The 144,179-nt window shown below is 46.7% G+C and overlaps 1 protein-coding gene across 1 annotated transcript; it reads right to left on the bottom strand.

The window, feature by feature from the left end:
* Positions 1 to 32,093: 32,093 nt before the first annotated feature.
* Positions 32,094 to 122,143, bottom strand: LOC115314811. The gene is made up of 9 exons (XM_040207718.1): positions 122,083 to 122,143; positions 119,425 to 119,495; positions 118,864 to 118,938; positions 112,834 to 112,966; positions 90,193 to 90,257; positions 85,863 to 85,937; positions 49,802 to 49,937; positions 32,436 to 32,699; positions 32,094 to 32,281 (listed from the first exon to the last, which is right to left on the bottom strand). The coding sequence occupies exons 1-9, from the start codon at positions 122,141 to 122,143 to the stop codon at positions 32,094 to 32,096; spliced, it is 1,068 nt and encodes a 355-aa protein (XP_040063652.1).
* Between the last annotated feature and the right edge of the window lie 22,036 nt (positions 122,144 to 144,179).

The raw sequence follows: 144,179 nt of genomic DNA, 5'->3' as shown, positions 1-144,179 counted from the left end.
AAGTAGTTCCTAGCGCGATTTGAACCCGGAATTTTCACGCCGCGACGACAAGTACCGGCGCTTTAACCTCTCGACCACAACAAAAGGCGCGAGGCGCGGCGCCGGCGGAGGTATATAAAAATACTTCTACCGCTTTTATCTCGTGAGGTTTTTTTCTTTATTTTGGCTCCTATTTGCCCTCCCTGGCCGTAACTTTACCTGCCACTCCTACAGTATAAAAGGGCGGTCAGTTAGGTTCCAGTTGAAAGTCCCTCCAATCTGTTTCTGTGAGCGAAATTAGGCTTTTGTGCTTGAAGCGATGCGGATCTCTCCGCCATTAGGCAGGGACGCTAGGTACTTCCTTGTCCCCATGGAGCTGGTCACGTGACGTAAAAATCCCTCCTGGCCGCGGCCGCGTCCGCAGCCGCAAGATGAGCAAACCGGCCCAGGGATCCCTGGGTCACTGTACCTGGGTTATACAGCGCGAGCTTTCGCTTCACGTGCTCCGAGCTGCTGTGCTCTATACTTCGTGTCACCTTATGTGCGAGCGAAGGCAAAGCTGGAAGCGCGAGCACGAAAGCTCCGTGCCTTCAGGCTTTGCTCGAGCGCGCGAGCTGGGCAGAAACGCAAAAAGCGCTGGTCTCGCGCTTCTAGCTTTGGCTTCGCTCGCAGATAAAATGAAACGAAGTATAGCACACTGGGCCACCGATTCTTTTTCTTTTCTTTATTGCACTTGGCCACCGATTCCTCTTTATCTGCCTATACTAAAGCCCTTCGATGTAATAATTGGGGGGGGGGGGGGTTGTGAGGATATTTATACAGCGTGTAGTTGGTCAGCCATTTAAAGTTGCGACAAGTCACACGCTGTAGATGAGCAATTTAGCCAGTGCAGTACAACCGCTAGCCTGGGGTCTTTGCTTGCGTTTGACTTGCAAGTGGCGCCAAATGCGCTAGTGCACGAGGCCCGTGTCTCGAGCGGCCCTTGCAAGCAGTTGTCGGCGCAGTAGTGAAATGAGCGGCCCTTGAAAGCGAATGGCAGCGGAGCACCCGCTCCTCGCACGTGTCTTGAGCGTTTCCACAATTAATAATTGGCGGCAGGCACGCAGCCAGACGGCGGGGGGGGGGGGGGGGGGGGGGGGGGGGGTCCCATGACTTTGAAATCTTCTATTTTGCTGGGACCTCCTCTCCCCCTCCACCTCATACAGCATTTTGTAATGGGCGCCCCCCCCCCCCCCCCCCCGAAACAAAATCCTGCCTACGTCACGTGCCTAGTTGGCGGTACTTGTAAGCGTGAATTTCATCAAATGAATTTAGTCTGCACCAGAGCCGTGTATTGGGAGAGTTTGGCCAACAGGCGGAGCAAAGGCCGCCGCCAGCGCCGAATATTCCCCCCGCGCTTAGAGCGTAAACTAAATTTGTGACACAGCGTCGACCAATCAGGAGACCGCGACGTCAGAATATTGCAAACGACATTCAAAGCGTGAAATAGAGGCGTTCAATCTCGGCCTCTCTGCTCCATCTCACAAATGTCGGCAGTGAAGACAAAGGTACAGGCGCGTGAACCTAGCTCAGCAGAACGCTTTTGTTTGTATGTGAACTCGTGCGTAGGAGCCACTTTGCAAAGCCACGCGCTCGTGCCCATGCCTTTCTCTGCACTGCTGATGTTGGCTTGTTAGAACAGCGTCCTGGAGACGCGGTGTCCCGCTAGGCTCGTGCGCTGGCTTTGGCAGTGCTTTCTTTCACCGTCTCAGCTGAGACGCTGTTTCTAGCAAGTTGACCCTGGTTTGGAGCGCACGTTCGCTTATTCTACACTTGAATACTGGCGTGACGAACACCTCGCACGCACAAAGTTTTCAGTCACTGAGAGTTACACCTTTTAACTCTTGCGACGCTAAAATGACTTGAATTTGTCGTGTCACAAATTTAGAGCTCACGACCACCGCTAGGGGCTGTTTCGCGGCCTGTGGTTGGCCCCGAGATGCTCGCCTATTCAAACCAATGTATGGCCAAACTCTCTCGATAAACGGCTCTGGTCTGCACTGGCCGACAGCGCCTTCAACTTATGAAATTTACGAGGATAACTCGAGTGCAACATGGCTTTGTGTATGTGAGTGAAAGTGTCCTTTCTTGCCATACCCTTTGCCAATCTTGTCAGCTGCTGTGCACTTGGCGCACGATTGTGGACGAGTAGTAGAGCCGCGCCACTTGCTTGGACAGGGAACTCCTTGGTACAGTTCACGGGTGGGAAACGGTTGCTTCTTGTTGCTTTTCACTCGACGTGCAGAAGCGTGGACCTCTGAGCTATGCTTAGGGTCTGCACCCTGTTCCCCAATATTGCTGTGGGCGCCGCTATCTTGGTGCTTGTACAGAGCAGGCGCAACTGCCGATCGTCATGATTCAAAGGTGCGACTTCCTCGACATTTGATTCTGAGTTAGGAAGTTCATGTAATGTTGCTTTGTTCTCTCACGAAGAATTTAAACATTTGTGGAGGACGTAAAAGCGTTTCCTGTGATTTCAGATAAATTTTTAGGTAACTGGCAGCCATGATTTTAAGTCAGATATGGACAAGTGTCTTTACCCTGAAGCATAGCTTATTTAGTGGCACAAGGGAAGATTATGGCGAAACCTGGCAGCACTGTGCTAGATTTCAGACGCCATGTTCTTTTATATATAGTGCCACTAAATAAGCTACGCTTCAGAGTAACGATACTTGTTCACACTGTGGCATAAAATAATGGTTGCCAGTTATCTGAAGATTTATCTGAAATCACAGGAAACGCTTTTCCGTCCTCCATGAATGTTTAACCAGTTCGCGACAGAGCAAAGCAATATTATATTAGCTTCCTAACACCGATTCTAATGCTGAGGAGGCCGCACTTTTGAATCCTGACGATCAGCTGTTGCGTCTGCTCTGCACAAGCACCAAAATGTTGGTACCCACGACAATGTCGGGGAACAGAGTGCCGAAGCTCTAAGCGCAGCTCATTTAGTGGCTCTAGTTCTTCCCAGAAGTGGCGCGCGGCACGTGTCTTGAGCATTTCCACAAAAATGATTGGCGCCGCTTTTCCCATGATAGATGGGCTTTACTCCACACATCCTGGGAGCTGGTTTGCAAACCAGTATTCAGACGAAGAGCAGGCCGATATAGGACATAGGAAGTGCAAAACTGCCACTTTATATCTTTTTTGTTTTCTAGCTTTGAAATAATCTCTAAAAATAACCTTTTTTTTTTACAAAACAACGTTTGCGTGCCAAATAGGGTGTTCCAAACGGCCGCCACGCTGCACCTGTGCTTTCGATCATTTTCGAACGTGGATGGAATTTCGAATCCATTTGGATATCAGAGCTTATTCTACGTTTTGTAAGCCACTGTAATCTACGAATGTATTGGCTCGTATCTCGCGCCGCCCGTTGGCCGCTTCTTGCAGCGGCGGACGCAGAGCGAAGACGATCCAGCTCGATATCGGCGGCGAGCAGCCCGTGGCCCGAGCCCATCTCGAGCGCCCGACCTCCATGCGCAGCTGCGAACATGCGACTCGTTTGTTTCGGAAATATTCTGCGCCATTTATGAGAAAAAGGGTACAAATAAATAACGGCGGAATACCCCTTAATCAGATCGGCTTATATAGCTTCGTTCGAGTTACCTGCTCCTCTAGCACCGGTGCAGAAGAGTGTAGGGCATTGTACTTCCGGTATTTGTATTGAGATATGACCGGAAGTGCACCGCCCTACATTCTTCTGCACTGGTGCATGAGGTGCAGGTAAATCGAACGAAGCTACTTTCGCGTGCCAAGTTATCTATTTGAACTGGTAGCTGCGCTAAATATGAAGCACAGATGTGACGATGACTCTCAGCGTAAAGGCTGGTTCCCACTGTCCCGTTTTGTTAACCTACGTTACATTACGAAAGCTTGCATGAGCTTACGCCAGAAGCCAACGAGACATATTTGCTTCATTTTAAGCGTGGCTACCAGTTCAAGGAGGTAGGCTTGCACGTGATATCGGAGTTGTCAATGTTTCGGTGACTTATACGTGACGGAAGTAAATTTTGGAAAAAACGGTGCTGGTGTGAACTAGCCTTTAAGGTGGTCGTGAAACGATAATTGGTTAGAATTTTCATGACCTTACTAAGGCGTACTGGCCTTTGTCTGGCCCAAGCATACTCGCATGGGCCATCACTGATTCCGAAGCTTGTTGGTCGCAGTGAAATTGTGAGGATAAAAGGCAACCATTTTTTTCAGTCTTGCCAAGCTTGATGACATAATTATGGGATCGAAACCAACCGTCTGACGACAGTCGAGCGCGACTCGTGGATTGGACACGAGAACCGCGTGAGCACTCGACTTGGCTCGTAACCGTCAATGCCTCGGCGGACACTCGGGTAGTGGCGGGGGGATCAGTGGCCGAGCATTCCATTTTCGAACGCACGAGCGCAAGGAAGTGAAATCATGAGCTCCGAAGGAGCGGCGATAACGGCCCTCGCCGGCCGCGGTGATACTGTTTTTCCCGGCTCAAGTGAGTACAGGTTTTGTTGCCCCAGCTTCCATCAGGTGATTCAATGAAGAAAGCGGTCGTCCTTCACTGCGACATGGCCGGAAGGCCCTACAGGATTGAGGATTTCCGGCAACCGCTCGACGAACTAGGGGTCAACAGGGAGGTAGCCGGAATTGGGGCGTACCCGATGTCCCATGTCTGGCTGCTTGACCTGAGGTCCGACGCGGCCAAGCTCAAGCTGGTGAACGCAGGGCGGCTTGCTGTCAAAGGACGCACCTGCATCGTCGTGGACCCCTCCAGGCAAGAAGTGCGCATCAAGTTGCACTGGGTGGCGTTCGACGTGTCGAACGACATCATTGGCAAGGCTTTCTCGGAGTACGGCGAGGTGAAGGGCGTTGCGTCCGATCGCTGGAAGGTGCCGGGCTTCGAGGGAGCCGAGTCTGCCACCCGGATAGTGCGGCTCGTACTCCGGGAGGGTGTCAACCTTGACCGCCTCCCCCATCAGCTGCGCTTAGGAGGCGGCTTGGTATTGGTCGTCGTGCCTGGGAGGGCCCCAGTATGCCTCCGGTGCCGTAGGACGGGGCATATGCGTCGAGACTGCCGGGCTCCCAGGTGCTCCGAGTGCCGCGCCTATGGCCACGAGCGTGACGACTGTGTCCGCTCCTACGCCCGAGCCGTGGGACGAGGAGTCAACGAAGACCACGTCGACGACATGATGGACGAGGAAGAGGCGGAGAGAGCGGCCGCGCCCGTGAAAACCCAGGCCGAACAAGCCAAGAGCGACCTCGCTTCCGGCACCTCCCCCGAAGTGTGCAACCCCGTGCTGCTGGACAAGCCGTCAACTGCGGCTCTTGCAGATCCACCTGCAGTCGAGCGCTCGACGGTACCTCCAACAGGGAGCGCCGGCGGCGCAGCTGGTGCTTCGCCATTTCCAGACGAGGTCTCCATCACACCAGAGATGGATGTCGAGCTGGGCTCTGCGAAGCGTAGGTTCGAAGACGTCACGGGCACGACTGGTCAGGAACTTCGGCTGCGTCAGCTCGAGCGCAGGTGGAGAATGGTGTCGGGCGGGAGCGGAGTGGATGGCCACCAGCGGTCCAGCGCAGACCGCGGAGGACCACGCGACAAACTGTCGCAGTGAACGGCAGTGTAGGCGGGTTGGTCCTTACTAACCCATGGTCTCCTTACAAAGTCCTGTCCGAGTAGCGACCCTTAAGGTGCAACCCCGTCCTTGGTTAGTGTGATTCTGAACAAACAGATGGCGGTGGGATCGCCTTCCAGGCCTGAACATCAATGCGAGAAATCGTGTGTGGTGGCGCTTCGATACAGTTGGATATTCTTCTATATCCAGAATTTGACATCCCTGGTCCCTTGCTTGGTTATTCTGCACGAGCTTTCTTTGGAACGCGCATGGCTGCGCCAGTTCTCGTGCAAGGGGGCCAATTGCCACGCTCCGAGCTCACGTCTCCAGCAAATGTAGGCAGAACAAAACGCGAAAATCGTCCTGAGCCAAATGGCGAGACGTATGCACAACAAAACTACCGACGCGTTGAAAAATATAAAGTTGCCTGTGCGTCGTAATTTGAGATTTCAGAGGCCAATGACACATATTACAATGTGATCAGATTTATACTAATACGAATGAAAGTGACGAGAGGACGAACAATGAACTGAAAAATAAAGGTTTAATCGGCGAACTTGTTCCAAACAAAAAAAAACGTAAACAAAGGGCGTCGAGGCGGCAGAAAAGCAGGCGGCGATTCGGCAGCGTAACAAAGAGCGAGAGCGAGACTGACTCGACAAGGTCGCTGGCAGCTGCTTATCTAGAGTGCGTCACGTCACTATCTCGAAAGTTCGGCAAAGAAGGTTCGAGCGTCGCGCGTTCGGGGCGAGGATGAACTGGCACTTTCGAGGACAAGAGAACAGGGCGAAAGTTCCGTCTGGTGCAAGAATGAACGCGAATCTTCCAGAAGTCCGTGACCGAGTGTTGCTTTCTCGGCTCTGCGGGCGGCAATATGACGGCCCGGCCCTTTTATCGTGCATGTGTTTGGATCGTTGTGCATTTCCAGCAAAACGTGATGACGTCATAGTCTGGTTTCCAAAATTCTAGCTTGATTAATTAACTACCTAAAAGACAAGACTATTTTTGGGCGGTCAGGTGTCTCATTGGTAGCTGGGTGTTTATTTTGACCCGAACCACGAGCCTGGAAAGCACAATAAATGACACTCAGGTTTAGATGTCGAGTTTGGTAAACCCAAAGCAGGACTGGTGCGGGGTTCATAATAAAAAATGCCGAGATTAAAAATAAACTCAGAGCAATGAAGAATAATTATTAATTTTAATACGAATTCGGTGATAAATGCAATGACTGACCAGGCAAAGATTCTGGGTCTGTTGATAGCTTTTGCACATAGTTTAAGCAACTTGCAGGGTGTCACAAAAGAAAAAATTAAAGGGTCTTTTTTTTTACCGCAAGAGTAAACTAGGCATCGCCGAACGCTCATTCTCCGCCCATAGGTAGCGCTAGAGGTACAACCAGATGTCAAAGTCTCAGCCCGATACGATACCTTCTTCAAAAATTATAAGTGATTTTCTGAAAAGTTCAATGGGAAAATAGCGGCCGACGGAGTTTTCGAATACATAGGGCTCTATGGGCACCAGAAACGAAGAACAGGCCAAACATGGGCTCCATTTTTCCCATTGAACTTTTCCCAAGCACGGAGCTCGAGTGCGAGCTCCGTGCTTTGAACGGAGCTCGCACTCGAGCATTTCTCCACGTGCTCTGATCTGCGGTGCCACAACACACTCAGCCAACAATCCCCACGCATTCGATTTATCCTGTGAGCTAGACCAAATGAGCTACACTTGGAGTATCGGCATTCTTTCCCCCGATATTGTTTTGGGCGCCGCCATGTTGGTGGTTAGTAACAAATCAAATGCAACTGCCGGTCTTCATGATCCAAAAGTGCGACTTCCTCAGCAATAGTTTCGGTGTCAGGAAGCTCACATAATATTGCTTTGCTTTGTCGCCAACTGTTTAAACATTTGTGGAGGACGGAAAAGTGTTTCCTGCGATTTCAGATAAAGCTTCAGATAACTGACAACCATCATTTTAAGCATCCATATCTGTATGAAGCGTAGCTCATTTAGTGGGTCTAGTTTAGCCCGACCGCATAGGCGCAGAAAGAGAACGAACAGCTTAACTTCGCGCTCTTGGCGCTGCTTCAGTGGCTTCATCAGCCCGTAGCGTTGGTTGTGCTCCGAACTAAGGTAAAGCAAAGCAAATATTCAGATCTCAGGGTTTCACAAGCCAAACCAACAAAAATCACTTAACAGGCCCAAATAAAAAAAAAATTATTGCGGGTTTATTTTGACTAACCGTAGATCTTTTGACGTGCAACCGAAATCTCAGATTGGCCTCCGTCGGATTGCGGGCACCTCGGCCGTTATTTAAACCCGACAATTATAGATTCATGGGCCAGCGCGTTGTCTGAGAGGAACTGAGACGTTTTAATGTCATTGCCACTTAGGAGCCACCGAGGTGGTTTTTGAAACAAAATATAGTCGAACCATTCCGACAAGCATAGTTTGATATCGTAAATGATTTATGCAAGTGATAAAAACATTAAAATGTTATCGCATACGTGGCGGAATCTGAAATGGTAGAATGCATTTCATGGCGCCCATTTCATTTGGATCGCGTCGAGCATGTGTACCGACGCACAGTAAAACGCGCGCGAAAAAATAGCTGTGGTGCACCCGCAGCCTCGCGCTTGTTGTTCTCACAACTCTGGCTCGCTCACTTCGGGCCTCCAGGAATCTGACACCCTGACATCTGGCGCTTTTTCTGTCTTTCACGTGGCGTTCCAAGCGGCACACGACGGAAAATGCACATCAAGCTGTTCTTGAACACGTGTCGCCATCTGTAGTTTATATTAGGAAACTACAATTCGCCGTAACTGAATGGGAAAAGTTTGAGGTCTTATAACATTCTTAACGTGTAATATATTGATATGGAAGTTCGGAAAAATTAATATCGAAGGATGCTTCATAATTTAATGTCTCGTTGTTTTGATTAGTTGACGTGATTCCGTTTTTATAGCGCCATAAAATACTACAATTTTAAACTTTATTTTTTATTTTAAAATATACATTATCTGTACAGTTCGTTGCTAACTTTTTTATTTTATTACATCTAACCAAACGCTCACGTAAAATATCGTGGACGGGACGTTATAACTCGAGAAATAATTTTTTCAATATTAGAGACTGTGGTCTATTAAAAGCCAAATAATTAACTAACAACTAAAAATAATCGTGATATCAAGACATTAAAACATTGTTGAACAACTGCTCTTTAATTTGACACTAACTTTATAATTGTAAGATACATAGAAAGAAAGTTATAAGCCGTCGGAAAAGCACCAAAACGTCATGCATGGTGGGGTTGCACCTTATGTCCGAGGCCTCTCAGATCGCAGGAGGCAGAGACAACTCTGCCGTCTAGCAGTCGAACAGAACCTCGACATCATTGCTGTGCAGGAGACCAAGGTCGAGAGTGAGGACCAGACCAACTTCCTGGTTAGACCTTTTTTGGCGCGTTACGAAGTGTGTGTTAGTCACGCGGTTGGGTCGTCGGCGGGCTGTTTGTTGTTAGTGCGCCAGAGTTTGGGTGCAACAGTCGAAGCGGTGACGACGTGTGACTCAGGGCGCTTTGTTGTATGTGATTTTTCTCTTTCATCGTATGATTGGAGGGTTATTTGTGTGTACCCCTCCAATAGGGTTGATGAGCGGCGGGAGTTTTTTGATTTCATGCATCAGTATTGCAAAAGGGATCGCCTCATTATTTTTCTTGGCGATTTCAATTGCGTCTGCTCTGCTGGGGACAAGTCCAGCTCAACGCCCTATCGCGATTTAAGCACCGAGAGCCTTCTGAGGTTAATCAACGAGTCCGGCTTTGATGACGTCGGGGAATGTTTGAGGAATGGCCGCGAAATGCAGTACACCCATTTCCAAAGGTCGAGTCACGCCCGTCTAGATCGAGCGTACGTTTCTTTAGATTTGATACCATTATGTTTTGAATATCGCGTGCACCCTGTTTCCTTCAGTGATCACTGTCTAGTTTCCTTTTGTATGCGTAGTAAATCCCAAGCCAGGAAAGTCTTTAGCTGGGAATTATGGAAATTGAACGCGAAACTGCTGGAGGATGACGTTTTCACTGTCCAAATGCAGGCCGCGGTTGAAACACTGGAGAGCCAGAAAAAATTAGGGTATGGTGTGAGATGGGAGCTTTTTAAGCAGGAAATAAAAATGAAAGCGTTAGAGCGGGCAGGCGTACTTAAAAGCACTGAAGGAAGCAAGAAAATGATATTGCGTAATAATTTGCGGATACTGCTAAAGGAGGAGACTAAAATGCCTGGGGCATACAAAGACGATATTTCTTGAGTGAAAGATAAACTCGAGATTCTAGATCGGGAACGATATTGTGGGGCGATTGTTAGAGTCAGAGCCGAAAGATGGTCAACAGGCGAAGCGCCAACTTAGCGTGCGCTGAGCCTCGAGAAAAGATATGCTCGGCGTAACGAGATAACGGGGGTAGAGGGGAACGGATCAATTACGACCGATAAGGAAGAAATCGAACTTGCATTTTTCGAATATTATAGTAGATTATTTGCGTCCTGTCCAGTAGATGTCCAGCTTTTTAAAGATGAATTTTTGGGTTTCATGCCGCGCATAGATGACGAAACGAAAGAATTACTAGAATCGACCATCAGCGTAGAGGAAGTGGTCTTTGCAATAGAAGCCCTAAACCCGGGAAAGTCTCCTGGCCCAGACGGCCTAACTGCAGTTTTTTTATAAGACTCAGAAGCACGAGATTGCCGCAGTCCTAGCCAAGGTATTCAATGAAGCATATGATCTGAATATGTTGCCTCCATCTTTTATGTCGTCGCACACAGTATTAATTCCCAAAACAGATGACGCAGTTAAGTAGCTGCACGTCACAGCGTATCGGCCGATCAGTCTGACTAATGTCGACTACAAATTTTTAATGAAGATCTTAGCAAGGAGATTGCAATCTGTAATATCGGAAATAGTGGGGCCCCATCAAACCTGCGGCATTAAAGGAAGGACTATTTGCACCAACATCCATAAAGCACGCAGTGTTCTGGAGTGTTGCGACGCAATGCGTACTTGCGTTGCGATGCTCCAGATAGATTTGGAAAAGGCTTTTGATCGCGTGCCTCACGACCTGCTTTTAACCATTCTCGATCATGTAAACGTCGGCGGCGCTGTTATCCGTGAAGGTGTCAGCATGGCGTACAATGGTTGCTCGACGAGACTTATGGTGAACAAGTCGGTTGGAAAACGTATAAAAGTGAATCGATCCGTTTGCCAAGGGTGTCCTTTGTCACCACTTCTTTTTTGCATTTACATAGAATCCCTTTGCATTAGTATTTTTAAAAACAGTACTATCAGTGGTTTTCAGCTTCATGCGACCGAAGTTAAAGTGTTAGCGTATGCTGATGATATTGCAGTTTTTTGTTCCAACCGCGAGAGTATTGTTCAAGTCGTTCACACGCTTAAACGTTATTGCGAAGTCAGTGGCAGCTCTGTTAACTGGGCCAAGTGCCTGGGATTTTGGCATGGAGAGTGGAGCTCTACTCCTTGTTCATTTGCCAACATGCAGTGGGTGACCACCCCCGTAAAATATTTGGGAGTGCCTCTAGAAAATTATCGCGATAGCGAACCCTATTGGCAACGGCAGGTGGTGGAGCTTCGCGAAAGAGTAGAAAAAAGTCGGAGGTATGATCTGTCTATTTTTGCACGGGCCACGGTTTGCAATTTGTTTTTTGTCAGCAAACTGTGGTACGTTCTACAAGTTTTGCATTGTTCGCGGGTAAATGTGCAGAAATTGCACCGGGTATTTGCAGTGTTTATTTGGGGTTCCACGTGGGAGCGATCGAGTAGGACGAATCTTTTCCGGCGCGTACGCAATGGGGGGCTTAGTTTGACGCATTTGTTTTTACGTCAGGTTGTTAATCGGTTCATGTATTTTCGGGACATAAGTGACGAAAATCGACGACGAAAATAAGTGACCCCTTTTTGCGCACCGTTTGTCAAGTGAGAGTTGCAAGCAGGTTGCCTGAGTTGATTGTTTCCACGTCTTCGATGTCGGGTGGTATTCATGGATATTTAAAGGAAGTCGTTGCCTCATGTAAATTTCTGTTATCTCGTTTTTTCAGTTGAGTATTTGAGTGAGGTTCCTCGGAAAAGATTGTATAAGGCTGTGTGCGGTACTGTGTTTCCTGTACCCCTATACAGAGCCTTATACTGTGCAGGCCCAGGGCAAGATGTCTTGAAGCGCGTTAAGCGTATGGTGGTGCCCGCAGGCACCAAGACTTTCTTCTTTACATTACATTCAGGTACACTGCCGGTCAAGACATGGTTAAACGAGAGGGGACTTTTTGTACCGTGGGGGGATCACTGCTTTTTATGCAAGAAGCCAGAGACGGTCGAACACGCGTTTCTTGAGTGCTGGGATGGGGTCTTCTTCTGGGACGTCCTCCAACGTACCCTGAAGAAGGACCTTCCCCTGGATGCGCATGGAATCCGTTATCTATCGGTTAAAAACGAGGAAGGTTTTCCCTTTGACCTGGTTATGCTGTTGGGTCTGCACAGTATTTGGAAGTCCCGAATGGCTGTACACAACGCTGACAATAATGTACGGGAGGCGCGGGAATATTTTCGTGAAACTGTATCTTTGTTAGTTGAAATCAACAGAGCACAGAAGTGCCAGCCTGAGTGGCTTCCGCGCATTGAGGCACTTTTGTCCATAAAACAATTTTAGCCTCCGACGCCAGTCACTTCGGACTGGTTTAGTTTAGCCTTGCCCTGCTTCCTATGGTTTGAGCGATATACCTGCCTATTTGACAATGTAAAAAATCCGGCAATAAAAAAAAAAAAAAAAAAAAAAAAAGATCAGTGGCCGAGTGGGCTAAAGCGCACGCTCAGCTCGACGCGCGTGGAGCAAAAGCTCGCGCTGCAGAACCCAGGGATCCTGGGTTCGAGCCCCACCCCTGCTCGTTTCGATCTGGATGAGCATCGTACCGGCGTGCGGTCGTGTATCACTACTGCGTGGTGCACGTTAAAGACTCCAGGCTAGCGGTTGTACTGCACTGGCTAAATTGCTCATCTACAGCGTGTGACTCGTCGCAACTTTAATGGCTGGCCAACTACACGCTGTCTAAATATCCCCACAACCCCAATTATTATTTCGGGTAGTGGCTCGTGTCCAACCAATTTTCTCGCTTGGCTGGTTGGAGCCGACACGTCGCCGCCTCTTCTTCCTATCTCCATGCCGACGTGAGCTTTGGTAACGTAACGCAAGATCAGAAAACCGGGCTGTGGGAACCAGCCTTTATACATATCGCAAAGAAATTTCATATAGACGCCTTACACACGCGCCAGATTACAGCGGCCATTGCTGACCTTCCTTTGTCTTACCGAGATACTGACCTACTGAAACGGGACTTGACGAGTCTTCGCAAATTCCAACGCTAAAAAGAACACTATAGAATTTCAAACGGCAGTACCAGGCCTGCTATGGTAATGATGAGGGGAAGTGAAAAGCATAAGAGGAAACAAATATTAGATGGCAAATTGCTTGGCAGATCTGTTGCATACATGAAGAATTTTAGCGTCACGCGATATCAGGCCACGTGATGCCAATTTCCACGCTAAACTTAGCGGGGAAACTGTACTTGTGTATAGGTCATGCGACACGAAGTCATGTGACGTCATTTTTTGCGCAAAATTTAGCGGGAACTGAATTGGTGTTGAGGTCACGTGACGTCAATTTTCCCGGCAAACTGAATTTATGTGTTGGTCATGTGACGTCCATTTTTCCGCTAAATCTAGTGGGGAAACTAGATTTATGTATAGGTCCCGTGACGTCGATTCTTCCACTAAATTTAGCGCGAAAAGTGAATTTGTGTATGGGTCACGTCACACGACGTCGTTTGATGTAATTTTTTTTCGGCTAAATTAAGCGGGGAAACTGAATTGCTGTTGAGATCACGTGACGTCAACTTTCCCCGTAACCCTAGCGGGGAAACTGAAGTGATATAAAGTCATGTGCCACGGCTTCATGAAGTGTATACCTTCACGGAATCCGGAGAATCTAGCCCAAAGACATTTCACGGTAAAATTGAAGGTCAGTGAAAGGCGGCGTTCAAGCACAGCTGCTGCAAAGCGTATGTATACTGGCATTGTTGAAATTGTGTCTCTTTGTAATCTTCTAAGTTTAGACTGGAGATAACAGGAAGCTGAATAGGTTCCCGAAGGCAAAAAGAACGAGCTAACCTAGAGATAAATTTTACCACAGTGTTATTATAGTGTACGCTAAATGTTAAACTGGCGCTAGTGTCCATCCGACTTCCGGGATCCAAATTGAAGCAGACAGCAAGCAGCCTACTTTTGCGGTAATCATGAACATTACTACAGCAAAACGCGCATGCATTTTGTCTCTTTGACGGAAAACAACATGGATAACTTCTGCTATTTGGGCTTTCCTGAATAGTATGTACTATCGGGGAAACATGAAATGCGAACAGAGGAGCGCGTGGCTCGCGGTACAGTCTGCGCCGCCTGAAAGTGCGCCTAGGGGCGAGGCTGTGTGGCGTAGAGCCACTAATGCCCGTGTCCCACTAGAGCGGCAAAAACAAACGACTGCGACAAGCCTCAAACCAGAGTCTTTCGCGATTTGAGAGGCTTTGTAGAATAAAGGGGGCTATGCTGAAACACAAGCATCATGCACGCGATGGTATCTTTGCAGGCAATCGCTCGAGCTTACTTAACGAGCACCGAACGACTAGACGCCTGCCAAAGGTACCATCGCGAGCATGCTGCATGGGTTTGAGGCTTGTCGCTGTCTTTTGTTTCTGTCTGTCACTCTAGTGGGACAGGAGCATAAAGCTTATATAGTGGCACTATAGTCGGTTACAAGTTAAGAAGGTAGTAGAAGCCCCTCCCCATAAGCGTGATGCGCCCGCTTCAGACGCCTCCGCAGTCGAGAAGATAGTTCGCTGAAAACGCCCCTTCTACTTCAATGGATGAATATTGACTACAGACAGACCTTGTAGCGGGCGGCAGCTTGCGCCACCTAGCCGAGGCAAATTACTCGCTCCGGAAGGTTGACGTAAAAAGAAGGCTTCAGTGCAACGAAAATTGTAACTTTTATAAGTAATGCATATATGGTTGTTGGTTTTAGCTTGATAACCTTCCTACTCGAATTAGGTACATTCCGTGTATCTTCTGCGTTTGTTAAAAAAAACCTGCGTTTCGGGTTTTGAAAGTTTCTGCGATTCGCGTTTTAACAATGCCGAAGTCACCGTTTTCCGTTATGAATCCCAACGTGGAGACAGCGGAATGCGATTCCTCTGATTCTTCTTCGTCAAGAGAGTCTGGTGCAGCCTCGCCGCCTACGCCAAGGCGCCTCTACAAGAAGCATAAGAGCGGCGATGTCCTCAACCGAGCTGCACGGCAGCTGATAATGAACGCGTACGTTCAGGTGCGACACGAACCGCCCGCCAAGCCCGGCCTCACTGTGGAGGAGTCCTGCATCAAAGTCAGCAAGCTGCTTGGCGTTGGTGTACGCACCGTCCTCGAGATTAGGAAGCAGGCGAAAGAAACCGAGGGACAAGTTGTGACAGCTTCTCGGAAGCGCCCAGCAAGTGAAGGCAAGAGGCGGCGCAAAGTCAGGTACGGCGAGTTCACGTTGTGCGCGCTAAGATCGTGCGTCCACCGTTTCTTTCGACGGAACGAGGTCCCCACGGTCAAGAAGATAACGGCCGAATTCTGCGCGAGCACTGAACTTCCCTTGTTGAAGGCTTGGACTGTGCGTCGCCTTCTCCACGACATCGGATTCGAGCATGACAAGAGGGAACGAAACTCCCGGTTGATTGAACGAGAGGACATAGTCGCCTGGCAGCAGAAGTACCTGCATGAGATCGCACGTCACCGACAAGATGGTCGGAAGATCTTCTACTTGGACGAGACGTGGGTGACAGCAGGGCACACTGTCTCAAAGGTGTGGGTAGACACGACAGTGGCCTCGTCTCACGACGCCTTCATGCGTGGTCTCTCGACTGGCCTCAAGCAGCCATCGGGGAAGGGCCAGCGTCTTATTGTCACCCACATCGGCAGCGATGAAGACTTCGTCGACGGCTGCCTGGACGTGTTCCGTGGACAAAAAACCGGTGATTACCACGAGGAGATGGATGGCGCCCGCTTCGAGAAGTGGTTCGACGGTGTCCTCGACAAACTGCCGACAGGAAGCGTTATCGTCATGGACAACGCTTCTTACCATTCACGGCGGTTGGAAGCAGTGCCGACGACGAGTTCCCGGAAGGACGACATCCGACAGTGGCTGACGTCTAAGAAAATTTCATGGGACCCCAAGATGGTGAAGAAGCAGCTGCTCGACATTGTGGCCTTGGTGAAGCCACAGCACCTAAAGTATCGTGTGGACACTGCTGCCGAGACAGCTGGCTGCACTGTGGTCAGGCTCCCACCGTATCACTGCGAGTTCAACCCCATTGAACTGATATGGGCGCAGATCAAGAACGGCGTTGCTGCCCGAAACACGACGTTCAAGATTGTCGACGTGGGGAGACTCCTCAACGAAGAAGTTGACAAGGTCACCACTGACAACTGGATTAATGCTGTCAGGCACGTTATTGACATTGAAGCAACGTTCCGACGAGGCGGTGCCACAAGTGCCCACATCCAGCTTATCGTCATCCAGCTGGATGGAGAGGACACCCCATCCGAGAGTGACCTGTATGGTGTCGAGCCCCTTGACGAAGCTTAAGGCCACCATTATGGAGAAAGCGTGGAACATCTCGGAACACAAAACGGTCCTTTTAAGGACCACTTATTTGCTTTAAGATCGGATTGTTGTTCTTGACCACCACTAACCTCCCGTGTGTCATGTTGTCATGCTTCTCTGCTCGTTGCCGAATAGCATTTCGATATGCAGCCACCAGACAAACTTTTTATTTTTGTTGCGATAATGTCTAAGCTGGTCTATACATTGCACTGTGCCATAAATCACCAGTATAGATTTCAACTTCACGAAAACAAAAGTTTGCAGCCCATCTACGGCAAAGACATCAGATGCCATATTGACCCTTCCCGCTGTCTAAAGATCTTTGCTACGCAGCAAATGGAATTTTGATTGCAAATAAGCTCTTTTTTGTCTAAGAAAAACGACACAACATATCACTGCCAGTGCTCTGCTTTAAAGCATAAATGGGACGTCTGTGGCCATTTACATGACTGAGGCTTCTGGGAATAACAAAGCCGTGTGTTAGCACAGTGGAGAGCGAAATCGCAGTACCAGTACTATGTTTCTAAGTCTAAAGGGAACGCCTATGGTCATTCACATGACCGAGGCCCCTCTGAAAACAACAATAATGTGAGCCAGCACTGTGGGAAGCTAACTCTTAATGCCAATGACCTGTTTCGAAGCATAAACTGGACGCCAGTGGCCATCCACACGACCGAGGCCACTCTGAGAATAACAATAACGTGCATCAGCGCTGCGGGCAGCTAACTCTAACTGCCAGTGACCTGTTTCGAAGCATAAACTGGACGTCAGTGGCCATCCACACGTCCGAGGCCACTCTGAGAATAACAATAACGTGCATCAGCGCTGCGGGCAGCTAACTCTAACTGCCAGTGACCTGTTTCGAAGCATAAACTGGACGTCAGTGGCCATCCACACGACCGAGGCCACTCTGAGAATAACAATAACGTGCATCAGCGCTGCGGGCAGCTAACTCTAACTGCCAGTGACCTGTTTCGAAGCATAAACTGGACGTCAGTGGCCATCCACACGACCGAGGCCACTCTGAGAATAACAATAACGTGCATCAGCGCTGCGGGCAGCTAACTCTAACTGCCAGTGACCTGTTTCGAAGCATAAACTGGACGGCAGTGGCCATCCACACGTCCGAGGCCACTCTGAGAATAACAATAACGTGCATCAGCGCTGCGGGCAGCTAACTCTAACTGCCAGTGACCTGTTTCGAAGCATAAACTGGACGTCAGTGACCATCCACACGTCCGAGGCCACTCTGAGAATAACAATAACGTGCATCAGCGCTGCGGGCAGCTAACTCTAACTGCCAGCGACCTGTTTCGAAGCATAAACTGGACGTTAGTGGCCATCCACACGTCCGAGGCCACTCTGAGAATAACAATAACGTGCATCAGCGCTGCGGGCAGCTAACTCTAACTGCCAGTGACCTGTTTCGAAGCATAAACTGGACGTTAGTGGCCATCCACACGTCCGAGGCCACTCTGAGAATAACAATAACGTGCATCAGCGCTGCGGGCAGCTAACTCTAACTGCCAGTGACCTGTTTCGAAGCATAAACTGGACGTTAGTGGCCATCCACACGTCCGAGGCCACTCTGAGAATAACAATAACGAACATCAGCGCTGCGGGCAGCTAACTCTAACTGCCAGTGACCTGTTTCGAAGCATAAACTGGACGTTAGTGGCCATCCACACGTCCGAGGCCACTCTGAGAATAACAATAACGAGCATCGACATATCTTGCTATGTTTCGTCGACAAGATCTTGGTTTGGTTAGGGGTGTGCTGCTTAGTTGGTGAGCAAGGGTACGGGTACATGCACGGGGGCACGACCACCCTTACACGCTGCTGCGAAGCGGCATGTACGGGTGGGCTGGGTGGGTCCACATCTTTCTAATGAACTGCTGGAGACTGTCGCCGCAAAGCGTCGTGAACTGGGTCGGTCGGATAGTTTAATACGTGCTTCAGTGATAAACGCACAACAAAATTGTGATGATCATCAATCCGTCTTGCACCCTGCTCGTGTCAAGCCGCAAGGACGATGAAGAAGAAGCCTGCTTGAGAACGGGGCAGTGTATGACGCTGGGGGTCATCTGTCATGCGAGTGTAAATATAACTAATTTACTGTGAGTCGGCTTCAGTCATTACATTGGCGACGAAGGAACGAACCAATGGCTTTCGGCGCAAAAATCGGTGAATTCGATCTTGGCAAGGGTTCTTCATGGGAAGAATATGTGGAACGAGTCGAGTTATGCTGCGCCGCGAACAAGCTGGTTACCGACATCGACAAAAGGGCCGCACTGCTCAGCTGTTGTGGCCAGGACACCTACTCGCTGATATCGACTCTCGTCAGGCCCCTTCGACCACCGAGTGTGGACTACAGGACCATCGTCGACGCTGTCAAGAACCACGTCAACCCCAGGCCATCCGAACTCTACGCAAGGTACGTCTTTTCGAAGCGGGACCAACACGACGGCGAATCGGTTGCCAGCTACGTTACGGAACTACGTAAATTGGCTGAAAACTGCGGTTTTAGTGACGTTCAGTTGCCACTAAGCATCATGCTCCGTGACAGACTGGTTTTCGGAGTCGCTGACGCGGTAGTTCAGCAACGACTACTCGCGGAAAAAAGTTTGACGTTCGAGGCTGCGTATGACTTAGCTATCACGGCAAAGGTCACAACTAAGCAGCAAAAAGACATCGGTAGCAAGCGGAGCGATAAAGAAAGCAAAGAAGACGTAACCGCGCGAGTCAGCACACCAAGCAAGGAGAGAGGCATGCAACTAAAAGCGGATGCTTCATCGCGCTGTCATCGGTGCATGGGCTATCACGATCCAGGTCGGTGCAAGTTCAAGAACGCGATTTGTTTCGCCTGCTCGGGAAAAGGGCACATATCTCGAGTTTGCAAGGCTAAGGGGAACAGACAATCCAGTCACCATGTGGAAGATTGTTCGAACGTGACAATGTATCCAAAACATGAGTACGACGAGCTTTTAAACATAAAGCAGATTAAAAGCTCACCAGAACGAATCTTGGTGACTGTGCAAATACTTGGTGAAAGCGTCACAATGGAAGTCGACTCGGGGGCTGCGCGGTCTATCATTTCCGTGCAAGAGTTCAACAAGTTGAAAGCGCATCAAAGTGTCCATCTCGAAGATTCCGAAACAAAGCTAGTCACGTGGACGAGAGAGGGACTTGATGTGCTGGGAAAAGCCATGGTGCCCGTGAACTTCAAGAAGAAGAGTCTAGTGCTTCCGTTGCTGGTCGTTGCGAATAAGGGAAGCACGTTACTGGGCCGAGATTGGTTTTCGTCTCTAGGGATCCAAGTGGTGGGTCTGCACATAGTGACCAACGCCCACGAGAGCGTCGTGTCGAAATTTCCAGACGTGTTTGGAGAGTCTTTTCCAGGAGCTGCCCTACCGCCAATCAGCATCGAGCTGAAAGAAGGTGCACAGCCAAGGTTCTTGAAATGTCGGAGTGTACCCTTTGCAATTAAGGATGACGTGTGCGCAGAACTAGACAAGCTGCAGGAACAAGGCATCCTAGAACCTACGCAGTATGCTGAGTGGGCCACGCCTATAGTAGTGGTGCGAAAGAAGAACGGATCCTTGCGGATCTGTGGGGATTATCGGAGCACAGTAAACCAGGCGGTGAGAGACAATGTTTATCCTTTGCCAACCAGCACAGAGCTTTTTGCAAGACTGGGAAATGGCCGAGTCTTCACCAAACTAGATTTAACTCAAGCCTACCAACAGCTAGTGCTCGACGATGCGGCAGCAGGGCTTGCAACGATCAACACAGTAAAGGGACTGTACAAGGTTAGGCGGCTGCCCTATGGAATCTCTGTCGCGCCAGGGTTGTTCCAAAGAACCATGGACACTGTGCTAGCAGGTGTTCCGCAGGTGGTGGCGTATCTAGATGACATCTTGATCGCCAGCGAAACAACGGAAGAACACGACCAGGTGCTCATCGAGGTGCTGACGAGACTGTCAAAAGCCGGACTACGCGCGAACACCTCCAAGTGCGAGTTCTACGTCGAGAGTCTGGAATTCCTAGGACACAAGATTGACAGATACGGAATCTACCCAAGCCAGGCCAAGGTGGAAGCCATCCACCAAGCGCCTGCACCTACCAACAAGAAGGAGCTCCAAGCGTTTCTTGGTATGGTAAATTTTTATAACCGGTTTCTGAAGGGACGCTCTGAGGTAGCAGAAGTGTTACACAGACTTCTAGACAATGGATCAGCATGGGAATGGAAAGCAAAACACCAAAAAGCGTTTGATGGCCTTAAGGACTTGCTAACCTCAAATTCTCTGCTGACTCATTTGAAGAAAGAGGTCCCACTGGTGTTGTCATGCGACGCGTCGTCAGTCGGCGTAGGGGCAGTGTTATCACATCGCGATAAAGAGGGTCGCGAGTTGCCCATCGCCTACGCGTCAAGGACGCTAAACAAAACCGAAAGGAACTATGCTGAAATCGACCGTGAAGCGTTGTCCATTGCGTTTGGCGTCCGCCATTTTCATCAGTATCTCTGTGGAAGAAGATTTGTCATAATAACTGATCACAAACCACTCCTCGGTATTTTTCAACACCAGAAGCAGATTCCTTTCGTGCTTTCCCCGCGAATGCTACGGTGGACGCTCATGCTGTCGGCTTACACGTACACCCTGGAATACCGACGAACCCAGGACCATGGAAATGCAGACGGCCTCAGCAGGCTGCCGATGCCGGTCACCCGGAAAGAAGCAGAAGTTCCAGGAGATGTTCTACTCCTCGAAGCTGTCCAGTTCCCGCCGGTAAATGCAGTGGACGTGGCCAGAGAGACTAGTAAAGACCCTCACCTGTCCACGGTCATGCAGTGGATTCGCCATGGCTGGCCGCAAGAATACCTATCTGAGGAGTACCACGTGTACAAGGTGAGGAGCCAGGAACTTTCGATCCAGCAAGATTGCATAGTATGGGGGAACAGAGTGATTCTGCCCAAGTCGTTGAGAATGGAGGTGTTGCAGCTGTTGCATGGGAACCATCCTGGAATAACGGCCATGAAGGCAATTGCTCGATCCTACGTTTGGTGGCCAAAAATCGATGAGGACATCGATTCCTTTGTGAAACACTGCAGAAAATGTCAACATAACCGACAGAGTGAGCCCCAGGTGCCCACTCATTTCTGGATCAAGCCTGATAGGCCGTGGAGCAGAATCCATATCGACTTCGCTGGGCCAGTAAACGGAGCGTGCTTTCTTGTGGTCGTGGACGCATATTCCAACTGGGCAGAAGTGGAAATTGTACCGTCACTAAGCTCGTCGATGGTTATCGAAAAGCTGCGCAAATTATTCGCGTCATATGGACCACCTGACCTAGTCGTGTCGGATAATGGAACAGCCTTTGTGAGTCAAGAAATGCAAGAATTCTTGAAGATCAATGGAATCAAAAGTATGCAGACTGCTCCTTATCATCCGGCTAGCAATGGTAGGGCTGAGCGAATGGTTCAGGAACTAAAAATGGCCCTCAAAAAGCAAGAGGAAGGAACAGTGGCATGCAAGGTGTCAAGATTTTTGTTTAAACAACACTCAACTCCTCACGCTGGTAACGGGAAGACTCCGGCGGAGCTAATGTTAGGACGGAAATTACAGTCTCCACTGGACAAGCTTCACCCAGACAGCCACGCGGATGGCTACTGCGCGTTCAGTGAACCAAAGAGAGTGTTTAGTCGTGGGGATTTTGTGTATGTGCGGAACTTCGGGGTGGGCGCTAAGTGGTTAGGAGCCCGAGTCCTGCAACGTCTGGGACATGTGATGTACAAGGTGCAGACATCTGATGGCGTGACACATCGGCGTCATGCAGATCACGTAAGGAAGGCATGGGCGAGTACACCTCCGTCCACAAGGCCTGGAATAAACGAGTCCTTCAAGCTACCGTCTAAAACTCAGCCAAGTCATAGTGAGCCGCATTCAACACCGCAGCACCGACCAATGCAGCCACCGCCGGTTGCAACATCGTCGGAACAGCAAGGTTCGCCACAGCCGCGTCGCTCTTTCCGAGAACGACGACCTGTGTGTCGATACGGCGTCGACAGCGACTAAGGGCGAAGAGATGTGATGATCATCAATCCGTCTTGCACCCTGCTGGTGTCAAGCCGCAAGGACGATGAAGAAGAAGCCTGCTTGAGAACGGGGCAGTGTATGACGCTGGGGGTCATCTGTCATGCGAGTGTAAATATAACTAATTTACTGTGAGTCGGCTTCAGTCATTACAAAAATGTTCCTACAGCGTGAAATTTTTGTGTCGATGAAACTTCACAGCACAGTGTGGCAGTATCAATGAAACGAGTCGTAAAAAGTTGATGAAACGTGTCGATGAAACAACAGGGACCCTTCTTTCCAATGGTTCCATGGAGGCTCTGACAATGAGGACTGCAAGGTTGCCTCCAAGAAGCTCAATGATTTTACACGAGTCTGTCTTTGCCAAGGTAGACCAGAAAGACGATGGCAGATTCTGAAGAGCTCGTTCGCGGCTACGGCCTGGTATGATCCAGAGATAAACATACATCAGAAATGCAATTAGGCGGTTTGAGCTGCTGCTTGATTCAAACATTGTTGATTTTATTGTTATATAAAGACAAATCATTCTGCCACCTGCATTCGGACCAAGATCAAGAGTATTCGGTATGTTTTCAATTCTTGATTTAAACAAATAAACGAATAAGTACATCCCTACTCGCACTATTATCTCTAACAGTAACGCACCGTGGTTTAACGTTCGCATTAAACGTCTATCTAACAAAAAAAAACGACTGTTCAGGTCAGCTAAACTTTCTTCAAACGATGCGCGCTGGGCCGCATATCAGCTTGCTTCCGAGGAATACGTAACAGCGATAAGAGAAGCTAAAGCAGAGTATCTTCAAAATACTTTGCCAGTCATGCTAACAACTGACACAAAAAAGTTTTGGCGTGTTATTAACCCAAAAGATAATAACGATATCACCCTCGTCAACAGTGATGGTAATGTCATTCCCTCTAATCAATGTGCCATCGTTCTTAATGATATATTTTCACGCAATTTTTCCGTAACTACAGACGTCCCATTGCCTAATGTAAACTCATGTGATTACCTTGCAATGTTTCCTGTTATTATTGATCCCAGTGGTGTTGAAAGCGTAATTAGATCACTCAAACAATCTTCTGCCCCTGGTTGCGATTTAATTGACCCAAAATTTTTAAAAAGTACCAGTGTTTATTATTCTATCATTTTATCAAAAGTTTTCCAACAGTCCCTTGACGATGGTTATCTCCCTGCTGAGTGGAAGGTGGGAAAGGTTGTTCCACTCCACAAATCAGGTAACAAGAATTCTTCCCTTAATTATCGACCCATTTCGCTCACAAGCATCCCGTGTAAAATTTTTGAGCACATTCTGTTTTCTAACCTCGCTAACTTTCTTGAATCGAACTCATTTTTCACACCTTCACAACACGGCTTCCGTAAAACTTATTCGTGCGAAACTCAATTGGTATCTTTCACTCATAAACTAAACGCCATTCTTGACCGATCATCACTCGCCGACTGCATATTTTTAGACTTTTCGAAAGCATTTGATAAGGTGTGTCATAAGCTTTTACTTCTTAAATTAAGTCAGCTCAATCTCTATCCCAAACTTCTTATATGGCTCGAATACTTCCTCATTAACCGTTCTCAGTTCGTTTCAGCTAACAGCCTCACATCTCCCCCAAGTGGCGTCCACTCCGGCGTGCCCCAAGGCTCTGTGCTTGGCCCTCTCCTTTTTCTTATCTACATTAATGACCTCTCTTCTTGTGTTTCTTCCCATATTCATTTGTTTGCAGATGACTGTGTAATTTTCCGGGAAATTTTATGTGATAACGACATAACCACTCTTCAATCTGACCTTAACGCCATCTCTGTATGGTGCAAAACATGGTGCATGGAACTAAACATTAACAAATGTAAACTTATGCGTGTCTCTAGAAAAAATATTAACTCGCCCGTCTACTCTCTTAATAATGTGCCTTTGGACGCCGTATCTTCTTATAAATACCTTGGTGTCCACATTTCATCTAACCTAACTTGGAGCGTTCACACCTCGTACGTCATTAATAACGCTAACCGCATGCTGGGTTATCTTCGACGTAACTTTGCTAAAGCACCTTCATCCCTAAAACTACTACTCTACAAGGTCCTCATTCGCTCTAAACTCGAATATTCCGTTTCGGTTTGGGATCCAAGCCACGAAAACTTGATACACTCACTTGAAATGGTTCAAAATAATTCTGTTCGTTTCATATTGTCTAACTATAATAGAACTGCAAGCATCAGTACAATGAAATCTAACCTTGATCTGCCATCCCTAACATCCCGCCGCAAAATCTCTCGTCTTTGTCTCTTTCACAAACTGTTTCTTCATCCCTCCTTGCGCGCCGAACATATTTTACCCCCCCAATACATCTCATCTAGATTAGATCATGTTCATAAAGTCGGGATTCCATCGTGTAGAACTAATGCTTTTTTTCAGTCATTCTTTCCTCGCACATCAGTGGAGTGGAATGGCCTTCCCGCCCCGACAGCAACAATCAAAGATCCCCAGCAGTTCAAGAACGCCATAGCTAACATTGTATAAATAAGAGTCAATTTACTGTACTAATAACCACTGCATTTTTTAACTTTATACTTATACATTGTACCCACTCCCCTCTCTAATGCCTTTGGCCCTGAGGGTATCTGAAATAAATAAATAAATAAATAAAATATTTCGCATATAAGAAAGCCACAATTCATGAAGCAGGAAGCTGCCCTTGAAATCAATTTTTATTGACCATACTTTTCATCTTTTACAAATTATTAAACCAACGCTGCTATCCAGTATTGTGAACACATTTTCCTTCTTAAGTAAATTGGAAAAATTGGTGCGTGTTTACCGGTAATACCTCAGGCCGCGACGCAAAGCGAGTGGAGGTACAGGCGTCACGTACCCGGGTTTCGAAGCATAAACATACGACTGAGAGCGCCTCGAGAGCAAGCAGAATGTTCGGAAGCATTTGAGAGAACCGAATCTGCTTCCCTCAAATTCTCTGGTATTTCTTCCAAAAGAAGACATCAGCCTCTTAACGTCCAAAACAATATCAATTGAATGTTTGTAACATACGCATCACTGGCTTTATCATTTGTGTGCCACCTGTATGTAACAGCTCATTATTGCGAACGAGGGTGTACCCGCGGGTACTATCGCAATCATAGATTACCGTGCAGCCGATTGCGACGCGGAAACTTGAAAAGGACGCCACGTTTCAAAGATGAATGCATACTGCTTCGAAAGCGTCATTTCAGTAGACAGACTATTTATTAACGCCAGCAAAGGTACGGTCGAAATTGGGTAAAGACACTTACTGTGTTCGCGGTTCACTTATGCCCCTCCCGCACAGCCCACACTTATAAAGAAGAGTTTGGTGACCGCTGCATTTTAACGTCGCTCCACGGAAACCACTGCGAAGAAAAGCCGATGCCTTCACGATGTTGAGGCGCAACCCGAGGCACAGAAGCAGACGGCGTTCGACGTATGTACGATGCTAGGCCTTACTCCCGCATCGAAATTTTCGATGGCAATGCTATCGCTGGATTCTCACGCTGTCGCGCAGAACCTATTGCGAATAAAAGTGGACGCGGTTACGACTTAGCGGCGTATGCTCGGGTAAGTGAAAAACCGCATTAAAAACAGAATAATTGCTGCAAGATACTCGAGTCGTAGAAAATCTGCCCGGCAGCCATGTTGAAAATATTCATTTGCCAGAACAAGATTGGTTCGGGCAGGTCGTGACGTCACGGAAACAACGGGACGTGATTGGTGGCGGAGGAATACAAGATTCCCTTTGAGGGGCTTTTGCCGCTACCTTCTTGACTTGTAACCGACTATAGTGTCGCCTACTCCCTTGTGTATACGCCCCTCGCTCGGCGCTCCCCAAGCTTCAGCATTGCACCGAAACTTGGGAAGCGCGAGGCGCGAGGTAGCCAGCGCGCGCTCTAGCTGCTACTAGCGGCGAGCTTTCTCGCGCCGCACGCGTCAAGCGAGCAAAGATAGCGATGATCAGTACCATTAAATAAGCTGCGCTTCAGAGTAAGGACACTTGGCCATATTGTGTCTTAAAATCATGGTTGCCAGTTATCTCAAGCTTTATCTGAAATCACAGGAAGCGCTTTTCCGTCCTCCACAATTGTGTAAACAGTTCGCGACAGAGCAAAGCAATATTACATGATCTTCGTAACACCGAATATAATGCTGAGGAAGTCGCACTTTTGAATCATGACGATCGGCAGTTGCGTCTGCTCTGCATACGAGCCAAAATGGCGGCGCCCACAACAATGTCGGTGGACGGAGTGCCGATACTCTAAGCGCAGCTCATTTAGTGGCTCTAGCGATGATTAAGCGGTGATAGCTATCAGCGCACCGAGGGGCGCAATACCGAAGCTCGGGAAGCGCTGAGAGAGGGGCGTATACACATGGGACTAGGCCACACAGCCTCGCCCCTAGGCGCACTTCCAGGCGGCGCAGCCTGTACCGCGAGTCACGCGCTCCTCTGTTCGCACTTCATTTTTTCCCGATAGTACCTTTATTAAAAATCTAGAAGCGTAATTCGTTTAGTTAGAGTTTTTCTTCATCGGTGAGTGATGTTAAACCTCGTTATATTTTAGGTCCAAACCTGTGTTCCACAGAATCTGTGTAAACATGAGCGACGAATATAACAAAAATAACAATGGAAAGGAGTGTAGAGAGCGTTCAAGTTTCGCCACCCTTCTGGTGACGCTTATATATTGCTAATATACAATTCCGGTCACATATGCAAAAATGTACCCATGTCGTGCATCTTTACGAGCGGTTAAAAACATTCAAAGCGTAAAATATAAAGTCCCCAGGCTATGAAAGGTGTTTCTTTTTATTATTTCCTGCGCCGGGCAGCTTTTATCGGGCACCAGTTTTCTGGCTTCTTCCTATTTTTAAATATTTTGAGCTTGCCGGTTATTTTTTTAATGCTTCGTACATGGACGATGAGAGAAAATAATGCAATGCTTAATGATAGCAAATCGAACCATATTAACTTGATCTTCACTTTATTCTGATGGTCTACCTGCGCAGGGAGTTACTGATCCAGTGTTCCTGCGTAGTTCTTGCCGTCTCTCTTGATCTTCCAAATTACTTTCGTTCGCTTGGTACGCATATCTATGTAGAAGAAAGCACCGACGCCATGCTCGCACTAATAGTGCCCGATGGTGCACATAAATGAATATATGAGGCTGTTTTATGAATATGTTTCATGAAATAAATTTGACAGAAAAATGCTGCAGCTTACCAATATTTTCACTTGCGTAATTGAGAAATGTTCTGAACTATTTACTACGTTATAATTATTTGTAATATTTACTATAATAATCAAGCGCATGGAAAAATGCATTGCCGGAAGTCAATTTCGACTGGTTGCTCTATGCTTCAATAGACCGATCTCACAGCCAGTTTCATTACGCCACCGGTGCCGCTATGCATCGTGGGATCTGTAGTCTTTCTGCACGCCCGACAACACCGCTGAAGGTGTGCGCGTATAGAGAACGAGGGGGGGGGGGGGGGGGCACGAAGTGTGTCGCCCATTGGAGCCTGCCTCATATGAACTATACAGTTATGGAGGCGTGACGCATGCCTTTAACGCTTATGCTGCATTCACACTGGTGTTCGAATCGCAACCGCTATGCGGATCTGTTCGTTTTCATTATCCAAATGCGCGTGAAACGCGAACGCAGTTCCACCGTCAATGTCAATCAGGCATGATTGAGATAAGTCTATTTGTAACTGAAGCACTAGATGAATTTGGGGTTTATAAAGAAGTACCGCCAAAGTGGTGCATGCTGGGACGTATTTAAACCAAAGATAGCGGAGAGTCGCCACCAATCTAGTTCGTCGCGGCGGCGTGACGCCGGCATCTACAGTAGACCAATGGGAGCGTGCTCGCAAACGGCGGCACGTCACCGGCAGCCACAGCAGACTAATAAGAGACTGCGCGTCCAGATGTGGGATGCGCCATGAGCCAAAAATGGCGACGCGTCGCCGGCATCCCATAGAAGCGTTCGCGGCCCGATCAAACGATGGCGGTGCTTGGATAAATCAGGATATCCAGCACTTTGGTTGCAAAAGCCCAGCTGAACCTCTAGCGTTCATTATGATAACTTTTTTAAAAAATTCTACTGTATTGTTATCCAGTGAATTGGAAGACGTCAAGCATTTGACCCAAATGCATGACTAAACGCAAGAAGAAAAAAAGGAAACAAGAAACTACCGTTGGCTGTGAAGTGAGATGTGCCGGACATAAAATCGATAGCACGCCACTTGTTCATGACGCTGGTGGCACCGGTACCCTGCGCCTGGTGCCATCGGGCGGCGCACAATGGCACCACTCGTAGAAGTGTGTGCTGCATGAGCACGCTGAGTACGAGACGCTCTCGTGCCCCGTGACGATTCACGCCACGCCCCTTCGAGCAGAAATGCGCCGGTATCCTGGCTACAGCGCCACTTTTTCGTCATGAAGTGGCGGTACGTGGAACTACCCAAGAATGCGCAGCGCTCGGTACACCTACCACCATAGTGAAGTTATGCCCAGAGCCATAGCCTCCTCTATATTCACAAAGCCTGGCAGTTCGACGACGGAGCCATAGAGTGACCGGTAGCAGATTTGGAGCGCGAGGATCTGGGAGCACAGAGCATTAAAGAGCAATTTCTCGGGGAATCTGGACGTCAGCACACAGTCTTTGCAGCGGCGAGGACCCGAAACACACTTTCGGGTCCTCGCGTCACGCCGTAGCGTCTCGCAGCAGCGGCAAGACGCTGCGTTTCGGCGTCTCGCCGCAGCGGGGTGCCAGTCACGTGGCTCTCCTCTCACCCGTTGTCTGCCGCTCCATCTTTTCCAATTCGGCGGCCGCTTCCCGTGGCAATCTGCCAGACTTTGTCAGTATATTGGAGGCTATGCCAGAGCTTTAAGCTGCCCTGCTTAGTTGAAGTACAAAAAACACGAGAACGTTCAAAATCTATGGTTCTCGCGTAATCCAATGTCATCAAAGTGAAGTTTTGTACGGAAGTGGCGTTTCGATCGCGCGAGAAAAGTACGCCAAAGCCCGATCGGGCATTTCAGCTAGCCGCGTCCCACGGCGTCTATTCGCACTTATTTCAATCAACGATGTGATCTATCGTAGCCATAAAAAATAAACAAGATCCAATAAAAACGCTAGCTCAAAAGTAAAACAAAATAGCTAACCTAGCCTGAGTTTTTCTGACAATCCGGAAAGCGTGGCGCGAGTGCAACTTGCCGCAAGCCGCAATCGCTCCGCGCTTTCGTGGCCGTTCTCGATGCGTCTGCGTACCGATTTCTGCTTAACATATCCGTAGAACTAACTTCAGACGCTTACATATTCGTAACTCACCCAGCAGCAGAAAGAGGGGGCTCGAATTGATCGCGTCAAACACCCACACACGATTCAATAGCAGCCATGGTGCTGCGTCGGCTGCTAGCTTCGAACTGGATGTGAGGATACCCCTACTGCTTGGCGGCTTCTGCCAAACGCTGGTCACCTATTGGGTGATCGAAACCAACATGTATGACTTCCATTCGTCGTTGTGGAGTAGCGCCGCCTTCAGATCGGCCACGGATTCCATATAAATATGTTCCACCGAAATCAGCGGATTTGTCCGGAACCCAACTGGCATCCCGCACGTTACTTCCTACCTCGTTTATCATGACGGGACCCACACTGCGGAAATAATTCGCCATGTTCATTTTATTTACATTACATCGTATGGTGTCGTTTCTATATAAAGTGCCCGCGTCTAGCAAAGTGCAAGGATCACTACAGGACGGCATGCGACAGTGAAGTTCATTGCAAAAAAAAAACACGAGAAGTATTTTTTTTTGCACTCTTATATTATTAGGTTAGCCCGCTCGCAGGTAAAGCATCTAGGCCGAACCAAGAAAGACAAAGTCGTTTATGTTTTTATGGCGTTTGCTGTCTTTGCCAGCTTATTACAGAGTTTGTTTTCACAAAACCTATTTATACTATAGAAGTGATTACCCCCGACTGAACTTACAAATGTTCCGTCCACAATAATATAAGACCGACCTGGGATTGGATAAAAACTGCCATCTTGCTCTGATCGGGATAAGAAATATTAGTCTACACTGTCTATTTTCTTTCTTTGCCTGTTTTGTGGTCTCTTGAATTTCCGACCTGTGAGGTATAGAAGTATTTTTTATCTGCACGACGGCCGTCGTTTTATTCCTTTGGGCATACAAAAATGGGACCGGCGGCGTTTCTGCTGGCATTCCATCATCTTACGCAGTTCATTTTTTTAATACATCTGCTTGCACAGTTGTTTTTCTCTAGCACAAGCTGTGAAAGCATGTGCTTTTCTAAAAAGAGGCATTCATCTCTCCTCCGACGGCTCTCGGAGGAGAACACATCTTCTCTTGGTGGATTCGGAGTCCGATCTGCTGCGCGAAAATCCAGTGGAGTTAGGCCACTGCTCCAGGATGACGAATGGATATCACCATTAGTCAGTGAAGGAAAAAAGAAATCCCGCAATTCTCTCGACAAGCAGATGCATCATTTCCACTGAGACCTCGTGACCATAAGAACGCGATACAAAACGGATACCTTATTGGCTAACCTAGTGAAAATATTATATAGATGTGTCCCGTAAATATATGAGTACTATCGCGGATAATATAAGCTGAAACAGCGCTCCGGCCTGCGCACGGTACTATCTGCGCCGCCTGTCGCATTGCCCCGCAAACACAGCGCACTCTGAGGCCGAGATAAATTCTCACTTGCGCTCGGGGGGGGGGGGGGAAGGGGGGATGTGGTGTATAAAACGGGAAAGGGGGTTTAATGGCTATGCGAAATGTCATTCTCCAGGCAGGGAAAAGACTCGCATAGCCAAAGGGGAGAGGGAGGGAAAGATGTGGATTTAGATGGCTTGAATAAAATATTTTAGCAGTTACTAGGGGAAAGCGCCAATCAAATCATTTGTAGGGTAGAGGGAGGGGGGGGGGGAGGGGCAAAGCGTTGCTAACACACGGCTAAAACATGGTTCAAAGTAAACGTTCGATGAAACGCGCAAGTGCCAACAGTCGCTCAATCGCTCCCAACATTCGGTCAATTGCACAAGTACAGCTCGTCGCCCCGGAGCGGTGACGAGCTGAACCTGTGTAACATGTCGCGCCGCCGCTAAGCAGCGGCGGGACTTGTGTTTCACAGCCGCAGTTCCGCAGTTCTGCCAGAACACAGTTTTGTTCACTGGAGTTTTGCATCATTGTCATGTCGCAAACGTGTGACAAGATCTTTACCGGTTTCCGAATTGCGCACGGCAGTTAGAGGCGGTCTGAAATCTCAGTCACATGCGCAAACTCGAGCACTGCACGGAATATGACCCGCGCCCGTCGCTTGCCACCACTAGGAAATAGCAGTTCCTCTGTTGTGGACACCTGTGTCCCTGTCGTTCTTACCGAAGCTAGTAATGTTTTCCGTGCTTTCTCGTATTCCGGGCAGTGCCATAGTATGTGATCGATGTCTTCAACGTCCCCCCACGCTGTGCAGTCAGCACTGCTTCTCTGAGACGTCCTTCCAAAGCGATGCAATGTCTTCCTCGTGAACGCGCTATTAGTTCGGAGATGATGCAAAAGCGTTGCGTCTTTCCGCGTCAGTTTAGAGGTTGGGACTGGTACAGGACCTTCTCCATTGGCTGTTCCGGGATCGGGGTGTCTTTTCCTGAGGTCGCGTGCGATGAGAAGGCGCGCCTCGTGAAGGCGTCGCAGATTGTGCCTGGTAGTCCAGATGCTGTGTGCCCTTGTTGCCAGGGTATCTGCACGTTCATTTCCAAGAATTCCGCTGTGGGATGGCACCCACTGAAATACCAGTCTCCAACCGTTGTCCTATAGCTTTGTTGCTATGTGTGCAGCCTCCTGGGCGATCAAGGGAGCGTGCTCGGGGTTGGCGATGTGAACTAGCGCACTTCGAGAATCGGTTAGTATCACAGCCTTACCGATTTCAGGACGTTCCTGCAGTGCCGTAAGTGCCAGAAGAATCACAACCATCTCCGCTGTTGTAGAGGACGTCTCGATGTTTAAGAGAACCGCACTTTCAGTTGATATTGCGGGGATCGTGTATGCCGCGGTTGCAGTTCCTCTCTTCTTGTCAACTGAGCCGTCTGTGTAGACCTCAAGATGTTCAACGTATTCATTTTCGAGAGCCACTGCGACAGCTGTGCGGGCGACAGTTGGGTGAATATCTTTTTTCCGAGGCAGCTCTGGAAGTGTTTCACGCACGTCTAGCGGTGGGCGTATGGAGTGTGGGGGACGTGAAGAATATAAAACTCCAAAGCTTCCGGTGTTACGCCGAAATTGTGCAGCTAGTTGACCAAGATGCGACGATGGTCGTTTCAGCAGGTTGGCAAGAATGTACTGTGCCGACCGGGTCGTGTGCATTCGCCCTAGGGAATGCATTGCCACTCTTTCCTCTCGTAGGATGATTGGCTCTTCTTGTGCCTCCGTGAGCGTTGCCACGTTTTTCGCGTATGGGGGAAGTCCCAAACAGAGTCGTAAAGCGACACGGTGAAAACGTTCGAGAGCGTCTAGCTGGGGTCGCCTGATATAGACGAATGGTAGTGCGCATAGGAGCTTCGATTGGAGAAGATCTTTGTAGAGTGTCAGCAAACCATCCGGTGGGATACCTCTCTGGCCGTATGCACGGAAACTCCGGAGGACGCCCAGGAGCTGTCGACACTGTCCTAAGAGTCTTTTCACTGCCAGCCGCCATGTCGCGAGGTCATCGATTAAAAGGCCCAGGTAGAGGTGGGACCTACTCCTTGCGATTTCTACGCCGTCGAGTGTAATTTTGACGGTCTGTCCCCTGCTCCTGTTGGTGTAGTGGAGAGCGGTCTTTGAAGCAGATAATGTCAGTCCCAGACGAGAAATTTCCTTTGCTGTTTTATCCAGAGCAAACTGAAGAATTTGCCCAGTCATGTGTGCCTGGTTGCTTAACCCGACCGTCCAAATTGCGACGTCATCCGCATAAAAGGCGATGCTTGTCCGTGGCGTAAGTGGATATGTCATTGGCGGAAGCACAGCAAGTAGTGACGCCATTGCCAAATTGAAACGAAAAGGGCTTATCGCGCTTCCCTGCGGTACTCCTTGGGTCAGATATCTTGGGGCACTTGTTGTTCCCCGGACGTTTACAATAAGGGTCCTGTTTTGAAGAAATGCACGGATGTAAGCGTAGGCTCTACCTGCGATGCCGAAGAGAGTGAGTTGGTGGAGGATGGTGGCATGAGGTAGAGCGTCGAAAGCCTTGTGGATGTCCAAGAAGGCACAGTACATCGTTTTCCCAGCAGCCCGCGCTTCTTCGAAAGATGTTGCTACTTCTCCTATGGCGTCGACCGTAGAGCGATGTGTCCTGAAACCAGACAGTTGGTCAGGAAGTGTCTTGTTGGTGCCAGGTTGCCACGTGAGACGGCGAAGAACGAGGCGTTCAAGGAGTTTACCGACGCAACTTTTCAAGGAGATAGGCCTGTACGATGACAGCATTTCAGTGCTTTTCAAAAGAGAGCCGAAGTAGAAAAAGGGGTGTCACGCTCGTATCTCCACGAGGACCGCTGCCTGGCGGAGCTGCCTTGGCCCCCAAAAGGTGCCGATGTGAATATCATCGAAGACGTTTGGAGGCGCATCAAGGCAACAATGTCACTGCGTCCCCTTCCCCGCGCCACTGCCGACGAATTGTGGGACGCGGTGAGACGTGAATGGCAGAGGCTTCGGGCCGAGCCAGACTTCGTGGCCGCGCTCTGTGATACCTTACCACTGCAGAGAGGATGAGAGGCGTGGTCGCGTGTCAGGGGAGAATGACGTGGTATTAACTTCTTTTGTATGTTTTACTGCGCCTCAGGACCCCTTCAACTGGACTTCTGCCAATTGGAACAAAGCTTGCTGCTACGGTTGCGACACACTGTTTGACGCCGTTAACCAGCGCATACTTTTGTGTGGTGCATCTGTCATCCTAATCTTCTTGCATAGTGCAGTTAAACTTCCACGCCCACTTTTACTTTTGTGTCTGACATTGGTCCTCTGCGAATATTCTCTCGATGCTGTTTAAAGTTCCTTCTCCTGGCAAATATATGACTGCTTGTCACACTTTACTAGAACTAGGAATTTGTAAATAAAACACCGGTGTCTTGTCAGCAACTTGTTTTGTTTGAAGCAACCTGCAACGTCTTGGATGTGACTTTCAAAAACGATAATCGCAGCTGCAACTTAAGATATCTCAACATTTTTTCTTCATTAGTCAGCGGTTTTTCTACGTGATTCTGCGCGATAGAGTGAAGTAAATCAATTGCAAAAAAGGGACGACTACTGTAATCTCCCCCTCTCTGCCACCCCACCACGCACACGCGCGCTGTCGCACACGCCGTCTCGCTAGCAGGCGGACGGAAGAGCGCAGTGGCGCAGCGAGCGCAACTGTTAATTTAGCTCGGCCTCAGGGTGCGCCGTGTGTGCGGAGCAAGGCGACAGGCGGCGCAGGTAATACCGTGTGCCGGCTGGAGTGCTGTTTCAGCTCATATTGACCGCGATAGTACATCAGATCACATCAGAACTAATATACAGCTTACACACTCCTGATATAAAATATAAGTTCGTATATTTTGCAAACCATTAGTACATAAATTTGTTCTTTTTTTTTTTTTGACCGGGAAGTTATGATTTATTTAAAGTTGAGGCTTGTGCGAGTTGGTACATACTTCGGAATTAAAAACAGCGCGAAAAGACGAGGACCAGACAGAGAAGTAACACATCCACAGCGCTGCGTCCGTGTCACTTCTTTGTCTGGTGCTCGTCTTTTCGCGCTGTTTTTAATTCCAAAGTATGATTTATCAGTGATTGGGTCTCCAAGGACACTTCAGAGAAGTATGCGAGCAGGCATACGTTCCTCAACCTCCCCCACTGAGGCAGATGTATGTAACTATCCGTCTATAGACCATTACAATAATCGCCTTCTGTGGATTATAATCTTTGTCGTCTGGGTTGTGGAAGGCGTTTCGAGTATATGTGGTACCTTTCTTCTCCGTATAACAAAGATGTGGATGCATTCCAAATCACTTGCACGCTTCCACATTCCAGTGACTTAGCATTTTTTCTCGATAGGCACTGAAAGGGCGCATGCCCTCCTAGAAAACGTCGTTCTACGTCCTTTCTCGCAACGGGGAAAACGCCGTAAGGCGCGCAAACATGCAGAATGTTATACTGGCGCCATGACGGCACGAGTAAATATATCTGCGTCTTGACATACTTCTTTGTGCAGAGATTTTCTCTGTTGTTTCAAGTGAAACGTATAAAATATACCACGTTGGTTTCATGAATACTTTTTTTTTTCGTTTGCAGAATTGTCACGTTACGTGCCACTGCCGAAGAGACAACGAGCTCTCTTCTCGCGGTTCTTTCCGTCGAAGTTGGCGGAGGCATGCACGAAGAAACAACTTTTCCTCAGCCGTGGTTTTTACCAGCGGTTCTTATGGAAATACGTTTGTGTGACTCGTTGAGCGGTAGTGAAATTTGCAATTGATAATTGTCCGAGAAATCCACAGGCCGCTGTGTCACAAGGCTTGCCACGGCGTGGCGATGGTGGACGGCCTCATCTACATAGTTGGTGGCTTCGACGGCACCGAGTGCTTCCACTCGGTCGTCTACATTGAGCCGCAGGAGAACAACTGGAGCGCCAAATCGTGCATGCACTACGCCTGCTGCTACGTGAGCGTGGCTGTGCTACACGACTCCCTGTAACCCCATGGGCGATAAGACGGGGAGCGCCGCACGGCCACCACCGAGCGCCATGACCTGGCAGAAAACCAGTGGACCTTGGTGGCCGACATGCACGAGGCCCGTAACGACGCTTTGAATTTGTATGAACACGTATACCTGTTCATACAAATTCAAAGAAAAAATGCTGAAATCTTTCTGGGTACTTTATTAGCTTGACAAGGCCGTGTGGGACTCTGCAGTGGTAAGAACATCAGCCAGTGCATCACCAGCGGTTAATCCAGGATTATAAATCAGGGAAGAGGGTTAAAAACTTTTTGAGAGGCTCGGATAGTAGGGAAGGGCGGTTGGCATGTTTGTACTACAAGTTACTATGCCTTGTGCGAATTTTGGAGGGGGGGGGGGGGGGGCAGCCTAGGATTACGCTATGCGTTAGGGAGTGTGTGCGTGTGGAGGGGGGATGTTAATCGCTGATGCAGTACGAATGCTAGCCTGGCGTCTTTGACGTTCATCACGCTACAAAGATTACACAAGCGCAAGACGCTCATCCAGAGGATAAGGCTGGTTTACTTATTTGCAACCGTTGCGTTAACGACAAGCAAAACGACAGAAACGATCAGCACACCGGGACAAATTTGGGTCTTGATTGCTTCGCTTGCCACCTCTTGTATCGCTTTCCACCTTGTGTACGGCGAACACTTGACCAGGTTCTTTTGTCTTTGCGGTCATTGAGGTTGCTGCGAATGCAACCGACACAATTATGTCAATCAGACTTCACGGGGATTGAAAACAGCGATGACCCCCTCCTATACTGCCCATTACACTTTCTTCTTAACTTTGTGTGCTCGCTTTCAAGAAAAACACGGATGCTGACAATCCCTGCGAACAACCCAACAATCAGAGTAAAGCGCGAGACACATCACTCTCAGAAAAAAAGGAGCCAAATGAGCAAAAAAGGGTTCTTTTCGCTAAACAAGAACCGATTTCGGGGAAGATCCTTTAGAAGCGTGCTTTCTCAACCAAAAGCACCCCTCGCAAAGTAAAAAAAGAAATGCAGAGCTAGTTTCCGGCCTGGAGAGAGCGAAAAGGGTTCTTGTTGCAGCCAGGAAAGAGATAAAGCGATCTTTGGAAAAAGGAGGTCACTTAAGTCTTCTACCGGATAGAGGGACACAATGACCAGGCTCGAAAGGCTTTGCACGCGAGAAATTGGGTGCGCCATTCTGTGGAAACAAAGCTGCCCGTGCGAGCTGTCAAGTCCTTGAAAGCTTAGAGAGGTGGAATGTCGTAGTTATTTACCAAGTCGCGTTGTGTTGTTTACCACACCGAGATAATCTTCGCCTCGGACCACAGATGAAACAGGCTTCGATGCCTTTGACTCGAGGGCCACCTGCTTCAGCGGTTTGAACACTGGCGTTCGTTTGCAAGCGTAACTGCTCGCCGTGTTTTATTTAGTAAGAAATGTTAGTATAAAGCTACTCTTAGGTACTCATTTGTATAAACCAAACGGGTCATTGAATTAAAGTTTATTTGAAGAAATCTGTACCTCCGGAAATCGATTGTGTAGTTTATTTCCCCCAACCCCCAAACAATGCATACAAATTTTCAAAGGTGCAAAACTTCGATGAATGAGCAACACACACAAAAAAGTGCATGTTGCGATGAATGAGTGATACGGTGATTAAGCGGCGTCGTGTTTTTTTTTTGTAACAAAAGCTATTTTTTAACTTGCTTTCGTGTTTAAACAATATACGTATAACTGCGCGTGTGAATGAAAAAAAAAATAGAACAGAGGAACGTTTTTTGGTTTTTTTTGTTTTAGTATAGAATGCAGTTGTCCTAGCTTGTGGTCATGAGTCATGACACCACCCGTCTTCCAATACGGCGCCTCTGATTGTTTCGCGGCACGCGTCGAGCCGCACAAATAGAGTTGGGACCCATCCGCGAGGGGCATCAAAAATCCTGCTGCGCGGAAGGTTCAAGTGATGTGTTGCAGTCATCTTTATCTTCAAAAATAAATCAGTCTGTAAATGGTGGTTTTTCGATTTCAAGGAGCAGTTATGTCTAGAAGGATACCCCGAAATAATCCCATAGGCATATTCTATAAGTGCGTTTTGAGTGAAGCAAAACTAAACTTCGATATGCTGTGCGTTCAAATTTATGTGCAGTGTAAGAAATGAGTGCTCCGTCCGCCGTTGAACCCCGCTCGCTACTTTGAGGTCGCCCACCAAGAGTTAGGAGAATGGGATGGCATGAGGAAAAAACAACAACACAGAAACGTGGTCGTTGCTGTTCTCGTAGTTTTCGCGAGCAATATGGCATGATAGGATGCAGAACAAATGGCCTCGGACGAAATGGCCCTGGACGAAACGGCCCCGGACAAAATGGTCCCAAGTGCAATCCCGGAGAGAATGGTCCCAAGTGATTTTTAGACACTCATCTTTTAATAAGGTGCTACTCTGAAGTTCTGTTAAGTACATTCAATGCTCTTATAATGCAACTTTTGTAGAGACTATAAAAAAGAAAGAAGCTCAATATAGACGCGACAATGTTGGAGAAACACACACACAGGGCAGGCACCTGTCTCGTGCGTGTTTTTCTTCGACTTTGTATCGTTTATTTTGCATTCTTTTTCATTATGCCGATCAACCAACTAGCCCAACAATCTATTTTACTGTTTGATACGACTCTTTCCGATCTCCCGCTCGAAGCTTTAAATTGATGCCGTACAGTTACATTTTGTGAACTTGATGTTTTACTTTAAAGGAGTTCCCTCTTCTAGCTCTGTTGAAAAGAGCTACAAGAAGACGTTTTGAGTGAAGCCAAACGTAGCACACATTTACAACTAGTTTCTTTGTGTAATGAAATGTTTATTTCACAAAAAAATGCATTGCATTATACGAATATTGATCTTTTTATATGTTGGGATTGTACCAATTAAAGCTAATAAAAATAAGGAGCGAGAAAAAATACGAAAAAAAATTTATTTGAACCATTTTGTCCGAGTTTTCTATTCGAAAAATTTTGTCCGGGGCCATTTTTCCGGTTTTTGGGTTGGTTCTATGTTTTCGATTCCCATTTCTAGTGTAAAAGGGATAAGCGCCGCCTGTACGCCCAGCATTTCCGTGACGTGGCGCTTAACTGAGCGAATATTTGTTCAGAAATGGCAATCGACGGTTCGGAGGTGGCTCCGATTGGAAGAAAAATTCTTTGTCAGCGACATCAATTCGCTCTCTCTGATTGATTTATTATCACTTCTCCTTCGAGTTCCAAAATAGGCTCGATTATCATTCAATCTTGTTTCCAAGCCCTCTATTTTGATAAATTCCTATAAAAAACACGTCACTGACCGGACACTGAATCATCGAATCTAGGTGCGTTGTCGTACTGCCGGCACAAAAGTCGCTCAGCCACCAAATAGGCCAACACGCGTTGCTCAACACAGTGTGTTGATTGTTTCCGTTGCCGGAAGGTGTCACGCCGAATCGAGAATTTCGCTCTTGTTTATTTTGTGTTTATTTTTGGCAAGAGAGTGAACTGCCAACAATTTTACGCGCGGCTGCCGGACATGCTTGGTGACGTGATCGCCGTGTTTCCTGGCAGACAAGGACGGAAAAGCGATGACATCTGCATATTATCTTCGCTAGCGAACCATGGTTCAGTCAGCTCAACGGCACCCCAGAACATAAGCCGTAATGTGTTCAAAAGCGACGTTTCGGGGGCTAATCTGCTCACCACTAGGCTGACAGTTCGTTGGGAACGGCATGCTCGTTTGACCAGTGAACCTTCTGCCTTGCACCATGTGATCACAACCGCAGAGAAAGGTGTCAGGTGATAAAAACCACGCGACTAATTGGTCCGGCAAGCACGTAGCTTCCACCGCGCTGTCAGCTTAGCGGTGAACAGGAATGGGTCGCTGAAGGTCACTGGAGACAACAGGATCTAGTTGTTGTTGTTTTGTCCGTTTTTTTATTTTTCCGTGTCTCCGGTTTACGATGGAAGTTCTTCACCAGCTCGCCTGTGCTTTTACCCTTTCTTCGGTAGGATCTAGTTTCGTTACTCGAGGGAGTGCCACACTCGCTCGTACGAGTGGCGGATCGGAACAATGTTTGACCTCCTCTCCCTTTGGGTTTGAAGCTCTAGAAGGAAGTACCTTCCTCCCTTTCCTCTTAGCCATCACTTGCAACATGTCAGCGGACATGAGCACATGGACGATTGGAGACGTCTGCTGGTGGCTTTTTGAAAACGAACTGCAATCGGCCTGTTTATCATTTCAAGGTAAAACTTCTTCTAATCAGGCAATATTTATAATTTATCTTGAAAATTGCTATAAGTACAGTAGTGCTCAAAATGGCCGGAAATTGTTTGATGCATAGGCAGAATAAGTGGGACAGGGGGCGGCTTCTTATTAATTAAGCTACTTGTCGTTTGAAATTTGTTTTTATGCTATTTTAACTTGGAGTTGTCCAAACAAGCACGTTGCAAAAAAAAAAAAAAATTATTTTACAGTCTTGTATGTTGAACTACACAAGAAAAAAACGTTTTTGAAGCGAACATTGATTTCATTACTACAATACTGACTATATATAATATGACAAAATGCTGAGTTCAAGCTTTCCGCCAGAAAGATCTCAAGAACAGAACTTCGAATTTAAGGCGCGAATGAAATGAGCAATGATATCTCTTCGTAAATGTAACAACGTATGTTACCGGGCTTTAATTAGCTAATGTATCCGTATTTATGGCCCCAATAAACGTGAGCGAATAGGTGCTGTAAACGTTTTTGTTTTTGACCGGCCAGGGACATGGCACTCTGAGGGCCAATCACTGCAATTTACGGCACCGCTCAACTAATGAGGATGCCGAACATTTGGTTAGACCCAAAGATGCTGTCTGCGACATCAGGGAATGCAAAACGTCCCGCTTGCTTTGCTTAATGTAACAGCGCAGATTGCATTTCTTGGTCTAAACGTATGTTCCGCGTCGTCATGCGCTGAGAGGACTTTGCAGGTTGCAACGATTGGCTCTCGGAGTGTTGTGCGGAAATCGACAGGCGCGAACTTTTTGTGCATTTTGTGTTTGCACAAATGTGGATGTATGTTTGATAAAAATAACTGTTATATTTGGTCCTATATTCAGTGCTGCAACTATTATGTAAATAGCTTACATTCGTAAACGGCGCATCAACGTAACAAATTGTTTTTGTTTTAGGGATTCGTTGATACTCACAAATGTGAAGACGCCGTGAGTGCTCGCCGTCATGTTTTGCTCATGAACGAAGAGATAATTAAAGCGCCCCTGAACGTCGACTTGATACAAGACCGCATGATGCGGACGTTTCAGTCTTGCCAAGAATGGATCCTCAGCGATGCTGGAGCCCTCACAGTCCTTGAGGAATTTCCGGCAATGACGATTCCCGGAATGGTAACTCAATATTATCTTCTTTATATTTAGTCTTAAAGTTTCGAGATTTTTACAGATCATCAGGACTTCAAAAGTTTCTTACTACCCGTTTTAACGTACAAATATTTTATTTTAAATGTTTTCCATGCTTTTCTTGTGTATGAGCACAACGGCAAGTTGATATTTGAACTTGTTATTGTACAAATATGTACATATATTTTATTTTAAATGTTAGCCATGCCTTACTTCTGTATGAGGCACAATGACAAGTTGTTATGTACTAAGCCTTATAAGACGTAGTAAAAACTTGTCAAAGAAAAAATCGGTTGTTCTAGGCCTTTTCTGGACACAATATCTTTCCTCGAGATCAGCGCGACCTATAAATTGATTAACTAGTCAATATAAAAGAAAACGTAAATCGAAATTATTTTAATTGACGCCAAGCCCTACTCCACTATATATATATATGTGTGTGTGTGTGTGTGTGTGTGTGTGTGTGTGTGTGTGTGTGTGTGTGTGTGTGTAAACAATCATTGTGTACAAATTCAAAGCGCATAAATGTACTTTTGTAAACCAGCAACACTGTCCATTCGTTGTTTATTTTTCAGTTACTACAAGACGTTAAACTGCCGTTCGGCAAAGACATCCGGAGGACATGGGAGCCAAGATTGAGGCATTTACAGCTTCTACACAGGTGCTCCTCAAAGGAAAAGAATGTCACTCTGAACCTCGAAGAGCTGCTTGAAGGTATACTTTAGTTGGTGTTTTTGTAATCTAGCACAAGTTTCACACTGCGACGACGCAGAGGTTTACCTTCGTCCACCATAAATATGCTGGGTTAACTTACTACATCATTACGAACTGATGACCGCTTATCGGGGCCATTCGTTTAAGACAGGGTTAACTTATACTCAGAAACAACTTCTGTGGCGTTTCTGAAGTGAAGAGTGCGTGTGCATAGCCTTGATTGCTTAAGATGCGCGGGCGTTTTTAACTTCGACTACACATTGCCAAAAAAGTTGCCCAAGTCACCCCCGAGTATAGTGCATTGTCACAGATGGTAATGCAAACTTGTCAGGGTTATATCTTCAATATACGAGCTAGTAATATAAAACATATCCTTGCTTTATTTTCTAAAAATAATATAGAGAAAATATAAGCGACTAAAGTCAATGACAGGTTAAGAAAAATCTAAAAGAAGAAAGCCGATGGACGCTTGAAATGGAGAGAAGGTTTCTCCTCTCCCCTACAAGCTTCTGTCCGCTTCCTCCTCTCCAGCTCGTAGATTTTTTCTTAACCTGTTACTGACTGTAGGGCAAGAAGGATTAAATATGGGTAGAACCAACGTTTCTAGAAACATGCTTAAAATTCCTGTGCATCTACTTCCCGCAGAACACTCGAGAAGCCAATCACACCAATCCACGAAGAGAGCTCGGCGAATAAAAAGGCCAAAGCATGTTTAGACATATGAATGAAGCGAGAGATGTCACTGAGCATGGCGGTTCACGTATGACTTCATGCTCAGTGTCACGTTACAGACTTCATTTTTAAGTCAATCATATTTTCAGCTTCTCCATTGGCCGAGTTTTCTTCGTAGATTGCATTGATCGGCCCCTCGAGTGGACGCACGGGCATTTTTAAAAGCAGAGAAAATTCGGTGGCACGTTGGGCATTGTTTTACGTGTGTACTGCACATATATTGTAATTCATTGACTTCCGATCTTCTTCCTTTACTACTTCTTGGATGGAAAGGGAACGCTTGATGCTGCGTACCATTTTTCGCTTTTACACATTGTTGTAGCGAAGGGGGCTTCGAAGGGGACGCTTCGTCATCCGCTGGTCGCGCTCTCTAGATCGCACTGATTGACCCACTAAATGTTTTGAAGGAAATCATATCTGCGGGTATGTTTTAGAGCCTAAGGCTAAACGAGAAATAAAATGCTTAGTGAAACCTATACAATTATAATTGATCTGAAAGCGCGGCGAATGAGCAACTCGCAGCATAATAATACAGAGGAAAATACATGTGTTCATATTCTTGCTTTCTTGTTGTAGGAAGTCCGGACACTGATGCCACTCATCCATCTCCAGGAAAATGAATTTGACAACTTTTTGGACGGTGTCCTGACAGTGAGCGACATCAGAACGACAGTAGAAGCTGTGTGCACATTGCTGGCAGTGATATCCGTCTCGTCTTGAAACTGTTTCGAATTTCGTTAGCTTTTTTACTGCGAACAGAAGAATCAACTTTTGCTACTCCAATAAAGTATATGATTGGACATGATGTTTACTGTTCTGTCTGTCACCTAGTTAATGACGTACAGGAATGAAGTGTGTTGACTCTGGCCAGACTGATGTTTGTCAATCTGTCGAAAAGGCCCAGTGCTAGCGATTAATGAACAATCTAAAGACACTTTGGTTGGTAGAAAAAAATGCACCTTGTAAAGCAAGAAATACGAAATACGATTTACTAAAAACTAACTAGGAATGTAAAAAAAACTCATTTGTCATAAGAGAGGGTTAGAAGTACAAAATATGGTTTACTAAAATAACGCCAACATAATCTAAAGAACTCGGGATTTATTAAAAGAACCAAGGAGGGTTCCAAATAAAACATGAAATAGGGTTCATAAAGAAAAACCAAAGAAGGAACCGTAAAGAACCTCGAAATAAGGTTCATTAAGAGCACGAAAAAGGGTTCTGGAGAGAACCCAAATGGGGTTCAATAAGAAGAACCAATAAAGGATACGAAAAGAACCCTGAAATAGGGTTTATTTAGAGCACCAGAAACGGTTCTAGAAAGAACCTGAAATAGGGTTCATTAAGAGCACCAGAAACGGTTCTAGAAAGAACCCGAAATGGGGTTCATCAAGAGCACCAAAAAGGGTTCGGGAAAGAACCCGAAATAGGGTTGATTAGGAAGAACCAAAAAAGGATCCTAGAAGAACCCCTAAATAGGGTTCGTTAAATAGAACCCAGAAGCGTTCTGAAAAGAACCAAAAATAGGGTTCATTAAGAAGAACCAATAAACGATCCGAAAGAACCCCGAAATAGGGTTCATTAGAAAGAACCCTTTTTGTGGGTTCTTTTCTGCACCTTTAAGGGTGCCGCCCATTGGACAAGCGAAAGAACCCTAAAAGGTGCTAGTTGGCACGCTTTTTTCTTAGAGTGATATGGACCGCAGAATCGTACGATCCGACGTCCGATCCGACAGTCCGAACGCCGCTCCGAATCGCCGCACGCGACAGTTTGAGACACACACATCCGACCTTGCATGCGACACGACGATCCGTTCGGCTCCGCCCAGGAGATCCAAGCACCCCAGCGGAGGTCCGCGTTCACGAATCTCTGGTCCCAGATTGACGGTTTAGCTCACACGAGCGAAGTTAGAAGCTCGTTGTCGTTAGCGCGTGCATTATTTGCCGGGGCCATCTTTCTCGAATGGGTCAGCGGAATCCACGCGTCCGGCTTCCCGTCGCCCGTCCCGTTTTCTTGTTCGTCCCGACAGACCCAGTACGTCATCATGACGTTCGCGCTAGCTGTGCTGTCGATGGCTGGACGCATCCGACAATCCGTCCGCCGTGCGAAACTATCTGGCGCTTTGGACAGCGACCAAATTTTTTGGATCAGGCAGTGGTACTGCCGGATGGGACGTCGGATCGGATGGATTGTCCGCGCATGTGTCGCGCTTAAAGGGGAACTCCGCCGACTTTTCGAGCTACCTAATCCAAGGGCATAATCTGAATGCGGATGACTTCCTGATTCTGAAATGCTATCTCGTTCTCCCAAATTCACTCTAGTTAATTAAAAAAGTGATATTTTGTTTGCTGCCCAAACCGAAACATCGGTCTCTCTAGGTGTTCCCCAGTTTTCCCCGCCACCCAGGCGTGACGTCACTTGTGTGCAGCGAGGAGCGCGGCCGGCAATCAAGTACGCTCGCACCTGCCTTTCTCGCGTCTAACAGCAAGAAAACCTGGGTGTTTGTGCTGTTTGAAGTTGATAATTATATATATTTGCACAAAGTACGGCCTTGGTTTACGTGCATAACTCTAAGAAAAAAAAAAAGAAGAACAACGGGAGCAATTGGAATTTTCATAAAACCGGCTTTGCAACTCGCTACGCTCAAGCCGCGCCTCACTAGTTTCGTGATATCGCTGGTAAATCCATTCCCTTTTATTAGAAGATGGCTGGCGAAGAAAGGTCGAAGAGTCACGCGATACATTTTTTGACGAATTGCCAAAGCACCCCGGGAAATGCTCGGAACGTGGGTACAGGTGCCCCACACGCTCGTATGACCTGAAGGAACGTGCCATTTGTTTTATATTTTCTTTTGAAAAGTTACTGTTGCAGGCGTCAGCACGTGTAACTACTCTTGTGGCATGAATATGCTCCTTTGTGCTTAAGAAAGTTAGCAAGAGATCTGTAGACATTTCTGAAAAGGGCTTCTGGTCGATGCCATTTTCAGCGTTCGAGCGTGTGGCGCATACATTGCTCGCCTTCCAAAGTGATGAACATGTGCGTGCTGGGCTGGGACCTAAGACATGTAGACTGTGGTTCTCGTAAACAATGAAATGTATAGAGTGGAATGAATTGCGTTCGTTTAGATCAGATGGCAGATCAGATGTCATGAAGATTGTGTTGAAAAGGACGATTAAAAGAACTTCACAACCACCAAGCCAAATATCAAGTTGCAATGGAATGCGTATAAAATACTCCAAATAAAGAATATTTGCTTGAAGATACAATTGTGCGTGAGGTAAAGAAAGACATCATAAATTTTCTAATTCAAAGTATGTTAACAAACGTTACTAAAAAAATGTGTACCCATATTTTTTCTTTTTACTTTTGGAGTAGAATGCAACGCGTTCAAACACCCATCCACGAGAGCACATGGGAAGGGGGTAACTCTATATAAGATTTCTTTTACAAGTTAAGTTGGTTTAGCACAGTTTCCATCAGCTGTAAATTTGCATGCCTCCCTTTAACAACATTAATATTTTCATAATAAAAAAAGCTTCTCAGTCCTATATAAAATTTCTCCGCAATATAATAAATTAAAGACGTTTTCATCACTTCTTCTGCAGCGAATATTGCACGCCAACCATTTGGCAAACCAGGCAGGGCTCTATCGTAAATTAATGGAGCTCAACACTTGCTCCATGAACCTCTGTAATAGCAGAGAGGAATATCAATATGTCGAAAGTCATGTCTAAATTCAGTCTTGAACTTTGCTTAGACGTTTCACTTCTCGTCTTCAACATATCGGCCGCGTGACTGGAGCTCCGAGAGTGGCCTGAGCTAGATTCAACGTCCGAAACAAATATAGTGTTTGTAAAAAATAAAAAAAACACTCAACCAATTGTGAATAAAAAATGTGACTTTGCCAAATGTCGACTATGGTGCTAGTGTACTATTTTTCTCAATATTATTAGCGTTTACTGGACGGATGTCGTAATGGCCACAGCCGGCTTGAGTTTGCGCTTGCCGCTCTTGAAGCTGTTCCAGCTGCTGAAGGATACTCAGCTCGCAGCTCGCGGCTATAAAGTATTCCGAGCAAAAGTGAAAATGTTTCACGTGACACTAGTTCTCTTGGCACACAGCTCGCGCAAAAGCACCTTGACGTAGCTGGCCTCCATTGCTGCCGGGGAACGCTTTTTTTTCTCCCATGAAAACAAGGGTAAAAAATAAGCTTTCTCCCGGCACTGTTTCTACAATCTATTGTGGAGCACAGATTGCTACCCATTGCAAAGGAACTTGCAACCTTGAAGCTGCGAAAAAATTATCTCGATCGCTGGCGTCCGGAAAGCCACTTCGCGGCTGCCCGAGTCGCTTTTCCGCCTGTACATGTGTGACGTACGCGGTAGGGAAAAGTAGTAACTTTTTATTGTTGCCAGTAGAAAGTCGTCTCCTGGAACCTTCGCGGCCGGCGTAACTTTAAAATTTAAGAACTTCACGAAAAAATTTTATTTCTTTAAAATATTTTGGGTTATCTGATAAGAAAGGGTTATTGATGCAGTCTGCAAATTGCCAACCAAATCGAGGTCTACCGAAAAATCGGCGGCGTGCCGTGCATCAAGTGGTGTCGTTGCGGATTTTGAGTTCGACACTGGACTACCAAGAAAAGTTGGTTACGGGGAGACGCAGAGACGAGGCTTGACTAACTCAGTTTAAGCGATTGAAGTTACCATTTATTCTGACTGCGAGACTCCGGTGTTGAAAGCGCGTCTTCTACAAACACTTAAGTTTCATTTAAGAGAAGAAAAAGGTTAGTATTTGGAGGTGTTGCGTTTGGATAAATGCTCATTTTTTGCGCGAAGGCAAATTATGTGAATGGGACTGATGAAATGTTAAGATTATTTTTGACGAGATAGTTGGCTGAAGTAGAGTCAACACATTCGTTAATTGGCATTCGCACAACGCGCGAAGTTCTACCATGTAATGTCTGAACGTTCCTGGCACATTAAACAAATTCGCCAGTTTCGTCCGAGTTTTGTCAACACTTTCAGCCGTGCTGGGCTGTGTCTCGCCGATCACCAAGAAAAGCGAAATATCATCCGTCCTCCTGGCGAACATTCCGTTTGCCTTCGGGGATTAAATCATACAGATGCTCCCTGTCTGAGGGGGACTAATGGCTGCTTTTGATCGCGCACGCCTATCGGTTAGTCCCAGTCGAAGGCAGTTAGTCCCCAGCTTTTGCGCACGGTACCTAGCTTGAACCAGATGGTCCTTTCGGGGAGCAACTGGGAGCTCAGAGGACCAAATGCTGCCGTTAGTCCCTTGAGGCCAATTTTTTTCTTAGAGTGCATAATTAAGCTCTAGTTTCGGTTTCAACTCGAATACTGCGTACAATTGACCATTTTTTCAGTAAAGGGTGATTCACACACATGCGTTGAGTCCGACCGAGTGCGAGTGTTGCTATGGCAACACTTGCGTCGACTCCAGTAAAACCGGCTTTTACCCCGTTGTGTCGGAGCCGACGCAGCTGTTGCCATAGCAACCCTCGAACTCGGTTGGACTCAACGCATATGTGTTCACTTTTCCCCACTTCCTCGTTTCCTGAATCCTCTCCACCTTTTCACCTTGCCCCAACTTGGCTTCCCCTGGCATCTTAGCAAGCTCGCATTCCCCAGAGAAATTGAAAGAGAGACAGAGAGATCACCTCCCGGAACCCTCTTGAGTAACGATTGGAAAGTAAAAGCCGCGGGCTTTCAAACATAGAGTGAGTCACCGACGCAGGATTCGCGGTTCTTCTTTTTGCTTTAGTTGAAGACACTCGTTTGCTTTATTAAACGTTTATTTTCAGTTTTTTAATAATCCAGTGTGTTTTTTTTTATAATGATGTAATTAAAATGCAAGGGCCAACCCATTTTTTTTTTTGTATTGGGAGTTTTTGAAGGTTGCGTGAGTGTATTTGAGTCATTCCATGGAATTTGGGACGAGCCTCACTTGGAGTTTTGCTTGTTTTTGTAATCTTCATAGGCTGCAATACAAAAAAAATAAATATATTCGTCACCTTAAAACGTGTTTCTTATACAGTGGAAAAATCAAACTTAAAATAAAATATAGCTTTGCAAACGTTGGCTTCAATATGGTCTGTCCTTTTACAAGTATTATCAAGACGTTCCTCGAAAATGGCATTTTCCGAATGTGGTCGAATGTCCCCTCGAAATGAGTGTACGCTTTTCAACTGGGGTGTCTTTTTAACTAGATATGAAGTGTAAAAATCCGTTAATATATTTACATTTTATGATAAACTCAATGGTATAAAAGATTAAAATCAGACATGGAAGACTTAACACACACTTTTTTACCCTCGGGGACAATATGAGCTGAAACAATCGATCCGGACGTTTTCTGCGTCTCCTGTCCCCGCGAGTTCGATTTTCTCTAGAATTGTCGAATACAGCGAATATGGGAATTCAACTTCGCATCCCGTTAGTTCAGATCACAACTCTCTCAGAACTGGCAGGTGCGCCCAAAAAGCGTGAAGGACCGTTTTAGCTCAGATATAGTCCGCGATAGTACGTACAAGTATACTGGCGATTTTTGCTTTATATTGAACTAATTTATTCTAATAAACTTTTGTGGAGGATATTGGTCTGATTTAAGTGCATGGGTTTACTGACTGACCATAACATTGGATAATAACCGCAAGTATATTGAAAGTAAACATCAGTCTGTTTGTTGATGCATTGTATATACTCACTTTTTTCGTAGCGCGATTGGACCAGATCTTTCTTAACTTCTATTTGGTAATTCCCTCCGTCGGACACACAACGGCCATTGTCACATTTTCCAACTGTGATGTTCGCATTATCATCCCCCGAGTCGACTTGTGAGAACTGAGAAGAGATATGCGATTCAGTGATAATGCAATTAAGTACAATATAATAAACGCTCATTAAAACAATATAAAATGGGACAATCAGATATGCCATCAACAATCACGTTGAAAATTTTGAAGATTACGAAATGTTCAATGCTAAAAATATGTAACGCCTTAAAACATTGTTGTTTTACAAGTATTCAACAAGCCGAACCACCTATTGCGCATTTCTAGCACCTTCACATAACCACTCTTGTTGTTCGAGGTGCCTCACATGGCGCTTGCACGAAACCACGATCCAAGGCTGCTTCCGGCTTGAAATTTTCACCGGAATTCATGCCGGTGGCATTCACCGGTTTTCATCAGGGGGGTAAAACGAAAGCAGAAATTAAGTGGCAACTTTTGGTCGCTGACGTGGGCGGTCCCGAGAGAAAGAACGGTGAAGATTGCGGCAGAAACGTACGGCTTGGATTTGTTCGTGCACTTGTCAGCTTTATTCCTTCTTACGCAACGCGCGATGCCGGGTGTTTTCCACTATCTAAGTACAAAATAAAGCTTTATAAACAATAAGTACAAAGTTTGCAAGTGATGTTCTCCTGCTTCTTTGCGTCTATTGAAACGTCACGAGCGATTTGGGTCAATCACGACCACCTATGGGACCACCGATGTTTGCGTTTCTGCCACGCCGTTCCGAGGAGGCCGCAGTGCATGAATATCGTTCCTTTAGAGTGTTATATTGACCCTATAGCTTTCGTCGAATGACCGCAATGTCTTTCTATGAAAAGAAAGCAGTGTTTTTTTCTTTTTCTTTTTAGGTCGTTTCAGGTTTTTCCTTCTTTTTTTTTACGTTGTGAACGACTGCACCAGCCAGAGTGGTCGGGAACATAAAGGAGCATCGGCTGGTATTCGAGTTTTATGCATGCCGTTTTTTATTAAACCTCGTCGGTGGGCAAAATGGCCCCGGAAAACACCGCTGAGTGGCTCCAAAGAGGAAAAAAAAACCGATGCAAGCTTGGGTTTTAAGCGTCCCCCAACTACGTCCCCGATTACACTTTGTGAGTTCTGTAATCGACTGAGCCGTCTGTTTGCTTCTGCGCTTTATCAACGCCAAAGACAACGCTAACAAAGAATAGTTTACATGCATGCGGATGAAACAATTATAGTGCAAGGTTTCATCGGAAGGGACACAGACGGTTTACTGACGACGGATTTCCTAGGTTTGGAACACGCACTTGGTGGCGTGTCCGGAAGTGAAGTCGGGTGCAAAAGTCCATGGAATTTCAAATAATGCCTATACTCCACTCGCAATCGCAGAGTTGTATAAAAGCTCTGGCAGCTTCCCCAGCATTTAATGAGACAGCCCTAAAGCTTGAACAATGCCATCGTTGCCACGTGTGCGTACGCGCTCTTGGTTGGCGACGGGCAGGAGGTGCCATTATCACAAATGGCCTCATAAAGACGGGCTCGCCCCTCAATTCGGGCAAGCTCCCACCGGAAGCGACAAAAAGGGCTTGCGGAATGCCTTTCGTAGCAATGGTTTTCAAATTTCTTCTGACCACAAGATAAATTTGTGTTTATACTATTCTACACAAAGTAAACAATGAATGACGCGCTACAGTTTCTACTAAGGTTCCTGCGGTTTCTTGCGTATCGGCTGTTCTCAGGTGAAAAACATCAAATGTATGTAAAACAGTTTATTTTTGCGGTCTTTGATGTAGTCCTTCTTGGCAACCCAACTCAAGCTAATTCGTTTAGAACTCATAAAGTAATTGTGTTATATGTGTGTCTAGAAAATCGGGAGTTAGTCTGCCTTAATGGGCAACTTGTCTCTCAGCAGTAGAAAATAAATTTAGCCAGTACAGTACAACAGCTATAGCCTAGGGTCTTTAACGTGCGCCAAACAATAGTACATTCATGCCATTCTGAGAAAACTTCAAAATATATAAACGCTCAGAAGATTGTTTTTCTTGGAAAGAGTTTATATTTTAATGTGCCTCCTAAAGCAAAGATGTTGAAGTATTTTGTGAATACCAAATTTATATCTACAGTGTTTGAAAATGGCTCGACACTTTAGAGCTACAAGAAATTATAAACCATAACATTTACTCTACCTATATTCCGCATTGATTCTTGTCAATTCTTGATCTCCGAAATATTCCAATTGAACATGACAACCAACTAGAAAATACGAATAGCTGTATTGTTACCGAGCATATAAACATACTTCTATAAAACCCAAACCTTAATGTACATCTGGAAATATTTTGTTTACGTTTTTCAGGATAGTTTTTTTTTTCTTGCTTAACCTAAGGGACGAAAAAACACTTATGGTGAAGGTTACTTGAAGCGTCTAGGGTTCTGAACTGGCTACCAAAGTTAAAGGTAAACTTTCTTATATACGCTTCAGCCGTTCGTTTACCCATTACCACGAGACGATAATGGCAGTCACAGTTGCACAATCATTTCCACATGTGACACAATTAGTTCTTAACGTTCATGCCTCGTAAACCTGTGTTGCAGTACTAAAAGCTCGGCAGAAAGACTGGGAAATTATTTTCTTTGAGAGAGAGCGGGAGAGAATCACTTTATTATCGAACGCAAATTAAAGGGCCCATGAAACGAATTTTGGGTTGGGATAAATAATTTTAGATTGGGATTTTACTAATAGCACATCGTTCAGTGGGCCAAAAGAAAAAAAGGCAGAAACTCAAAAGCCTGTCTTTCAGTGCAAAAATTTGAAAACACAGCGGACTATTTCGTACCTCCTCCCCTTCGTAAGCTCTCTGCCTTTTCACTGTGACACATCCGCGGTCCCAAAAGCGCGTCATCCGGTCCAAACGCACGTCACACGAAACCGGACCTCACTTAGTCCCTTCACCCCTAAGCTGACATTGTGGTGGAAGCTACGCGCTTGCCTGATTAATTAGCCGTCTCCCTTTCATCACCTGCCCTCATTATCTGCGCGTGGGTTTGCGCGAAGGAGCGTGCTCACGTGGCAAGTCTGGCTGGCCCAACGAGCACGTAGCTTTCACAGCACTGTCAGCTTCGGGGTGAACGGGTTAAGGAAAGCAACTTTTGTCTGAATTTTGAGCGACAGGCTAACCTAGGGGAACAATGGCTCTGTCCGGGTACACAAACCGGTTTCCGAGCAAGAGGGGCCGCCTCTTTTCGTCTTCTTGAACTGTTTGGTGGAGTGCGCGATTTATGAGTTGAGGAGGAAAGCTAAACAGGAAAAAGCTGGAAAAGCGTTTCATGACCCCTTTAAGCGCTCAAAATCTGCTGCGCCAGCCACACCAGGCCGAGCTGGTTCTCTTCATGAAAAGAAGCCACCCAGGTATGCTAGGAGAGGACAGAGGATGATGGATGTAGAAAGGGGATTGAAAAGCGACAGGGCAATAGAAGATACAGTGGTAGATATTGGCATAGAGTTCAGGACAATTTGAGGCAGGAGGGGTCAAAGCGGAGCATATAAATAGAGTTTTGCGGGAATGATGAGTGTTTGTCTGAATTTTATGAACAACATGTTCTTGGGAAATAAAGAGACGGTGTTTTAGAGCAGGTAGAGTGGAGAGCTCCCGCCTAAATTAAGGCAGTGATAAGTAAGCTACTTCTTAGAAAGTAACTAACTACAGTTACAGATAGTTTGTCAAAAATGTATTTAAGTTAGAGTAACAGTTACTTAAAAATAAAAGTAATGCATTACAGTAACAGTTACTTCATCATAGTAACTTAGTTACTCTTAAGGTACTTCCGTTGTTTGTTTTTTTTCATTTGACTATGAAGATATTGATAACAACACACTATGACTACGATTTATATATGTAACTCTCAGAAAACTTTCATTTCAGTTTTTGAAATATATATATATATATATATATATCTTTTTACCGTCGCACGACCTTGTTGAATCAAAGCGTGTGATGAATATATACGAAATGGACTAAATGTTAAATCATTTAGTTAATGTAACAGAGCAGCAACTGCTTTTCAAAGTTATCATGACAAAAAAAAACTGAGGTATTTCTGTATTTCAGTAAAACACCTAGATTATCTCCATTTGGCCTCCAGAATCACAAATATTAAGATTTTTTTTTTTCAATTTGGTGCACAGAGGATGCAGAAAATAATTTTGAAAAGACCGTTGAAGCGCCTTCTTCCCAGAGCGTTACATAATAAAAGAAGTTTTCGGGATCTCCGCTCTCGCACATATTCAGCGCCTATCAAAGCTATGCAGGCGCAGTTTTGTTATTATCAAAAAAGTTTAAAAAAAAACAAAAAAAAAACGTTACAACTGGTGTCAGTGCGGGGGAATATATCTTTCAAGCTTGCAACTGCCCGCGCTGCCCACATGATCGACAGGGTCTTAACGGCCGAAAGTTCATTTCGTCACGTAACGACTAGTCGGATGATTTTTGTGTTTTCTCGCGTATAGTTATATCTTCGGGAAAACGAATATCATACTCAAATTCATGGGACAAAAATACTCTAGAATTCCCCGCATTTTTCCTCTTCAGCTTCCCTTTAACTTTCCCCTTTTGATACAAATCCCTTTTTTTGCTAAAGAGACGCTCAACAGGTGCGCTGCGCTGGACAGCAGTGCAGTACAGTGAAACCTGTATGGAACAAACCCACGTACAGCGAATTATTGTCGATATCAAACTCACGGAAAATTTAAAAACAACTGCATGTAAAAAGCACTTTTTATAACGAACAACATATTGGCTATAACGAACTCCCCCCCCCCGGGAAGGCTTCCAAAAACGCGCGAACAATCGTTTTCTAGCCTGTCCCTTCCCCCAAAAAAGAAGTTGGAAAGAAAGGAAATTTTAAAAGCTCAAGTTGCGAACCACATTGAGCGAAGAGAAGCGATTCAGAAGGGGAGAAAGCTAAAAAAATACACTCTGCACGCGTAAAAAAATTTTACAGCTCTTGCCTTACAACGAACGCACCGTGGAAGTTCGCTGTAAACGGTTTTTGCTATATCGAATTATTTTCTATATCGAACTGATCATAGCGTTTCGTGCTCTTCGTTATAAACAAGTTTGACTGTATTCAGGCGCAGAAAAACTTTTCTAATGGTGGGAAAGACGTTGAGGCCGGAGAGCGCTGTCGAAGTTTCAGCCATCCATCGTTCCGTCTCTATGCCTAGCGGTAGTGTTCAGAAACGCAAATCGAAACTCAAACCGAGGTGCTTGCAAAGCTTAAAGGAATAGGGCCTTTTAGGTCCGTATACCTTTTTGCAGTGTTTGCAGTGAGCAGTGAAGGTATTGCCACTATATTCGACACGGACAAAGTGCAGTTCATAGCCGGGCCACAGTAACACCTGACGTTTGTCACTCATGAGAATTTCATGTTTTAGTGAAAACTGTTCATTAGAATCATGGAATTTCCTTCTTTCTTGCAAGGTTAACCCTCCCTTTGTTTTTTGTTTTCTTAAAAGCTCTCTTCTTCCCCTTTCTCAGATGACAGGAGAGAAAGATATAAATGAACAGACGGGTTTATTACAATAAGAGGGAGGGGAGCAGAGGGTTAAACCATTTGCTGCTGAATAAAGTGAAAAAGATCGTAGTATCCAACAAGGTAAGGAAAAGAGTGAACAAAAACAACACAAACTCGTCTTGGAATGCGTTCCGCTTTTCTTTTTAATTTCTTCTATGCAACCCAAAGCAAAAGACTCGACCGTAGATCACGGCCTCACGGTCCCTGGAAAAGGACAGGTCGAGCTGTAGAAACATCTTCTGTGGCCCCGGTTAGCCTCGGTCAAACAATGTCTACTGGCGACAACTCGATTTTGTAAAGAAAGCTATCGCCATGACTGCTGCGGAACAACGTTGTGCGGAACGGATGATAGAGGCGTTAAACAGTTCAGCGCTAGCTGTCTACGCGTCGCCTGTTCCCGCGATGTAGCTTGTCGCTTGGCTGAGGAGGCGAAGGTGTTCGATGAGACCGGAAAGGGAGAAGAATGGGCGAGAGAGCCACGCACAAAAAGGTTGAAATAAAGCAAATAGTAAATGCGATATTACGCGCAATGATAAAGTTAAAAAAAAAACAGGAGGAGAAAAACGTCTGCCCTCTACTCAGGCATTTTGCTCTGACTAAAAAAGGTTTGAGTTCTTATTATATTGTTTCGCGTGTAATGTGGAGCGCAACCTCCGGACATGGTCGAACTAGCAGTTGTTTTCACAAAATATGGTCTTTTTTTTTTCCCCCGAAAAGTATTGGTATTTTTGTTGATACTTTTTAGTTATATTTTTTTTTAAAGTGGGGTTTGTTATCGTTACAGTTACTTTAAAAAAAAATATATTGAGTTACATTTAAAAGCTTCCAGAAAATAATCGAGTTAAAGTATCGCTATACAAGTATTGCGCAACTACCCAATACTGATGTAGGAGAGACTGGAAGATGGCTTTCTTGATCTGAAGACCCTCGTCCCACAAAGATGAGCTGGGGCAGGGGATCGCTGCAGACCGGTCAAAAGTCTCGCGGGCGGTCTGATTACACCGCTCATTTCCGGCGATCCCTTAATGTCCAGGGATCCGCCTTTATATGACCGCACGAGATTTCAGACTTGAAAGAGCCATATCTAGGACAGAGTATATATCCGGGTGTGGGGTGGTGCTTTTGAGACATTCGAAGGAGAATCAGTGTATACTAGGCATTGCTGAGTTCGGGGAAGGAGTACTAATTCCTGGACTGCATGCACAATGAAGTGGATATCCAAGGGGTATTGTCCGGGGGATCTAGGTATGGACCGCTGGTAACGGAGAGAGGGGGGTTTGAAGAAAGAGACGAGTGGTATGAGCTGAGCTACAGCACCGAGAGATACGCGTATGGAGGCGTATATGCTACAGCATGAGTGTGTGTAAGCGGTGGGTAATGGGCAGCTTGGGTCAGTCTGCGTCCAGGATGCATGATCGGGGACACGTTTTAGGGAATGGCGGCGATGCGGAAGTCCGGATTCCAGTACTAAGATCATTCCTCTGATTGCAGTACTAAGATGTTGGTGGAAGGTAGTTAAAGGGATTATAAAACGATTTTAAAATCAAATTTCATCCACCGCACGTCGTAAAATGTGTGAAAAGAAAACCAAAACACAAAAATAGGGGAAAACATTTTTTGGCCATAGAACTTCTAAGAAATAGCGTACTCTTTTATATATCCTTTCGTTCGAAAGCATTCTGTTTTTTTATCACTGCGATGCATCCGCTGTGCCAAATCACGTCAGCCAAATCCACGTCGTCAATTGGATAGGCGCCTACTTCATCAGCACCGCGATCATGAACAATAATTTGTCGGGTAATGTTTTTTAACAGTTTTATTAAATAATATTCTGATCCACATTTTGTAGCATAATTAGCGATGCGACTAAAATTGCCGAATCTTATCATGCTTGGGGCTATGCGCCATCTATCGTGTGGTAAGTGAATGTTCGTGTAGACAACTATCATATCTACATTTTAACAAAAGATTAAAAAAATACAAAATGGGTTTTTTGAGAAAATCAATTTCAAAAATGGTACTTTTTGGTTTTTTCATAATATTAACGTAAACGTACCGCAAAGGATATCTTATACAGCCAAGGCATTTTATAATAAATATAAAAAGCGTGTTTTGGGCTCTCCGTGGACATAAAAAATATCGGTGTAACCTAAGTAGATCGCCAGTAATTAATTGTCAAAATTCGTCAACAATTGACCGAGGAGGCGTTTTTGACATTTTTACAGAAAAAAAGCAAAAGGCCTAAAATTATTTCATGATATTGGAGCCGTTTATATGTGTCCACAGAGTGCTTCAAAAAAGATAATACAGTGTGCACTGAAAATTCATGGCGGGAGATCCAGCGAAACATCCGACCCACGATGGGTGTGAAAAACACTGCTTTTCGCCGCGGCCTCTTTAAAAATTCATAAGTCGAGAACAAAAAATCCGACGAAATTGCGGTTTGTGTCGACTGCGGTTTTAAAAACCGCTCCATAACATACACTGTAAAAAATTTTCACCCCATTTTACGGGCAAAAGTTGCCGGTTCAATATTGCCGGTATGGTTTGCCGTAATCTAGAAACGGGACTGTCTGTAAAACTAAGGCATATAATTCCGTAAAATGACGAAACGTCCGTAGTTCACTTTACAGACAGTTATCCGTTTTCCATTTTACGGGTAAAAGTTGCCGGTTTAATATTGCCGGTATGGTTTGCCGTAATCTAGAAACGGGACCGTCCGTAAAAACAAGGCATATAATTTCGTAGAATGACGGAACGTCTGTAGCCCACATTACGGACAGCTATCCGTAGGAAATGTGAAAGCTGTCCGCACTAAATACCAAAGGACTATACCTTTCCGAATTATATAAGGCCAAAGCCTCGAGCCATCCGTGCCACCTGCACCTCCGATACATCAGGCGACTCACCTGGCAGAGCTCTAGATCTGCCAGGGGTGTCACCTGACTTATCAGAGGTACAGGACTGGTGCGGATGACTCGTAGCTTTGGCCTTATATAATTCGGAAAGGTATAGTCCTTCGGTATTTAGAGCGGACAGCTTTCACATTTCCTATGGATAGCTGTCCGTAATGTGGGCTACAGAAATTTCGCCATTCTACAAAATTATATGCCTTGTTTTTACGGAGAGACCAGTTCAAAAAGTCGTAAATGTCAAGTGTTTCATTATTTAGTGCAAAAAGCTTCCATATTCAAGCAAGCCTAAGTCACATGAAGCTTTTGAGGTAGATTGGTATGGAGAGTTCATAGCTCCGTCATTGTAGATATGAACTTGAATAATCTTTCATCCTCAGCCAAAAAGTTCATGTTTTGCAAAAGAGAAAGAGCACACAACCGGTACTTCTCACTGCCAGGATTTTGTTTGTGTGAGCTCAACTGTTCCTATAGATGACAGCTCAACAAACGAACCAATTAAGAAGTTTCGCCACAATACCTTTATTGGAAGAAGGCATGCCTTGCTTTAACTTTGGAGAAAATTTACATTATAGTTGTCCTTGTGCTGGCCATTTAGATGCCCCTCCATGCTTGTGCTTGAAGTTGTCATTCAATTGAAGACCTCCTCGGTATCTTCATGGTGCATGTAAGGGCAGCTTGAAATAAAGAGCAGAAGAGGATTTGCATTCAAACACAATCGCAACAAATTGTATATGACATGCATGGTTGAAGTAAGTGAGCAACGTGCTTACAAACTAGCCTAGCTCCTACTAAACATGACATATAAAATAAACACCCCATAAATTGAACCAAAGTAAAAATTTGCATTGATTTGAATACCGAACATATCAAGTGCTTGAGAAATAAAACTAGCCAATTAAAATTGCACAACTATTCAGTGATGTTAAGCATATTGGATTGAGCCAGATCTCCCTTAGTATATACAGTAGGCTCACAATATAAGCACATTGGATTGAGCCAGATCTCCCTTAGTATATACAGTAGGCTCGCGATAATTCAAACTCGGATATTTAATACTTCTGGTTAAGTCAAACAAATTTCAAAACTTTGGTTGACCCGCTACGTTTTCAATGTATTTATAAGCCGCTTAACTCGAACGATGTTTTCGTGTAATTCATACTTTTTGTTCTCGCAGCACCATTGAGCGCACTTCTTTCGGAGCACAGGTGCACTGCGGAGAAGCGACACCCGTGGAGCTTGCTTCCGCTGGTGTTGCTTTTCCGCAGTGCACCGGTGCTTGGTAAGAAGTTTGTTTAACGGGGTTAAAGCAGAGCAGAACCGTGTATAAACTGTTTTACTAAAAGAGTGCGAGAGATAAAAGGGGAAAGGGCTATCGGCGCTTTCCCCCTTGCTGGAGCGTTAAAGGGGCACTGACACCCCAAAGGTCATATTTATTTTTATTGTCTAAAACGATGCAAGTTGCAGCCATAGACACGCAAAAAAAAACCGCATCGCGAAAAAAAATTTTCCCGCGCGTACGCGCGCCTTTTTATTTTTGGCGCTTGATTTTCCCGCCTCTCGCCTCCTCGCTTCTTTTGATCTGTGACGTCAAAAATCAGAAAATTTAGAAGCTTTGTAGGCGGCATCTTTATAACATTTAATGACGGCAATCCTAAAACATGTTTTTTAACGCAATTGCGAACGCACTACGGCCCTTCTTTTTGAAATACCAAAAATCGGGAGTTCGTTGTGGTGCCGTCTCCTGGATTTGTACCCTCCAACGGAAAACAGGCGACACCGCTCAAAACCGGTCCGCCGCAACGCCGGCGCAGCCGGCGCTCGCTCCTTTCCTACTCGCTTTGGGTCGCAATGGCAACAGCAGGGAGTGGTGACAGGAAAGGGGACTCTCAGGTCTCCGCAATTTTTGACGTCAAAACACCGGCGCCGATCGCGCGGGAACTTCGAATTCGGCATTCGGAAATTGTTTTTTTACTTCACGAATACTGAATTCCCAAATTTCAAATTTTGAGGGTAATGTCCCGGCATCGTTTTCGACCGTTTCGGATAATAAAAAAAAATATGATTTTGATGTGTCAGTGCCCCTTTAAAGACAGTGAAAGCCCCAGATGAGAGGCTTTGCCAGTGTTCGGTGTAAGCATTGCCCGAACTTCGTGTTTTGTTCTCTGTTTTAAGCTCCCAAACTTAATTAGAGCCACGGGCTTGGATGGCAACAGTCCCCCGGTCATCAAGACACCATTGCTCAGTTATACGGTGCACGAATAACGACAGAAAGCGTCGGATACTGTCCGAGAGCCTGTGTAGCCTGCACGAAATCCGGCAAGGCGAGTGCGACTGCAGTGTCTTTAAGCTCCATCGCTTTCCACATGACCCCGATTTCCGGCAGTAGTGGCTTGCGTCCCTAAATCGAAAAGACTTTTCCCCGACGCCATCCTCTCGACTGTGCTCGGAACATTTTGTGAATGGAGTGGGCATGACATTTAACGCTGTACCGTCGATGAACACGGGGTGCGCTCGCAAGGTGTGTGCAAGTTTTCTCCTGATATTTGCTTTCAGCTTGTAACATTTTGGAACTGAATTTATTTTAATATAGATATTTCGAAGTGGTGACATTGACTCAATTTTATTATCTACAGCACTTAGTTAAGGCTGATTTTCGTCGCCAGGTGTGGCTGGCGATTGTCAAAAAGTTAGTTCTATTGCTTTGCCCGAATCCCAATCTCCTGCGCAATACCAGAGAGCCATGAGCCCATGCTGACCGTCACAATGCAACTAGATTCTTCTTATTTTCAAAATTAGTACATAATGCAGCTGGAAAGAAACCTTCAATTTCTGTTGCTTAAAGTTGAAACATGCTCATGCATCACTGTTTATAAACATAGAAACATGCTCATGCATCGGTGTTTATAAACGTTTTATTTGAGGATCCCGTGCCAACGAGTGTGTCTTTTGTCGAGAACTGAAAACAGCAAAGTCGAGATGGGCCTTTTGCCGGAGCGAGTCGGTCAATGATTCAACGATTCGAAATTGATGCATGAGCATATTTCAACTTTCAGCAACAGAAATTGAAGGCTTCTTCCCGGCTACATTATGTACTAATTTTTAAAATAAGTATCTAGTCGCATTGTGGCGGTCAACATAGGTTCATGGCTCTCTGGTATTGCTCAGGTGATCGTGATTCAGGAAGACCAATAGAACAAGCTTTTCGACAATTTTCAGCCACACCCGGCGGCAGAAATGAGCCTTCAACTCAGCGTTGTTGATAAAATTGAGTCATTGTCAACACTTTGAAATATCAATATTAAGATAAATTCAGTTAGAAAATGTTACAACCTGAAACAGCCATTATCTCGAGAAAACTTGCACGCACCTTGCGAGCGTACCCCATGTTCATCGACGGTACAGCGTTAAGTTCGGTGTGCGCTCCATTCACAAAATGTTACGAGCACGGTCGAGAGGATAGCGTTGGAGAAAAGTCTTTTCAGTTTACAGAAGCAAACCACTGCCACCGGAGATTGGGGTCATGTAGAAACAGCCGCACTCACCTTGCTGGATTCCGTGCAAGATACATAGGTCCTCAGACTGTATTCAACGCTTTCTGTCGTTATTCGTGTACCCTAAAACCGAGCAATGGTGTCCCGATGACCGAGGGACTGTCGCCATCGATGCTTGTTGCTTGAATTAAGTTAGGGAGTTTAGAACAGAGAAGAAAGCGCACACGAAGTTAGGGCAATGCAGATGCCTAGCACCGGGACGCAAATAGAGGGCTTGACAAGATCTCTTGGCCAACCAGAAGCCGAAAAGAATCTCCTAGCCGTAGTTTGGGATTTGAGGGCAATGCTAAAGAGCACCTCAAGTTTAAGAGAAAAAAAAAAGCCGCTCACCTGATGTGCATTTCTGGAAACAGGCTTTGACTAGCAATAAATTATTGCCTCAGGAATGAAGTGCTGCTTCAGTAATGGTTCCTGCACAAACAATTCAAGTGTAAGAACACAAGCCCCAAAATTTTCTTGCCATCCTCCTCCGTCTACTTTTTTGTGCATCTAATTAATTTCATCTCTTGGGAAATCCTAAAGATTTCGAAGTGCTTATCCTACGTCTTTCTCTTAGAGCCTAGTTCATGTTGCAGAAACTTGGCTGAGTGGATAAGCTGGAGCGTTCATTGTTCATCGAGACACTTTTTCTTTCACCCCATCCTGTTCTTGAAAGCAGAAAATCCTCAACCTTGACCACGGTCATTAAGGACTTTTTACAGATCATACACAGGAGGTTGGCATTGCCAAGACAAACTCATGTCTTTACTTTGAGCATGGAATAAATGTATGTCTGATCTACGGAAAGTTCCTGTTATACCAAGGCTCATACTATTCCGTTGTCAAAGGAGCAGGCATTGTTCATAAAAACTTTGCTTCATTACATTGTTTCAGAGAACAATTGTTCTTTTTTTAATAGGGATCAATTAATCATATTAGGACAATTGTCAAATAATGGCAGATTCACGCGATGGATTGAATCGCAATTTTCATCCGTGGACCGTTTGTCACGTTACCATCATGTCGGCTATTCCTCCGATTTGCACCTCGTCAGCAGACGCCCAGACTTAAGGGCAAAGTGCCCTTCCATGCCCAGATTTTTAGCGGGTGAGTAAAGGCCCGTTCACACTCTTGCGACCGAGTTAGACCGAGAGAGACCAGACCGGTTTTTAAGCCTCTTGCGACTTCTTAGGTCCAACTCCGCTGCATTGCATCCGGTCCTAAGAAGTCGCAAAAGGCTTAAAAACCGGTCTCGTCTCTCACGGTCGAAGTCAGTCGCAAGAGTGTGAACGGGCCTTAACAGTAAAAGCGTTTACGATAGATCACCAACAGCAGAGCAATATTTTTGGTTTTCGAATGAGCCAAACAAAGATAGTGCACTGTACTTTGTCCATTCGCTGTTTCATTTTGTCGAACCATTCTTATTTTCCACTCGTGAAAGAAGCTGCAAGAACTTTGCCCAGCCGACAAGCCGCAAGCTCTGGTACTCCTCCGGGTTGATGTCAAGATGCTTCAGTGAAAACTTGCCTAGCAAGCTGCAAGCTTCCCTGCATGTCCACCCAGTTTTCAACCCAGCCAAGACCTTTCTTACGGCTGTAGTGTGCTGAAGAGTGGTGCACAAGCAAGCAGTGCGTGAAGGTATTTCCAAATGCCCCTCCGCAACACCAGGACTTCATCACTTAGACGCTGAAGCCTCCTGGAGCAGGACGATACTTGTGTCATATGGTTAGTAAAGCTAGTAGCACTTCACGCTAAGCCTGTCATGATGCTTTGTCTTGCTCGGTATATAACAGCAGCACACAATACTTTTTCATAATAGCACAGTGATCGTAGTCGCAAACATCACTTCTGACCTTGGAAAACTGTGCCACAGTGCGATGTTGGCATTTTGCGGAAATGCAGGGCCGGGAATAGGTTCAGTTTGTCCTCGCTGTCATCTGCTCGTATCCTCCGTATGGATGTGCTTGGAGGACTGATGTTCCGTGGACGTCTTGTCACTTGATCAATTTATCTGCGGATAAGTTCATGTGAATCGGCAATAAGTGGACAGCGGAGTCTGCGGTGACTTAAAGGGGTTATAACACGAAAATTAAACGGATCTATTATTCTTGAAATGGATTGCTCATAGACTACGTAGTATATACACCAAGTTACGCAATTTTAGAGCTCTGGTAATTGCACTATTCAATTTACGAATTTGTATCATTTTCATCTGGCGACGAGGCAACACTGCCCAAGTTAGTCACATCATGGTGCCCATAAAGCATGCGACCATGAACGCTCTTTCATTCTAGGGGCCCCCATGATCACCCAAGCTCTCCTCGCCGTGGTACGATCAGAACCGCTCGCGCAACTCGGTAACTAAAATGCTTTTCTCGCTCTCGCCGCCGGCCCGTTGACCTTCCACCCTGCATGCGCCTGCGAGATATTCCCGGGCGACAGTGACCACAACGAGTTCGTCCGTAACTCGCCGTCACTGGAGTTCGTCGCCAGCGGGTCGCAGTCAAAATGAACAGCTTTCAACATCTCTTGATAGCAATCATACTCATCGCTGCTGCAATCAATGTCGAACACCCTGACAAGGCGAGCGATGTGGTAGACGTAATCATCATAAACCGCATGCTCGAAACGTGGAAGGTAAACGAGAAAACTGAAGCTCGAGACGCCAAAATAGCCAAATCTGTCAGTGCGTGCAAGGAGACATCGCGCTGGAGGCTGGCTGCAAAGCCAGCCTCCAGTTTTGCTTGGATCCGCCCCTCCGAGGGATTCACATTTAAGTGGATTTATTCACGAAACTATTGCGCCATTCTCAAAACAAATCTAGCAGGGTTACAGGAACATACAATGGGTCCTAGCAGTATAGCTATCTTATATTGTATTTTTGGCATGTCATTTCGCGCCAAACATTTTTGTTGACGTTGCCTGCACGTCATAAAAGTGTTTCTCGTATCCAATTAGACATTGTCGAAGGAACGAGGAAACTGCATAATAATGTCGCACACTGTTTACCTTAACCGTTTCTTTTTTTCTTCAGTTTTTGATCCTAAGTTGTTTTTTCTATATTTATTGCACGTACAGCCCAAGCTGCACATGTCTCCACAATCAGTCGCCATCCTTAAAAATGTGTACAATAAAAAAAATACATGCTGCCATCTCTGAGCAGCACCGCATGCTCAGAGAAAAAAATACATGCTCGGAACAAGCCTGGGATGTCCAAAAAGAGCCAAGGGGCGAGGTATAGTGCGCGGATGAGTTACACCCATCCTAAACGGTTTAGGAACCCTAGGTGGACGAGCAAGGCTCGTTCCAAATGGGTTAAGGTGCACCAACACCTTCCACGTTGTTGAATCTTATGTAGTAGTATATGATCCTAAATTACCAGACTAGGTTACAGGAAGTAAAGAGTAAGACGAGGACGGGACGTCATACCTTTTCATGTTCTCATTTTTTCGCCAGTCCTGTATTAAAAGGTTTTCATAGTAAAAGTGACGGTTGTATTTTATCTACCCTTTTGTTTCTTGCAATCTCCTGCCTACCAACTCAACCAGCAAAGTAATGCCCCCCCCCCCCCCCCCCCCGACACACATCCAACCCACAATAGATATTTTTGGACACAAGATTCCATGAATGTGCTGTGCATGTGAACCAAGCTGAAGGCAAATTTGCGGTCTGAGGGAATAAAGAGTTACAAAACTGACAAACATGGCAGTAGCATACTTTTCACTTTTGCACGTGTACAAGAACCGCTAATTTCTATTAGAAAAGCGGAAAAGCCCAAGGCTATCAGGTTACTCACCGACAGCAACTACCAGGAAGAGAAAGGGGGGGTCATGATTGTGAGGGCAGCTGGTCTGTAGTGCTTGTGCTTTCCTGAAAGTTGCAAGTAAGACTTTTAAAGAAAAATGACCCAAACTATTGCAACAAAATATTCTTTCATTTCATTTCTCATACCAAAAAGGTTGGCATGAGGAACTTTGCCCAACTGACACGACGCAGAATCTGGTACTCATCTGCGTCGAAAAGCTTCTGTAAAGACGCGTCTACCACGCCGCAATCACTTTGAATCTCCAATCAATCTTTCACCCAGCAAGACCTTTCTTCTGGCTGTGGTGTACTGAAGGCACAAGTGCAAAGTGAGTGGAGGCATCTCCAAATGCCACTTAGCAGGCCCAGGACTTCACCGCCTCCACGCCAAAGTCTCCTCGAGCAGGACCATGCTTGTGTCTCTGCCATGGTTTGGTTTAGTAAGGCTAGTGGCAATTCGCACTAAGCCTATCATGGTGTTATGTCTCACTCCGCACGTAACAGCGGCGCACAGTTCTTGTTCAAAGCAGCAAATGTTGATTTCGATCTTGGAAAACAGTGCCACAGTGTGGTCACAAACATGTTCGGCTCGTCCTGGCTGTCATTTGCGTGTCTGCTCCTTCGTGTGGATGCGCTTGGGAGACGGACGAACCGCGGACATGATCAATCCGTCTGTGGATCAGTTCGTTGTGTGAATCAGCCATCAATGAAGAGTGCTGTTCATTTTGAACTTGATATAAATAGCCCTTTTGCAAAATCCCCCAAGCACGAAGATTTGTGCGAGACTGTCCCTCGCTTAGCCGCTCTGCCTTGAGATTGCATTGCCTTGTCGCTTGCCTCCTCTTAATCCTCTGTTTTTCGATTCCATTACCTGTCCTTATCTATTCCAATGTATATTTTATTGCTTCTAAGCATAGGCGTAGACTTCGGGGGGGCATCGAGGCTCATGCCCCCCCTTGTGAGATCCGCGGGGGGGAGTGGGGGGCAGGGCAGGGCCTTACCCTCGGGCCCTGCCCTGCCCCCCTAAGATACAGCGGTGAGCTGTATCTTAGTTAAGTAAGCGGCAGTCGAAGGCATACGCTACAGTGCGAGTAAATGGAGCGAGCGTGGGTGGCCAAATCACAGCGCTCGGCTCTCGCATCACGATAGTTGATTTAGAGCTGTGCCTATCCCTATGACATGTGCGCAACTCTTCATAAACGGCTCCTCTCGACTGTACGCCGGTCTAATTGAACCAACACAAACAGTTAACAGTGCGATAGGAATCTGTAGCAATGGTAGTACTCATACCGGGAAACGACGCGCGAAGCGGCGTGTTGTCCGTCGGCACTCCCATCGAAAAAGGCAAAATAAAGACACAAATACTATATATATACACAAGAAATATTGTGCACAGAAGAGAATAGAAACCCTTAGAAGCGATAAAAAATACAAATAGATAAAAATATGTAATGGAATCGAAAAACAGGATTAAGAGAAGGCAAGCGACAAGGCAATGCGATCTCAAGGCAGAGCGGCCAGGCGAGGACAATCTCTCCCACAATTCCTCGCGAGCGGGCCGGGGCGCTCGGGAAAATAGCGAATCGTCTATTAACTGAGCAGCACCTTTCTGTAGGATGGCTAACCCAACCTAAAACCCCTGGATATGTTTGTGTTAGTTTCTTAAGTGGTGTCAAAGTGCCAGTGCACGAGGCCCATGCAGCACTTGGACGCAAATGGCAGTGTAGCCCTGAAATGAAAGGCATTTGGAAGTGAGTTGCATGTGTCTCTCGCGTTCATACAATTCAAGCTGAACCGTATGTATGCGATTTAGCGAGCGACGGCAATGAGCGATGGAGAGCTCTCATTGCTCGGTTTTTGGATTTCTAGAAAGCTTTGCTCATCGCCTCGGTCGCTTGCTCCCGTCGCTTTCATGTGGCTTGCCTCGTCGTGCAGCTGATCGAGCGATAGCAAAAAGGATCGCCATCACTTTTCTTGTTGCTCGCTAAATTGCTTACATGTGTTTTATACTTTATAGTTGTTGGCACTTGCCAAAATGTGAAGCATGCATTTTATTCAGGGCTTTGCCCTTGCTGACTCTCAGACTGCTGGGATAACTTTGGGTTCCAGTGAAATACGACCACGTGATTTCTCCATTTGCTTATGAGCTGAGGAGGAAGTAGTTTAAAACACTTTTTTTTTTTGTTTCTTTTGAACTAGTCAATGCGCGTTTTTTTTTTCTCCGAACCTTTACAGTGAAGTACTGCCAGAGGGTTAGTAAATAAGTGCACCATACACAGAATTTTTTTTTTATAAGAAGTCAGTGCCCCAGTCGAGAGAGAACTCGTTTATACTCTTCGCAAGCAACATCATCAATACAGACCTTACTTCTAAAGGCGCACGTCACGCAATGTTTCGAGTAGTTTCCGAGGACGAAAATCGAACTTGAATCTAACCTCGCACAGTGGAAGCGAATAAAAGCGCCATCACACTAACGGGTACCTTTAGCGGTCATGGGTTCCGCAAAACACACCGCCTAGCTGTCTGGTACCAAGCCGCCACCCGATTTGCAGAAATCAAGCTCCCTGATACACTCACCAAGTGTCTCGCTTGGCCCCCCTTGCCTCCGGTGGGACCTTTGCCTTTGGTTGCGTTCCCGCAATCTGAGTGCCCGTGCAGTGACAGGTCGGTTCCGTGGCTTCCTTGGCAAAAGCTCGAGGGTCATCCAATGCGGAAAGCACCTGAGCGACAAGGAACCACACACGTTCGCTTTCACGCCGACTGCACACAAGAGAATCACGTTATAAACGCTCCGAGCAGAAAGGACTCAAAAAGTAAAACGAGTGAGCGAGCACTCACCAATTAGACTCATATCCACAGCTGGTTTTATGGGCACGCCGGCACCTAGGACACTTCCTTTTTCCAAGAACGTTCTTCGATGTTTGTTCCTAAAGTCTGAAAGCGCCCGAAAGTTGCGAAAGTTTTGAAACTCGCTTCGTTTTTGAAAGTTTTTGCGTTTTGTTACGATGGCGATGGCGATGCGGCGATGCTCGTTGGTTCCGAGTTCCGACCAAGTTTATTTGACGCAACGTGAATTTGCTTCTTTTATTCGACTTAAATTAAAACTTTAAGATATAAAAAATTGTTTAAGATTTACAAAATTATTTGTAATAAAGCATGTCGAAGCGCAATGTGTACTAAACTGGAGCTTGGCTTCGTCAGCTTCGTTTCAATTTGACATGGCGGCGACCACTATTGTGCCGTGTACCGTGCTCGACCTATTTGCTGTGCATTGGTTGTCCTGTTATCCACCTCTTGCGATCCTCATCAGCCCCAAGCATGCTGTCTAAGTATTGTGTCCTCGCCGGAAAGAATATCCAGTCTTCTTGGAAGCGTTGCTCGAATGTCGTCGGCACCCACGAACCGACTGGGCAAGCCTCACGTCGTTGCTTGGTTCCTCCGCGTTTCCGGCGATGGATCCCCCAGCCCTGGCCTCAGCCCTACAGGACGTAGCCGGTGAAATACAATCTACGACAACGCGGTGTCTTTGGAATGCGATTGCTACGGTCAGTGGCTCTTAAAACCTCAGTAGCCCCCCTTCAATAGTGAACTCTGCGATGTGAACGCCCTTACCTTCAGTGTCCGGAGACTGCTGCAAACCTCCGACGAGAGCGGACGTCTTCTCCGGGCTCCGCAAAGCCCAGAGAACTGTACGCGACTGTACGTGATCCTGGTATAAACATCGCCGCGCTCCGTCGGCCCGCCGCAGCACGTCCGTCGAGAGATCGGTTCGCTCGAGTCTCGTTCTGCGAGCGGCACGCCCGTTTCTGCTTCGAATATGGCTACAGCCGACATCGCCGCTTCGCAGCTCACCAATATCTCTGCGTCCATCCTGAGACAGGACATGAAAATCTCTCTAGAGTGAGACGACCAAGGTGGGAAATGGATCACCCCTGGAAAGCCCCGCAAATCTCGTCTTCCGGCCGACTTTGACCCCGAACTTCACGTAGTTATAGTGCATCTCCCAGTCCGTCCTGCTGGCGCAGCTGCGCTTCCTCTTGACAGTTTGCCGGCGTTCTTGCAAGCCGCACAGCTCCTTGCTCATACATGTACCGACGTGTCGCTCCACCTCCGGCAAAATAACCGTCCTCCGCACCCATCACGAAGCGATCGTCAACTGGCTACTTCGCATCACCAATATCACCTTACAAAACATTTCCCCTCCCGTCCACTCCTACGCACCCCCGACGAGATCATCAATGATCTGGAGTCTTATCAAGGTGACATCCTTCAAGCAAGGCGAGTAGGCACAACAGGTTCAGCCATCATCACCTTCATCGGAACCCATGTCCCTTACACAGTGTACTACCGCCGCCTTGAATTTTGCTGCCGTCCCCACAAACCTCGAGCCCATCATTGCAACAGCTGTGTCGAGTACGGACACCGCACTCTGGCCTGCCCGGGCAACCAGCGACGCTGCCCCCCGTGTTCCACCACCCTGGCCCGCCCAGACAAACCCCATCCCTGTACTCCCTGGTTTGCGTTGCCTCAACTCGCAGTGTGGTTCTCAAGCAGGGCACTTGGTCCCGAATAAGCTGCTGCACCTTCACTCACTCCATGAGACGCATCCCTGAACAGTTCTAGCGGCATGTAAAGCGTGGATGCAGGATTCGGTTTATGGCAGTCACCTTGACAATTGCTACAGTGGAGCACACTGCTTACAGAAAGGATCGTGCTAAGAACTGTAGGGGTGTGCTGGTCGTGGTACCTTTTCTACTACCCTTTTGGCGACGCCACAACCTGGAGCTGGAACCTCTCACAAGCATGGCAAGGGGCTGCTATACTGTGCATGCTACCTGGCTTCCGTGAAAGCTGAGTCCTATGACCTGCCCAGCGAGCCACTGGTGCTCATTAACACAATTTAATTAAATGTGTGCATACTAGACGTCTTCAAGTTGAGTCGCTCGGAGTGCAGTGTATACCATGGAACCATTTCCAGTGGCCCCAAATACTCGACAGTTCGACGGTACAGTGTGCTCAGTCCACTTGTTCTCAACATGTTTATTAATTGTGATCCCTGCAATCAACTCCACTGCTGTTACGGACGACCTGATACTGGTGCCGCTTATCAGGTGGCCCAAGAAACCACCAGGGTTTGCAGAACAACATCGACAAGGTCTACTATAAACAGCCAGCTATGCTTCTTCGCACAGCCTGATGACAGTTTTGTTCAAAACGTGCGGAACACTGGGTTTTGTACTTAGCGTGTCCAGTAGACCAGGCCATAACAGACTTACGTGCCTTTCACCAGTGGCGTACCAACTTGGTTTTGAGTGGGCGGGGGAAAACTAAACCCCCTTCCCCTCCCCTCCTTCCCCCCTGGGACTGAGGAGCGGTGCCCTTGGTATCCCTTGGGCGCTGCCAGCCAGTGTTTGCCCTGCCCAGTGGTGGCTGTTTTAGGGGGGGGGGGGGCAAAACACATGACTTGCCCCCCCCCCCCCCACTCTAAGAACTGAGGGACAAGCGCCCCCCTTGACCACCCAGTTGGTACGCCCATGCCTTTCACAGCCCTGGTCCTGCCACACCTAAAGTATTGCAGCTCCATATGAGACACCTGTGAGGTTGATCTTGTAAGATCAGTTGAAAGTGTTCATCGAAGGGCAACTATACACTATTCTTCGGCAGCCAAGCTCACTCCGAATCACTCACTGCTTTGACATTGGCTAGAATTCTGGCCCTTCAATGGACGACCAGAGTTGATCTCAAGTGTGGCCCTCCAGCGGGTTGTCTTATTATGCCTCCTAAATAGCGTTGTGGAACTGCAAGTTCATGAGACAGCACTGAAGGGAGTTGTTTGCAAGAATTGGGCTGGTGCCTTTCAACCGTTTCGTACTGTAGAGCAACAGCCTTCCTTCTTGGTGTGGTCTTCACTGTTCTGGCAATCCCTTTATTTGCACTCACGCAGAACCCCCCTAACAATCATCACAAGCTCGAAAACATCTGTAGACAGGAAACTCCCTACCTTCACTCCCACTGAGGTAGAGCAGTGCCTATGTGCTTTAACGTGAATTGCAGACTTTTACTTGATTTCTATTTTGTGTTTCCCCCCACTTTTATTTGTTCCTTTTGCAGGGTACTGCGGGTTTCTTGGTATAGTCTTTGGCCTCTTTACTATAACGAATTGCTCTTAGCAGGATTAGACGATAAAAGCACTTCTAACGCTTTTATCCTCTACTATGGTACTCTTTGGCACACAAGTGTACTATTTTATTCAACCTAACGGAAAACGGGTTTTATATCCGTTAAGTAAGAAACGGACACACTGTCCGTCAGAATTACGACAAATTGTTTGTAAAATTACGGAAATTTTTTACAGTGTATGTTTTTTAATCGAAATTAAAAATTCGTCCCTTTTTGCCAGCACGATTTGAGATGAAACCACCCATATATATATATATATATATATATATATATATATTATAAACGTTATATACAGCGCTCTACCAAGGTTGAAAGTACCAATTTTATATTTATGATTATTCCCGTAACCGCGGGACTACGTGCAGTCCCCTAGCTCCCCACACTTTTCGAATGAACCTGTTCGCTGCGACATTTTCTTCCCTCGTACGGGCTTCGATTCTGGTAAATTGACGTTGTGTGTGAGCTGCTGATCGTCTAAAAAGGAAGACTGCGACTTTCAGAAGTGAAGGGGACCGAAAAATATCCAGTCATCGCCGCAGAGAGCGCACACGAGCAAGAGATGGGTCGACGACGTTAAGCCTCCCACACTGCTGCCACTGCTCTCGTGTATCTGTGTGTGTGTAGTTTTCTTGATCCTTCTTCCCGTCGTTGTTTCGTCGTCACCGCAGTCTCGGGTAGTTTTTTTTTTTTTTTTTTTTTTTTTTTTTTAGCTTGATACTATGGCGTTTATGTGGTTTCGCGGAACAAGTCCTGCTAAGGTTTGAGTGACATGTGTGGCAACTACCAACGATGGCACTGGTCGATTATCGATAGACCTCTCTCTCGACAGAGAGAGACTTGAAATTCCTGTTCAAATGTTTTCGTGCCAGATATTGCGGGACGTATGGATACGATTGACAGGTGAGAAACAACTTATTTACTTCTTGGTCATGTGGGACGCGCTTAAAGTTCTGGAGTTGGATTGTTTTTTGTTTTTGTTTTTCGTGATCGAGTGTCATCTTGTTCGTCGTTATCCGTGTGCGGTTGCGTCGACATTTGTAAATATGACTGGTAATATTCTCATTTTCACTGGAAGGTGAATAACAAGTTTTTTGTGATTATACAAAGTGCGTTGTTTTTGTTTATGTGATTATTTATACTAATGTTATTTTATTGCCTTTACCGTGTTTATACTAGAATTTTAACTGTATTAAGGTAATAGTATTATTGTATACAAAATAAGTTATATTTTGTTCTAAGGCAGCTCGAGCCCATAAGGAGAAGTAAGTTAGTTGAATGTAAATAGTAAGTTTAGTAACCCTGGCACACGGAAAAGGTAATATGTTTTCATTAAATGATATGGGACTTAATCAGCTCGCGGTCTTGCGTGATTATACGAGCGTCCCAAACTGATGTGTCGGCCCCATATAATGTCATTCGATCAAAATTACATCACTTTTGCCATTTGGCCAGGGTGTGATGCCAGAGTTCAGCGACTGCACGCGATAACATAATTACCTAATCGTAGGTGACACTTGTCTTGCCGTGCCCGCGTTGACTACGTCTACCTGATCTTTAGCTGTGATCTGTGCTGCTGTGCCCAATCACTGCGTGTCTCGTCTTTTTGTCGAAGTATTTCTTTATAAAATTCGCATTCCTACAGCAATAACTTCGTAACTCAATGTTTTCTCTTATCCACCTACCTCGTGCCATTTCATACCGATTATTTAGCGGTGTAATATTTTGCTCGTGTAATAAAATGTTTTCTGGACCCGTTGCTATGTGCAGCTTTCATTTTAGCTAATAAGACACGCGTATGTGACGATGAGCGCGTTACGACGGCCGATCCACGCGCATTGCCTTCGCTCCGAAGCGCACCTTCGATGGCCTTCCTTTGCGACATAACGAGAAGAGCGCTACGGCCTTCTCTTCTAGAAGGTGTTGTCCTGCGCCGGTCGCGGTTCCTGCTCTGCTGAAAAACATGGCGTCGGTGGTGTTGATCGACGTGGTCGGCGTGGTAAACGCTCACCGTTCCGCGTAGAACCCTATCCTTGATTGAATTCTCGTCGAGTGTCGCGATGATAACACAGCGCGTCCTAGATGGGAAGATCCATCTACTCGTGTGGCGATGCTGTGGCGTCGCCGCTCGAGCAGCAGGGGTCCTGTGTTGCGCTTTTTGGACTCCCACTGCGACTAGGGAGAAGGAAGTGACGTCAACAACGCAGCAAAAGCAGGTTGGGTGTTGATTGGTGAGAGTCGCTGATGACGAATTTCCGCAGAAGAAAACAAAGAAAAAGTGAGCTCTGTTCTCTTCTGCGGAAATTCGTCGTCAGCGACTCTCACCAAAAAAAATTGGGTTGTGTGTATGTTTATACAGCCTAGAACTTGGTCTGCCTCACAGGGGCGACGAGCGCTTCACGTGCTCCGAGCTGGTGTGCGCTAGCCCACTCGGCCACCGATCCCCCCGACTCTCACCAATCAACATCCAATCTGCGTTTGCATCGTTGTTGACGTTACTTCCTTCTCCCTAGTCACCTTGGGAGTCCAAAAAGCGCGACATAGGGCCCCAGAAACGCTCGTGCCGTCGTGTTTGTTTACTTCGACTACAGTGGTGCTTTTTTTAGCATTTGTGTCCTCGAACATCGCCCGGATTTCTTATTTTACGCGTTCCATGCGTATGCTCAAGTTCAAGGTATTGCTGGTGTGTACTGGTATCTAAAGGTGTGTGTGAAGGATGCAATTCTTGAAGCGTTTTTATTACCCGGGAAGAGTGAGTAGTGTTAGGATTCCTGAACTCTTGCAACGTCTGTGATCACGAAATCAATTTTTACGTTGCTCTATCGCTGCTAAAATTACATCGTCTTTTGCAATCGTAGAAAAGGCGTGTAGCGAGACTTGTACACTCTCCGGCAATATGAAAGACCCACTGGGAGCGCGTGGCCGAGGCGGTGGCTGGCGGGGGCGCTGCGAGCGCTCCGGGCAATTCCATTCTGCTTCGAGGAAAGCACGCTCACTCGGGGCTCAGATAAAGCGAAGCGCGCTTATCAGATTGTGCTGAGCCTCGAGTGAGCGTCCTGCCCTCGAAGCAGAATGGAATTGCCCGGAGCGCTCGCAGCGCCCCCGCCAGCCACCGCCTCGGCCACGCGCTCTCAGTGGGTCTTTTATATTGCCGGAGACTGTACTATCGGTAAAGTTGTCTCTTAAAGTCGTGATCGTACAATATGGCTTACTGCATCTTTTTCTTTTCTTTTTTCATCCACTCCGCCCTGCGAGCCTGTTCTCACAAAATAAAAATTTATAAAACCTTAGCCCATAGAAACCAGTGTCCATTTTCTGCTACGCCAGTGAGTGGCAGTGCGCCCCCTTCTTTTTAGAGGCACCGCGGAAACAGGTGACAGCGGCGGAGAAGCGGTCGCCCTGCTGGCGACCTGCTGCGCTTGTTGCTGCGGTTGCAGGGGTGTGTTCACGCGGCGCAGAGCGGTTGTTCCGGTCGCTCCGGTCACAACGGAAGCAATCGTAGCTAAAGGCCCGTTCACACATTTGCGTTCGGAGCGACCGCTATGCTTACGAACGAATGCAACCACTGCGACTTTAACGACAACTGTGCGCGACGTGTACACACAGATGCAACCGCATGCAACCACACGAATCAACAGCCAATAAGAAAGGGGCTTCAGCTCTTGCTCCTAGCCAATAGGAAGGAACCCAGCTACGCTTACAAACATGGCGGACGGTTTCCTGCCCGACGCGGGGTAAGGGCAGAGCTGGCAGTAATGTAATTACTGTAATGAAATTACAGTAATTTAATTACTTGTTCCAGTAATTAGTAATGTAATTCATTACTTTTTGTAGCAGGTAATTTAGTAATGTAATGAATTACTCCAGCGAAGGTAATTGTAATTAGATTACCTAGTTACTTTTTCGCACCAGGCATATTTTTTGTGTCCACAATACACAAGACCGCTTTTCTTTTTATTTTACTTTTTCTTTTTCCTCTACACCTTTCCAAAAAACGCTCTTTGGCCGCCGCTATGTTGCTGATGCTAATGCGGCTGGTGCGACTCTCGCGCCCGATATCAGCTAGACATTTTCTGCCACTCTCTTGAACTGTAAAAACCCGCTCAGCGCGATTCTGTACCTAGGTTTTGCGGTTTTGCATTCGACGTTTTCTGGCCCCTCTTGAAAGTGTCCGCTTACTTTTCCTGATGCATGCTGCGTACCCTCTCTGTGTTATCTTCCACTGTGAGAAATAGGGCTGGTAAGTTTTTGCCATTCGAGCTTTTCTGCTCGACATTCTCGGGAAACGAAGGAGGGGAAGTAGGTCGAACTAAGGCCCCTGGTGGAACGGCCCTCGACGAGATTTGGCGAACAATGACAATCGTTCTCCCCCCTCCCAGAGATAATTCGCGTAGGGTCCTCAAAGATCTCCAAAAATAGTTGTCCGGTTTGGGGTGGGAAACGGATCAGTCGCGTGCGTTCCTCTGTCTATCGGTAAACATGTTATTTGTGAGCGTGAAAAATACATGCCTTTCGGCTATCTTCTGTTGTTAATTAATTTCGACAGCTAAACGCTTTGTCGCTTGACACGCGGCTAATCGAACGGCGCCGTAAAAACTTACCGTAGAAAAAACAAAACAAAAAACAACTAACATTCCAGTCGCATTCGTTCTGTCACGCGCGTACCCAACAAAAATAGTTTACTGCTTTTTTTTTTTCAAATGTAGTACAATGCTTCCCAATGTCCTCGGCAAAATGCATGCACCATGAAACACAAAATGCAGTGCGAAAACACGAGAATTTAGCCGCCAGCAGTGTTTGAAACTGCTCCTACACAGGCTGTGCCTGTGTAGGTGCAGCCTGTAAAAGTATACAAAAGTAATGCGAAATTAATGTCATTACTTTTAAAAGTAATTTGTAATGGTAATTAATTACTTTCGGGCTGTGATAATTTGTAATGTAACTTAATTACATTTCAGAAATTTTCAGCAAAGTAATTAGTAATGTAATTTAATTACAAAAAATTTGTAATTTGGCCAGCTCTGGGTAAGGGGGATCCACACGAAGGAGAAATCCGCCACGCTCCTCCGCGGATCGCGCACCACGTGAGACATACGTCATCCCTTTTTGACGCCTCGCGGCGTGTTCTCCTCCGTGGCGGAGGCGCGGAGGCTTTGTGCTGACAGCACGAAAGCTCCGCAAATGCACGCGGCGGAGCCGGGGACGGAGTTTCCCGGGATGTTGACGTCACGACATCCGTCCGCGGAGTTCTCCTTCGTGTGGATACCCCTGTAGCGGGGTCCTCACCGGGGCAGCTCAAGGTTTCGGCTACGGCGTACAGTCACGAAGATCTGCTGTGCGCCTACAATAGCTTTGTAAAGGTTGGTTCAGACATCTAAAACGAACCAGTTATCCGCGACTACGTCCGTTGTGACCGGAGCGACCGGAACGATCGCTCTGCGCGCGCGTACACAGCTGCTACCACTGCCACAAGCGCAGCGGGTCGGCTGCACGTACGGCGACCGCCTCTCCGTTGCCGTGAGCTGTTTCAGCGGTGCCTCCAAAAAGAAGGGGACGCGCTGCCACTCACTTGAGTAACATAAAATAGACAGACCGTCTTCTATGACCTCAAGCTTTATTACTCTTTTTTTCAGGATACGCTTGCAGAGTTTAAAAGAAGATGCAGTACGCCGTCTTACACGATCACGACTTTAATAAACGACTTTGCCAACAGTACAAATCTCGCCACACGCCTTTTTTACGGTTATAAAAGACGATGTAATCTTAGCAACGATATAGCAACGTAGAAATAAAATTTGACAGACGATGCGAGCGTTCAGGATTCCTAACACTAATCACCTTTTTCGGGCGATGAAAACGCGTGAAAATTCGCATCCTTTATACGGTACGCACCAGTAATACCTTGAACTTGAGCACACACAAGGAATGCGCCGAAAAAGAAATCCGGGCGATGTTCGAGGACACAAATGCTAAGTAAGCACCACTGCAGTCGAAGTAAACAAACACGACGGCACGGGCGTTTTTGCTGTCTTGAGGGTGCCGCCACGAGATCGCCGCACGAGTAGGTGGATCTTCCCTTCTAGTACGTGCTGGGTTATCATAACGACACACGACGAAAATTCATAGTCAAGGATAGCGCTTTTACGGGGAACGATGAGCGTCCACCGCGCCGTTCATGTCGACGATCACCACCGACGCCATGTTTGCAGATAGAAGGAGCCTGGCAAGACCGGCATGCAACGCGCGCGACCGAGCTCCTCGACCTGTGATTGGTCTGTCGCTCCCGTCGTTCCCGAACGTAACGAAAAAGTTCAGCCCGGCTCAACTCCTTGCGTTGCGAAGGAACACGAACGAAACGACCGTTTGGCGCTTCGTTGCTATGGTAACTCGTCGTTCCAACCGGTTGCATTCGTTCGTAAGCGTAGTGGTCGCTCCGAACGCAACTGTGTGAACGGGCCCTAACGGCCCATACGCACATTCGCGTTTGAGCGCGGTGCGTTCCGTAGCGGCAAGCGGACGCGTTGCGTTGCGAAGACCGCTTGCGCCAAACTTGTACGCACATGTAGTTGCGTTGACACGCAGTCAACCGCAGCCAAGAGCCAATAAGAACGCGCTATCGTCGCTAGTGGCTCACCAATAGTAAGCGAAATCCAAGGCAACATGGCGGCGAAAGGCGACAGCGTCGAAGTGTTCGATCTTGGGACAATCTCGCCGGCTTCCCCGACGTTTTGTCAAGCTTGAACCATCGCAGCCTTGGAAAATACAGTCCCCACCGCTCCCCAAAACGAAAAAGCAAGCACTGCGACCGGCGAACTGGATACGTCTCGCCGAGTCGGCCGGGTGGGGCGAGCGAACACGTCATCCCCTCTCCTCTTTCGGCTTCTGATGGGTCGAACGCACCCGAACGCGCCGCAACGCTTCGGAAAGTTCAGCGAGTCTCTACTCGCTTGCGTCGCGCTACCGAGCGTTGCTGGAAGGCACGCGTCGCTCCGCAAGCGACCGCACCTGGCCGCAAGGACTCCGCAACGCACTCGAACGCGTTCAAACGCGAATGTGCGTATGGGCCTTAACGCGCTCGTTGCAAGTGCCCGAATTACAGTTGGTGCAGTCCGGAGCTTTTAAAAAAAAGCGGCTGCAGTTTCACCGCTTGCCACTCAAGAAACTACGTCGAAATACTTGGTGCAGGCTCATCGGTTTGAGGGACTCCAGCTCTAAGGTCATCTGCGTATGCTTGGAACATTCTGTACATTGGAGTCGCCCCTTCTTGTCGCCCGATTCCGACGAGGAACTGGAGTCTTCGTCAGAAGACCCGCCGCACTTTCCAACAGGCGTGCCGGTGTATGGGACCAGCCCCATGCTGTTGCTGTAGCGCAACATGTCTAATTGAATTTCGCTCAGCTGGGATGCGTCCATGGCTATCACAGTGATGAGAGGCGCCGATTCAGGGAATATGTCGGTAGCATCGGCGCCAACACCACAATAAAACCCTTTAATAAACCCTACCTGCACACCGCCAGCTCGTCACTGACGCTCCCATTCTCCTACTGCCGCGAGAACTGCCGGTTCCGGTGCCAGAGTACTTCACGACCGCCAAAATCATGCCGCGGCTTGTTTTACAGTGAGTTTGAATGGAAGAAAAAAATCAATATATATATTTTTTTTGTGTGTGTAGAAGTTAATAAACCTAAAAGAGAAACGGATGCCTGTTCGGCGTTCAGTTAATATTGAAGGTTTAAAGTTATTTGGCAAAAGTAAGAAGGTTATTTCATGGTCCCTTTAATAATGGTGTTGATAGTTTAAATGTAGAACATGCAGTTTTGTATTTAAAGTGAAGTTCAAGTGAGCTGCGATAGTATTCAATAAATGTATTCGTAAGCTTAACAATATAAAAAAAATATCACACTTTATTAAGCGAAATAAATAAAACTAAAAAATACTTTACAATTTTTATTTCATTAAGCCACAATTATTGACAACTGTGCCGAGCTTGGCGGGTCCAGAGCACGTAATTAACGCTCTGCAGCCGATGCCAACGCTAAGGAACAAACCTTAAAGCAAAAATATTGAATAAGCCAAAACCGGCTGTTGGCGACTATAGGTGGTCCCTCATCGGCAGTCCCTTACCTGTCGCAGATAATATTTTCAGGGAATATGTAAAAACTATAGTCATAAACAGCTTGACAAGCGGAAGGCGCCATCATCCTGTTTAGACGGGAATGCACTGTTTTAGTGTAAGAACTTAAGAGATAATAAAGCATAGAAAGACACAGGGACAGCACATTGTATTGTGTCAACGCTCCTTTGTTTATGATTTGCTCTTCGGCGTTCTTATCACCTGAAACATGTAAAGATCTGGCTGCCCCCCTCCGCGCTGATCCAAAGGGCCCGGCAGAAGCTTAGCGCGCCATGTCTCCGAGATGCTTCATGCATACAGGGGGGCCCGGGGGGGGGGGGGGGGGGGGGGGGCGATGGCCTCGCGCACCGCAAGATCCGGCTGGACCACTCCCTAAGCCAACTTACGTCACGGGACTGACCTCCCAGAACAAAGGGGCGAAGGCTTGATAAGGAAGGCCGGACAAAGGACGGCGGCTCTCTCGAACGGCGGGACACGAAGGATGGTGCGGCGGTGACAGGGAGGCGAGGACACTGGTGCAGGATTCGGCGGGAGGCGGACGATAGTGCGGGGAAAGTGTTGGCAAGACGTTGAGCTGATAGGCTGGTGCGCTTGTCGTGCTGGCCTTGCTGGCCTTGCGCTTTGTAAAGTAACGTACCGAATGCAAAAGTTACCCAAATGTCACAGCATCGTATTAAACAGAAAGGTATCCGCCTCCCGAAAAGTTTTATTTGGTTCCTGGGAGGTGATTCAAGAAAGATCGCCAGAAGCATAAATCGCCAGCTGTGCGGAGAACAGGTTTAATTATTGTTTCTCTATCTTCTCGCGCGATTCAGTAATGCAGCTACGCTTGCTTGTTACCGTCACATTTAGGGACTTTTCCTAGGTCACACGCGAGAGCATGCAGGAGTTTTGCGCTGATTGGGGGCGGTATCGCTGGCGCTCGGGGGGACCGCAATCCGACACTGACGTTCTTCGATAAGTCCCTAATGTAATAACTACGATGGTTCCCCATGGCTGTCTACAAACGAAACTCGAATATGCAGTTACCATTTTTTTTTTTTTTTATAAAAGACTTTAAATTTGATAACCAAGCTCACTTTGCTTACCCGCCCATTTTGTTCCCCGATGTTAATAAGAAAGCGGGTAAGTGGCAACGGACTTAGGAAAACATTAGGCAGATAATCGTAGCCCGTTGCGTACTGACTTCAACGCATAATTGAAAAGAAATTGACGGCTGTATTCTAGTTTTTCTATATATTATTAAATGATGTAGTTAGCTCACAAGAGGTATAATTACTTCCTAAGCGCCTCACAAGATTAGGCACCAGAACATCCCTGGGTCGACCAATTTGAGATTGTTGGCAATGTTAGACATGTTCCTAATGCAATAGCTAGGATGGTTCCCCCTGGGTGTCCACAAAATAAACCAGATTAGGCAGTTACTATTTTTAAACAAGTTTATATATGAGAACCCAGTTCACCTTGCTTACTTGCCAATTTTTCATTTTGATGAATTAGTGGAGACTGGGTCGGAGAAAACTAAAAACATCAACCGTGGACAGAAAGAGGTATCTCTCATACACGGTTAATAATTTTAGTTGTTTCGTCACAGTCTCGGACAATCCATCCAAATTGTTAATATACACACCAGCTGACCTGCGCACTTACAGTAATTTCTATCAATTTTGTTCTCTGATGCTTACAAGAGAAGGCGAGTAAACAGCGAAAGACATGAGGGCAATGAGGCAGATAATCATAGCCCGTATTGCACACTGACTTGAACGCATACTTGAAAAGAGATTTACACTGACGGCTGCAGTCTAGTTCTTTTTTTATATTATTAAACTGATGTAGTTAACCTACAACAGGCATAATTACTTTCCAAGGAACTCTAAAACATCAAACCCGGACATTCCTCTGTCAACCAATAAGAGTGTGTTGGCAATGTTAGATGTAAATTGAAAGCAACATTAAGAGGACGAGGACAAGGCACGTCACAAAGGCCAGTAACTAAAAATTCATGACTGAAATTTAAAATTAAATAATCGCTTCTTACAGAGAGAGAGTGAAGGAATATTGACGATTCTGTCCTGGCACACAAACTCAAGATATATCAAGTTTCATTGTACCTAAACAGCAAACAAAACAAATAGTGACGCAAATTTTTTTATTAGTTGTGAACCGGAACAGTGTTTGAAATTATCATTCTGCGGTCACATAAAAATATGTTTAAAAAAGGGGACGCTTTACAACGCAAATGCAAGTTGATTGGAGATCCCTCCCTTCACTAATAAAATTAAAAGTGGGTTGCACGTACACGAATTACGATTCTACCGCTTTGACGACAGCGTCAGATGCGCGCAAACACAGCAAGGTTATTTTTTAAATATTATTTTGTTGTTGGACTCGCTCAAAATAAAAGCGGCGGCCTTATTGACGTACCATTTCGGTTTTTTATTAAAACTTGACCCAGTGTTGCAATCAGCCTGCACGTGCCTTGTCATTAACTTCATTCAGATGAATTAGAAAAGGCGCGGTATGCTTCCAGCAGCCGGTAACCTGAGTTTTAGGAGTGTATGCGACAGCGCAGCTGTGCGCAAAAAGTCAATTTAAACAATATAGCATCCTCATCTTTTTCCGAATAACCCTGACTTTGAAGAGCTTACAAAACCATAAAGAAAAAAAGAGTATTTATCTCGAGGCGGATGTTACCGCCGACACTGTCTTGCACTTGCGAGACAGCTTCGCAAACGACAAATATTCCTCTGCCTGGGTTATTTCCTCCACCCCGGAGACCTGACATACAGGCAACCTTTCTTTGCGGAGGTTCGCCTCCCTAAAAATTATCAAAGTTTTTTAATGGTCAGAAAGCTTCAACGCGGTGCCCGCCATTGCAATTGGCAGCGCGATGGGACGAGCGAACGGCTAGGTAGGGCGAATAGACCGATCTCACGAGGAGTTGCGCGACGCCACCGCTGCCGCGGTGCATCCTGGTACCTGTAGTTCTCCCCAGTTTTCCGGCCGCGTCGGCGCGCATTGTACGCCCGGCGTTTGGGAATTTCGGGTTAGCACGAGACTTTTAGCCAGGTGTTGACTCATGGTTTTCAATCGGTGGCTTCAGATGTTATATGCCACGGAGCTATAATAACAGCACCAGGCAAAAAGGCCTCGGATATTATGTCTTCCCGCAAGAAAGAAGCATGGCAAAGAAAGGTCGACAGAACCGGATAGAGCGGCAGGAAAAATAGCATTTTACGATTTGTTTCGCGATTTGCTTCATAATTTATATCCAATTATTGCACGTCAGCTAAAATATGTAAGATTACAGGGCACGAGACAGAGCGTGCCGAAGTGCTCCGTACGCTAGAATTTCTCTGACCATCTGCTCCGTAGCGGCCTATTCGTTGGTCTATTTCAAATAGGACCTCCGCACTGCTTTGCGGAGGCCTTTTTAATACACTTCTTACTCGGTATATTTTGGTGGTTATAACTAGGGTGTGTACTTTCCGGTGTTTATTTATGAGAAAAATCGGCGGACGTTTTTCGGTGTTTATTTATTTTCAAAACACGGTGTATCTCGGTGGAACGTGTCACGACTAGGCTAAAATCGGTGATTATCGGTGGAAAAAAATTATATTGATCACAGACAGAGTGTTCCAATTTTATTCACATATTTCATACATTTCTTCTCTAGGAAGCATCTATTTCTTACACTTGGTTATTATAGTGGATGCAAGCATACTTCGAGAGGCTTGCATCCGTCATGGCAGCACGTTCCTTGCAGTTCACAACCCGCAATTATGAAAGCGCACGCTCCTGTACGACACGGACGTTGGCAGTGTCTTCCAGGAACCACAACAACCTCTGAATACATGGCTTGCACCGACATAACTTGGCCAGACACAATGGGGAAAGGGCACGTGAGAGCCTACCCTCCACTGCGTTAAGTTTTTCACAGAAGGGGGCCATGAGAGACACAATAGGGGAAAGGCGTGTGAGTGCTTCGCTTCCACTGCGTTAACAAGACGCTTTTGACCCCCAGAAAGGAGGGCGGATTGATGCCATGTGCAAGCCATGTATAAACACTGGAAGAATGCAGGATCCACGACATAACACGTTTGACGAATCTCTATGGGGAAAGGGTTTCGCTAGGTCGGAAACAGGCAACGACCGGTGTTTTTCGGTTTTAACCAGGGCGAAAATATCCAACCACCGGTGTTTTTCGGTTTTAACCGATTTCATATTTTCGTCACCGACGGATGTTTATCGGTGTTTTTCGGTTAAAACCGGAAAATACACACCCTAGTTACAACTCTTTGGGACGACATGTTTCAGGCACAACTGTACTTCAAAAGATCCGTGCAATCACTAAAAAAGGGCAGCGATTCCCGATATGCACCACTTGATATAAAACAACTTTTTTTCGGAAGCAGCCTTCAATTCTTTTTTTCCAGACCAACGCGAAAAGATTACATCATGCAATTTAGAAGTGCAACACGTACTTACCGCCAAAAATGTAACAAACGAACCTTATGCATGTATTTTGTGGTGGTCTATTAGGGGCTGGTGTTACTGATCCATTCTGCACTAGCATTAGTCGAGACCGCAGAAACAAGCTTCCCCCGTCGGGCGACTGTTAGCGTTCGGATCTTGCGCAAACAAAATAAAACTGAATAGAAACTCTGCACGAAAAATCATCTCCACCCCAAACTTTCAGGTATCTGGCATGGTTGCTTCTTTTTGATAGATGCCAATTATTACGGCGCGTCAGGCATGGCCTTTCTGTAGATCAGTTCTTTGTGTGCAGGCTTCTCCCGCTGTTCATTTGTACTCTGTCGCACAGGCTGTCAACCAGAATTAAACAACTTTTAGAAAACTATCGCTGACCAAGAAAGTCTATTTAGCTCCTCTTACTTGATGGCTGATTAAACGTTATGCACAAGACTGAGCACCACCAAGCTCAGTTTTTCATCACATTTGATGCTGTTCCGTGGTGCTACACCGAGCCGATGGTCCCTCGAATTTTCTTGTTTTTTGCTATTGCACTAGATGTTCACTTGTTTGCAAGGTAATTGAGACGTCCGAGAAGTCAGAATGCTCAAGTAGTGGCGCCGTTTTTTTTTTTTTTTTTTTTTTTTTTTTGTGCAGCCGCAGTGGGATTACCCTGTGAACGGCAGTGGGCTCACGCGTTCACGAAGACGAAGAAGCAGACGACGACGAAGCAGACGACAAAGCGATTCTAAAGCGATAAGACGACTGAAACTGCTTTTCTGCAGTTGCTGAGTAAAGTAAGGCATAACAAACAACACAATCTTACGAAGTAAAAACATGCAAGAGAATCAAGGGGATACCGGGGCGTGCCAAATGATAATCTATGATGATGTACGTACGCGCAGCCGCACGTAGCCGGGAAGCCCGGAAGGGATGACTACAAGTAGCATGGCGAATGCACCACTTCCGGAATGCGCGCGCCTGCGCAGTTCGCTGGTGACATCGGTCTATTTGGGCCACGGCCCGGCGCCACTGGTATCGCTCCAGCGCGCCCCCTGGCCCAGCCGAACGGTCCAATAAACCCTTTTGCCGAGAGCGAAGTATTGCTGTGTAATGTTCATCAGGAAACAGGGTCAGGGGGAATCTCAGTTAGATGCCCGCAAACAGCAACAACTGAATTGACTGCCGATCGATTGAAGGTTTTCGGGGGTTGGGTACGTTTTGTGTTTATTTATTTATTTATTTACAATACTGAAAGCCCTTTCGGGCTGTTTCAGGAGTGTACAGCAATAAAACAACAGAAATACAGAACCAAATTTCAAGAACAAGCTGTTAGCAACTGGAGTTTCAGGGGGAGGGTTTAACATCTATGTGCAAATAAAACATTTGTAGAGGAAATTTCCACTTACTACACATGGCGTTCCGTCGGTACGGTTCTTGACCACTCCATCACAATTTACGGAACATGTGGCGGAAAGAAATACCTGTAATTATACCAACCCATTTGATTTAAATGTGTATATAAAAATATCTCAGGCGCTCAGAAATGCCACACTACAGGTAATCTCAATAGTCTTAAACAGCTCAAAAGTAAGGGCAAAATGTTCGTCTAAAATATGGACAACTACTTAAAACACAAACTCCGTTAAAATCATTCAACCCCAATTTAAAAAAGTGAAAGCCGTTTACAACTCCCTGTAACACCGAATTAGAGCGCAGCTCTTGAGGAGGAAGAGGGAAGGGTACTGGAGGGTGAAGCGACCTGGGGGGGGGGGGGTCACGTGACCTTGGAGGTCACGTGACCTTGGGGGTCACGTGACCTCGGGGGATCACGTGACGATGCCGATGATGTCATCAGTGACGTCACTGATGACGTCATCCGTCATGATGACGATGACGATGCCGGTGAGGTCATCAGTGACGTCACTGATGACGTCATCAGTGACGATGACGATGCGGATGTCGGTGACGTCATCAGTGACGTCACTGATGACGTAATCTGTGACGATGACGATGCGGATGCCGGTGACGTCATCAGTGACGTAACTGATGACGTCATCAGTGATGATGACGATGACGATGCGGATGCCGGTGAGGTCACCAGTGACGTCACTGATGACGTCATCAGTGATGATGACGATGACGATGCGGATGCCGGTGACGTCATCAGTGACGATGACGTCATCGGGGAGGTCACGTGACTTCGGGGGGAGGGGGTCACGTGACCTCTGGGGGTCACGTGACCTTGGGGGGTCGCGTGACCTTGGGGTGACCTTGGTTACGCCGACGCCGCTCAAGCCGGGAACGGGCCCCTAAGAACTGCGCTCTAAAAATGCATAGGACATCACGATAGCCTCCTCTATAATCACAAAGCCTGGCAGTTCGGCGACGGAGCCACAGAGCGCCCGGACGCAGATTTGGAGCGCGAGGGTCTGGTAGCACGGAGTAGCGCACGGAACCGTGCCAGACCGAAAGCCCGAGCCCGGCCCGGCCCGCGGGCGGGGCTCGGGCCGGGTAGTAAGCATTTTCTCAGGCCCAGGCCGGGCTCGGGCTTAAACAAAATATTTTTTCCGGCCGTGGCGGCCCGGGCCGGCCCGGGTCCTGGCTGGGCAGTCGTGTGCTGCAAATTCTAAATTGTTGATAACAAAAAGTGTGCTCATTCTTCCTTTAGGTTCAACTAAAACACTGCGGCGCAGTTAAGAAAGAAAAAAAGAAAAGAAAAAGGTGTCTTGTTGTTGAAACGTTTTTGCCTGGATAAAATGGAAACGTATGGATGCCATCAGCATAGTGCGAAAGCGCGGTCAAGAAAACGAGGGCGCTCCAGTTGCAGGGTATACAACATGGGTGTCTTTTTTCTCTGCCTTCCAAACTAAAAAGGAAAAAAAAACGAAAAACAACGTGAGCTTGAATTTGGACTCTGCGCAGGGGGCCTTACAATGCCACCAAAACTAAGTTAACTACCATAAATAATTGTATGCTTACACAGCCTTTTGAAGATTCACTATACTTCGTTTCACCTTAGGTCCGAGCGCGGCCGATGTTATGAGCCGAAGGGCCAATCTTACAGCGCAAAAAGCGCAGCGTCACGGTGTGCTCTCTGCTCTTGATAGGACTAGCCGGTGGGGGAGCACGCACAGAGAGACGGCAAATACCGGCTGGTCCTATCAACTGCAGAGAGCACGACATGACGTTGTGTCTCTATCGCTGTTTGACTGGCCTTTCGGCTCATAACATCGGCCACGCTCGGATCGAAGTTGAAACTTGGTATAGTGTGATTATGATTGTTTCTTTACAAGAACATGTAGAGAGGAAAATTCTCTGTGAAACGAACTGAACAACGAAAAGCCCAATATCTCTTCAAGAAATCCATAAATAAAATATTTCCCACTTTTTTTTCCTCAAAATCACTTATGAAGCGCATTTCTCGCCCATATTCTCGAAAATACATCGTCGAAGTCGGGATATTAATCGTGTCAAAAAGTCGGTCCAAGTTTAAAAGAAAATTAAATGAAATATGCTCGCTTCATGCTTGGACAGTTTTTTTAGGTTAAAGCCTGCAAAGTTTTTTGGGCTCACGTATTTGATCTGTCGGGCTGGGTGACCGAGCTCAGGCTTATATTTTAAAAAAAAGTTTTGTCCGGCTCAGGCCGGGTTCAAGCTTCTCTCTAAAAATGCTGTCGGGCCCGGGCCGGGCCCGGGCATTGTCTCTTCTAGGCCGGGCCGGGACGGGCCTATAAATTAAATATTCTATGGGGCTCGGCCCAGGCCCGGGCCGTGTCTCTACCAGGCCGGGTCGGGTCGGGCCTAGGAATTCCGACCCGTGCAGTGCTCTAGCACAGAGGATTTCTCGGGGAAGCCGGTAGTGAGCGCACAGCTTTTCGCTGTGGCGAGAACGAGCGAGGAACACGAGGAGCACGAGCGGACATTCCATCGCTCGGGAGAAGTGTGTTTCGGCGTCTAGTCGCAGCGGGGCGCCCGTTACATGACCCTCCTCTCATCCGTTGTTCTGCCGCTCTACCTTTTCACTTTCGGCTGCCGCGTCTCATGGCGATCTGCCAGGATTTGTCAGTATAGAGACGGCTATGGCATCACCCATATGTGTTAAGGATATCTTTAAACTTCCTGTTTCTATTTCTACGTCCATGTTAATGTGAAAGTATTACTATGTGTTGAAGATAGCTACACCGAGCAGCAAAGATGTTCGGTGCGTCTCGCTCGTGTGCATATACACTGGCCTGGCGCCCCGCGCCCAGAACGTATTTCGGCTCTGAACTAATTGCCATGTGCCCTTTCTCGTACCAATGCCCTTTCTCGTACCAATTTACCGTGTCGCCGTGTTCCCTGGCGCAATGAACAACACTATGTTCACAGGTTTCAGCATCTGATAACTACCGCTAAACTCCTTTCACAGCTAATCTGGCAGGGCGGTTGAAGTTACAAGCTCGCTGGACAAGCTAATCGTTGTTCTTGCGCAAAGGCAGACGACTGATCGGCTCGCGAGCTCATAGTTTTCACGCCGTCTGCTTAGCGCTGAAGAGAGGTTTGTATTATATTTGAAAAAAAGAGTTTTTGCGCGATTTTGAGTAAGCTTTGGTCAAAATGTTGTTCGGCATGATCTGATCAAGAGCACGTGCAAAATTCAATAAGTGTGATTATTGAGTTAGTTTGATAAGTATGTTCAGTGTTAAAACCCACATCTTATCAAAACTTAACATTTTTCTCACCGGCAAAGACACTTTGGAGATGGGTCCAAAGGCTAGCGTTTGTATAAGGAGGAAGGACTAACTCAGACCGAAAGGTGGACTGATCAGGCTTCTTAAAACGGCACGTAACCCTTAAAAATGCGTATTTTTTAGTATACACGTTTCCCTTTCTTCAATATCTTTTTTTTCTTTTGTTTCAATAATACAACATATGCACTGCGGGACACAGTTAGTCCGAACAGGGTATTGGTGTTTTGGGTTTGCGTGTTTCATTCTTATATTTTGTTTAGACAGGTTATTACTGAACATCGATTTTCGCCCTTCAAGCCAGTGTCCCAGATAAGCAGATTCCACCAGAATCTTTAGTGACTGCGTATTGTTTGTAAGCGGAAGGCGAAAAACTGACCATCGCATCTCCTTTTGTTATTTGTACAGAATTGCTCTTTTTGTAATACATGCAAGTGAAATGCATTTTTTTTCACACGTGGTGACTGAAACACCTGTGCAACTTATGTTAACTTTTTTTTTGTTATTATAAAGTTGCATATTTAATCGGGCAATGCACAAACAAATAAATCTGAAAACTTGTAGATTTCATAATTTATTTGCACCAAAGCAAGTGTTTTTCACTGTATTTTAGCCATATATTGTGAGCACTTTTTTGATCCGCATAAAACAATTTACTGTACAAACGACCATTTGGGGAGAGTTTCCGCTATGCGAATTTATACACCACAAACATTTAACAAAATAAAAAGCTACTAAATATTTCATTTTTTGTTCTAGTTATAAAAACAAATATTACACCTTCTGTATGGCAGTGGATGAATTCGCACAACTGCGTGTCCAAGACGTATGTTTGTCATCTGTTCGATAAATTTAGAAGAAACATGTATACATTCCATGTCACTATAATATTTAAGTTTTTTTATTATTATTAACGCACCGCTGGTTTTTTTTTTCACTTTTACGCATTACCCTCTAGGATGTATTGCTACAGTAAATGGTGTTGTCATTATGAGCACAATTTACTTACATTCTCATCCTTATCCTGGAGATTAATGAAGCGGCAATTTAATTTCCATGGTATTTTGTCTTGAGCTATGAAGTTGTTAAAACATTACATAAATTGGCATTGTAACAAAACAACTATTGTAGTCGGAGGCAAATTTCTGTGTCATTTCCAAAGAGGCAAGTGTGAGTGAAGAGCTTGAATCGTAAGTAAGCGCACGCGCTCCTTTAACTTTTGGCCACAGAAAGTTGCCCCCAAACATAAAAGGTATATTTGCTTATTGTTCAGAGAGCAATACTTTTGCTGGGCGTCGTTTTGTAAATGAACACAAAAACCCTATAGCATCTTTTGCCAAGGTATACTGCAGCAATTTATATATTTGATGAACTGAGTAAGACAACACTTTTCATACACGCAGAATCTATTGTCACGTATCTTCACACCCTCTTGGAAGGCCAGGATAAGTGTTTTCATGATTCAGTCAATTGTATAAATGTCACTAAATCTGCTCTGTATTAGTTTCTCGCATTCATACAAACTTCTAAGTTACGAGGATATCTGAAGCCACGAGCTCAAATTGACAAGATACTTCGTCTGCCTCTTTTTTTTTACAGCGGATTTGTTAAGGGCTAGGTTCCCCAGGATCGTGTCCGGTATGGGCGGGGATCGGTGGCCGAGTGGGCTAAAGCGCACACCCAGCTCGACGCGCGTGGAGCGATAGCTCGCGCTGCAGAACCCAGGGATCCTGGGTTCGAGCCTCACCCCTGCCCGTTTCGATCTGGATGAGCATCGTACCGGCGTGCGGTCGTGTATCACTACTGCGTGGTGCACGTTAAAGACCCCAGGCTAGCGGCTGTACCGCACTGGCTAAATTGCTCATCTACAGTGGGTAACAATGTCGCCATGTTCTGGCAGACTAAACTCCTGCTGTATAAACAACTAACGACTAATTTGTTTTTTGTCCGGTATGTCGACACAAACCTACATGGACAGCTACCGCCATCTATAAGCGACGGCGGCAAGCCCACAACCAGTATGGTTGACGCCGTCCCTGGTAGATGGCACCAACCTTTCCAGCTATCGTAGAAGAATGGATAGTTGGGTGGCGCGTTTGTGGGGAATTCATCGTAGGAAACAGCGCGAAAAACATGCGACGACGAAGAAGCACACGTAACCAGCGCAGCGCTCGTCACGTGTGTTTCTTCGTCCTCGTCTGTTTTGCGCGCTGTTTCCTACGCTCTTATCAGTTTTGGTTTTGACTCAGGATGGGTCAGCCCCGTACGCTTTCGGGGAAGAAGACTGGCTGCGGAAGGAGCGGCGACGTACGCAGCAGCGCAAATGGGTCCGTAACCACCGCAAAGCCGCTGTTTCTCGACTTCCACTGCGTCGAGCGCTTCAGATTCCCTTGCCAAAGAAGAGCACATCGCTCGCCTGGAAAGCCGCCGCCGAGAACAGAACCAGCGATGTAAAGGGCGCCGGCGGGCCAACGCCACGGACGACGATCATGCCACGGAGGCCAAGCGCAAGCGCGAGGCCCGGCGACGACTGTGTAGGAGCCCACAACAATAGCCGCAGCACGGAGCTCGGGTCACGAGCTCCGTGACGCGGGTCACGCGAAAATAAAAACGTGCGGTCAGTTCGAGCTAGAACACCGTGGAGCTCGGACGTCTTTTCTAAAAACTGGTGACCCGGAATCCGAAGGCCCCCGCCGCCTCGTACCACGACCGCAGCCAGCATGCAGAACCTGGCGCAAGACGGTGACACTACCGGCGACGGCGCGCCTCTTCGTTCCCCCGACACTGCTCTCACGGTCATCCAGCTCCGGCTTCCGCCATTTTGGCCGAAAAACCCACGAGTCCGGATAACCCAGATCCAGGCTCAGTTTCATCTTCACCGCATAACATCCCAGCTGTCTCGGTTCTACTATGTCGTCGCCTCCCTCCCTCCAACCGTCGCCGACGAGCTGGACGACATTCTGTCCCGGCCTCCACCTGACGACGCTTACGACCACCTGAAGGGCGTCCTCCTCGAGCGGACGACAGCTTCGGAGCGCACGAGGGTCCAGCAGCTGCTCACAGCCCAGGGGCTGGGAGACCGCCGCCCATCTCAACTTCTTCACCAGATGCGGCAGTTGCTAGGTATCCAAGCCTCCGGCTCCCAGGACCCTATTCTGTGAGAGCTATTTCTCCAGAAACTTCCACAAGGAATACGCATGGTTCTGGCAGCTGCGGACGACATGCCGCTAGACCGCCTGGTAATGCTTGCGGACCGCACCGCTGAGTACATTTCACCGTCCATCGCGACAATCACATCGCACAAACCGCCTGCCTGGTAAACAGCCGTCACAAGACTCGATCGAGGCGCGCATGGAACAGCTATTCTGCGCTGTTGCCGCTGTGAGGCCTTCGCACGAGACACCTTCCCGACGAACGAGGCGAGATATGTCTCAAACCCGTTCATCCTCGCGACGCACCTCACGGTCAGCCGACAGATCGCTCTGCTGGTACCACAGGCGCTATGCAGAACGTGTCACACGATGCCAACAACCATGTTCCTGGTCGGAAAACCCCACGGCCCGTCACTAACAGCGGCAAGTGACTACGGCCAACACCCGAGCCGCTTGTTCTACGTCATGGATAAGATCTCTGGCCAACGCTTTTTGGTGGACACGGGGGCCGAGGTTAGCGTCCTGCCAGCGTCACGACTAGACCGTCAGCAGACGCAGCACACCAGACCCCTACGAGCAGTCAACAGCTCTGCCATCGCCACCTATGGACAGAGATCCCTCAACATCGACATCGGACTGCGACGACTCTTCCGCTGGGTCTTCATTTTTGCAGACCTTCGCGAGGCCATACTGGGAGAGGACTTCTTGGCGAACTTTGGCCTGGCCGTTAACATGCGTGGCAGAAGCCTCACGGATGCTACGACATCGTACACCATTCAAGGTATTCTTTCGTCATTTCAAGCTTCTCCGATGCGCCATTTGGCGGCGTCTTCAAGATATGAAGCGATCCTCGCAGAATACCCTGCCATAACCCGACCGTGCAACACGGAGGTACCCGCCAAGCACGCCGTGACCCACCACATCATTACCAACGGCCCTCCAGTCTCTGCGAGACCTCGTCGACTCTTCGGCGACCGACTTAACATCGCACGCAGAGAATTCGAACATATACTGGAGCTTGGCATCATCCGCCCCTCCTCCAGCAATTGGGCGTCGCCTCTTCACATGGTCCCTAAGAAGGATCCAAACGACTGGAGGCCATGCGGAGATTATCGCGCCTTGAATGCGTGCACGGTACCTGACCGGTACCCCTTGCCACACATTCACGATTTCTCCGCTGGCCTAGCTGGCACCAACATCTACAGCAAGGTAGATCTTATTAAGGCCTACCACCAGATTCCAGTCGAGCCAGCGGATGTGCCTAAAACCGCCATCACAACTCCGTTCGGACTTTTTGAGTACGTTCGGATGCCCTTCGGCCTCCGAAACTCCGCGCAGACTTTCCAACGCCTTATAAACGAAGTCACCAGAGACCTTCACTTCATCTTCGCTTATTTTGATGATATTCTCGTGGCTAGCTCCTCTCCGGAAGAACACGAGCAACATCTGCGACTTTTGTTCGACCGGCTGCAGGAGTATGGCCTCGTCATCAACGCGAAGAAGTGCTTTTTCGGTGCCGACGCGCTGGACTTTCTCGGCCACCACATAACATCGTCGGGCATCCTACCACTCCAAGAAAAAGTCCGGGCAATACGCGAGTTCCCTCAACCTACCTCGCTTTGAAAGCTTCGCGAATTTCTCGGGCTAGTAAATTTCCACTGTAGATTTATTCCGCACTGTGCCGAAATTCTACAGCCTATGACGGACCTGTTGAAGACCAAGAAAGCGCCATCATCGTCACTTAAATGGACCGATGAACTTGCATCAGCTTTTTCCGCCGTGAAGGAAGCCTTGGTCAACGCAACCCTGCTGGTCCATCCACAAACTGAGGCTTCTACACACTAAAAATTTCAACACCCATGTTCGTGTTAAAAGGGTGTTTTTCCGAGCTCACACCCTTCCTACACCATTTTTACATGATTTTTCAATATTCAAGGGTGTACGGAAAGGCCTACACCCTTCGTACATCCTTTTTACACCCTACGGCTACCGAAATCGTGTTAAGAGGGTGTTGCGGTGGTACACCCATGATTGGGTGTACCACCGCAACCGCCGCCGCCGAATTGCAGACATACGCGCCGACAGCAGAAGTCAAGAAGCAGCCTGCTCAATTTAGAGGATTTCGTGAAGTTCAAGTAAGCACAATGGGCAGCTGACGTCCAAGCCAAGCCAACGCTCAAGTTGTTTTCAAGCCAGATGAATGCCGGCGTTGTGTACAAGCTCCTTGGTTGTTTACGTGCAAGCGACCACGAAAATAGCATCGGTTACTCACGCACTTCTGCTCAGAATGGTGAGACCACATCGGTTCTATTATGATACATTCCTTCTCATCCTGAGATGTACTAAAGCGAAGGCTAGACGTGCGAGACGGTTCGGGCTCACAGCTTTACTGTGAGCCTGTACCGTAAAGGTCGGTTCCGACACTTGCGTTTGAGTGTCTTTGTCTGCGTTGCGTTTAGAAGCGAAAACGAGTCACCGGCACATCTGTGCTTCGTATGAAGCGTGGATTCCAATTAAGAGAATCATCTTGGCACGCGATATAAGCAGCAGGGATGTCCTGGTTTCTCGCAGCCGCAACGCGGTCAAACGGAACTGTTTGAACCAGGCTTTACGTGGTTGTCCTTTGCTTGTCCCTCGCGCTTTATTCTTTCGATTTTAAGTATTCATTTCCAACTCGCTCGCTTTTACCAGTACTAGTAGATACTCAAGCTGCACGAGGGTTCGTGCAGTGCGACCATCTAGCGATGCTATGAGCTTGTGCTCGAGCCTTGGCTTTAATGCATCTTAGTGGGGAAGGCAATCATCGGGGATATATGACGCACGATGATGCCAAGTCTGTTCACGGCGGGCTTTCGTGCTGTTCTGATTGGAGGAGAAGGGGCGTGTAAAAAATTGGCAAATGGAACATGGTTAGCGACAGCGCAAATATATGTTGAAAAAAGTTCGGAACGTTGAAGTGCAGCAGCCTGAAACTTTGGAGTTAAGCAATTAGAGAATCATTTGAAGACATCTTTAGAGGTTCAGCCTTCTCTCCCCCCACACCAATATCGAAGGCTGCTAGGATATTGGTTCAGGCTAAGCCCTCTGTCTTTCAGTCAGCGAACTCGAGCCGTTCCACCTGACCTTGTTATTTCATAACAGATATGTTAGAAAATGGAATGCAGATTTTCTTTACACGGCCAAAACATAAAGTGTTATCAAATAATACCTGCCATATTCATATTCTACATTTACAGACCGGGGCTGCCCCACCTATGGAGGGTGAAGATGCGAGCAGCCTCGAAGCCCACCAACAGTGGCTGTGTGCTGAGAGCGAAAGCTGGTGCCTGACGAAGGCCAGATTGATCTTCGAGTGGATGCGACTGCCTGCAAATGGCTACATGCGTTGATATTGATGGGCATATAGACTGCAGAGAATGCTTATCCCTACCTGATGGATGCTAGAAGGGTATGCATTCCATATTTTTTTACTGATCTCTACGACAATTGCTAAATCGCGCTTCCCCGCTCCGTGATTGCGGCTGCCGGACGACCATCTTGGGACACGGAAAATTAACCTTTTGGAGCGTTGCAGAGGCTGGCCGGCAGCGTGCTGAAGACATGTTTTTTGCTCGTTTGTCGTCATTGGGAGCGTTAAAGTGGCCCTGCAATAACTTTTTGACTGGTTTTTAATTTGGACCGAACCTGAGCGCACTGAACGTAGTAACTTAAAGAAACTTTTCTCTTCTCAAATTTCGCTTTATTTTAAAAGTTATATGCAAATTAGACTTACAAAAACAAGCAAAAAATAACATACTTCATGACGTCGTAGGTCCTGGCTTGCGTGGCCGTGAAGTAGTGAGCTCATCGAGCGCTCACGGCTGCTGCACTCAGTGTCGACGGCTCGAGAGGGTGCCACTAAAGCACGTGTTGACTAGGCTGTATGAAGCGGGCGGCCAGGGCAGCTCGCATTGCATTTGCCGCGCGATTAAAGACTAATTCGGCATAACACTTCATTGGCCACAAACGACGGCAAACACGGGGTAAAGATCAGTTCAGAACGGGAGCCACTTCGCGCTGCCATACCGCCAAAGGGTCAAATCGCCAGCCAAGCCCGCGCCGAAAGCCTTGGGAACGCTCGGAACCGGTCGGATCCTCGAGCCGGTATACGACCGCAGCGCCACCGCGTACATCCAGGACCTTTCTAAGCCCATTGTTCGTCGGAGCCTCGTCCCACTACGCCTTTCTAGTACAGTAAAACCTCGTTTAACAAAACGGGATATAACAAACTAATAGAAATAACAAAGCAATCCTAATTCCCCTTGCTTGCTAATAGTGGGAAGAAATGGACAATGGCTATAACAAACTAATGGTTATAACGAAATAATTACGACCGCTCCTTCAACTTTGTCATAACGAGGTTTTACTGTATGCGCCATTTCTTTCACCGCTTGGTGGCGGGTTTGTCGACGGGTCTTTTCTTGTTTCCATACTTTATAAACTGCATTTGTTTCTTTTCTGATCTAAAATACTGAACAAAAACTACTTTCATACATAATTGAAACGGTTCGCGACACTTATATTTTGTAACGACTAAAAAAAAAAGCTTTTAGCGGCTCTGACCAGTAGTAAGCCCAGGACCAAAGACGTCACATATTCCGCGCTTTCGGCAACGCGGGTCGCCCTCGTAGGTGGAGGAGGTTTCCGCGTCGTCCGGTTAAAATATGACTCACTGATATTTAGTTATTCTCTCCGTGCCCGCTGGCTTGCCCGAGCCCAAAGAGACGTGGAAACCGCAAAAGAGGTAGACGCTTAAGTATTATTGCAGCTCCCCTTTAAGTCCACACTCCTTTACTCCTACTCTGACACTCCGGGTTTCATACTCCAGGCACAGCAACTAAACGGCGCATGGCGTACAGGAGCGCGACACACCGAATATATTGACGAGCCGCACAAGCTCCTTCCCACCGCACGGTTATGACGAACCTGGCATCCGGTGGACACGGGTGGGAGAAGCCAAAATTATTTCGGTGGTAAATTAATTAAAGGCAGTGTAGAGCGGCAGGGTACAAAGTAAAAGAGACGGCGACGTTATGAAGTTTCTACGAACGTTTAAGTATTTCTGAGAGGTTTGGAGACTCGCTTCGAGCACGTGCGGGGAAAGGCACCTTGGCTGATCTATTTATTGACCGTGCAAGCTGTTTATATTTGAATTAAAGACAACATTCTTGAACCCGTTTGTCGACGCACGAAACCCTCACACTTGCCAGATATTTCGTGGTTCCGTATTGCAGCGAGACGGAATGCGATGGAAGCTGTTGATGTGGTATGCCGATACCGGAACACTGTCGTTCAATAGATAGCACGTCAATTCGTTTCAGGCGAGACATGAACATGATGTTTCGGCTTTCCATTCGAAGTATCTTGATTCTCTGGGCAAAGCATCCTAGAAAGGGCAGCGCTCCGACTGTCTTCTCATCTCAACAACTTTTCTGTCGCTGTGCTGTCGGTAACCTTCCGTTCAATAGATGAATTCGTTTTCAGGCGAGATGCACGAACAAACCTTTCCCGCAATGCTAACTGATGCTTCGGCTTTCCAATCTAAGTATCTTTATTCGCTGCAGCTGGACTAAGCAGTTTAAAAAGGGCAGCCGTCCCACTGTCTTCTCGGCAACTTTTCTGTCGCCGAGCTATCAGCACGCTCGTTCGATAGATCACTTTGTTCTCAGGCAAGGCACATGAACAAACCTTTTCCGGAATGCTAATTGCTGTCTTGGCTTTCAAATCAAATTGTTTTTACCTGCTGGATTAACCACTAATGGACTGAAAAGGAGCAGCTGTCCGGCTACGCCTTTTGTTTCAACAATCTCAACAATAGCACAGTCATCTTGTTTGTGGACGTGACATCACGGAGCGCAAAGAAGTCACTTGTGCTCCAAGAAATGCTCGGAGCACGAAGAGCACGCTTGAGTGTCAGTCTCCGGCGGCGCTCCCCTCTGTTTAGTGAAAGGAGCGCCAAACGCTCGCAATGTGTAAACAATGAGAATTTCCTTTGAAAACGCATGAAATTTTTTGCAACAGCGCGGCACCGCAAGAAAAAGGCACAACTTGTCGAGCGTCGAGTCTCGCCGGTCTTGCGGCGTGATCAAAACTTCCTTAGCCTGCCAAACTGCTGCGTCTCTGTGCCTTTTCACGCTTGGATACTTATCAAGAATCGATGCCATGGCAAAGCTTTGAAGGTATGTCGCACATAGGCGTCTTCTCTATCACCCAGCTGTTCCAGCGAGTTGCTATCAATAGGAAACGAAATCGGTGGTTGCTATTATGTATTAACCATGGTTATGTATTAAATCTACTCAAATGGATCACATGGCAGCACAAATAGAGCAATGCTGTGGAAGAAGGTAGGTTTTCGAAGGCAAAAGTATGAAGCGGCGATATCTGAAGTTTTTCAAACGTGGCCCGTCCATATGGTTGTGTGCAATCTGTCGCCGTCGCCATAGCCTCCTACCACTCCTTTGTCGCCAGTGGATCATGCCCGTTTCTGGACTGCAAGTGCCGCAAGTTACAAATACAGTCGTAAGAGTAAAGTAAAATGCTGCTCCAGAGGCACATGCATCTTCATGCACTTTGCACTCACGAAACAAATCCACACGGCGTTAATTCTTGATCGGTATTCAAGCGTGCGAAGACAAAGATGCAGCACTTTGGCGTGCCAAGGAAGCTTTGATCATGCCGCCAGAACGGTAGGACTTGCGTTAGACGAGTTGCCCCTCTTTCTTGCGGTGCTGAGCTTTCGTAAAAATTTCCACGTGCTCTCAAACGCAATTCTCACCGTTCGGGGTTTTAACAAACTTCTTCGATAAATGACAACGAACGAGCAGAAAACATGTCCTCAGCTTACTGCCGCCCAGCCTCCGCAACGCTCCAAAAGGTTGACTGATAATCTTTGTCCCAAGGTGGCCATCCGGTGGCCGCACCTGAGCTGCAACGACCAAGCGGAGACACGCGATCCAGCAAATTGTCGTGGAGATCAATGGTATTGCTTGCACGGCGTACTATTAGTCTTCAGAGCAAACACAAGTGTCGCTGCAGTCGCCACGTCTTGATTGGGTGAGGTGTACCGTGACGTCTGGCGACAGACTCCGCTTCGCGTTCTGGCATCTGGCTCGCTTCCCTGCGCCCGTTTCCTCACGATCGGAGGTTTGTGATCATGCTGACCTACTGTTCAGCGCTGCAATGCGATTCCCAAAAAGAAGCTGGCATCATATTCTACCACCCGAAAACTTCGAGATTAAAGAGAGCGTGGACAGTCAGACTAAGGATGGGAAAGGCACCGTCAATATCGGCCGTTGTGAGCTGTAAGCACGTTGAGAAGCGGGGCTTCGTTTACCCAGTGTACAAGGCGCTGGGTGAGACTTATGCCGACAGAAGTTTCATAGCTTTTCCAACCGTGTTTGTCACGTTTACCTTTATAATTGCGTTATAAGTATGGAAAGCTATCGGTGGAGGCAACTCCGTCGATGAAACCCCCGCCCCCTCCACACGATATAAGGCGGTTGTGCAAGGGGTTGTGGAGGCGGCGGTGTAAGTGTTTCAGACACTGAAATTCTGTTCTTTGCAGATTCATGAGTTAAGCGCGAGACACATGCGCGAAAAATCCATCCGATCCGACGTCCGATCCGACGTCCGATTTGACAGTGCGACTGCCTGATCCGAAAAATTTGGTCGCTTCAGGCGTGAGATCGGCGATCCGACATGCGTCAAACGCGCCAGATAGTTTCGCACGGCGGACGGATTGTCGGATGCGTCCAGCCAATGACAGCACAGCTAGCGCGAACGTCATGATGACGTACTTGGTCTGTCGGGACGAATAAGAAAACGGGACGGGCGACGGGAAGCCGGACGTGTGGATCCCGCTGATCCATTCGAGAAAGATGGCCCCGGCAAAGAATGCACGCACTAACAAGAACGAGCTCCTAGCTTCGCTCGTGCGAGCTAAACCATCAATCTGGGACCAGAGATCTATGAACGCGGACCTCCGCTGGAGTGTTTGGAAGTTGGATCTCCTGGGCGGAGCCAAACGGATTGTTGTGTCGCTTGCAAGGTCGGAAGCGTGTGCGAGTGTCTCAATTCGGAGCGGCGTTCGGACTGTCGGATCGGACGATTCTGCCGTCCATTTGTCTCGCGCTTTAGGAGAACATCAGACCCCGCTTTGCGGGCATACAAATGGCATTTAAGTCAAAGGCCTTTGGGCGGTCTCACTTGTAGTTTTCTCCCCATGGCCCAGAATATGTTTAACATGTTGCTCGAGCAGAGTGCACCTTTTTCGCTGAGACGTTTTTGTTTAGAAACAAAGTTGAAAAAACCTCTTAATTTATTCAAATCATCAGCAGTGTTGATTGTGCGAGATGTAAATATATTGCAATGCTCCTGCAAGTGTGGTGGCATTTCTTCCTTTTCATATACCAGCTGTGATTCATGCACTGTCTGCCGTGGAAACCATGCTCGGAATGTTGGTTGAAGTTTCGCCTGCAGCTACAGACCATACCTCAATAAGGCCGCGTATAATAATTCACATTTCCTACGTAAAATGCGCACAAAAAAAAAAAAATCCGAAAGTAATATGCCGACAGCTAACGCCGTCTCGGCCTTTGTAGGGCGAGTGAGGGGGTAAATTTTGTCCTCAGCATGACGTCACCCCGGCTCGCTGTAAAAGGTCGCCACCCGAACTTCTCGGTGCTAATACTCTCACCATACAATGCACCTGTTATTTGTTTGGCCCCTGGTCATGAAATCATTCTCAGTTTGCCATTCCATCTCACCGAGAGCCCGATTTTGGTCATTGAGGTCTCAACCGGCTTGCACTGAAGAAGTATTAGCGAGTTCGTTTCACGGCACTCGTGCCCACGCGTGCCCACTCGCAGCGTGGAGTGGGTTCGTTTCAGCCGGCACTCCACTAGTGGTTGCATTCACGCGTGGGGTGTCAGCATTGCTGACACCCCACGCGTGCATGCACTCGCTGCACCGAGAAAATCGAGATTGCGCCAAAATGCAATCCCGTCGTGCCTCGCTCCGGCTAGGCCGGCAAGGTGCTGGAGCAGATGACGAAAGTTTGTCTGCTACGATGTGTCGCAGAACTGTAAGGAAAAAAAAGTAGATTTTCTGATAGAAATTGCGTCCCGCGGGCAACGGAATCAAACGCAAGCTTGAACTGTGAGCGTCTCCTATTTCATGAAGGAAGCAGTTGACAAACCGTGCTTTATTTGGAGGTTTTAAGTCGCTCTGTTGCCATAAAAACGCTGAAATATACCAGTGTGTAAAGAAATGCTCAGAACAAATGCATCAGCAGCCCCCAAGATGTTTATCACCAATGTGTGCGGGTGAAAAATTGAACATTTGTCGACAAAACTGCCCCAGCAGAAGCTTTGACTGCCCAATAAGCATCAGAGAAAGCTAAATTTAGTGATTTTACCCGAGGCTTGGGCAACATCATCATGTTTAACATTTACCTACTTCAGCTAACTTGCCCCGTCATATTTTGTTCGAGAAAGCTCTCGTTCTCGACGCCCTCACCAAAGCTACTATCTGATCCACCTGTAATGACGATCGAAATCGAAAAGTTTTGTTGGGTATTCCAGCAGACTAGTTTTAAGGCGTACCCTTTCAGTGGTCCACGCATAATGCCATGCTCAGATGGATCAAGCTTCTGCTCGGACAGCATCATCCATTTTCTTCAGCGTAAACGGTTATGAGAATTGAAAGATCGCAACCAGCTGCTTTGTAGACAGCTAGTTGCGGAAATTTACGCCGTCTGTAACAATCCCTATGACAGCCGAGTTGCTTGAAGTCATCGCAACTATAAGCTACAGGCTGCAGCGACCAACGTTTGTAGATAAACGTTTGTAGTGACTGTACTCTCGCATTCCCACCCATCACCCGGAACAGCGAGGCGCCAGTTTCGGTTTGAGGTCGGTATTCTTTCTACAACATAGATGGCGGCAGCATCAGTCTTCCGCACTTGGTGCATTTGGTGAATTCGTTTGAGTCCAGTTCTCCGTGCAACATTCTGCAAGTGCGATGCATTCTGGGAGAGAACTCGAACGGTGCCAGTGCGTGTGAAACGAACTCGCTATAAAATACCGCTACCAGACGCATCGTCTGCTAACATGAGGGAATAATGAGTTTGTTTGCTACTAGGTAGGTATCATTCTCTGACAGAAACAAAACGACGAACAGACTGGCAAGTCATCTGTGAACAGAGCCAAAAAGGGACAATCGTCTGCTATGAATTGTGTGCTGCGCAGAGTGAGATCAAAAACTAATTGAAATATGGAACATTGGCTATTTTACGGATGCAATTGTCCTGTGCTTCGTTTGGCTATGCTGATTTGTTTTCTGGCTGTGTGTAACTTGACACCCACTGGTGCTAAAACAAGAGCTTGGGACAAGCACCCACCTTACCACGATATCAATCTCACTATCCGAAAGAGTATTGGATTTAATTACTGAGTGCCTTTTCCATTGACAAGAAGGCCCCAACATTTTCTAAGAACTCCAGTAGGGTTTTGTTGTTGCATCTTTATACTCGCAACTCATTCACTTTGCCAATTTCGTTTTTCTAGCCTGGCTCAGCTGGCAAGCTGAGCGGCGAGTCTGAAACTATACCAATATTGTTTCCGGTCAGACTGTCCATTATTATTTATTGTTCTTCCCTGCTATTGTGATATGTCTGCACTGTAGTCATGACAGGGGCTTGAATGGTGGCACCTACTTTCTACACATGGGTCCTAGGAAACATTTTGTAAGTGATGAGGTGCCCACAATCATGGGCGTCAGCAAAGTGGCGGAAAAGGGGGGGGGGGATTATTCTGAAGGGGTGTAGCTTTCAAACCTATAACTTTGAAAGAAAACGAGGTTTGCCCCCCTCCCCCTCCTTTTCCTGCAAAACGTACTGCAGATGCCCATGCCCGCAATCTAGGCCAACGGTTCTGGAAAGAGGGTTTGTGGAACCTCTCCGTAAAGGCATTTTAGGAGTCCGCAAAGCTCTGCCGGCAATAATTTTTTTTTAAAATATGATTTGGGGCATTGAGTTGAGCCCAGTCCGGCCATGGCACATTCACAGCTCCGGGAGAAAAAGGAATCTACAGAAGAATACCTCTTTTCACTCTTCCCCCTTTTTATTCTTGGTAAACACGTTTGCAGTCCACCCCCCCCCCCCCTTCCCCTTTTTTTACACTGCCTGGCGTCTCCCATCACTTCTGCCAGTCCAAAAAGGGTTTGCTTGCCACGATTGGCGGTTTCCTTCTTTTCTCTCTAGCATCCTTTCTGCTAAAGTGGAAAGAGTGTAGACGGAGCTTCTTCCCCTCACCGTACCGTCTTAACCTGCAACATACTATACTCTCGGGAACAAGATAATAGCCTTGTATCTTTTCTGCCGCCACAAATGCTGTGCCTAGCATGTTTTTGGCAGAGGCTTTTGCTGCCACCAGATGCCACGCTATCAAGTGGAGTGCCACGGTGTGTGCATGCCACATGTCGCATAAAGCAGTGCACTTTCAAGCTGCGTGGATGCAATGACGGCAGAAAAAACACCAGCAGAGCGGACAATACAGAGCATGTTATTAACAGCACTGGTTAATTCTCAATAAATCACAATATGAATCATTACTGTAAAACCATTTATGTTTGCAAATTGGTCACAGAGGACATAATCGCGGCCACTAAATTTTGCGAATTCCAGACGCCTGCATTCAAACTCTTAAAGAGATTATAAAAGCAATTTCGAAATTTTATTTGACGTCTGAAATGGGCGTCGGGCTCATCTCAGACACTGTTGACCAAGTTCCAGCCCGAACAGAAGTTTGTGTGCCGCACCAATCAATTAAACAGTTGTGGTAATATTTGCGCGGGGACGATGCTTGAGACCCCCCCCCCCCCCCCCCCCCCAAGACGGCGGCAGAAAGGTGAACTAAAGTGCGCCGTCAAAGCGTGACGACAACGGGCTCCTCGTCAGGCGATTGCTTCAAACGGTTAAAACGAATGATGCGCTCTTGGTTTAGATTTCGGTAGTGAGATGTCATACAAAAAAGTAATTTGAATGTTGGATAATTTTTTTAAAGCTGTAGTTCGGAATTAATAGGTTTCATAGTGTGTATAGGAATAGGTTCCATAGCATGTGTAGCGTGTGGGATGAAGGGGAAGAAGACTTGTGGAAATAAATGACAGCTGTATGCTGTGCTGGTGTTGAGACGGTGGTGTGTATGTTCCTTTTTGTTTCCTTGTCTCAAGGAAACAAAATTTTGACAGCAAATTTTGAACCCTGCTGGTGCACACCTTTCTGATCCAAAACTGACTTCGAGACCCAGTAGGTTTCAAAGCCGGTTTCAAATAAGAAAACCAACGCAAAAGTCAACTTCGAAACCTGGGATGTTTTGAAGTGATTTTTGGCGTTAGTTCCCGAAAAGATATGTCATCAGTTTGGTGGCCGGGAGCTAAAAGCATTTCATGCTTAAAATCATACTCATCAGTGCGGCCTTTATTATTCTCTGACTGAATCAATTCTGCTTTTATATGCAGGAGGGAACCATTTGGCTTTTCGAAGGCTTTACTGTGGTCATGGCGGCCCACTGGCTTTTCGGCTTCGCCCATGGCCAGAAGACGTACTATACGAGCTGCCTTCTTGAGAGGCTTTGTCTTATTCTAATCTACTCACAGCTACGGCCAGTTGCAATCAAGGTGATTAATACAATCAAGAAAACACCTGTAGCCCGATTGCTGATCACATAGTGCAATCGCCAAAGTCTGTGAAACTCCTGCCAGGATTGTTCCGATTTTCGAAATCATTAAAGGCTTTGTTTGTTTTTCTTGAGATGGCAGCTGCAAGTTGTGTGGCTCACATACCTAAGTATGCTTCAATTCATGACCAGCTTTATTCGTTTATATTCATCACATTTCTCTAGTTCTCCGTGTTGTTTCCTAGTCATCAAACTATTAGGCACCTGTATGGAGTAGTTACATTTTGTTTTTACGTTTTCATCAAAACGGTTTGTGTCACCCTGTCTGGAATTCATCACCCTTACTACGAAATGTCAAATTAATCTCACGATGAGATACTTTTTAAAAGTGGAGATGACCGGCATTAGATGTTGTGTTTCTTTATCACTCCTGTTCATACTTTGTATATTACTTCAGTCAAAAGACACCACCAGTGTTCAATATGCCCCGTCCGAGCACAAGCTTTTCAGCCTGGATAAGGTGAGCGTGAGTGAGCACGTACTAAGCAGTACCGAAGGTAATGAGCGTGCACTGCTGCATTTTCAAAGTTTCAGCAATGCTCTTTTTCAGAAAAAAATAAAAGCCAGGCATTGTTGTGGTATATTCATAACATTGTGGCTTTCTTGAAGAATGCGGGCATTCTGAAGGTGTTGCCGAAGGCTTGCCAGGGTGACAGCGCGGTCGAAGGCGACAAGTGCGAGCTAGTACACGCTCTATCGCAAGCACTTGTTCTGCGAAAGCGCTTCGCAAAGTCGCTCTTGCATGCCTGTAGCCTTTGCTGCCCTACAGTGGTAATGGTAGGCAACTCCCGCTGACACAAGAAATCATCCCATCGCTGCCACACTCCGTTTCAGTTTAAAGGGCTGGTGAACCGAAATTTGGATTTCAGAAAACGATGCAGAAGCCGTAGGCGGGACGCTACAATCCCTAAAACACTACTCGTAGTCACAAGGCGATATCTCGAATGGACGGCCGTATTTTTGGAGAAGGAGGTTGAGATTGAACGAGGCCGATGAGGCGCGTGACGTCCAGATATCTCGTTTTCTCCTCTCTCTGCTTCGCCCCCTCAAGGCGGCGAGGCGGAGAAGACGCGAGGTCGTTCCCTCTCCTTCACGGAGAAACAAGACAAACAAATCTGTCAAATGCGCCTCCTTTTTTTAAAAAATAAGGTCATCCATTCGAAATATCGCTGTATGAGTGATGTTTTGGTGTTTGTAGCATCTTGTTACACGCTTTTGCCGCCATGTTTTATGGAATCCAGATTTCGGTTCAACATCCCTTTAAGTGCAAGTGAAACTGAAAGGCCAAGAATGAGCACGTTGTCCTGAACGACAGTTGCACTGCACAAGCGCGCATGCTTAGCAACATTCAAAGCATGGAGCTTGCTCTTAAAGCCTCTGCATCAGGCTTCCTGTTGCAGCTCGTGATACCGAAGCAAGCTTTTGGGCAGACACTTTTTTATAAGCAGAAACTTCACCTGGCACCGCAGAGCTCCGACTGGTACTCGGAGTACTTAGTTGCGGTACTTTAGATAAAACAGAAGGGCAACAGTTGAAGTAGAAACTTCACCTGCACTGCAGTGCTCCGACCAGTACTCGGAGTACTTAGTTGCGGTATTTTAGATAAAACAAAAGGGCATTGAGCAGTGCAAACTACGATTATTGTCAGGTAAGAAGTATTCAGTTGCAGTAATTGTTTTGCTTTACATACAAAAAGGCTGGAGTATGCTTAAATGCTGGGCTAGCAACCAATTGCTACCAGGGGCCCTATGCTACACGACGGGACCAAGCGGAATCAAGGGACCGGGAGCCATCCAGCGACCTGGATGCAAAGAAAGGTTCAGCTTCCACGGGATTGGTGCCACCTGGATCTTGTCGCAAAGGGCCAGCAGCAGCTGGATAGCCTTGCATTGCGATGCGGGGATGGGGATGCCGAGCGAGCTCGGGGCATGCCGCCCACTCAGTGTGAGGGCCAGGTGCTCCCACTGACTGGCTAGGTGCATGTTGATGAGTTCCTGGAAGGTGTTGTTTACACTTAGCCGCCGGAGCTTGGCGTTCGACGCGTACGGCGGCACCCCCAGTGCCAGCTAGTACCCCTTGCGAATAATCACGTCCATCTTGCCCTTACCTCTCGACAGCAGGTTGAGATACGGATTTCCGCAGGCGATGTGGCTCACGACGAGTGGTTGGGTCAGCCGGATCAGGTCCGACTCCTCGAGCCCGTGTCTGTGACTCGTTATCCTTCTCACCATGCGCATGACTTGCGTGGTTGTCTTCACGAGTCGGTCGACCGTGTACTTGGCTCCGCCGTCCCGCTGGAGGTGAAGGCCCCAGGATCCGAACCCGCTTCACCACCGGCACGGGGGTACCATCCTTTAACGTGAGGCGGATGTCCGCCTTCTTTTTCTTCGGGAATTGGCTTGCCCGCGCGGAGGAGCAACAGCTGAGACTTATCGGGGGCGCGCTGGAGGTTGCCGGCCTCGAGGTAGTTCTGCACCGTCTCAATGACTTCTTCGAGGAAGTCTTGCCTCCCGCTGTCCGATCCCGACGTAGCCCAAATCGTCAGGTCGTCCACATAGAGTGGCATAGAGTGTATGCTTCATCCGGGGAATCCGTTCCAGTAGAGGAGGCGGCTTGCACATCGCCAGGTAACAAGGTGGGTGACCGGACCGAGCCTTGCCGGTTGCCCTTGCTCGGTATCGGGATGGTGCTTGTGCGGATGGACTCGATTCCGATGGTGGCCATCCAGTTGCTCAGGAAGTCCCGCACATAATCATACATCCGGGGCCCGCACCCAGTTGAGGCCAAGTTCTCGAACACCAGCATGTGACTGACGTTGTCAAAGGCGCCCTTTATATCCAGGGCCAGGACCGCCCGCGTTGTCGTACAGGAGATTCTGTCAAGGATATCCTCCTTGATCTGAAGCAGGACATCCTGCGTGGAGGTGTGACCAGAACCCGAAAATGGTGTTTATGGTGGCATTGAGTTCAATACAGGATGGTCCCCTCAAATATCGCTGTAAACAGCTCATCAGGGCATGGGTATTTAAAAAACTGAAATGGAGTGTCCAGGTCTGTGACGCTCGGCGGTATACCTGATAACCTCTATTTCTTTTGGATCCTTTTCAAGGGAGTATATTTTCCACTTCGGGGCACTTTTCTTGTTTCTGGCACTTACTACTGCAGGAACTGTTTCACCCTCACTTTCTTCTTTGCTTTCACAGCACTCATTTGATGTTAATGTGGAAGGGAATTGGCCGGATTCCACTTTTCGTTCCTACGTAAAATGTGCTGGTGTCCAATACCTGCCACAAAAAGGGTAGTTAAGATTCCAAAAATGACTAAGAGTGTGTAAGCATATGATGCCAGCATTTCTTTTTTCTTTTTTTATTTCCAATGAGTAACATTATATTATGCCAAAACTCTCCCTAGGTGCACACTGCATTTCACAGCGCGCTAAACTCTGCCGGAAAAATCGGCGCCTGCACGCAAAGATCGTCGTTTCCTCAGCAGTGTATTTTACCTTGTGAAATTTTAAGGCGCTCCTTTCTTTTGCAGCTAGAACATCCTTAAAAATGCTAAAAATCTGTTCGTTACGGACGACCGAGTCTTCCGCCGGCAAACGCTGTCTTTTGCATAAGATACGCTTTGAAATTTTCACCCCATGGTCGATCAGGCGCCGATTTTTCCGGTTGCTTTCCCATACCTTGAGCCACCCAGAAACACCGCGCGCCCCCGTAAATTAAAAAAAAAAAAAAAAGAATGGAACGGCATTGAGTGTTTTGTTTACTTACCGACTTTGTGCGTGTACCGCGCCACGTTGCGCTGCCTGATGCACCCGCGTTTTGGAACTAATTCAGTTGACAGTTCCCTCCGAAGATGAAGCCACTGAAGCCACGGCGGTAATCGAACTGGTAGGCTGTTCCCTTTCGAACGGGCGGAAGAAGACTACGAAGAATTCGGCAGCGAACGGGCGGAAACTCGATTACGTGCAGCTTCAGTAGTCGACGCATTGTTTTCTCGATTGCGCTCGCGGCGTTCACCGTGGACTCGCGCACTCGGCCGTAGCCGAACAGCTGAACCAGCTGGACGGCTGCCGGCGCGCGTACCGACAGCGTCGCCATAGCAACCACGCCGCGAGTGTGGTTGCCAGACAGAATTCACACGATTTTTTTTTTCTCGTCACTCACGTTGAGTTACTAGAAGTTAGGCGCGTATCATTATAATACATTATGCTGTAAGAAGTTATTAACGGATATGTGTACCTACCTAAGACAAATACAGAAAAAATATTATTGAAAAATAAAATTGGCGTAATCTTTTCATATCTTGATTAAGATTAGCGTGGTCACTGGGCTAACCGATGCGCGAAATAGGAGGGCATATATACCGCTCGGGGCACTTGTTGGTTTGTATAAGTAGGATGTATGTACTATTTGGTGAGTGTTGTGCAATTGATCAGTGCTTGTGTCCCCGTGTGTATGTACAGTGTTGTGTGTATGCCCATGTCGTGAGTAAATGTAGGAGCGCGGTGGGTAGCGAAAATACCGCTGTTTTCTTTTTTCAAATGTTTATCACTTTTTTTTTCGTCGCTAGATGGGGGTTGTCGCCGCCCAATTTGAAAAGTGTGGCGGTTGGTGATCTATAACTATTAGAGGGCTGGATGCCATTATCCATCCGTCGTGTTGATCGCTCCGAGTTGTTCGGTTCCGCTGGTAGCTGTGTCGCCGTTATGCTTCCTGATTGCAACAAAAGGAGGTTAGGTGGCTTCCCCAGCGCTTGTTCTAGGTGCTGAATGCCGCTGTTCACGCACAAACGTTCATGAGTGGATAACGCACGTAACAGAGGTGAGCACAGGCAATAGTTAATCGAGAGCCACACGGAGCGCGAGTGCGATACCTCCTAGCCGCTGTCGACAGAGGGTGTCGGAGCGATTCGTTGTCAACTTGTCGTCCACGGCAAGTGGGCGTTTTGTTCAATAAAGCCAGCCTGTCAGTGTTTTGTAAAGCTATCCCTTCTTTATAAGCGCTTCTGGTGCGATGAAAATGCGACCGGCATTGAGCAGGCCGAGCGAGACTTCAGCGACAGTCTCGGCTGTTCAGTCTCCAGCGGTTTCGGCCTTACTCGTATTATTTGCGGTGTTGGCGCTTGGACATAGAGATGTTTGGAAAGTTTTTTGCGCCTACAGATGACACCAAACGAGCGTGCGAGCCGTATGCTCTTGCTCCGGCGAGAAGCCGCGTACGGCTCGCCAGGCTCGTATCGCCTGTCGCATACTGACCGCCATATTGTTTTTAGGGTGTTAGCAGTTAACACGATTTTTACCACCTCCAGCGGCTAACACCCTTACACGAATAAAGGCGTTAGCCAGAGGACGAGCCATTTACACGAATAAGGGTGTAAACATTTTAAGTGTGTACCCGTCTCATGACCGACGCGTCCAGTACAGCTGTAGGTGCTGTACTACAGCAGCTTCTTGACGGCCAGTGGAGGACACTAGGTTTCTTTTCTCAGAAACTGAAACCTGCGGAAACGCGATATAGTACGTTCGGACGAGAACTCCTTGCCATCTACCTTGCCCTTCGGCACTTTATGTATATCCTGGAAGGTCACGAGTTCCACGTCCTAACGAACCATAAGCCCTTGACTTACGCGTTTCATGGAAATCACACCGCCTACTGCTCCCGAGAAATCTGACAACTCGCCTACATCTCAGAGTTCACGGTAGATCTCCGTCACATCGAAGGAGAAGACAACTCTGCAGCGGACGCTGTTTCCCGCGTCGAAGCACTTTCAGCAGTCTCTGGAGGAGTAGACTTCGAACGCATCGCTGCCGCGCAACAAGACGACCCTGAATTGAACAACCACCCTGAGACGCTGAAGTCTTTAATGTTGAAGCGGATTCCCCTCCCTCACTGCACCGGTGCCATCCTCTGCGACATGAGCATGGGGCATCCTCGACCTTTCGTCCCATTGGCACTTCGTCGGCAGGTCTTCGACCACATCCACAACATCAGCCACCCGGGCATCCGAGCCACGCAGCGACTGGTGACAGCTCGCTATGTGTGGCCTACAATGAACGTGGATGTGCGAGGTTGGGCCAGGAGCTGCCTTCAATGTCAGCGCTCTAAGGTGAGCCGACACACTGTCATACCTTTGAGGCCATTCCGTGCCCCCTCGGCACGGTTCGACCATGTTCATCTCGATCTTTTGGGCCCCCTGCCATCATGCCGAGGCTACACGTACATCTTGACTTGCGTCGACCGCTACACCAGGTGGCCCGAAGCCACTTCCCTGGTCGACATCACTGCCGAGACAGTCGCCAAGAACTTTATCGACATCTGGATATCCCGCTTCGGATGTCCATCCACCGTCACTACGGACCGGGGACGCCAATTTGAATGCTCGCTGTTTGCTGCCTTAGCCCAGCTCCTCGGCATGCACCACGTGCACACTACCTCATACCACCCGTCAGCCAATAGAATGGTGGAGAGGTTACACCGACAGCTCAAGGCCGCAATCACAGCACGAGATGGACGTCTCAACTGGGTCGACCATCTCCCATTCGTCCTTCTCGGCATTCGATCCGCCTTCAAACAAGACCTGGAATGCACCTCGGATGAATTGGTTTATGGATCGCCACTCAGACTCCCTGGAGAATTTTTCGATATTACCAAGTGCACTCCAACAATTCCACACCAAATGTACCTAGACGACTTGAGGCACTTCATGCAAGAACTCAAGCCCACACAACCTCGGATGCCCCATTCTCAGAAGATCTTCGTAAGTCAAGAATTGAAAACTGCCACCCACGCATTCGTCCGAAAGGAAGTCAAGAAGAAAAGTCTCACGCCACCTTACGAGGGACCCTTTAAGATACTCGAGCGCACCGACAAGAACATGACTCTTGACATTCACGGACACCGAGAAATCGTCGCCATGGACCGAATCAAACCCGCATATCAGGACTCAAATTCTCATCCTTCATACTCGGAGCAACTTGTAACGCCCCAGGAAACCAAGAAACGAAGAACACAAAAAATATATAGTTTTCGGCAGTCAAGGAAAGTTGAAACTAGCAGACGTTTATTGATCTTTCTTTTTTTCCCATATACGTGATCTTTAAGCCACAATAAATTTTTGATTACATAATGTACTGCATACTTATCATAACTTCACGCCTCTACGCCCTCCGAATCTGTTTTTACTTGAAACCGTAAAGTCGCTTTTGTGAAGGAACTTTTTTTCGTTTTTAAAACGTGTGTAAAACCCGACCTGAAACCTTGACATGAAAAGAGTAAATATAGTCTACGTAACAAAAAAGAAAAGATCCTTCTTGGTAAGGCAAAACAGGCGATTGCCAAACTATAATCGTACACGTAATTAATTCGCTGTCGAACATTGTAAAATTGAAAAAGCTGAATCTGGTATCCTATCACGAATAACATTTGTGGGTAAAAGAAAATAAACAGTTGTACTATTTAAACGTGCTTGCTTTCATGAAGTAATTAATATATCTATTCGTTTTGTAGCAACATTCTTTGTATTTTAGAGAGTGCATATATTAAATTAAAATTGTGAGAAACGTTTTAGTTTGAAACCTTATAATTTCTTAGGCACATCAGAAATCAGAAATTACTTTCAGAAAGCGATTTATTCCACCTAATGTAAAAAAAGATAGCTAAACGCAGTAATTTATAATATTACCAGTTGCACTTAACCGACCTATTCAAAAATCACTTACGGTTGTAGACGTCCCACAAAGGCTCTTCAAGTTCTCGTTTGTATATTTCTCCATCGTCCGTTTCTTCGCACACCCCATTACTACACATTCCAGTTACGATAGTAAACAGATACCCATAACCTTTATGCTTCAACTGAAAAACATTAAAAAAACATATGCATGAAAATTAAATAATATATTATGGCGTGCCTTTGTCTTTATATACAAAATAAAACTTTCCGCTGTAATTTCTGTTTATTAAGTATACTACAATGTTAAAAAATTAACATTTATTTTTTCTACAACTCGAATAAGATGGCACATTTAGGATAAATCTCAGTTACTGAAAACGTTTTTTACGCGTCTTAGTTTAAGCAATGTTTACATATTTTTTCACACACCGCAGATGAATTAAAGGGATACTGAACCAAGGAATTTAGCGTCCGTAATAAGTGGCGCACGTTCTTTCCACGAGCCAGCAGCCGCCGGTGTGCGCGAGCACACGCAACAAAAATGACGTCAAAGACCTCCATTCGCGCTTAAGATGACAGTGAAATGTATGGGCCTCGGGCCAAAAGAGAATAAAGACAAGTTTTTCATCTACACAGACATCTACAAGCGATTAATTGGCCTAACAAGCACGTAGCTTTCACTTGTAGAGATGAAAAGTCTGTCTTTATTCTCCTTTGGCTCAAAGCCCATACATTTCACTGTCCTCTTAATAGCCGATTCACACGACGGACCAAATCGTGATTTTCGTCCGCGGACCGTGTACCACGTGACCGGCACGTCACCGATTCCTGCGATCCGCGCCTTCTTCGCTGAGGCGCGGACTGATAAAGTCGAGCGCCTTTTTCACTCGCGGACGTTTGGCGGCAGACTGACTTGGAAAGCATTTAGTCTGGCAACGGTACACGGTTTTCTTGGTATTTTGCTTCTGTGCGTTCAAAACAAAAATGGCACGTCGTTGCGTTTTGTGCGTTTGTTGGTTCATTTTGTCGTACGATTCTTGGTTCCACGCGTGAGAGAAACTCCAGAAACTTTGTCCGGCTGACGCGACGCAGGTTCCGGTGCTCCTCCGGGTCCGTGTAAAGAAGCTCCCGTCAAAACTAGTCTAGCACGCCGCGATAATTCTTGCACGTCCAATCAGGATTTCACCGAGCAAGCCCTCTCTTGTGGATGTGGTGTGCTTGAGTGTTGTGCACGAGCGCGGAGTGTGTGAAGGCATCTCCAAACGCCCCTCAGCGAGCCCAGAAGTTCGTCGCGTCTACGCCGAAGCTTTCTCGGGCAGGATCATGCCTGTGTCACTGTCATGCTTTGGGTTAGTAAAGTTAGTGGCGCTTCGCGCGAAGCCTGTCCCGGTGTTTTGTTCTCAATCTGTCGGTAGCAGCGGCGTACGATTCTTTATCGCGGTAGCAACCGTCGATTTCTCTCTTGGACAATTACGTACGGTGCTACTGTGTGATGTTGGAGTTTCGCGGCACTGTGGGGTGCGAACAGGTTCGGTCCGTCCTCACTGGCGTCTGCTCGTCGTCTCCCTCGTGTGGATGCGCTTGGGAGAAGGACGAACCGCGGATATGTCGTCACGTGACCAATCCGTCCGCGGATCAGTCCGTCGTGTGAATCGGCTATAAAGGGGGATCCACACGAAGGAGAAATCCGCCACGTTCCTCCGCGGATCGCGCATCACGTGAGACATACGTCATCCCTTTTGGACACCTCGCGGCGCGTTCTCCTCCGTGGCGGAGGCGCGGAGGTTTTGTGCTGACAGCACGAAAGCTCCGCAGGTGCACGCGGCGGAGCCGGGGACGGAGTTTCCCGGGATGTTGACGTCACGACATCCGTCCGCGGAGTTCTCCTTCGTGTGGATACCCCTTTAAACGCGAATGGAGGTCTTTGACGTCATTTTCGTTGCGTGTGCTCGCGCACACCAGCGGCTGCTGGCTCGTGGAAAGAACGTGCGCCACTTATTATGGACACTAAATTCCTTGGTTCAGTATCCCTTTAAGCTTAGAGGAAGGCGTCTAGAAACGGGCTGCAACATTTGCATTTAAGGCCATCAGTAGTTCCACCTCGGGATAGCACTGGTTTTCACGGATCAATACTCAAATGCTATAAGTTGGGTCATCAATTGATACAGAAAGATAAACATGCATTTATTTGTCTTCAAATTTTAATATTTGTTGTAACAAATGTGTCGCTTTGTCGCCATGGGATCATCAAGAATTCATTACACGGAATCTTATAAAGGCCGCCCTACAAAGTCATCTTCTGCTGGACAGTTTCCTTCCCTTCCCTTTCGCCCTCTTTTCTCCTCCTTTGTTCACAGGAGCGTTTTTTTTTTTTTTTATGGAAACACCTCCTAAATAAGAAATCCAAAGCGTTGAATTGTTCAGCGTCACTAAAACAGGCGATCGTAGGGCTTAAATTGGATATGACAGCGGCATCAGCGTTCCGCTGGGACTCGGGTTCTCACTGATCGGTTACAAGTTGTGGCCGATCGCTGACGTAGCAGTCGTGCCCAATCTGTGCCTTATGGAGGCCTCTTTTAGTGAGGCAGAAAAATTAAGCACTATACCTTTCTTCTCTAAGAGGTGGTGCTCTGAGCTACTTACTCCCCAAAAGAAAGTATTAGGGTCTTTCTCGAATGGAAAGGAAGAATTGAAGAAAAGGTTCTTCCTTTCAGCTTGTTGGTCCCACGTGGTCTTAAGAATGTTTGGCATATATTTTATAAAATTTTATCGTTACTTTTGTTAACTCATTGGTCTCGCTAAAGCACTCAACCACATCGTATTTTAACAGCGCTTTCTTTGTTGTTGGTTTATGGGTATTTAAATTTTTTTACCACACCTGCATTGACTCTTAGTCGAGAGCTGCAATATAGGTCAAATAGATAATAAATATACAAAAGGGTTTGATCTTTATAGGCGTAAAAAATCTAAATCACTTGATTTTGGTGGTGACTCTCATGCAGGATGAGTGGTAGCTATAAAAAAAGGTGGTGGAAGCTGACTAACAAGGTCTTCAAGCTCTTCAATCTTTAGCTGATAACTGGGGGGTATATATAAAGAACAAACTGTAATTATACGATCTAACAAAATGCGGGCTGCCACAGCCTCCAGCGGAGTCTGCAGAGTCACTTCGCTACATGGAGTTGAGCGTTGCACTACAACTGCAACACCTCCAGATGAATGAAGTGCTTGTATCCGGTCCTTGCGAAATACCTGAAAGTACTTTAATATATTAATGTGGTTGGCTTTTAGATGTGTTTCCTGCAAGCAAAATGCAATGGGGGCATGATCGTCCAGCAGCTGGCTCACATCGTCATAATTCGGAAGGAGGCCTCTACAGTTCCATTGAAGAAAAAGTGAAAGCCGTTTACAAATCCCTGTAACGCCAAATTGGAGCGCAGCTCTTGAGGAGGAGGAGTGAAGGGTACTGAGGGGAGGGTAGACCCCTCCTCCTCCCCTCATTCTTTAATATGCTCCGGGGGGGCGGTCACGTGACCTCGGGGGGGGGGGGGGGGGGGGTCACGTGACTTCGGGGAGGGGGGTCACGTGACCTCGGGGGGTCACGTGACCTCAGAGGGGTCACGTGACCTCAGAGGGGTCACGTGACCTGGGGGTCACGTGGGGGTCACCTTGGGGTCACGTGACCTTGAGATGACCTTGGGAGGGGTCACGTGACCTTGGGGACGAGACCACGTGACCTCGGGGGTCACGTGACCTCAGAGGGGTCACGTGACTTGGGGGTCACGTGACCTTCAAAGGGTCACGTGGGGTCTTGGGGTCACGTGACCTTGATGATGACCTTGGGAGGGGTCACGTGACCTCGAGGGGTCACGTGACCTTGGGAGTCACGTGGGGTCACGTGACCTTGAGATGACCTTGGGAGGGGTCACGTGACCTTGGGATGACCTTGGTTACGCCGACGGCGACGGCGACGGCGACGCCGCTCAAGCCGGGAACGGGCCCCTAAGAGCTGCGCTCTAAAATATGAGGTCGTCTGTTTATCCACAGTTTATCCAGAGAATTATTTGCTACGACCTGTGATAAAACTCCAGCAAGCTGCAAGAATCAAACAAACTTTCCAACCCGAAACGCTTAATGTCGCTTTTTTTTTTTAGAGCGCAGCTCTTGGGCGCGCGTTTCCGGCTTGAGCGGCGGGCGTCGCCGTCGCCGTCGGCGTAACCCTGAGGTCACGTGACCCCGGTGGCTTCAAGTGACCCCGTGAGGTCACGTGACCCGGTGACGTCACGTGACCCCGGTGATGTCACATGACCCCCGTGAGGTCACGTGACCTTACGGCTACGCCGACGGCGACGGCGACGCCGCTCGGACGGGGAGTAGCAGGCAGGTCGTGGTGGTGAGGAGGAGGGAGGGGCGGTATACCCTCCCCTCAATACCCTTCCCTCTTCATCCTCAAGAGCTGAGCTCTAATTCTGCCTTACAGGGAGTTGTAAACGGCTTTCATTTTTTTTAATTTCGAAACACTGTTTTTTGGCAGCGTAGGTATCTATAACTACGCACGTGTATTGATACGCTCTTGGGGCAATTTAAGGGGAAGGAATGCCTCAGGCAATAGCACAAAGAAGACAGGGGCTACTCAATAGGTCGTCGTAAGCAGACCCCGACACCCCAATGCTGCAAATAGGTTCAAACCCGACGACAGTACGCCACAAGGCGGCTGACATAGGCATCTTTGTGTCGCCGTGCGCTTGTATTTTGCATATACCACCTAGAAGGCAAGGCCTGCGCAGGATGTCATTAGGATACCCGACCTGCCACAAGCGGCAAATACGCACAAGCTTGAGGAGAACTTTTGAAAGGTGGCAGACGTGTCCGTTTGAGCATCGCAACGTGCTGACGTAGCGCTCTTTGAAAGACGCTGAAATGCGCGCTTTGGGCGATGGTGTCGCAAGGTCGGTGGCAAATCCATTATGCACATAATGCAGGCATGAGATAGGGGAAGGTGTAGGCCTTGTATCCCATGTGGTATTGAATCAGCAGCCTTAGTGTTTCTCTTTTCCTCTAGGTTTGGGCTTTTTTTTTTTGTTTCTCTTTTATATAACAAAATGTATTTTCTCCTTTCTTTAAGATTATGTCTGAAACAAGACATGACTCGCTTAAATTGAACTGCAGAAAATACCTCCAAGGAATGGAGTTGCAGTTGATGGTGTTGAGTGTTGTACAAATTCTTGATGCGCCAATATACGTTGCATGCATTGTCTCAGATGCTATGCGGTATTCGCTTGTGATCCTTCTATCTCGCGTTTGACACGTTTCTGTATTTTCCTGTCATTTTTCAGTGCTACTTAGTCCAAAAGTTCATGTAAAAGATCAATGCGTTCCCACCAATATCCAAATGATCATAGTTTTTTCGCTGCCTGTGCTTCCTGAAATGTTCAGACGTAACTTTGATAATTGTGAATTAGAATGTGGCTAACGAAATACAAGAAATTTTATATATATAAAGAAACATTTATCGTGCGGTTTAGTAGGCTCAGGTAACTGCTATAAACCAAATTAGACGAGCTACTACTCTGATTTTCGCATGCAGGTGCCCATTGTGAGAATATTAGAACTGCAGTTAAAAATATAAAGAAGGCCATATATAGGTTATAGGTTATAACGATAAAATTGTCAGGACTGGCACAATTGAAGAAAAATAATATGAAAACGTTTAGTTTACTATTTGAAGCAAGAAATAAATTTACACTTGACTGGTTTAAACAGCAAGCTGTTGCACTATTCGTTCTGATATGCCTTTTATAATAGAACAGGTAAAGAAAGCGAGCAGTATGAGAGGAAGGACAGTGAATTCTGAATAAGAGCCTTTCTATAGCGAAGAGCTAAATTTTAGAACTCTTTTCCATCTCTTTGAACGACCAGTTTAATAACGGAATTTATTTGTTTTTTTTAACCTTCATACTAAGCATATACACAATGTCATCAAGAAAATCCAAACTTAAGTAATAGGATTCTATAGCATTCAAAAAAAAAAAAAAGAGGACGTATTTGACGCTGTATAATGAGGTTTCAGCTGACTTACAATGCACATTGCATTTGAACCCGCAAAAAAGGTTGTTTCGTAGCAGCTTACTTTGCATTCGGTATTTACTAGTATCTGAAACAAGTGGAAAGAGTGCTGGTCAGCGGCAGGCTTGATTATGAAAAAAAATATCATATTTATGTATATCTGTCTCGAATGATATGTAATGCAAATTCAAGGAGTACAGAAGTGATTTCAAACTGAATCGAGAAGTTTACATTTCACCATATTTGAACGACACCAACATTTCTTATAGGGACCTTGTCTATCTAAAAACAAATTTTGTGTCTTGCTACAGACGGTGAGTAATAGCATATGCATTTAATACTTAGCAAAATGTAACAAGAAAAATGAGAAAGCCAGTTCGTTACGGATGCAAGCCTTACTTATTCATAGTCTTCGTGTGGATATTTTGCAAATTAGCTACATTGAATATTAAGTGAAACTGAGAATTACTTAAACAACCATAATTATAAATAACGCATTCTAAATACCCATATTAAACTTAGCGAGTTCCATTCTAAATTTTTATAAATTATCCCTGAGTTTCGCAATACTTACAGTGCCATTTTTGAATTTGTGTTGGCTTATGGTACAACTGCCGGCAAACACTTGCTTTATCACTGCAACTGCTGTAAAAGAACGTTTGTCTTTATTGTCCGTGATCTTCTTTATGAACAAAACTCCCGCGCACATATTGATTGTTATAGATAAAGATATTAAAATATAACTGCGCATTTCTCACGAGTGCATTTAAAATGTACACACTTGTACATGGAAAAAAGCTGTGCTTACATATATATCATACGGAGAGATGCAAAAACAATAAAATAACCCTCAATAATGGTTGCGCTTCTCTTGGATACGGGCACAATATTGTGGTGTGTTGTAAGTGTTTAAATCGACTATAGCTTACTAAATTAACCTCTCCAACGAAAATTCCGGCTCATAAATGTGCAAGCACAACGCACCCGTCCCGCTGTACTCCCATCGAGTATTCGTTGCTGAACAAAATGTAAGGGCGCAAACGAGCTGGTGTACATTGCACATGCTTGAAAAAACCCCGAGACTGCGGGTAAACGACACAATACTAAAAAGTCTCTATTTTTAGTGTTGTGTCGTTTACCCGCAGTCTCGGGGTTTTTTCAACCACGGGTATTCGTTATTTGTCCAAACTCCCCACCCGGACAAAACACGGGTCTCATGACTCACATTTTGTATGATCAAATAAATAGGGGCTATTCTTCTTATTTGTAGAGAATTCATGCAGAGGTGTATGATCGGAAAGTAATCTAAAGCACATGTCATATTATGGGCTGCCTTTTCACATCCACTTCTTGGGTCACTAGTATTGGTGTAAACTTTTGTTAGTTAGGAAGAAAACAAGTCGTCCCGGCAGCCCAAAACTTTGCCTGTTGCCAGTTACTACTTTAAAAAATTAGACACCAGATCCGCTGGAGCGCCGTCCCCTTCCCGGGTAGCGATCGGGAAATGGAAATGTTATCAGAAAGTTCCACCGGCAAGGCAATTTTTTTCAAAATATCAGGAAAATTTTAAACTTGTATTCATCACTCTGGTGAATCCGGGGAACACGGATTGTGTTGTGCGTTCATTACGCGTGTTTTCTTATCACACTCTAAACAAAATGACTACCCTGGGTAGTCAAAATGACGTTTTCATTCGCCATTTTGCCCAAAGGTTTGTCATTTGTCCTTTGGAGTGGTCTTTGACCACCCTAAAGGGCGAATGACTAACCCTTGGGCAAAGTGACGACCCCAAACCGCTGCGGATTGACCAATTTTCCGTAGGTGACGATGGGGGGGTCACTTTCGAATCCGATATTCACGGGCAGGCAGTCGTAAATGATATTAGTAACTTAGATAAGTGCATAAACACTAGAAATTATGTTCGTCCTGAGCTTTCGTCATTCTACAAGATCCGGCGAGATCACGTCTCTTGTGCCGTTCGCGTGATGTCATTTTGAGCAAGCCAGCACGCTCCGGAGCAGGAGTCACCCAGGCTTAGCATGAAGTTATAGGTTTCACGTATGCACATTCTATTGGTAGCTGAAAAAGAGGTGTCACGCTTAATTAGAAATACAAGGGAAAAGACATTATAAGGTATTTCGGCTTAGAAAGCTGTGAGCTTATCTATGATGACTATTAGTTCACTTGGAGCATGTAAAGTACATTCGACGTGAGAGCACTTGGGCATCCATCATGTGTCTGAGCTGTGCCTTCATTTTTTTCAGTTAAAGTGTATCTCTCGCTTGGCAAAATCAGTATCTACTTCATGTACTGAATGCCTTATTCCACGGTTGCGTCGCCACAGGAGACTTGTGCGCTTACGGGTGTTTGGTGAGTGGCATTACCAATCACCATGAGCCCAGAGCCCGGCGTGGGTTCAGACCCCCTGTATGCCTGGCTGTGCTAAGTGTGTCCGTGTCTGATGAAACTGGGGTCTTGGCAGTTGAGCAAAGCCCGGGCTAAGCTTTATTTAGCAGTGCCATTTCAGTTGATTTACCTTTTTGGAAACTATACTGGTTGTTTGTAATAATATTGTTTATTACAGAAATCACTTAAACGTTTGTAAATAACGCGTTCCACTACTTCAGAAAAGACCGGAAGTACTGATATTGGTCTATAGTTATTCATATTATTCTGGGGACCACCTTTATGGATCACACAAACCTTCGCTATTTTAATTTTTTTTTTCTGGAAAGATAGCGGTACTTAAAATAAGGTTGCAGATATGCGAAAGCGGAGTAGATATGAAAGAGGAAACTGCTTTGATTGGCTTAGAACATAGCCCATCTTCTCCACAGGCACCGCTATTCCCTAAGGATTTAATGATAGTAGTTATTTCTAGTTCAATGGTAGGTGCTAGAAATAGTGAGTTATGTAAAAGGCATAAGACTAACATGTAGGCGTTCTCGCTGAGGGCATAGTAGAAGAACCGGATTCTAGAAAGTGGGAATTAAATTTATCTACAAGAGACTGATGGTAATCCATTAACAGTAATATAACGGTAATCCATTATATTCGAGGCTCGGTATTTTGTTATTTAATCCATCCTATTTTTAAGTAACGGGCACAAGTCTAGTTCCCATGAAATCATTACAGTACTCGGATGAGCCCACTTAGATTGTGACGGAACATTTACTATTCGAAACCTAGAATAAGCATCAAAATATATCAAAAGCGCTCCTCGAGTACTTACCAAAAATGAGCGCCAAGGGCACGAAGATGTTGCGAAATCGATTCTTCATCGAGATGGCCATGTTCTTGAGGTTTTTCTAGAACGCAAATGTACGATGCCTTATATGCACTATTTATATACGCCTATTTGCAGATCCAACGAGAGAGATGCTACTCACAGTTACTGCTTCTATCCGAGACCTGAGAAAGTTTTAGATTGGAACAATTCTCGTCCGGCCCGCTCTCATAGCAGCGATATTTTTTTAACACATTTGTCAAAGCAGTTTTGACGTCGTTGTTTTTGTTGTCTTTGTCCGAGGTATTGTATTGTTAAGCTAGACTTAGCATCAAAAATAGAACTTTGGAAGACAGATCATAATAAGCAAGGTCACGTGACCTTGGGGTGACCTTGGGGGAGGGGGGTCACGTGACCTTGGGGTGACCTTGGTTACGCCGACGCCGCTCAAGCCGGAAACAGGCGCCTAAGAACTGCGCTCTAAAACAAAAATTCGATGGCTTTCGGCGTGTTTGCACCGCGGTGGCAAAATCTGTAGGCGCCAAGAGCCGAGGCCGCGACAGCCACTGTCGCCAGGACGCCAATCGCCCAGAGCAGCCTAAAGCCCCAGACACTGCCTGGATAATTTTTGTTCGTCTTTTAAGAGAAGTTTGTTGCCCGCTTTCTTTTATCTCTGTTTTTATTTTAAACATTATTAGACAGCCCTTCACTGTCTTTGTCCTCTTGAACTCAATCATTCGAGTACGATGCGTGCTATACCGTCACGGAGTCACTGCGTGCCACACACGAGCAGTGTACTTTGGTTCTATTTCTGAGCGCCTGTATGACCCCTTAATTTGCGTAATATTGTGTTTGCGATAACAAGTCAAGATCACAAAACAAAATTAATCGTATATTTGTTTTGCTGTCCTCCTTTCCGCAGCACAGCTTCTCATTAGTTTTTTATGCAAATGACGCCGTATTGAACACACATCATAGATACATCATCAGACTACTCAGGCGTGGCAGACTCATTCTTTGTTAAACTACCGAAGCACCAAAGAGAATGTTGGGGACGTAAGTACAGGTGCTGCATGCGCTCACCTGCCTTGTATAAAATATACGAAGTAGATAAGAAAAATAGGGCATTGAGAAACGCACTTGCAAAGTGCCATTTGTTTCAAAATTTTGCTTTCTAACTCTTACTGCTCCAGACGCCAGCCCGTGCAGTGCGTGTGCCTACGTTACCGGCAGACTGGTACGGAACGCGTTACAAGTAATGGATTACTTGTAATCGATTACATTTTACTGTAATTTTGTAATCCTTTATTTACTTCCTTTAAGCAGTAACGATTCTTGTTATTGAATTACTTTTTTGCTGTAATCGACTACAAAATTACCGATTACCACTTTTCTCAATTTCGTTTTTTATGGGGGGGGGGGAGGAGGGTTAGATGTGCTGGAGTTACTCAGCTCTGGTAAACAGTCAATATATTTTTAAACCATTCAGCGCGGGATCTTGAGCATTAATAGACTACTTTAGTATGCTTTGTTTCTTGGGTACTTTTTTTTTTGTACACCGGAGATTACGTTCGGGTATAAAAAAGACCTTCTCCAATCTCTTGTGAGTAATGTATTTAAACAGCGCTTTTTTTATTTTATCTTGTTTTTTCTCAAGAATGGTGGATGTGTTTGCGTTACTCAATCAGCTCTAAGGAAAAAGAGTCATGGCGTTCTTTCCTTTCTTTTCTTTCTTTTTTTCGGAAAAACTGAGCCCGAGACCCCAAAAATAATCCTACCGTAATAAAAACGTTACATGAAATGTAACGTAGGAAGTAATCGATTACTTCAGAGTCATTTTTCGATTCCTTTTTTGAGCTTGTAGTTGTAACTGTAACTGGTTACTTTTTACAGTGAAGTAATTGTAATTGTAATCGGTTACTTTTTTCAGTAACGCGTACAAGTGCAATTCACTGACAGCAGCGGGCATAATCTTTCCGATTACCAAAGTGCTCTTTCACTTAATAACTTATTTAGTTCTGTCTTTACAGAAGAAAACCTGCGTAATATTCCTGTCCCACGCCAGTCATTGCACACTCCTATGGGGCCCATCACTTTTGACTGTGCCGGCGTCCTGAAAGCAATTGAGAACTTGAAGCTGTCTTCCAGCTCAGGGGATGACCACATGAATTCGAAGGTTCTAATAAACACGAAACACACTTCCGCAGCTTTTCTTTGTGACATATTTTCCCAGTCAATTAAACTTTCCGAAATTCCGAAGATTTGGAAAACTGGAAACATAACCCCTGTGTTCAAATCTGGTGACCGCCACCTAATTACAAACTATCGGCCCATCTCCCTAACTAACGTATCATCTAGACTCATGGAACACTTACTTTACTCCAATATAATCAATCATTTAAAAGATAACAACCTCCTTTTTAATCACCAACATGGTTTTCGGAAAGCGTACTCTTGCGAAACCCAACTAACGGCGTTTCTTCATGACATTCACGCAGGTTTTAATACCAATATTCAGACTGACGCCATTTTTCTCGACTTTTCTAAAGCGTTTGATAGGGTCCCTCATCAACGTCTTAAAATAAAACTTAACGAATTTAAGATCTATCCCGCTATCGTAAATTGGATATCCGAATTCTTGACTAACCGCACCCAGTACACCACTATTAATAACTCTAAATCCCCCTCGTGCCCGGTAACCTCAGGCGTCCCTCAGGGTAGTGTACTCGGGCCCTTACCCTTTTTAATCTACATCAATGATATTCATGAGCACATCTCCTCATCAGTTCGGTTATTTGCAGACGACTGCGTAATTTACAGGCCCATTCTCTCGCTCGACGATCACCATACCTTGCAAACAGATATTTCACGAGTTATTCAATGGTGCAATAAATGGCAGATGACTCTCAATTTCGACAAATGTAAATCCCTTTCCTTCTCTCATCGTGCTCTTCAACCTTTTTCTTACCATTTTGACGCGTCCCCCCTCACCGTTTGCAGTTCATATGAATATATCGGTGTTCATTTAACATCTGACCTTTCATGGACATCTCACATCAGTAATATAGTAGCTAGCGCAAACCGTACCCTCGGTTTTTTGCGCCGAAACCTGAAACCCGCAACACCAGAGATAAAACAACTAGCATACTCAACTTTGGTTCGGTCTAAACTTGAATTCGCTTCTTCTGTGTGGTGCCCTTGGCAATCTTATCTATCTAACAAACTTGAATCCATCCAAAACATGGCTCTTCGTTTTATTTTTTCTGATTACTCACCATTCACGAGCATATCTGGATTGCGCGAAGCAGCTAACCTTCACACGCTTTTATTGAGGCGCCGAGTGTCTCATCTCTCTCTCCTTCACCGAATCTTTCACCATAACATGCCTCTTCGTGAATCTCCGTTTTTACCCCCGTGGCAGATTTTCCCCCGCTTTGACCACTCCTGCAAGTTGCGGCCCATTTTTTCGTCGACTACTTCATACAGTAATTCAACTTTACCTATGGCAATAAACGATTGGAACATACTACCAAATGACATTGTTACCATAACTGACACAGATACATTTGCCGCCTCCGTAACCACTTTCATCTCTGCTTTATCCGACTAGTTCCCCCTTCTATTGTGTTAAAATTGCGTGCGGAAGTGTTTGATTAAGAGAAATAGTAACAAATACCACTCCCTTGTGTAATGCCCGTAAGGGCCTTCAGGGATAATAAATGATGATGATGATGAAGTCTGGTGACCGGTATTCTTTTCGATCCTTGGGTAATTCGGCAATTGGGCAGAAGATCGAACAATGGGCGGCGCTTTATCGACCTTATTTTTCCCACAGCCCGGTGTTTACTAGCAGAGCATAACGACGAATTTTAACCACGCCTAGCATGGCCTGGGCACGAGCGCTTCTCTCTGACCAGTGCTTTGGTCGCACGAGGAGCGGCCTTCGAATCGTGATCTTCGATTTCCCTGATCAAAAACAAAAAAGAAAATTCGGTTTGTTGTCCCCACAGCTGAAGCCGGCCGCTAGAGGCGTGACTACCTGACCTCCTTCCCAATAGGTCAATTCCCGTCGTTTTCTGCAACCGATCTTGGCCGTACTAAGTGTCAAAAGAAGCACCGTTAGCTTGACTCAACTTTTTCCTGCTATAAAGCCAAATATATTGGCACCCATGCACTTGCCCTGCTTAAGCGACACTCAAAGCTGTGTACGTGAACTCTTAACCTCTTCTGAAATTCCACAAAAAGTTACACCTAAATATGAACCCTATCAGTACAGTGCATTTCCGAAAAGAGCTAATGGCTGGTGCCAATTTCAGCGTTCGAATGTCACGGAGCGTGCTTGGATCTATCTCCTAAGCCATGAAGACGTCCATACTGAGCTGCGGAGATAGCACTTTGAACTGTGGATTCGTAAAAATTAACACTCGCTCATGTTACGTACAAATAATAAATGTGTGCAAGAAAACAAGCATTAAAAAAATGAAAGGCGTTTACAATCCTCTGTAACACCAAGTTAGAGCGCAGCCCTTGAGGAGGAGGAGGGGAAGGTACGGAGGGGAGGGTGTGTCTCTCCTCCTCATCTGTCACATATCATTTAATTTAGCGCGGAACATTCCCGCTAAATTCATTGGGAATTTGTTTTCCACTAAGTTTAGCGGGGAATTTTGAACGGTAAAGTCAGCGGGGAATTTTTTTCGCTAAATTTAGCGCGAAATCCTTTCCGCTAAATTTAGCGGGAATTTTTTAAACTAAATTTAGCGGAACATTTCTTCCGTTAAATTTAGCGGGGAATTTTTCCCGCTAAAATTAGCGGGCAATTTTTTCCGCTGAATTTAACGGAAATAATTTCCCGCTAAATGTAGCGGGAAAACGAGAGCCCGCGCTCGGCGGCCGGCCAAAACCACGGTAGTAGCGAAACGTGGCCGTCCACGCCAGTACACCAGAAGGATATTCATGCTTTCGCATTCGCAACTCATAAGAAGTGCTTAGGTGTACTGGGCATTTTTTTTAAACCACAGTGTGCCGTTTGTAATAAATATAAAGCAATTAGCTGCAGTTTGTATATATTTGTCAAAAGCCTTTACAAAATGCGTAACGTCTACCTCTTGCGCAAATTATCTTTTTATTATGACTGTCCAGAACTCTGTAATTGGTTCAAGAGTTATCTGTCCTTCCGACCAAATAGTGTTCGGGTCACAGACAACTATTCTCAAGCGGTTAATTCAATACCTGGCATACCCCATAAATAAATATTGGGTCCTCCTTTGTTTTTTGTTTTTTTAATTTTTATAAACGATGTAGCGTCTTGTGTAAAAAATGTGGAACTGCTTTTATTTTCCGATGGCATCACGTTCTTCAGAACCGTTCATTGCCCATTACATTGCGATACTATAGACCGACACGCTGTTTACAAACAAGCCCGCGTTTGCCCACACCAGGTGTGGGCACTTGGCGTGCGCAGAAACCAGATTTGTGTGAAGTGAAGCGTCTGCGCATGCGCAGTGCCGTTGACAGCGCCACCACAGCTGCGTGACGTCAGAGCCGCGTGTTGGTATCCACAACACGAAGATGCCTAATATTTCGCAGTGGTGTAAACACAATCGGTTATTCCTGAATCTTCTAAAAATAAAAGTGACTTTTGTGTCAACATCATATGCGATTATTAATCACATTGATCGTATTGAAAGAAAACAAACTGAACAGGTATCACTTATAAAGGATCTTGGCGTGTACCTTGATTGCGGGTTAACTTTCAAAAATCACGTATCTGTTGTTGGCGGTTCGGCCCTTAAAAGTTCTGGGAATTATATTGCGATTGACTAGGCATTCTAAAAAAAACACTGTTTCATGCATATTTCCAATTAGGAACTCAGCGCATGTAACTCAGGCCTTGAACATTAAGCATGAGCAAAAAAAATTGTTCAACGATTATGGGATTTATCTGATGGAAATGCGTTTGCATTGGTTCTTTCTCACCCCCTTTTGGCCTCTTTCCATTTGTTTAGGAACCCTTGCTATTCGTTTATCACCGATTTTCTGTCGTTTATTAATGATACTTTCCTCTTCGCTTTCCGATGCACGCTCCCATCGCCTTGCCATCTACGGCAGCAGCCAAACAATGCTTACGCTCCTCCTGTCTCGACCTAAAGTCATTGACGCATGGCCTCGGGTTTCCTCCGTCGTCACTCTTGGATAGGGTCACCCATATTACTTGTAGAAAGAATCCCATCAATCATCGGAGCGGCAACTGAGCTGAACAACATTCCAAAGCAAGGCGGCGCCTTCGTCACTGGCTCCGAGCCAGCGGTGCCACGCTCCTATGGGTCGGGAGCGCTGACGTCATAATCTCAGAAAAAAAAGGTCTATTCTTATACTCTTTGTCTCACATAAGACACCCCAAAACTTGAATTCGACGTACAGCGCACTGAAGTCGAACTGACGGTACCAACTGTCATGAGAGACTTGATAGCCGTGTGGTACAACTTATTAAAAAAGCTAATGTTCATGTTACTGACTACAAAAGAAAAAATCGGGGTTTTCTGGACCTTACTGCGAAACCTCAGTGTTTCCTTTCTGCGATCTTTGATACGAATTTTCGCTATTTAATAAGTTATATGTCACCGTTATCAAGCCCCTCGTAAAATTTGGGGCCGTCTGTTCGACTATAGGGCGTTGTACGTCGAACTAAAGGTCTGGGCTGTATTATATGGGACAAAAGGGTGTAAGGTGATACCCTTTTTATGAGAGTGCAGCACCCGGTACCTTGTCGCTCTCTCCCGCCACCGACACGATACCTCCTCACCACCTCACTCTTCTTGCGACGTCATGCATGGCACCGACAAACGTACATGTACGTACGGACTGACACCGGCGGGTTTTCTTGAAAACGAGCATTCCAATGCTAACGAATTAAAAGGCTCGTTAGAATTGTTTATGGTGGATGGATTGGATGGTGACTGGATGGATATCATGACTATGAATGCTTATTAACGATATTTTCGCTGCAGCTTCTTTCTCGCAGAAGGACTGCCCGTGATTTGGTGCTCCTGCATAACATTGCAAATGCGTCATTGATTTTTCTTGTCTTGTCAGTAAAATCAAGTTTGCTGTTTCTAGCCGCGCTACGAGAGAGTTTACCTGCTTTCATAATCGTTCAGCATGCGGCACATCACTCCGTTTTTATTATACACATTATACAAGAATAGAGTGCCACTCTGTGTTGTCATAAATACGCCCATTTCCGCATACCGCTGTCATTTGTACGAACTTTTTGTCACCTCATAGCGTGTCAATATATGCGTATATATATTTACGTATATTTATTTTTATTTCGAGTAGGAATAGTATGTTAGCAGTCTTGAGTTTCTTAACTTTTCCTTGACGTTTTTATTTTTTATACTCTGACATATTGTATTTGATACCTTTAGTGTTATGTCAATTTCTTCTTTTTTTCTTCTTGCTTTTTTTTTTTTTTTTTGTACGAGTTCGCGCACCTAAAAGTAGGCAGCGTGGCCGTCTTAGGGCACCTCAAACATCATTACTATTATTATAGTAAAATCTAAAAGGGAAGCGTTTATATGTTTTAAAGAAAGGTGGCGCAAGTCTACCGCCCGATAAAAAAAAGGTACAGCCAATACCAACTATCCGTTCTTACATGCTATAATAGAAGTCATGCGTTTGCAGGAAGTGTTTCTATAGTTTTTGCGATGCCTCGCAGGAAAAATTTCGTCTTCACGACGCCTTGTGAGAGTACAGCATTTGGATAGGGGCAGAGAAGCAAGGTTGGCTCGTTCTGCTGCGGCCAAAGTCTGAAGGAGGGAACGAGGGTCGTCTCAATTATATCGCTCAAATGTAACCTTCGTAGAACAAAAACAAACAAAAAAACTTCGAAGTGCTTTCGCGTGTCAACGTACTCTCCTCTCCAGCAAAGCACCGCAAAAATAGCCCCGTTCTTTCAACATTTGTTCTATTATTCAAAAGAAAATGATGTTACGCTATTTCCGTCTTAACTTATACGATTTCAAGGTATAGGCTAGATAACACAGTAAAGCTTCTTTGTTCATATTTCGTATATTTTACAACAGGACGCGCTAGACAGTGTTTGTTTAAAAAGGTAAATTCGAAACTTTTGTAAACTTAGCTGACATTCGTTTCCATAATCAAGTCCAACAAGCTCGTCAGATACGACCATGACATATTCCTCAATTGCGTACTGACTTTGAACGTCAAGGAGTCAATTTACACTGTCTGAGCTGGTTAATATTCTTGCATCCCTAGAAATCGATGTCACTTCACTTAACAAACTTGCATAGTTACCTCTGCATAAAAGCGTACATCACCTGTAGAATTTATGTGTTTCTTGCTACTCTTATTTTTATAAATCTAGTGAGTTACTCTTTTCTTTATAGGGTCATGAAAATTCATCAAGCTGTCAGATCTTTTCCGCGGTATCCCCCACCGATCATTAATCAAAAAGGTTGTTTCATTGTTTTTGTTGACCACTAGCGAAATTTATGAAGGGAATTTTTATATATTACAAGAAATACTTTTTTTAAGTTGATTTTTTTAGGCTTTACATATTTATGTTTCGAAAGCGTTACTTTTTACACTTTCTTCACCGTAACCAAATCATTGAATAAGTACAATCTGGGCATTTTTTTAATTTTCAAATAAATGTGTTTTGATATTTCAAGCTCCATGTTCGCTCCCGCCAACATTTGAGTACACATTTTTTCGTTAGTCATAACCCAACTTTATCCACGTGTGAGTCTCAGGGGGATGGTCGGCGTTATCTTATTTGACCTCCAGCTAAAGTGGTATGAAAAGGTAACCAAAAGAAAACGACGTTAGTTCTAAATTTAGTGACTTTTTTGTTCCGGTAACTATAACAGTAACTTTGATACTTTATTTTTAAGTATATAAAACTGTAACAAATTACACTCTGAAACTATCGTAGGAAATACTGACAAAAGGTGAGTCAAACTAGTCGACGTCACAATTGATCTAACTTTACGCGACGTGGAATATTCCTCAAGGTGTAAATATTTACTTTTTTTTGTTATGATATTTCGGGACAATTTTCACATTCGCAATATATTATTACAGTGCTATATAGAACGCCGTCGAACGTAACAAATTGCGCTTGTCCTTGTCCACTCCTTCATGTGTGTCGAGTGCATTTGCGCACACAAGTTTACTAACTACTATGACCCAACTAGTTAAACAACAAATCATGCGTAAAAACGTCCCACATTGCAAAACTATTATTTTCCTCTGCTTTCTTTCCTACATTTTTTGCAAATGTGCTGCAGCCAGCTTTGTGTACCCCATACGACTTTGTTTATAACTGAAACCAGCATTTTATACTTCGTTCCCCTTTAGGTACAGTCGGGACGAAATGAAACGCGAACAGTGGGTGCATAGTTTTCGCAAGATGCTGCACCACCTGAACCAGATGGGAGCTGCAAGAAGATGGCTCCTCCTTCGATGTGCTAGACTCTTGCTCAGTGCATCTAAACCTTCGGTGTTGCGTCTCTAGGTGACTCAACGTGGGTCGAAAACCATGCGCTCCTTGTTCGCGTTTCATTCCGTGCCGACTTTACAAGCGCGGCCGATATTGTGAGACGAATGGCCAATCAAAAAGCGAAAAAGGCATAACGTCGGGCGTGCTCTTTGCACCTCAGAGGGCCAGTCGTTGTTCGCCGTCTCTGTGAGCGTGCTCGTCCGCCAGCTTATCCTATCAAGCGAAAAGAGCACGCCATTAAGTTGCGCTTTTTGGCAGTTTGATCTGCACTTCCGCTCATAACATCGGCCGTGCTCGAACCTAAGGTGAAACAAAGTATCGAAGTATAGTGACAATTAGAAAATATGCATTGACCATTTTTCGTCATTCAAGCGATCATCGCTTAAGCCCAAAAACAGTATTCTGGACATCGCTGTATTTTTGTTGTTTTTCTTTTTCCTTTCTCTGCTGACCTTTTGCAGTCAGCTTTGTACACGGCATAAAGTTGTTCACTACCGAAGACAATGTCCAAGTGAAAGTTCTAGATGGTGCATTGTGCATTGTGCATTGTGCATTGTGCATTGTGCATTGTGCATTGTGCATTGTGCATTGTGCATTGTGCATTGTTCGTAATCATGCATTGATCACGTGTTTCCTCGACATGCCTTTTTTTCTGCTTTTTCTTTGTTGAGGTGCCGCAGCTAGCTTTGTTCACGTCATCATGTTGTTTTCATAAGAAAAAAACAAGGTCATAATAAAATTTGTGGACGGTGCCTTGTGTATTGTTCATAAATTAAGCAATAATCCCTTGTACCCCAGCAGGACCGTATTCTAGACATGGCTCTATCGGTCTGCTTTATTTTGCTTAGGTGCTGCAGTCAGCTCTGTTTCATAAGCTTGTTCACTAGTGAAACCAGCGGCTTAGTTAAAATTGGAACCGGTGCATAATGCATTGTTCGTAGTTCAAACAATGATCACTTCGACCCAAGAGCTGTGGTCTAGACATGGCTGACTAGTGGAGACAATTGCCGCCACCTATCAGACGCCAATACGCCACTTCCATAATCTCTTCAAATGTACTCCTACATATCCAATCTAGCCCTACAGGCTGCGAATGGCTAGCATTGTTATAGTATTGCGCAGTGAATGTCGTTGAAACTGGCCATGACGACGCTTTCTACATTTCGGCCTTTTTTCGCTCGGGTAGGTCACGCTTTACTGAAATGCGAAGAAGACTCCAAGTGAAACTGCTAACGCTAGTAATTGTATGCCACGTCTTGCACCGGAGTCACGCTTCATCAAGGCGACAAAGTTGGGAAGAGCATGTACAATCATAAATGTTGCCTTGGGGAATATAAAAGCTTAAAGACAAGTCGGAAACACATTCAGCTGTTGGTTTGGTGGAATAACTGACGGGAAGGGCTCATGACAGTTGAGAAACACAGTAATAACCCATTAATTTATTTCCACTTTACACGACAGCATTGTACATTGGCACGCCTTACGCACATCGTGCATATCAGCAGGCCCGACTATGAATCCATCAGTCTTGCTTGGAAAGTGCCTAAATGGAACGAAAACAAGAGACAACTTCTCAATTTCCGGTTGGAAATTGGGCACCAATGCGTTCAGAAAAAGAGACAAAAGTTTTCCTGCAAAGAGTGTTGATACTGTGGTTGGGAATTATAGAATAATATTGGCGGACCACATTTGAAAATTAAACGAAACACGTTTCATTTCGTGTCCCATAGTAGTGTGTAATTTATGGTCATCTAGACCATTCTAGAATAAAAAGCTATATATCCCATTCTGCCTAAATTCGAATGACGCGCAAACGATAAACATATTTAGGAACATAAATTATTCATCTGAAAAGTCAACCCGCTTTCACGGCATTTTATTCTTGAACACAATGCACATTGTTTCGCAGTTAGCGTTTGCTTGTTTAGTTTATAACTGAGTTAAATCAAAATTTAAAAAAAATCATGAACAAGAGATAATTATTCTTTCGATAAATCAAAAACAAACATTAGGTTTTTGTTTTTTTAAATAAAATTTGTATTCTAAGTCTTAAAACTAATTTTGATAGCCGTAAATGACCTCAAGGTTTCGCGTTGTGGTATTGAAACTCATTGTTACTCCCGGCATTGGACTTACATTTACACGTATTATTACACCGCTTGGTGCTCTTGGAGAAATTATTTTCCGTCTGTATCTCTGTTTGTTTTCATCGAGGTTTGTTCTTATATTGAATTGCTAAGACATAAATGTCTGAATTTTGCAATAATAAACCGTAAAAGACGGTCGACTTTTAAAGGTTTTTTACACGCAGAAGTAACGAAGACAGTAATGACAAGAAATGACAATGGAATGCATTCGGTTTAATAAAATGTCAACTAATGCCAACGTTACATAAGAACAGCCAATTAGTACCCTATTACACGGGACGTCTCAACGATCTTTGAGCCAACGATGGTTGGCATCTTCCAACTTCTATGGAGCACAACTAATACAATATTTACAGTAGCGCTGTCAACTGCTATTAAACCAAAGATAGTTGGCATCTCCCAACTGTCAAAGAGCTCAATGAAGTTGTCAGGTGTTACGCGGTACATGGGCATAACGACCCCACCCCAGTTGAAATGCGCGTTAAAAAGTGATGCAAATGTATTTTATGCTCACTTTTCGTTCATTATAAACGCACAAAACAAAACAAAAATTGACGTATTTTTTGTTTTAGAGTAAGGAAACGACAATCAGAACGCTTCACACGAATTAAAAAAAGAGAGACATAAGGAATGTCTTTTCTGCACCGATATCACAATGGCGCCCTTCGCCGAGCGGTGGCTTCCGCAACGTGCCGTGATCTTTCTAGCGGCAGCTCTGTCCCCGAATCATACCTCTTCCAGCAATATTTACGGCTCCGATAGATATTGCCGAGGCTGCAAATACCAGCATCGGCTTTCGCGGCGTGCCGTGATCATTTTAGCGGCACCTCTGGCCCTGAATCGTGTATCTTCCGATATTATTCGCGGCTACACTACTTTCTAGAACCGTCCCTCAATATTCCGCTATAAAAAGTGTTTCGATGGCGCTGACAATCGGCAGAATATCGAACCAGAACCGAATCGGTATTTTTAGCTGATCCGAAACTGCAACGAATCAAAATATTCGCCCTCATCTTGTAAAATGACGGTTCGGAACCGAACCGTTATTTTTAGCCGAACCGGAACTGCAACGAACCAAAATCTTCGCCGTCATATTGAAACAGAACCGGAACAAAACCTAGAAAAAATTTAGCAGCAACCGGTTGAAACCGGTTCACTTTATTTTTTTTTTCTTTTTGTGTTAATATCAAGAAATTTATATTTCACAATAAAAAAATTGGCAGAGCTCTGTATTAATGCAATAGCGACATCAAGATCGTGGTCAAGATTTTCAGCTTTATGGGTATTGCGTGGAATCCTGATGCGCACTGCGTATGTGCAGTAGACCATTTTATATCACTGCGCTCGCACCTCATTGCACCGCTCGCACGCAGAGCGGCAGTACGCACTCCTTCACATTCGCGCCCTCTTGGAAGGACCTGACGACCTTGACGTCGCCCTCACCGTCGTTCTGGAGGTCGTCCTAGAGATCACCCTAGAGATTGTCCTACACGTAGTCATTGATATCGTCCTCTAGGACCTCGTCCTCGAGGTTGTCCTAGAAGTCGTCCTTGAGGTCGGTCACCCGAGACGTCGCCTTTGAGGTCGTTCTAGATGTAGTCATTCACGTTGTCCTCGACGTGGTCCTAGACGACGTGAAGGACGGAGTCTAGGACGACCTCTTGGGTGATATCAAGGTCGAGAAAGATTTAACGTCGTCCTAGATGACGACGCTAAATTGAGCGGGAAATTTCTCCGCTAAATTTAGCGAAAACTTTATGTCCCGAGCTATGTACCAATTCAGTTTTCCCGCTAAATTTCGCGGTGTGCAACAATACATGATATCACATTCACAGATAATCAGCCCTGTGGTTTCTACAAATTTGCCTCTATTAAAATATTTTCCTATGAATTGATCACATTCTCGTATACAGAATTGTATTCGACGATTGTATTGTATGAGAAATTGTGAGTTTACGTGGACCTTTCGTATTGGCACCGGGATTAATATTATGCCACGTGGTCACGTGACGTCATGTTGCCAAGACACGCTGTCAAGTAATGTAACGTCACGTGACCCCGTGACTTACTGCTTCAAGTCGATTTCAATTGAGAACACCACAGGATTCATGAGCGTTGTTGACGCCGTGGCGTCACATGACACCATGGCTTTGCATCATCGTTACTACATTACCTCACTTGTGGAACTCCCCCCTCACTGCCTTCAGCCCGCCTCCCGTCGTTTGAAACACCAACTATATATTCGTTTACGAACTGTGTGCTCCAAAACGTGCGATGGAACGCCATCTAGACGCTGCATTTCGAAACGTACGCATTCCATAGAATAGACTGAAGTTACCATAGCAGCCGTCCGGAGCGTTGAACGACGGGAGCCGAGTCGGGGTGAGTGACGGGGGGTACTGCTCGTGCATGCAGCGTCTGTGAGCAGTTCCGTAACTGAGTTAACCTAATAACGTTGCATTCCATCGTGAGTAACGTGTCAAAGTGACGTACTCGATTCCAATTAGCCCGAGTCAAGTGCTCTGGTTCATGACAATCAGCATCGCCAAACATTCTGTATATCACACGACTCTAGCACAACTGGACAGATATATGAGTTGTGGTAATAGTTTTGGTAATATCGCTTTATAATAATTACTGCCGGCCGATCAGTATGTGCTTCACTCTTCTCCCAAGGAGAGACACATTGGAACGAGAAGACAGCGAGTGGGTTTACTGTACTGCCCGGTTGCCCGTCCTCGAGAACCGGCAGTCCGGACCCGCCGACCCTGGTTGTCGCCCGTCGTTCAGAGCTCGCAGTCTGGGTCCGTGTCCAGGCGTGCAGATCGTCCTTCCCACGCCAGCGCTGTGTAGGCTAGCTGTCCCCGGCTTTCATACCTCGAGCTGCGGAACCACCCCGGGATCGTCATGGCCAAGGCCGGTATGGCCAGGACTTGACGCTCCCGGCAGTCCTGGTCGGAACCTTGCTGGCGGACCGCTCCGAGGATCACCATTCGACAGACCAGCCAGAACGGCTTCATTGTTCCTGCCCGGCCCCAGCCTCGCGCAGCACGCACTGTCTGGCGCCAGCTCGTGTCTCTTTGGCAAACCACCTGTCTCGTGCCCTTTGCCCCATCGCCTTCCACCCTCGTCCCCCACAGAGTAGAGGCAGTTTTCACAGCGTACCTAAAACCTACCTGTAACGCTGAGCTAAGCTGCTTAATGTGAATATATACCTCGTGTGTGAAGGGGGGGGGGGGGGGGGGGGGGCTACCTGTTCACTGCGTAGAGCTAGTAAAAAAACACATCTGTGCCATTGCCTGCTTTCTGGGCTCCTGCCTGACCTGCAAGTCTCCCTGTCAGTTAACATGGAGATTTCTTGCACACGTGCAAAGATGACAATCAGTTCATCCTGCACTAGTGATTTCTTTAAACGACACTGGAGTTAGACGATTTCGAGAGAGGCCTGATTTGCGTCAATTTTCGTGGACCTGAAAAGAACTGTTGTTCCAGATGTTCCACACTGGCAAAGTGCACGTTATTCAAGTTTTTTCATGCCGCTGAGATATGCGCTGGATTTACCCGAGGACGAGGTGTCTGCAGTAGTGAAGACCACCGGTTCAATGTTACTGTCGAAGGTCATGTCTCGCTCCCATCCTTCATCGTCAACACACTTAATGTGAGTACAACAGTTTTGCCAGCCCTTTTGGGTGACAGATGCCAGCGCTTCTGGCAGGGGGCGCTCTATATTTTGCAGCGTAAAAAGTTTGTTCTTGCTCGCCTCGTAGCTTTTCACCTTGCTCCGTACCAGCTCAATGAAATTAAATTCGCAATGGTGTGGCGATAGTCGCCGAACTTCGTGGCCGTGGGTAGCCGCCAGGGTGTCAATCCGGTATAGAGTACCGGGTGCGTTGACCTACTTGGAAAACTCGAGATGTTCAGCTCTCACCATGTCAGCAGATAATAAAATTCCTTTCTTGGTGAGCCATGCCCGGATGTTGACGTTCCGTGTCGACGAGGCGCTTTTTCCAGAGCGACACTGTGATACGGTGGAATGTCCATCACTCTGATGCTGCTGGAGGGTCTTGGGTAGGAGCTGAGGTGAAAACCACCTTTCAAAGTATGTGCCATTCATCTCGGAGTGGTAGTCCGCAGCACTGCTTTTCTTAGCCCTGAAAAAGTTGGCAACATCTTCGACAAAGCGTGTTTCTCTGCTACCAGCACGTACAAGGATGAGACGGCCTTCCTCGCCAGACGGCGCTGCCATACCTGTGGTCAAGCCCCTCATGAACGCATCCTGCGAGGACTTCACAGTTTCTTCCTGCCAGACAAAGTGCTTTGTGTGTTCATCATTCACCCAGGTTTCATCTTGGTAGACGATAGACCTGCATGGGATTGGGTAGGTAAAACTTAGTCCCAATATTTACGTTATTTGAAATCCTACACTAATTTCAATACCACAATAACGTCCCGCGACACAGATCATTCACTGTGTCAGTCTTACACTAGCGTTCAGTTACTGAACTGTGGGGAAGTAAAATAAATCATTGCGCTAAATTTTGTTTTAAATCCACGGATCTCGGACTTAGGCAATACGCGAGGTGAGCAAGCTGTTCCACATAGCTCAATGACGGGGATATTTGACGATTGTGAAATTATGATTAAAATTTGTAAAACTGCGCAACGTGAAAACGGCGTACAAATTTCATTTTTGTTTTAAACAATATCGCGCGAACACCGACCGACTGGTAAAACACCACCTTATTGCGATGTGAAAGAGCAAGTCAGCGAGTCTAGGCGTGTGCCTTCTACCACACGAGCGAAGTCTCGCTGAGCTGCTTTTTTAGAGCGCAGCTCTTAGGCGCCCGTTTCCGGCTTGAGCGGCGTCGGCATCGCCGTCGGCGTAACCGCGAGCCCCCCCCCCCCTCCCCCCTCCCCCCCCGAGGACCTTGGGAGAACCTCGGGAGGACCTCGGGTTCCTTCGGGAGGTCCTCGGGTACGTTTGGTAACCTCGGGGAGGGGGGGGGGGGGGGGTCAGGTGACTCCCCCCAAGGACCTCGGAAACATTTCGGAAGGACCTCGGATTCCTTCGGGAGGACCTCGGGTTCCTTCGGGAGGACCCCGGGTTCCTTCGGGAGGACCTCGGATTCCTTCGGGAGGACCTCGGCTACCATCGGTGACATCGGGTGCCTTCGGTGACCTCGAGGAGGGGGGATCACGTGAGTCCCCGAGGTCGCTTGGCCCCCGAGGCCACGTGACCCCCCTCCCCGAGGTCACTTGACCACCCTCCCATAGGTCGGGTGATCCCCTTCCCGAGGTCACGTGACCCCCCTCCCCGAGGTCAAGTGACACCTCCTTCCCCGAGGTCACATGATCCCCCTCCCCGAGGTCACGTTACCCCCCCCCCCGAAGTCACGTGACCCCCGTCCCCCAAGTCACGTGCCCCCTCCCCCCGAGGTCACGTGACCCCCTCCCCGAGGTCACGTGACCCCCTCCTCAGTACCCTTCCCTCCTCCTCCTCAAGAGCTGCGCTCTAATTCGGCGTTACAGGGAGTTCTAAACCTCTTTCACTTTTCTACGCCGGGATAAGGCGCTGCTCTACCGGCCGGTAGGGGTTCGAGTGATATTGTTAAAAAATCTCGAGGCTCAACATGTTTCCTATTAAGAAATTTATGTAGCACGATCCCTACCTACCCTGTTTTCGGAATTCCTTTATTTCTCTCAGGTATCTTTTCTATGCCCGGCAATGATGTCACTACGCTTGATGAGTATCAGACATCGTTTCCGCTTGTCAAAAGTGAAACTGATGTCTTTCATCGACTTCCACAAGGTCGTTTTGGACACGTTCGGTAGCTCGTCGTCTCCAGTATGCTACAGCCTCCAGTATGCTATCGAGGGAAGGAATCTCCTTCTCACAGTACTTGCGATGCACCTTCATGCGAATGGCGTTGAGTATGAAGTCGTGCTCGACACTTTCACGTTGCAAGGTCTTCGCTTCGGGGACACCGGCTGGCCAGAGTGACATTCTGCTTTGTACAGTGCTAATCACACTTGTCTATAACGCGCGAGCGTGCGGCTTTCTCCGGGGAGCGCTAGACTGGTGGCATTCGCGGAAACTAAGCTAGTCTCGTGGCGCAACATGGAACGGCCCGCTCGAGGGGTGTCGTCTTGCCCGCTCTATCAGCTGGCGGCGAACACGGAAGGCTGCTCGCACGCTTTTTACAAGCATCATTGCTCGAACAATAAACAAACTAAAGTATGAAGGCGTATCAACAATGTCGTCATCAAAAAACAAAAATATATCATAAAGCACTTTACTTGTATCGCTTATCAAGCTGGTATAAGACTTGCTACTATGCAAAAAACAAAAGTATATCAATTGACCGGATTCAACAGGACTGCGCATAGTACGCGGCCAGGAGCGGTGCTGCGAGCAGCCTTCCGCATTCGCCGCGAGCTGATAGACTGGGCAGGACACCCTATAGCGGGCCGTTCCATGTTGCGCCACGTGACTAGCTTAGTTTCCGCGAATGCCACCAGTCTAGCGCTCCCAGGAGAAACCCGCACGCTCGCGCGTTATAAACAAGTGTGATTAGCACTGTACTTCGCGACTGTAAGGATGGACTCTCCGGTGTCGTTACTGACCATCTGCAGGACTTGACGGACCGACTTCTCCGGGAACCGCGTTCTCTTACTCGCGTAGACGTTGGCGATCACCTGCTTGCAATCCTTCAAAATCTTCGAACAGCTAATCTTCAAAAATATTCGAGCAGTAGAGGTGCTTGCGTTCGCTGCGGAAGACGCCTTGTTCCCAAAACAGTGTGACGGAGTGTATTCCCGACTCATTCGGTGCTGTGCGTGCGGGAAGGTGTACGTGTGTGTGAGCGTCCCACCGTGACCTTCGCGCCAGATTACGAAGAATCCTCGCCTCGCGGACAGCAGAAAAAAGAGGACAAAGAAGAAAAGTAAAAATGAAAGACGTTTACAAGCCCCTCTAATGCCGAATTAGAGCGCAGTTCTTGAGGAGGAGGGGAGGGTATACCCCTCCTCGTCGTCCTCCATCCTTCCTCCTCATTCACCTCCTCCTCCCCTCATCCTTCAAGCTCCTCCCCTCCTCGTCCTCCTACTCCCTTCCTCCTCATTCACCTCCTCCTCCCCTCATCCTTCAAGCTCTTCCCCTCCTCCTCCTCCCCCTCCCTTCTCCCTTTCCCTCTTTTCTTTTTTCCCGCCTTCTCCTTCTCCCCCTCCTCCTCCCCTCCCCCTCTTCCTCCTCCCCGCTCGTTGCATAGTACGAAATGTTCCATAATGCACGGAGCGGGACCCTCACACGTGGCGTCACGAGGGTTCCGCGCGGTGCATTATGGGACATTTGCCATAATACACCGCGCGGTTACGTCGACGGCGACGCCGACGCCGCTCAAGCCGGAAACGGGCGCCTAACAGCTGCACTCTAAAAGGGCTCTTAGCCATCGCAAGCCTTCGGACGGAGAAAGTGTTTCTAGATGCCTTTGTCGCGCACTCAAGCTGAGCTTAGATAAAACTATATGTGCCGGAACTAGTGCTGGGCACTGTCACTCCTCGACGTCGGACGCCGACGATGGTGTGTGCAACTCCTAACCAGAGTCATTATAATTGGTGGCGGCGGTGGGATTCTACGTTAAAGGTTTCGCGGGAAAGTAAATCCCCGCCCGCGATAGAGACGGTGCCCATGTCGTCTGAAGAAGCTATAGTACGGCGGCCATCAACACTGTAGCCGATATCATGCCAAACTCGATCGGCGCCGGAGTGCTCGCGTTGGCTCAATGGTGCCCTCGTTTTCGGGTGAGCTCAGCGGACCCCACTGTGGCAGACTTTCTTCAGGTACTAAGCCAAGTTGCTCAAATGGAAGGTTGGAGTGATAAACAACAGATTGGCATAGCTAAATGCAAGATGATCGGAATGGCCTACAACTTTGTCTGGCATGGTGAAGAAATGAGAGCGGTGAAGAAATATCCCGAGTTCAGGGATCTTATGCTCAGGAGATTTGAAAATGAAGCAGAAAGTCTGAGACTTGAGAAGTTCATGGCTGCCAAGCAAGAGACCAAGAAGGACGTCCGAGAATTCGCAAGTCGACTGCGGGCGCTGGGTGCGAAGACTATCCCGAAGTTCGAATTGGCCTGCGCGACTTAATCACGAGCAGCTGCAGTTAGTGTGCTGCAGCGACAGCTTCTCTCCTTGGACGTAAATGAACTGCCAAGCTCCCGACTGAACCCCCTCCAGAGGAGCGAGCCTTAAAGGGCGACTTACGAAACCATTTTCCGCAGGGTAGGAAAGTGATCCCCAACGACCTTCGCTCCCTCCCCTCTCGCACTCCTTCCTCCTCCTCCCCTGAAAAGGGCTGCTCCGGAAGCTAGTCTCGGTGGAAAGGAGAAGGGGTTTCCTCCTTTCTGGGTGGCAAGGAGGAAACCTCTTCTCCTTCGGAAAATGGTTTTGTAGGTCGGCCTTTAAGTAGGCCCGGCCCCCTGGCGGCGGATCCCTCTCGACCCACGGAGAAGTGTGCGGTTGAGCCGAGAGGGACCGTCGGCGGGGTTTTCAGTCGTAGGCAGCCAGCGCAGCCAAGATGCTTTATTGGTAAGAACAAGAGTGGCCGCAAGGGCCTCACATGGAGAAAAGGTACGTCCGTGGCCGCGTGCGAGGGCGTGGACGATGGCCGCATTGTCACAAAAATCCAAGGTTCTCGGGGGGGGGAACAGATGAGAGCCAGGAGCATAGCCCAGAGTTCCCTCTTGTAGATGCCTGGCGGTGAAGGTGAAATCACCGCGATGTTTCCCTGCGGTACGCAGATTCCAAGTCCTGATAGGCTGGCGTCGGCGAACACACAATGTTGAACCGTTGGTGGTACAAAGGGCACTGATGCAGGTAGCATGGTTAAAACAAAAGAAAACAAGTCGACCCATTGGGTTGGTGGGGGAACTCCGGTGAACAAAATTTAGCCGGAAATTTCTCCGCTAAATTTAGCGAAAACTTTATGTCTCGAGCTATGCACCAATTCAGTTTTCCCGCTAAATTTCGCGGTGTGCAACAATACATGATATCACATTCACAGATAATCAGCCCTGTGGTTTCTACAAATTTGCCTCTATTAAAATATTTTCCTATGAATTGATCACATTCTCGTATACAGAATTGTATTCAACGATTGTGTTGTATGAGAAATTGTGAGTTTACGTGAACCTTTCGTATTGGCACCGGGATTAATATTATGCCACGTGTTCACGTGACGTCATGTTGCCAAGACACGCTGTCAAGTAATGTAACGTCACGTGACCCCGTGACTTCCTGCTTCAAGTCGATTTGAATTGAGAACACCACAGGATTCATGAGCGTTGTTGACGCCGTGGCGTCACATGACACCATGGCTTTGCATCATCGTTACTACATTACCTCACTTGTGGAACTCCCCCCACACTGCCTTCAGCCCGCCTCCCGTCGTTTGAAACACCAACTATATTTTCGTTCACGAACTGTGTGCTCCAAAACGTGCGGTGGAACGCCATCTAGACGCTGCATTTCGAAACGTACGCATTCCATAGAATATACTGAAGTTACCATAGGAGCCGTCCGGAGCGTTGAACGACGGGAGCCGAGTCGGGGTGAGTGACGGGGGGTACTGCTCGTGCATGCAGCGTCTGTGAGCAGTTCCGTAACTGAGTTCACCTAATAACGTTGCATTCCATCGTGAGTAACGTGTCAAAGTGACGTACTGTAGTGTATGTAGTGTAGTTGAATGTAAGATGAAGGAACGCCGATTCAGTTGTACGCCTTTTCATCGTCTTCTTCCTTTACCATCTCATTTCTGCTTCGTCTTTCTTTTCTTTCAACACTACATTTCCCCCGTTTTTCAAAGGAAATGCACATACTAAAACAACCAAAGCAGAAAAGAAGCATCTAAAAAAACAAAGTTGTCGAGTCAACGAAAACCCGAGTGCCTATATGGCAATGTTCATGTCACATAACTTCCTAGTCTTTCCGGAGGTTTTCGTTGTCTGCAACTCCTGCGAAGAGGTTGGAGTTGAAGTTCTTGTCGGTGGGTGTCTGTACCATTTGACAATGATCTCGATTCCGGTCGGTCTCCCGCCGGGGAAAACTCGAGTGACTGGGGCGTGTTTGGTGGAGGATTCCACGAAGTGGCAGGTGACAGCCCGTTGTCTGTCCCCGAAGTAAGTCGTGGCAGGACTTCTTGTGGTAGTTTTGAGAGTTTGCTTGCATTCCACACCTTGTAATCGTCGAGCACGAATGCATTCGATCCTCGACGCTCCAGTATCTTGCGTGGCTTGGAGTATCTCAAACTCCCCTTGGCGTGATGACCTGGCAACTTCACGCGAACGAAATCGCCTGGCTGAAAAGCTGGCGTACGTGCGCCTCTCTTCTGGTCTAGGTACTCTTGAGCAGCAAGCTGCTGTCTTCTAATTCGC

This window comes from Ixodes scapularis, unplaced genomic scaffold (assembly GCF_016920785.2).
Source record: "Ixodes scapularis isolate PalLabHiFi unplaced genomic scaffold, ASM1692078v2 PGA_scaffold0__279_contigs__length_252992795, whole genome shotgun sequence".
In the NCBI taxonomy this organism is placed as follows: Eukaryota; Metazoa; Arthropoda; class Arachnida; order Ixodida; family Ixodidae; genus Ixodes; species Ixodes scapularis.
The sequence above is the reverse complement of the archived record's forward strand: the minus strand, read 5'-3'. Positions and strand labels throughout refer to the sequence as shown.

Excerpts from the sequence above, each read along its gene's own strand:
- LOC115314811 (XM_040207718.1), bottom strand. The coding sequence starts at position 122,143 with ATGGCCATCTCGATGAAGAATCGATTTCGCAACATCTTCGTGCCCTTG. Across the intron at positions 118,939-119,424 it reads ACAAATTCAAAAATGGCACT|ATACTAGTAAATACCGAATG; the intron begins GTAAGTATTGCG and ends CACTTGTTTCAG. Across the intron at positions 49,938-85,862 it reads CCGACGGAACGCCATGTGTA|TTCTCACAAGTCGACTCGGG; the intron begins GTAAGTGGAAAT and ends ATCTCTTCTCAG.